The sequence below is a fragment of the Sciurus vulgaris genome (genome assembly GCF_902686455.1).
Source record: "Sciurus vulgaris genome assembly, chromosome: 7".
In the NCBI taxonomy this organism is placed as follows: domain Eukaryota; kingdom Metazoa; phylum Chordata; class Mammalia; order Rodentia; family Sciuridae; genus Sciurus; species Sciurus vulgaris.
Window position 1 is genome coordinate 20,118,300 of NC_136467.1, and position 127,808 is coordinate 20,246,107.

Consider the following 127,808-nt stretch of genomic DNA (forward strand, 5'->3'; position numbering starts at 1 on the left):
CAGTTTCAGCATAATTAACATGTAGTGTGTTTCTTACCTTCAAATATTTACTTTCATCTTCTTTAAAAGTCTTAACATTTTTGGGAGGGGGAAGATTAGCTCTATTCATACCTCATCACTAATTGTTTTCCAAAAGCAATAAAATAGATGCTTTTAAAGAATTATTTTCTGCTTTTTAATTAAAGACATAAATTACACCCATCCCTGGCTGCAGGGGTACACCCGCGCCCTGCCTCCATCTGCTGATTGCCCCGCCTCCTCCTTCGGGGTATCAGCCAATCGTATATTTTATAATGTTGAGCAGAGCTATCGCGAGACTCCCGCGGCAGCCTTGGATGGGCTTTAACTGATTGGACTTGCGCAGAAGAGACGCATGAAGCCAGAGCGGGAGACAGGGGGCGGGGCGCCCCAACGTGCGCGTTCACTTTGACCCCACGCTCCGGCGCGCACCCGGCAGCTGGGCGCTGTGGTTTCTGGGCCCCCTCGAAAGCCGACACTACCCAGCATACCGCGCGCGTGCCCACCTCAGGCGGATGTTCGGTGGACAGCGAATGCCTGCCGGGCGTCTGCAAGGGCATTAGAGGGACCCAGGACTAGTGCACAGAGACTCGAGAGACTTGGAGAACCAGCGTAGGTAGGCGCTTGGGTGATAGAGGGTCAGGGGTTAGAGGTTGCGGAGGGAAGACGTCCCTGGCCTCCCGGGGCCAAGGAGAGAGGATTCGGGTTGTCCCGGAGCCCGGGAAGCTCAGGGCTGAGGGGGAACCGCAGCGCGAGCCTCCCGGACCCCTTCCCCGTCCCAGACGTGCGGGCCTCTGGGCCGCCGCTGCGCCTCCAGCTCGGGCGCAGGCCGGGGCGGTGGGAAAGGAGGCTGTGCTCCTCCGGGTGGATTGGGGACTGCGCTGTGCCGTGTGTGGTGGGTCCACACCTCTCTGCCCGGGGAGCGGTCGTCGCGGTCGTCTGCCTCGAGGTGGCTCGTTTGCCCGGTCGGTCGGCGGCTCGCAGCCCCGCCTGTAACCTCTTTCGGGTCTTTTGGGAAGATAACTGGGTATCGTCGTGTACCTTTCGTGTGCCCCTCTGGAGGCTGGCACTGGGCAGCAGCCCAGCTTCTTGCTGCGCGCGATGGTATAGAGTTAAAAGGCGAGGCAGGGACTTCAGGTTAGTCTGACTGAAAGTTCTACCTTTGGAGTTAATTACATTGCATTCAAAACCACTCTTGCGCTTTGTGCTTTTTTCACACCATAGTAGCTGGGTTCATGAGGGAAGATGTGGTTGTACCTGATGATTGCTGTCAAGTGTACATTATTATTAAATTATGGCAAATAAACTTGTGCTTTTTCCGAGCAGCTCGACATTTGCATGAAGTAGAAACCCTAGATGTTTGATGTTTTCCTGCTTGTGCTTAAATTGAGACTTTGACCGAACAAAATAACATAAAGACTTTGAAGTTGTTACTGCTATTTTTAATTTTTCCAGTTGACAATAGCGGGGATGATGAAATTCCCTTGAGTAGATGTGATCCATAATATCTGTACTGTCAAATTGTGGTAATACTGGATCATTAAGAGATTACAAGTCCTTGGTAACCATTGGACTTTGTTTGCCTAAACCAACACCTTGGACAGCAAAATGTCAAATGTCTACTTCTAGTTGTTCTTGATAGCCTGAGTCATGGTCCATCATGGATTTGTTGTAATTCAGGATTTGTGTATCGTTTAATGAAGAAATAAATCATTTGGAAGGATTTTTTTTTTAAGTTTGATACTCATTTGTTGTGTTCTCTTAATAAGTTTTTTTTTTTTAAACTTTTCTAGACGTCCATGTTTGTTTTCTTTAAAGATATAATTTGTTTTACCTCATTCTAGGCCAGAGATAGTAAAGAATAGTTTTCTGTTATCTGTATTCTGATAGAATGTGAATTAAAGAGACAAAGAAATGTGAGTAAAGTACTGCAGATCCTTAAAATGGAGGAAGATAGGGAGTTAACGATCTTTGTTTCACATTATTTTGTTTATCATTTACATCTTGGCACTGACCTGGCTTTGGAGGTAAAATACTGAATAGGATACTATTTCTGCTCAACTTCCAAGTAGTTCACAGTGAACACTGGAGCAGTTGGGATCAAGCATGAAAGACCTTAAATCAACTTCCTCAGTCATAACATGGCAGGAAGGCTTTCCAAGGAATATTGGGACAGCAACCACCAGAAAAGTGTGAGAGTGTGTTTACATCAAAAGGTTTTTTGCTTTTAAATGCAAGACAGTAAAGTGTGACCTATGCAGAAAACTTAACATAATCACATTTTACCCAAACACTGATATTTGAGGAAGAAGTAGAACCATTAAAGGTGTGATTCAGAAGGTATGAAGACACATGGAGAAGGAAATGGGAAAGGATTACAAATGTATAGAATTTCACCAGTACTTATTAACTGCTTATTATTGTTTTTATCCCAAATTATCTTTGACTAGATAATATCTTTGGTTTAAGACATTGTCCGTGGATAGAGATTCCTTAAGGAATCAACCAGTTTTGGGTTGTTTTTTTTTTTTTTTAACTGTGAGTTTTGCTCCACTAAGAACTGAACAAAGGGAGAACCTTGCAAGCATGCTTAGTATTTACTTTTCTCCTATTTAATTATTATTATTGATAAATAACTTGAATCTCTAATGTTAGAAGAATCAGGCTGAAAGCAAACCTCTAAAGGAATGTACAGATTACATTGGCATACATGATTTAAAAGATACTGCATGGGTCTTAACAGAGAATGAATTAGTAGTTGAAGTAATGTGTTCTGATATAATAGTATCTTGGTTAACAAATTTATTTTAAGAAATATGGGCACACAAAAATTAAAATAAAAAAAAATATGGCACATAGTGCTTCTACTCATTACGTTGGCTGGAACTAAGTCATAGAACCTTATTAAGCTGGGCAGCCATTGCCATATGATCTCATTCCTGAGATAATTTTTTGTATCTCAGGAGGAAAATAAGAACTACAGTAAGCATAGCCAAACTACTCCTACAAACCTAGCCTACATCAGCCGCCCTCAGGTAACGTGAAAACATGACAACAATTAACACTTAGGGCTTTCTATGTATTACTTCTAGAAGATAAAAGAAGATGGCTAAAAAGTCATTAACCATTACCAGAGACTGATTATATCTGTCACATGTGTGTTCATAAACTAAGCATTGGCTAACGTGAATGAAATTTTCATGATTGACTTAGACCATCTCTGGTAGACTTTTTGCTATTTGAATGTTTTATGCTGGTATTAATATATGGATACCGAGTACTTGAAGTGCAATTAGTAAGACTAAGGAGCTGAGTTTTTAGTAGTACTTTTATATTTTACTTATTTTTAATGGAATATCTACACATATCTTGTGCTACCTGGTTGAACTTGGTTTGGCCAGTAGTAGAAGTACTTCCTCAGGGCTGCTGATGATTCCATCCTTCTTTGAGTCATAGGGCCACCATGTTCCTAAATAAATGTTCTGTCAGCAAAGAAGCAGGGGATAGGTCTTAAGTAGGTAAACAATATTACTTCTGATTCTTTTATGATTATTGGTCTATTCAGATTTTCTATGTCTTGGGCTGATTTGTTCATTACAGATTGTTAGAAATTATGTTTTATCTAGATTTTTCAAGTTTATTAGAAAAAAAGCTGCTCTTAATATTCTCTTATAATTTTTAATTCCTGCATCTATTTGTTTGCTTTTCAAATCAACTTTATTAAGGTATAATTTACATATTATAAAATTTTATTTTAAGTGAACAGTTTGGTGAGTTTTGATAAATATATGGTATATAGTCACAAAACCACCATTCATAGAACATTTCTGGTATCCCAGATCTTTCCCTCCTGCTCCTTTGCTGTCAGTTACCTCTTCCCAATTTCTGGCTCTTTGTAATCATTAATCTGCTTTATATCACTACATTTTACGTTTTCTAGACTTGTGTGTAAATGGAATTGTACAATATGTAGTCTTTCACAACTTGCTTCCTTTAATTTCCATAATGCTTTGAAATTTTATCCACACTGTTCTATGCATCAATAGTTTGGGTTCAATCTCTAGTACCATTTCTTTTGAGAGTACTTAAGATTGAACCTAGAGTCTTGGGCATACTAAACAAGGGCTCTACCACTAGCTTATCCCAGTCCAATTTGTTTCTTTTTATCATAGAATAGCTTTCCATTGTATGAATATGCCACAGTTTATTTCTTTAGTTGATGGATATTTGGGTCATTTCCACTTTTTAGCTCATTTAACTTTATTAGAATCTGACAAACTTTTCCAAAATGACTATGCTGTATTAAATGCTTGAGAGTTCAGTTCTGCACACCTTTGGTCTTTTAACTTTTAACCATTCTATTGTATGTATAGTGGCATATCGTTGTGATTTGTGTGTTGACTTGGTCATAATGACTGAAAATGGTGAAGATGTTTTCATGTGCTTATTTGCTACTTTTAGATCATCTTTGGTGAAGTGTCTGTTCAAAATTTTTGCCCACTTTTAAAATAAAGTCATGTGTCTTATTGTTCATTTGCAAGAGTTCCTTATGTTTTCAGTAAATAAATCCTTTATCAGATATTCGTTTTGCTAATATTATGCCCCATGTATGGTTTGTCTTATTTCCATAACAGAAAAGCCAAAATATTTAATAGTAATAAAGCTTAAGTTATCATTTTCTTAATAGTCTCAAATTCTTTTTGTGTGTCCTGTTTAAAATTTTGTCTTTTTTTTTTTAACCTAACTCAGTGTCACTTATTTTCTAACTAGAAGTTTTCTAGTTTTGGCTATTTTAGTTTATGATCTATTTTGATTTAACTGTTAGATATGTTATGAAGTAAAGCTCATGGTTCATTTTTTTTCACATGGATATCCATTTATTGAAAGGGATATACCTTCCCTGTTGACTGCCTTTGAACTTCTCTCAAAAATCAATTGACCATATTTGTGTGGGTCAGTTACCATTTTATCTTTTTCCATGAATATTATGTCTGTCTTTACACTATTACCACCCTGTTTTGATTACTATTGATATAAGTTTTGGAATAAGTGTAATTAATTCAACTTTATTCTTCTTTTCCAAAATTTTTTGGTTCTTCTAGATCCTGGGCATTTCAATATAATTTTTAGAACCAGTTTGTCATTTTCTTCCAAAGAAACTTGTTGGCATTCTGAATGGTATTACTCTGATTCAATACATCAGTATTAAGGAATTATTATCTTGATATTCTGAGTCTTCCAGTCCATGAACATAATGTTATACAGTAATTACATTACTTTACTCTTTTCTCTTTTTTATGTTTGCTAAAAAGTTTTTAGAACAAAATTTTTTAATGAAAAGGTCAATTATCTCTTAAATTTAAAACAAGAAAAATTATATTTATTATATTTACACATACTTTTTATTTATGCTTTTTATTTCATTGTGTAGACCCAGATTTCTGTCTAATATTATTTTCCTTCTGCCTGAAAACTTCTTGTGACATTTCTTATAGTATAGGTCTGGAGGTAATTAATCCTTCTGGTTTTGTCTTTTTTCATCTTAATTTTTGTAAGGTGTATTGTTGGGTTTAGAATTCTAGACTGGGAGAAATAATCAGAATCAAAGAGATAAGACTAATTTGGAGAGTTGTTGCTTTTAAGCAATTTAATTATGATGTACCCTGCTGTAATTGTCCTTGTATTTGCCCATATTGGTTTTCATTGAGCTTTTTGGTTTTCTGGGTTGATAGTGTTCTTATCAAATTTGGAAATTTTTCATGCATGATTTTTTTCAAATAGTGTTTCTTACCTTTACCCCCTTTCCTGTTAGGTTCTAATTCCATGTGTGTTAGACTGTTTGACATTTTCCAGTAGGTCTGGATGTTCTGTTTGTTGTTTCAGTTTTTGTTTATCCCTTAATTCGTTTTCACAAGTTGCTGTTGTTACTGTGTTTGAACCAGTCTGCTTTTTTTCCCATGTTTTTCTGCTGTTAACTTCATACTTTAGCATTTCATTTCAGATGTTATTTTCCCATCTACATTTAATTCCATTTGAGTTTCTTGTGTGTCTTCCGTTTCTCTTCATTATCTTCATGTTTTTCTCTACTTTCTTGAACATATACAGAATATTTAGAATAACTGAATGTTTGTATCTGGTTTGTTTGCGTCATTTCTAGAGCTTTTTTCTTTTTTTCCTTAAACGGTTCTTTACTGTTTGTTTTATGCCTGGTGATTTTTTTTTTTTTTTTTTTTTTTTTGACATTTTGTTCAGTTTTGTGCTTCTTATTTTAAGGTTTGTTAGAATAGATTCGGAAGGAAGTCATTTTTTTTTTTGTTTTGTTTTGTTTCTAGTCATTAGGCTAAAGTTAACTTGGGCCCACTAATAAAGCAATTATGAGAATTCTGCGTTACTTCCTATATTAAGAGGGTATTTCTCTAAACTAGTCCCAGCTGTGTATGAGCTTCAGGGATTGTTCTACCTATTTCTGGTGGTCCTTTCTCCAGTTTTGACTATTTCCCTCATCCACAAATATAAATCATTATCCTCACATATGCGAGTGGCTCCTCTACATATCTTCAAGAGCTCTCTGTGTGTGCACTTCCTTTCTATTTGGTATTTTGTCTTACAAATTCTAAAATGTTTCCTTAGTTCAAAAGAGACCATGCCACTATAATTTCCTACCTTCCTTTGTTGTTGCTGGAAACTATCTCCTTGGAATAAGCTGGGATAAGGGCCACCAGCAATCTTAGTTGGGCTGGGATAGAGGGATTTCCTGGGATTAAGTACTTTCAGTGATTGAATGACAAAAGTTCCAGGTAAACCAGGAAAAGTCAGTTAGGGACTATAAGAGAATTTACTGGTTTCAGGAATCATTTTAACATTTGTTCTGTAATTATATTCATTCTGCTCTTATTGAATAATTGGCCTACTCTTTTTCCTTTTTTTTTTTTTTTTCCCTTTCTCTTAGATTTTAGCAGTTTAGTTTGCTTTTCCAAAATTGCTTAACACCTTTTTTTATAGCCATATCTTTTCAGTGTTATTACTTACTGCTTCTGTTTCATGAAGACAGTATGTTTTTTTCCCGAAGAATGTGATGTTATTGACTGTCTATACTGTAAAGTGATTCAAATTGTTCCATCTATTTCTTAGGTAAAAATTTGTCTTTGTTGATTTTTTTTTTCTCCTGTTGGTGATCTCTAAATGTTTGATTGTTCTTTGTGAGCTTGTCTTTGCACTTTACATTCCCTGCTTCACCTTTCATTACTTGTGCAGCTTGCTTTAGGGGAGGATCAAATGTAGCTGCTTCAACTTATTTTCTTATGTGTTCAATGGGAGTGAGGATTGATAAGATCCCTCCATGGATAGAGTCCATTGTCATTTACTTTTTTTTCCATAATCAGTAACAAAAGGACATATCTTCAGTTCAGGCACTACTCTCACTGAAAATAGGTGTCCCCATTACAGCTGTATTGTTTTTAGGAAAGAGAGGGTTGATACTCCATGATTATCTGTGTCTGTGACCCTGTATTCACTTGGGTTCCACTAACAGATCCACCACCATTGAGCCTGGAAATTCTCTGGGTGATGCTCCCATCTTTTCCACTAATACATTCCTGATCTCACTTAACTTTTCAGTTTTATTCCTTCTGTTTTTTTTTTTTTTATTGTAAACAAATGGGATAGATGTTGTTTCTCTGTTTGTACATGGCGTAAAGGCATACCATTTGTGTAATCATAAATTTACTCTGTATTATTTTTTAGGAACTTCTCAAAGTTTCTGGTCAGCTAAGATTTCCCTAGTGAATATCTTTTGTTGTATTTTTAAACAGAGCTCTGTGTTCTTGAATTTTTTTTTTTTTTTTAAATACATTTCTCATTCTTCTGGATTTGGAGCATATAGCAGTGGGGAGTTAGTAGGAGTAGAGGACTGCAGGCTGCTCTATGTACTTGGTTTATCAAGAAATCAAAAGTTTCTTTCTGTTCTGAATTAGTCCATAATTTGATTTGTGCTTATTTTATATTCTCCCCTGAAATACAGCAGAGTACTAAATATTTAGTGGAGACTCAGCAAAATAGGATGTTTTATTTAACTTCTTAATTGGTGCATATTAATTATACAGAATAATAGATTTCCTTTTGACTTATTTGTCCATGCATATAATAGGACAGTTCAAAAATAAAGTTATTGGGAATATTTCTTAAATTGCACTTGAAGCAAAATTTTAGTTAGTGTTTTTTTTGTTTTTTTAATGCATCTTCCCTATCCCCACCCCATCTACTAGGCCGGAATAGGCACCAACTATTCTTATGACTTTTTTTTTTTGGTACGGGGTCACTTGACCACTGAGCCACATCCCCTATTGCTGAGACTGGCTTTGAACTGGTGATCCTCTGCCTCCTGAACTGCTGGGATTACAGGTGTTTGCCACCACACCTGGCTCTCTTAGTGGTTTTACATTTGGCCTAGGAATTGACTTTTGTCTAAGGAAAGTGTAAATTTGGGGCATACTTCATATAATCATATAATCTACTTTCAGCCCCTATTTCTCTTTTGATATGACCAGCATGCACGTTTCTTTCCCTCTACTCGTTTTCCCTCCTTTTTTTTTTTTTTTTGCCTCTTTCTCATTTCCCCCGGTTTCCATTACCACCTTATTCCTTTCCCAGTTATCCTTCTGATCCTGTTTTGTTACTAATCCATAAAAAGAAATAGAGATCTATATTTTCATTTTTCCCCTTTGAAAAAGAAGATAAATTTTTAAGGGTTTTTAAGCCATGTAAAGTTCAAGTGCTATTTTGTTAATGATTTGGAATTTTAAAACAAAACTGAAATTCTGTAGCAATAATGCGAGTTTAAATATTAATAAATATTTCAAATAAACATTGCCAGGCTATGAGAAAGATTTGCCCTCACATATTGCTTATCAAATGTGTTTCACATTTTACACAATAAATTGTCTTTGCTAAATATATTCATTAAAGACTGGAAAAAATTAGAATTTATTTGATACAACAGATTATGGTTAATATGTTCCTTAGCTATATTCAACTTAATTAAAAAAATTACCCTGTTTTTTATGTTTCTCTCTGAAGATTTCACATTGAATATATGGACTTTGAGTTTATGCTGAATTTCTCATCAGGGAATACTTACATACTACAATCCTGTAGTGGTATGCCTACTGTTTCATTTATCTTCTAGAGTTCACATTTACCAACCAAGAGAAGGGGAAAATGAGCAACCGACGGAAACGCGCTCTTCCAGTAAAGGTAGACGAAGAAAAGCAGCAGCAGCTTCGTTGGAACATGCATGAGGACAGGAGGAATGAACCACTCACCTTGACTGATGACGAGCAGCCCTGCCCAGGTGCAGAATCCTCTCCTGTTCATTGCATTGTTCTGGATGACAACCCACAGGGAGAAGTGGTTCACAGAGACAAAAAGAGGTGTTCACAGTCTGGGAGTGTCTTAAAATTGACTGAAAAAGAAGAAACTATTGATAGTTTTTCCTCTTCTTCTGTAAAGTTGAGTATTATAATTTCTCCCTATCACTTGGATAATTCTTGGAAAGCATTTCTGGGAGAAGTAATTCTTAAGCTTCTACCTGAACAGAATTTAATTGAAAATTTTTCTGAAAGGAGTTTTACATTGATGAGTTCAGAGTCAAGCAGTGAGTTCCTGATCTATGTTCATTCAGAATGTGAGGAGGTAAAGAAACAAGAAAAAGGATTCAAAGAATTAGTCAGCATTTGTGACAAAGGTATTCGAGTAGAATCATCCTTCACTGGTGAACTGTTAGAAGATTTGGGATGGCTGCAAAAAAAGAGAAGAATAAAACTTTACCAAAGACCAGAAGGAAATCACATAATCAAGGTATTCAATTTCTATGGTATCTTTTTAAAGTTCTTCTACATTAGCAGTTCATTTTAATGTTAACTTGGTAGGTCTGAAAAACCAGCAATAAGCCTCTTATTATCAAATTTCAAATACACTATATTTTGGGCTAACTATAGAAAATGTGTTATTACTAATCATTTCTAGACCACTTTTTCAAAGAGATCCTCCTGATTCTTCCTTTCCATCTTTCCTATCAATGATTTCTTTTGGTACCCATCATCCCTTCCTTACTATAAAAATCATTTAACCATTTCTATTTCCTGTCACACCTTTTTAGATCCTTTATCTAGTTTCTGGAATTGTACACCATGCATGCAATTCTTCCCTGCCTAAAGAACTAAGTATAATCTTTCTAATCTGCTATACTAGTCCCTCCTTTGATAGGTTTTTGAGCCTCATACTCTTTCACTCTGCCTTTTATTTTGTCTCAGAAACTCCAGATTGATTTGTTTCCTGCAAACACTCTGCTATCTTTCTGAATCTTCCCATTTACTCTCACAATTCCCTCTACCCAGATGGTTTCCTTCCCTTTCCCTAGTAACTCTTGGTCATTCTTTAATATTCTCTTCAGAGTTTATTTAATCCATGAGTGGGTTTTAAGAAAAAAACCCTCCCAGAATCTAATTTCTATTTTGAGTTTTGCTTTGGCCACTTGTAGTACATTTACGTTTTGGTTCACCACCCCTCCTCCCCATACTAGACAAATTTTAGTGTTTGATCCAGTAATAAGGGTTTCTAAACCTAACTTCATAAGAATCCTAGCATGTGTGTTAGAATCTTCTAAGGAAGTCTGCATTTTTAACAAACTTCAGTGATTATTCTGATGCTCATCAAGTTTCAAATTGTAGATAGAATTGGGTGTTCTCATCACATTGTCCCAGGTTTGGTTTCAGTTAGAGAAGTGTTGTTTTCTTGCTGGACTGGTGTATGTAACATAATAGACATTTTAATTATTGAAAGTGAAAATATCTGGAAGAGATCTGGTAGGTATATAACTAGTACTTGTGTGGAACAAATACTGTGAATACCTTTCAAAATGACAAAACAAAAAAGTCTGTTTTTCTTATGTCCTCACAAAGAATGGTATATTCCAAGTAAAACTATTTTTTTGTTAACAATTCTTTGTAGGTTGGAATTTATATTCTGGAAGCTGGCCTAGCAAAACTAGACTTTTTCAGTGATGCAAATTCAAGAATGAAAAAGTTTAATCAACTCATGAAGAGAGTGATGGAAAAGTTATACAATTTTATTATTCCAGGTAATTTTTAAAGTAAATATTAAAATTTCTATTGCTTTTGCATTGTGGATTTATCCTTCAACTCCTATACATTACAACCAGAAAAACAGGTAATAAAAAGGATTTAAAAATTTATATGACTTACATAAAACATTGTGTGGCAAAATTTTGCTTATCCAAAATGCCCTCACTATTACAATTTATTTTACTGTATTTGCTTGGCTCTGTGCTTGGCTTTATAGTAAGCAGTCAAGAAATGTTTGCCAAGGTAGTATGCAAGTTGAAAGGTAGTCTAAACGGATCTGAACTGGTTGGATTTTTTGTATTATTGTGCACAATTTTATCACAGCCAGAGATTCTTGGCTGGCCTTTGTTCCACCTCTCCTTTGCAGTTGTCAAGAGTCTGGTTCCCATAAAGACCAGATGACTTCACTCCGTTTCTTGGCAGGACATTGTATTCTTGGTCAGAATTGTATGTAGTTTCAGAATTGTGTGCCGTTGGTGGCCAGGGGAGAGTGTGAATGACTTGGTGGTACCCACAGCACTACTGCCAAAACAGCTCAAACTTCTGTTTGGAGAATTAGTGGGGCAACATTATTTCAGGTGCAAATTTTAGAACATTTTTATACTGAATTATTTTAGAAATCAGTTTCTAATCTTAGTCAATGTGTAGATTCTGTCGCACATTCTTTCATAATACTAATACTAGTAAATTATTTTGCAAGTTAGAGACTTAGTGGGGAAAAAAATTCCTGGTTTCAGAATTAACAGGAATGCTTTCAAATACATGTAGAATTCTTTAAAGTTACGATAAAAATTCTATAATTCTCTCAAAAATAATAGATTTTGAATTTTTAGAAACCTGGTTTCTAAGGAGCACTTCAAATTTAGATATTAGTAGTAGGTTACAGAACTAGCCTAATTGTATAGTAATTGAAAATTCTGTACAGCATTTTATTTATTTATTTATTTTACTGAAAACCAAGTGAGCTGTGTATTTTTGGTGTAATCTTTTAGTTCTAGAGCATATTCAGTATGTCCTATGAAACTATATAGACCTCTTTGAAACCAAGTCATAAATAAGTGGTTCACTTCTTCATCTTGAGAGAATGATATTTTTGATAAGGAATCAACTGAAAGATGTTATAAATTTCCCAGTATAGTTTTAATTTATTTTTTCATGTTAGAGTGGGCACTTGGTCTTCACTTGAACAGGACAATTGTGCCAAGTGAATCAGATGTTCTTCCAAATTGACATTTATAGGTTAAGCACTTGTTTCCTAATTAGCAACTGCTGCTACTAAAGGCTTCGCCTTTTTTAGCATAAGAATGGGAACTCTTAACTTAATAGACATAGAAAAATAATAGCTGCGTATGGATATATATCTATATTTTTTGAACAATACTGGAAATTGAACCCAGGGTTCTTTACCATTGAGCTACATCCCCAGCTCTTTGATTTAGTTTTTATTTTGAGACACAATCTTGCTCAGCTGCTTCGACTGGCCTCAAACTTGTGACGTCCTATCTCAGCCCCCATGCCCAGCCTGCATATAGATATTTTGTGTTTAGATGTAAAAGTGAAATAGGTTATCATTTTGTAAACTTCAGAAGATACTCACAGTCATTTCCTGAGGTGGTTATTACATACTCAAAATGGGCCAGGTATCTTAGCTTCTCTGAAGAGGTATTAAAAACAATACCACATTTTTACCTCAGTGGGTAAGGGACAGATACGTGTAAATGATTGCATTACTAGATAGATAACAATGTATTATTATATCCAAAGTATTGTATGAGCACAGAGAACTTTAATTCTAGCCAGAGAAAACAAAAAGAAGATGCTATGGGAAAAGTGGGTAAATTTTTGATCAATGTAGAATTAATAGGGATTTCCAATTGTAATACACACTGCACAAGACTTGAATTAGGTGAGTACATGGTGTATTTTTAGCATAAGAACAACTTGTGGTTATAAAAGGTAAATCAAGTTGTGACTACATTGTTTTTGAATATATAGATGTATTGGAAGAAGACGAGGAAGATTCAGAGAGTGAACCAGAGGGACAGGACATCGATGAGCTCTATCACTTTGTGAAGCAAGCACATCAGCAAGAAACACTGTCTGTGCAAGTGGATGTCCAACATCCTGCATTGACCCCTGTGTTGAGACCCTATCAGAGAGAGGCTGTCAACTGGATGCTACAACAAGAGCATTTCAGAAGTACTCCTACTGGTGGCAAGTATAAGATGCTTAACAAAAGGCACCTTGATTAGAGGGATTATGAGGGGTGAGGGGCATAATTATTAAGCAACAAATATTGGAAAGATAGGATAGAATAGGTATTATTATGAACAAAATCATATTCTAAGAAATACTTCAAAATTGAAATCTACAAAAAAAAAAAAAAAAAGAAATCTACAAAAGTTAATTTTTTACTTTCCTTATTCAGAAAAGTTTGGGATGTTTTTTCCTGCCAAAATGAACACAGCCATGATTAGAATTTTTTAAAACCCAAGAAATTTATTTACATGACTTACCAGCTAATAATTTCTTCTAGAATCTAATTAGATGAGAATTTTGCTTTTCCGCTACAAGAAACTTATCATAATTTGATGGTGAATATTAGGACAAAAAACAAATTTATAGAAGTGAGAAATTTATGCTTGACTAATTTTCTTACATTTGCATTTTTTCTTTGTCCCACAAAATAAATAAAGAAATAAAATTTCACCTAGTAAATATTTTCATGAAAGTAATAGATTGATGGGTAGCACTTTATCAGTACCTCAAGATGAGACTTTTTTTACTTGATTATGGGAAGTGAGAAATTAACTATTTGTCATTCCTCCTATGTAGATTTATTTTACTTAATGACAAATAGCTGTTATTTCTCCCATGGGTTTAAGTTTATACTTTCTATCAAACTTCATTTTTTTAAACTTTTCATTTTGAACAGTAAATAGCAATTCATTCCCACTCCTCCTGATCCCATTCTCTCTCTCCCCCTCCCTCCTCCCATCCCCTTCCTCCTCCCATCCCTTCCCTCCTCCCCTCCTCTCCCCTCCCTTCTTCTCTCTCTCACATCCACACACATACAGTTCAAATCTGAAACAAAAATAACATCTGTCATCAGGATTGGTTTCTGTTAAGATTCATAATCTGTGGGTTTTGTCTCCTTTCACTGTTTTTTTTTTTTTTAATTATTTGTTGAAGAAAGGACAGTTCTATAAATTTTCCCACAGACCATATTACTTTTTCTCTAAAACAAAATATTTTTCTTTAATTAATTTATTAAGGTGTGACTTTCATACAGTAAAATGTACTGATCTTAAGGGCAGTTTGATGAATTAAATAAATTTATACATCTATGTAGCCAGCAGTGCAATTAAGATAAAGAACTAAACTGGCCCCAAAGTAGCCACAAGCCACAAATAGCTCTTGAGAGTTGAAATATGATTGTCCAAATTGAGATGTACTGAGTTTAAATTCATACCAGATTCCAAATAGAAAGAATGTAAAATATCTTTATTTTAATTATATTGGGGTAAATAAAATAAACTGTTAAAATTAATTCCACCGGTTTTTTTCTTTTTGTTTGTTAATATAATTACAAATTAAGAATTACATATGCAGTTCCCATTATACCTCTGTCAGAGAGTCATGATGTAAACTATTGCCATTGTCCCAGAAAGTTTCCTCATGGCCCAGTCATTTTTCCTATCTCAACCCCATCAGGAGGCAACCATTGTGACCATAGTTCTGCTTGTTTTTGAAACAATTAATGAAATCATAATAAACATACACTTTGGGGGAAATTTGCTTCTTTCAGCATAATGTTGAGATATATCCATCCTGTGTGTGTCAGTACTTCTTTCTTTTTGTCCATAAAGCACATTTTGTTGATTAAATCCCCATGTGGCATGTAGTAAGTAGTTCTTCTGTCTCATTAAAACTTTTCATCTTTTGATCTTTTCATTTCATAAACACTGCTCATCTGTGCTCCTACTTCATCTTTTAATCCCTTAGAAATGCACCAAAAAATTACTTTGGTTTTACTGATGGGTAGAGACACATTCCCTCTTTGGAAGTTGGTTTTAACAAGTTAAAATATTAAGAAAAAAGATGGTGGAAGATTCTGATGGGAACAAACTCAGTACTTTTAAGAATTGTAATTTTAGATATATTTTCCTCAAGTAATTCTTTCCTGACTCTCTGGCCCACATAAGACATCAGGTAGGATTCAGATAAATGTACTAGCCTACTAGCATATGTGTGCTGAGTTATTTTAAAACTTTATGGAACTTCTTGAATGATTTATACAAGATAAGGTAGCTATCAGGTAGGAGTTGGGTATATACATTAGCTTTCTTTTCCTGTTAACCTTGTGCAATTTGCTACAGTTAACTTTTCCATTTTATTACTTGCTTATATGGATTTGTGCTCAAAGCAAAGAAACTAAAGAATAATATTAGAAGAAAAGACTTGGAGGAATCCTTAGACTTTTATTTGTGTGGTAATTATGTGGTCTTTCCTGAATAAGACTTCTCAACATGGGTCTTCAAAATTAGTATCCCAGGGTATCCAGACTATTTACTTATTTTTATCTTGATGTGATGATTTAACAGAAAGGGAAACAAATTTACTCTTGTGGTTATTTATTTATTTATTTTAGAAAGTTCCCTGCACCACTTATGGCGAGAGATTACTACATCTGATGGTTTGAAACTCTTTTATAATCCCTACACTGGCTGGTAAGGCAGAATTTTACTTAAGTACTTAATTTAAAAATAAATGTAAAACTGTATGAAATTGTAACACATGTCCTCAGTTTTGGCAGTACCCAAAAGAAATACTAAGTTGAAGTCTTATTAGATATTTTTATAGATAGAATAGATGTAGAATTAATAGCACTTGCCATTTTTAGTAAGGAATACAACATAATAGACATAAGGTGCTTATCAAGATTTAAAGAGAAATTTTTATTTCAAGTAAAAGTTACTTTGTTTACTATGGCCCAGTTTTTAGATTTTTCGTGAAATCTATCAATTTGTATTTTTAAAGTTTTAGGAATAATTAAACATAATGAGTCAGTAGTTATTGCTCTTCATATTTATTTTTATTCACAGATTCATAAGGTCATAGAAAGAAAGCATACATATTTTCCTTTTAACTATAAAAGAGAAAAAATGATGAGTATTTATCAATACCACTTTTGTTTCTGTAAATTTATTTGTTATCTCATGCAGTTTTTATTACTATTATTATTTTTATTTCTTTATTTTTCTTCATTTATGATCTAGGAATTTGAATTGTCACATGCTCAAATATAACTTTGCATTTCTTCCGAGTTCTCATTAGGAACACTAATTAGGAAAGTATGATTTTTATACATTACTATGATGTATTTTGCTTTTTTTTTTTTTTTTTTTTCTTTAGCATCATCCGCGAGTACCCACAATCTGGGCCACAGTTGCTTGGTGGAATTTTAGCGGATGAGATGGGTCTTGGAAAGACAGTGGAGGTTTTGGCTCTGATTCTAACGCATACTAGACAAGATGTCAAACAAGATGCTCTCTCTCTTCCTGAGGTAGGAAGGAAAGTGGGGGACATATGTTCTCAAAAGGCATCATTTGTTGACCATTTGCTTGGCATTCAAGTCAACACTTTCTGTTCCGGAGCTAATGATTGATATTAGTGGTTAGTTAACTTCAAGTGGGCACAGAGAATGGGATGTTTGTGATCTGGCAGGGTTTCCTCAAGTGATGTTGGCCAACTAGGAAGAGGATATGTGATCACTTACCAAGCTTCCAAGTAGTTGGCAAGGAAACTCCTTTACAGAAGTACTATTGACTCCTCAAATATTTTGTTACTACTACACAGATCCACATTATCATTAAATATTTTAAAACACTGCTATATTTAAAAATTACTCAAATCCCAGGTATGTAAATTTTAGAATCTAATATTAGAACTTTGTTAAAAGATAGAGGTAGCTTGGTAAAGTAGATTGTTATATGAAATAAACTATGAAGTCCTTGTCCTGAAATATGTGCATATTTTAAAAATGGCTAATTTTAGGTTCTGAAATAAAAAACAGGTTTGTATGTATGAATAGTGTATTTAGCCCTTTCTTTCATAATTATTTTCAGCTGTTTGCATTTTCTTAATGGAAGGAGTATTAATTTTAATAAACACTTCAGAATACTGGAAGCAAATGTGTGACTACTGAATGTTGTTTGTATCAGGGAAAAGTGGTGAATTATTTCATCCCATCACATTGTTTTGGAGGAAAAGTAAAAGCCATGGAAACCCAGAATATGGAATTTGAACCAAAAGAAAAAGTTCAGTGCCCCCGTAAGTATGATATTTCTTAAACTGTCTTCTTAAAGTGATTTTCATTGTAGTTCCTATAGTTCTTAGAGATAATCTTGTAATTATTATGAATAATTATTTCTATAGTTGTTTATATATAGTATAAATGGGTCATAATATCTTAAGAAAAATTTAAGAAATATTATTTCATTTGACTTGATCAAGGTAGTTCTTTAGAATACAATTTGAACCCAGCTTTGTTTATTCACAAGTATCGCTACTTTAGGTTCTTGTTAGCAAATGAGTGTTTCCCTAAAATGATGTCATGTACTAAGTAATTGTGAGAATTTTCTTTTATAAATTTGAATTGATTGTTGTTCTTTAAGACTAATGAATTAACCTTAATAGTTCTTCCTTAGATTATTTTTGTTGCAGATTTATTTCTTAGTATATGGAGATAAAATTTTATTACATATTTTTCAGAGTGTTATTTTACAGTAGTAAATCTTTGATTTCTTTTTTTCTCAACACAGTCCCCAATGCAGATTAAACTGAACTGAGTTTTATTTCTAATTTCATTTTTATTTATTTTGACTGAGTTAGGATATTCTTTTGCATTTAGCTACACGGGTAATGATCCTGACAGCTGTGAAAGAAATGAATGGGAAAAAAGGAGTTTCCATCCTTTCCATCTACAAGTATGTCAGTTCTATATATAGATACGATGTTCAGCGAAACAGAAGTCTTCTGAAACGGATGCTGAAATGTTTAATTTTTGAAGGTCTTGTGAAACAGATAAAAGGCCATGGTTTTTCTGGGACTTTTACATTGGGAAAGAATTACAAGGAAGAGGATATATGTGATAAAACAAAAAAGCAGGTACCTATATATCTGTGTAATGCCTTACAGAATAAGTTGACAAATCTCACCTTGACAATGACACTGAAGTTCTAATGTGAAGACTTAAAAAAATAAAAAAATGTTTTTCTAGTTAAGAAAAAGTAGAAACTTGATTTTGGTTACCATTAAATCCAGAGAAGAATGCTTAGCACATAAGTACTCAAGTAGGTGTGAATTATAAAATTGTTGGTTAAACATAATACAGAGTTTAGGATCACTTCTCTGTCTCATCATACTGCTGGCATTAATTAAAATGTTTGTGTACACTTGTAAAGTACTTACGATACCTAAACTTAGTGTATCACATTGTATACATTTCAAATCTTTTATATAAAATTCTCATTTCCACGTTACCATCTTATAAAATTTTTGCATTTGTTTATAAAGTTGATTTCATTGGTCCAATAATTTCAATTTGATTTTAAGAAAATATATACAGTATTCACAAACAAATCAATAAAAGACTAATGATAACAAGTCAAAATAAGAAGCTACCAGCTTGGTTACGGTAAAAAAAAAGTAGAAAAAAATTTCATTTCCTATGGTAGGTAGTTTCTAGTGTTATCCCAGGCAGTGTAGAAGACTGCAGTTTACGGTGCTTTTTATTAGTGTTGCTGCCACGGTGGGGGTGGGGGTGGGGGGGGATCCTCCAGTTGATACCATTGGTTCTGTGTTAAGTATCCTGTTTGATCTCATTTCTGACACCACTTGGAGAAAGCTGTCCTGTCACCTACCTGCTTGTCATACCCCCCATGTATTATGTATACCCTTACCAGGCATTGCTGCAGTATTGCTTTACTTTTACTGTCCTGGGACCTGTTGAGACCAGGGACCAAATAATTGCAAAATGACACAGGCATCAAAGGGAAAGTTAGAAGGAATCTATGTGTTAATTGTAATGCCTGATAGATTAACTTGCTTTTTTAAGTACTTGATTCTTTTGTAATTGTCTGAGTATGGATATTTATGATTTACATATGCAGCATATTATAAAATATTAATATCAGAATGTCAATAACTCCCTTTATTTTTCTGATCTTTATTCTTTGCAAATGGTACTTACTGTACAGGAGTAGAGCCTCCTTCTTGTTCCCCTGCAGACTACAGAAAAGTAGATTAGAAGCCATTTATCAGGAATGATTCTCCTCAGGAAAAAATGATAATAAAGACTAGCTACTGAATTTTTTGTAAAAGCATGTACATGAAGTTGGGAATTTAATTTCAAGAATATAGCTGTGTTGAAATAAATTGATTAAATTATATTTTATTCACAGACAGTAGGAAGTCCAAGGAAACTTCAGAAAGAATCCAGAAAATCAGGGAACAAGGATACAGATTCCGAATACTTGCCATCTAACACCTCTGATGATGATGATGATCCTTACTATTATTATTATAAGACCAGGAGAAATCGTAGTAAATTGAGGAAAAAGCCTGTTCCGTCCACAAAAAAAGAAAAAAGTCAGCTTAACGTCAATCCTGATTCACAAAGTCACTGTCCAGCTACTAGTGAGTCTGAAATTACTGATGTTACCATGTCTGAAAGTGCATGTGTCTCTAAAGTTAAGCAGGAACAAGAAACGGAGGACCATGCTGAATCTCTGAACCTTGCTGGTAATGAGATGCCACGTTCTGATATTGTGAGTCCCTATAATACCTCTGATTATCGCTTTGAGTGCATTTGTGGTGAACTTGACCAGGTAGACTGGAAGCCTCGGGTTCAGTGCCTGAAATGCCACCTGTGGCAACATGCAAAATGTGTGAATTATGAAGAGAAGAATGTAAAGATTAAACCTTTTTACTGCCCCCACTGCCTTGTTGCAATGGATCCAGTCTCAACAAGGGCAACTCTGATCATTTCTCCAAGTTCCATCTGTCACCAGTGGGTGGATGAGATCAACCGCCATGTGAGGTCTTCATCTCTTCGAGTCTTGGTGAGGCAGTGTGGGCTAAAGAGGGATAGAAAGATGTAAACTTTTGTTCACTTTTTATAATCTTTGTTGTTTTATTGTTTATCCCCAAAATTAACTTACTGGTATAATAGTGATATTAAATCAGAGCTTTAAAAGGAAGTTGAAAATAAAATATAGAACAGGGGACTATTCTGACTTGAGAATCTCAGGAGTTAAAAGCACTTTGAGGGGCTGGGGCTGTAGCTCAGTGGCAGAGCACTTGCCTAGCATGTGTGAGGTCCTGGGTTCGATCCTTAGCACCACATAAAAATGAAACAAATAAAATAAAGGCATGCTGTCCATCTACAACTACAAAAAAACTAAAAAAAAAAAAAAGCACTTTGAGTATAAAGATATGAAAGTTTTTTAAAAATGTTTTGATCATATAACCAAAAAAGTTGGTTGTAAACATCTATACTTTCAGAGAGAAATAGAACCCAAAGGCAGCATTATGTAATTGTAGCTGTCTGTCTGATCTCTGATCTTTTGGCTCCAGATTCATTCTCTGAAACTTTTGTGTACCTCATTGGTAAAATAAAAATTTACTCACTCAGCAAATATTTATTGAGCACCTATTATATTCCAGGAACTGTGGTAAGTTCTGAAAATAGTATCCTGTCCTAGACCTGTTATGAAGATTAAATGATATGATAAAGTGCTGGCAAATAGTAAATGGTTATTCATTGTTATTGTTTACTAATATTAGTACTCTTCTCTACCTTTATTCTTCTTTCTTTCCATGCAACTATTGTAGGTTTTCTATATTTCAGCCACTATCTAGGCGTAGAAGAAAATACAGTAATAAGTAAAGCACAGTTTTTGCTGTTGAAAAGGTCTGTTCTGTATGGATAGGCAAAACTTTGATTTGAGTCTTCTTTCTGTTTTGAGCAAACCACTTGATGTTTCTATGTGCAGGACAGGAGTAAGAACAACAACTAATGGGATTGTTGTTGAAGTTTGAAGATAATGCTTAGCACGGTATCTGAAATATTAAAGGCATTTTGTAAATAATAGCTCTTACTTTTTCATACCATTATGTTCTCACACAGCTGTTGTTTCCATCTATCTACCTATTATCCTTTTCCCTTTTTTCCCACCTGCAAGAACTCCTAAATGTTCTTCAAAGTCTACCTTAAATTTTAGTTTCTCTGTCTTCACCTTCTCAGCCACAGAATAGTTCTTTCCACTGCAATGCTAACACATTTACTTTTGTTATAGGTCCTTTTACATTGCTCATGTTATTTGTCTTCCACCACACTGAAATGTGTCCTTCTGTAGACAGGTATGCGAGTTGTCTCAGCACATATGATCTTTGGCAAATAGAAAGGGCTTGGTAAGGGTATGAATAAATGAATACTTCATTTGTCTACAAGTTTTTCTGCAATAACTGTATTGGTGCTGATTTTTTCCTTAGGTATATCAAGGAGTGAAGAAACATGGCTTTTTACAGCCTCATTTTTTGGCAGAGCAGGATATAGTTATCATTACCTATGATGTTCTTCGTTCAGAACTGAACTATGTTGATATCCCACATAGCAATAGTGAGGATGGGCGTCGCCTACGGAACCAGAAACGCTATATGGCCATTCCCAGCCCCCTAGTAGCTGTGGAGTGGTGGAGGATATGCCTTGATGAAGCCCAGATGGTTGAATGTCCTGCAGTAAAAGTAAGAATCTGCAAAATCATTTGATGATTGGGGAAGAAAGGGAAAGTGAATTAGGGGTACTAAAATTTAATAGCTAATGGATAGTTAACCCACAGTATTGATATTAGTTGAGAGTTTGCTGTTAAACATTCTATATACCACAGCCCTTTGGAATTATTTTGTCTCTCTGCATCCATGCTCTGTATGGAAATATTCATGAATATTTGGATGTCAATTTGTGGATGATGTGAATCAAACTAAACTGTTTAAGAGCTTTTAAAAAAAATTTCTGCTGACTTTGGCAGTTTGGTCTTACTTGTGAAGAGATTATATGTTTATAAAAAAAAATGCTACTATAGAGGTCAGAATTTTAATTTCACCTTTATCATTTATCTTTTTTCTATCTGTCTCCTTTGACCAGTCTTTAACCTGAGCTGATTTATGTATCATATCCCCTACCACAGAGGTTTACATCTGAAGTATAGAGCAGTATAGGGGATAAACTAGTCATTCGAGAATTTTTTTATTCTCTGCATTCTTAAACTGTCCCTACAGTTTAGGGTAGCACAAGGCAGCCTCTCATTCAAGAGAAGGACTATATTGGAAGATGGCCCATTAATGAGATTTGACATTGAGCATGATAATTGTTAAATAAAAGCTAGTGTGTCCTACCTAAGTATAGTTATTTATGGGCTGTTTTCATGGGTAAATGTATCCCTGACTTCTGCATTCTTCCTGTGACTTTTTCCTTTCTTTTTCTTTCATATTTCTATCTCACCAGGCTGCAGAAATGGCCCAGCGTTTGAGTGGAATTAATCGGTGGTGCATCAGTGGCACTCCAGTACAGAGAGGATTGGAGGGTAGTGTATGGTTTTCCACACATTTTACATGTATTTGTAAACAGTTTTTGAGGGGAAAAGTACTATCATACTTAACTTTTGTTGAAATCTGTATTTTAAGTGAACATGTATTTAGAGTGCACTCCTAATAGCTTCAAGTATATATCTCTTTAAAGGGAACTTGGGTAACTTTTTTGTTTTTAAAGAAATTACCTTATAGCAGTTATCATATTTACCTAAAAATTATAGGTACTGGTCTGAATTGAACTTTAATTAGAGTTCCAGAGTGGTAGGTAGAAAACAAAAAGGATAATAGCATTTGGCTGTCTTATTAAAATAGGGACCTTAATGTTCATTGTCTGAATCCATAAATAGTGAGATCATAGTTTTAGTAATTGTAAAAGTTACGAATTATTAATAGCTTTATAATGCCACACTGTAATCATATACTGTTATCCCTTCAATCATTCTTTTTGTCTAGGCCCTTCTTCTCTTCCATACACACATTATGTTTCTACATTAATCTTACTCATACTGTTTGTCCATAGAAAAACATCACATGGTTAAAGCCTTTATTCAAGTTTCAATACTTAAATCTGAAAGTTTAAATAAATGTTACTTTATATGATAAATTTCCTGAAAAGCTATTATTAAAATGTGAAATTATAAAATTCAAATGTACATAGTCCAATAATATTTATCCATCTTTGCGATGGTTTAGATATTAGGTGTCCCCCAAAGCTCATGTCTGAGACAATGCAAGATGGTTTTGAGGGGAATGATTGGGTTATGAGACCCTTAGCCCAGTCAGTGAATTAATCTCCTGATGGAATGAACTGAGTGGTAACTGAAGGCAAGTAGGATGTGGCTGGAGGAGGTGGGTCATTTGGGGCGGGCCTTTGGGTGTATATATTTTGTATCTGGCGTAGTGTTTGTCTCTGCTTTCTGATCATCATGTGGTTGCTTCCCTCTGCCACGCTCTTCCACATGGTGTTCAGTCTCACCTTGAGTCCCAAGCCGGGTGTCTGTGGATTGAGACCTCTGTATCTGTGAGCCCTCAAATAAACCTTTCCTCCTCTAAAGTTGTTCTTGTCAGGGCTTCTAGTCACAGTAGTGAAAAAGCTGACTAAGGCAAAATGTACTTTTCTGAAAATTCAGGTTTTTATGTATTATATTTGTTTTCAACAGTGTAACTTTTTATTGTGTTAATAAAAACACTACAACATATATTACTGTGACCTGAAAAATGATAAATTTTTGATATTAATTTTAGAAAGTAACATGATTGCTAGAAAGATTATAAGCATATATTCAAATATTCATATAATTTGAATGTTGCATTAAGATACCTATCAGACTTACTAAACAGCCTAACTAGGTGTCTGCTTTCACATTTGGAAACTACAAAAAATATAGATATTTAGGTATTATTAAGTTATTATTCATTGCAAAAGTTAGCTGAAAGGATATAGAAAAAAGTAACTATCAGAGTGCATCAGTGGCACTCCAGTACAGAGAGGATTGGAGTAACTATCAGTTACTTTTTCTCATTTAAAGTTGAAAGAATATGAAGAACAGTTCCTTACTTTTTTGGGTAGGTTATTTTAAAGATGTATGATATTGCTTTGTGTTTTGAGCACTTAACATTTAACAAAATTCTTGAGTAATTTCTTCTTAAAAAGAAGGTTTTTTGAGTTGTTTGAATTTTATTTTGGTATAAATGACATAATAAAACTAAGTATTTAAAATGTGAAATTTGGAAAGTTTTTGTATGAGTATATACCCATGACTCTATCCACAATAAAATAATCATGCCCAAAAGTTTCCGCATGCCCCAAGTCACCTAAAAAAGCAGCTTTTTCAAACTTTCTGGAATTTTGCTTATCTTCCTCTTTGCTTCCATACTCTCTAGCATCTTTAACTTGATGTATTCTTAAAATTGTATTTTTTCTAGTTGTTACTTTGAGAATATTAGCTTGCCCATGACTTACTATGTTGTATCAGAGAGAGAGAGAGAGGGAGAGAGAAAGCGGAAAACTCAACTCAACTAACATAAACCCCAAAGATGCCCCAGGGACCCACCTCCTCCAGCCATACCCTACCTGCTTAGAGTTGGATTTGCATACTGATCGGGTTAGGGCTCTCATAACCCAGTCATTTCACTTTTAAATCCTTTTGCATTGACTCACATATGAGCTTTTGGGGGACACCTTATATCTAAACCATAACAGATGTCTTCAGATGTTGCTATGTATCCCTTGGGGAGCAAAATTGCACCCTTCTACTTCTACCTCAGTTGAGAACCTCTATACTAAGAGATAAATTATATATTTATAACTCAGAGATAAATTATATATTTGATGATCTATTAATTAGCAATAACCAAAAAAATCTTAACAGATCTCAAATTGGCCACATATTGAGCAAGGAAATGAGGGTGGAATACTTTCATTCCATAATTTTCCAGGCCTTTAGTTTGTTGCTGATTTCAGGCTGAAATACTGTCAATCTACTTTCAAAGTCCAAGTACACAAGAAAACTGACCACACCTTGGAAATATTTAAACCTGGGTTCACATCTTGACTTACTGATTTATGTTCATAAGCAAATTGCTTAAACATTCAAATATGTATTTTCCTCATTTATAAAATAATGTTTTAAATGTGAATTTTAATAAAATACATGAAGCATTTAGCACACAGTACCTGTTAAATATTTAGTGAATGATAGCTACTTCCACTTTTGCTTTTGTTTTTAATTTTCATTTATTTAGTCATTTATTTATTTTAGTTTCTTTGAAACTGTTGACTTTTAAATAATTTCTTTGTAGTGCATTTATCCTTTCATTTAGTTTTTGTGGAATATCATGGTGAGCAAAAACAGGTAAAGTCCCCTACGTTATTGAGCTTACAGCTTAAATGGGAAGACACATTTATTAAATAGTTAGACAGATATTAAACTGTAATCAAGATAACTTTCACAATGAGAAAATTAACAAAATTCTGACCAAAGTTTTTTAAAGAAGACATCACATACTAAGGATACAGAAAGAAGTGACAGATGAGCTGAGATCCAAAACATGAGCTAGGTAGAGGTAAGGGAAGAATTCTCCATTGCAGAGGAGCAGAAAATATCGAGATCATGTGGTAGCAGGAGACCAAAAGATGATCAATGTGGCTAGAGTACAAGGAGCAGGGGGAAGCATTAGGAACTAAGATGTTGAATAGGTGGGTATAGATGGAATGGTGGAAAACCTTATAGGCTGTAATAAAGAATTTTGTTTATTTTTCTTAAGAAAAGAGGAAATATTGAAAGAATTCAATACAGTGGCTTGGGGTCATTTGTGGTTAGATTTGTATTTCAAAAGTACTCTAGTTACAATGGTGTAGAGATGTGGTGTAGAAGATTGGCAAGAATGAGTATTAGGATGTCAGATGATTGGCTATAATAAGTAATCTAGACAAGTTATGCTAGTTCTTTAGATTTAGACTAGGGTTGTCCTGGAGAAATAATAAACAGTAGATAAGGAAATGAGCAAGGCTTAATGATAGATCAGGAGATGCTGAGATTTCTGACGTGTAAATCCATAGTGGAGGCATTATTCACTTGTGAATAACACTAGAAGGAAAGCATATTTGGGTAATAGATTATGAATTTGATTTTGGCAGGTAGAATCTGAGACACTTGAGACCATGAAGAAGGAGTAGCACATGGGCAATAGGATTGATTTAAGCTAAAATATAAATTTGGATTTCTGCATATAGGCACTGATGTATTGGTTCTTTCAGATGTTACTAATTCCCAGAGACCATGAAAGTAACTTGATTCAACTTAAATATTTGTTGTTTATCTTGAAATAGATATTATAGGAGAGTTAGATGATTTTTGTGCCTTTTGAAGGGAATATATGCTCCCTGTTAAAAATATATATGTGTGGTGTGTATGTGTGTATGAATATATGTAAAACAGAGCAAAAGAGCAGAAAACCATAAAGCAAATTACACTTACCCATAACCTTCTTTTGAAGACAAAACCACATCTAGTATTTTCTGTATACATATTTTTATATTTTTACTCATTGCATGCATAATTTTATGTTTGCTTTTTCCCCTCACCTAATATTTTATTCTAAGCAGTTTTTATACATTAAAATCTTCATCACAAATTTAAAAAAATGGAAAATGCCTATTAGGATATGTTAAGAAGGGGAAAAGTAAAATACAATATTGAGTGTGCCCAACCAAAAGATATATATAAGAAGGACCATGTACTAAAGCTAATGAATGAAAGGCCTGCTAGATTAGAAAAAAAAATTGTTGTTTCATGAGAATACTATAGTTTACTTATTTTTCTTTATTTTACTTATTTTTATTCTATAGATGTTGCTATGAATCACTGAGTAAGTCTTAATCTATATTTTTTATTATTGTCTTGGGCTTTTTCCTAGAAATGGAATTACTAGATCAAGGTTATAAGGAATTTAAGAGAGTATTCTCTGTATCACCTGTGCATTTTAAATTGATAGAAAGTGCTATGAGCTTTGTAATGTCTGTGGAAGTGCTTATTCAAAATAGTAATGAAGAAGTATGAAAAAGTTAACCTCAGTGTGCTTTTGACTTTTTTCTTTTCAGATCTTTTTGGTTTAGTGGTCTTTCTTGGTATTGAACCATACTGTGTCAAACACTGGTGGATTCGACTCCTGTATCGCCCCTACTGCAAGAAGAATCCTCAGCTCCTCTACAGCTTTATTGCCAAGATACTGTGGAGGTCTGCAAAGAAAGATGTGATTGACCAAGTCAGTATGTTTTCATCAGTTAAGAATATTAGTTTAAAAAGAAAAAAAATGGAGTTGGGATGAAAAGTTGAATCTTTCAGGGGAATTATTTTTATTTTAAACTCCTCATTACAGATCCAGATACCACCTCAGACTGAAGAAATACACTGGCTCCACTTTTCTCCAGTGGAAAGACATTTCTACCACCGTCAGCATGAAGTGTGCTGCCAGGATGCAGTGGTAAAACTCAGGAAGATCTCTGACTGGGCTCTGAAACTCAGCAGCCTGGACAGAAGGACAGTCACCTCCATCCTGTATCCATTGCTGAGGCTCAGACAGGCCTGCTGCCACCCACAGGCTGTTCGTGGAGAGTTCTTGCCACTCCAAAAAAGGTTTTATTATCAATTTCCTCATTCTGTGGTTTATGAGATTGTGATAATAGACAGTATTTAAGCAGTTACCTCTTTGGCCCACAATATTATTCAGAGATCTAAAATTGAGTTGTCAGTTATTTTTAGTCATGTGGTGGTTTTTCTCTGTATGAAGTCTTATTTGTTAATAAAAATCTAATCAAAATGACTTTATGGTTTTGAAAATTTCTTTTAAAATTAGCACTATTGTTGGGGTTCTTTTAGTTTTTGTTTTTTTTTTTTTTTAAATTGAAGTTTTTTTGGCTTTACTCCAGATTTAAAAGAATTTTGTTCTAATTATATTTCTTGATTTCCCCACATCAGGGAATTAGATTGCCAATTGTGCTAACTGTATCTCTTTGATTTTTTTCCTTCAAAAATGATTAAGAAATTTGTGTCTATAATACCCTGTCACCCCAGAAATTTTTTTGCAAATCAAACTATTACCTCAGAAACTGACCTATTTTTAGCACCTGGTATTAAAAGAAACTTATTTAGGTGTCCTAAGAGATATAAAGAGGATTAGATTTTGTTCTTTTTTAAAGTAAGTTATAGACAAATAGGGAAACTATCAAAAGATGAGATTCTGTAATATAAGGCATACATGATAAATATCATAAAAGACACATACAAATTACTGTGCAAACAATTTTATTGCATGGTTAAAGTTAAATGGCTTTCTGGCAGAAGTGACATTTGACCTTATCTCTGAAGGATTTTTGTTTTTAATTACAGACCAAAAAACGTATCAGGCTCAAGGAGGTTAATTAATTACATTGCAGTGCTGAAATTCAGACTCAGTCTTACATTCTGATACCCATACTCTTTCAGATATATCATATTGTACTTTTTTTTTTTTCCTTCTTTCTTTTTTGGTATCAGAGATTGAACCTAGCACTTAACCACTGAGCCATATCCCAAGCTCTTTTTTATACTTTATTTAGAGACAGGGTCTCACTGAGTTTCTTAGGGCCATGCTAAGTTGCTGAGGCTGGCTTTGAACTTAGGATCCTCCCGCCTCAGCCTTCTGAACCACTGGGACTATATGTATGTGCCACCATGCCTGGTGTTCGGATGTATCATATTGTACTTTGTATTTAAGGAAGATTTTTTCTAGTTCCTTTATCCCTGGACAAATAGGGAAAAATGTAAAGAATGATGGGATCAGATAGAATGTGTGCTTTAAGAGTACAAAATAATTAAGTTAACAAGCTATAATGGTAAAAGGGAACTAGAGAACAATGCAGACGATGTCTTATAGACTCATTGTAAGAGTCCTGTGGTCTTCATCTTGCATAATGTAACTCTCCCATTGAATTAACATTTAGGATTTTCTTTCTACCTTTTAACAATATGTCTTTTCTTTCAGCACCATGACAATGGAAGAGCTACTGACATCTTTGCAGAAGAAGTGTGGAACTGAGTGTGAAGAAGCACACCGGCAACTAGTTTGTGCCCTCAATGGCTTAGCGGGCATCCATATTATTAAAGGTAGAAGGTGATTGCTTTGCTATTTCTGATTTTTCAAATCCCTTCTGAGGGAGTTAATTATAGTGGAAACCAACATTCCTACCTCTAAAAAAAAATACGTACTACTGATTGTAATTTAAATGTTTCCATTTAATAGAGAGTACTTATGCAGAATGGTTCAGAAACTTGGAAGATTTATATGTGCTTTGTCTGAACATTTCCACTTTGGGAAGTATTTTGTTGTCGTTTTAGGGAAATTAAGATGTGACAGGGATTTGGTTATAAGGTGATAATCTTAGTCTTTTATAGTGAACAACTGAAAACAATCAAAATGTCCACAAATAGAAGAATGGTTAAATTTTGACAAATTTATTTATAAATTCATTTCTCCCATAAATATATCCCTGCCAGGAATGATCTAAAAATGGTGGTGCAGAATAGTGTCAGATCTTTTGGACCTTAAATTCTTTCAGAAGGTGACCAATACGCGTGCGTGCGCGCACACATGACACACACGCACACACACAATGTATATAATAGAACTGGAATGAGAAGTAAACAAATCCATAATTGTACTTAGGTATTTCAGCATCTTAGTCTATACCAAAGAATAGATAGAAAATAAATACATAGACGAAAACTGTCATTCAGTTGACGTAATGAACACTCTTTAACACTTTACCCAACCAAAGAGGAGTGTGTATTCTTTTCAGGTAACATAGAATGCTTACCAAGATTGGGCATATTCTGGGCTGTAAAACAAGTAAATAATCCAAAGAAAGGATTCAAATCTTCCAGTGCATATTCTTTGAGAACAGTGGAATTAAATTTGATATCAAAGGCTGGGGCGTAGATCAGTGGTAAAGTGTTTGCCTAGCATGTATGAATCACTGGGTTTGATTCTCAGCACCACATATAAATAAATAAATAAATAAATAAATATCCATTGACAACTTAAATATATTTTTTAAAAAAATTTGACGTCAATAAGCAGAAAATAACTAGAATGTCTTTACATACTTTGTTGTTTAAATAATAATTTCTAAATAAACCTTGGGGTAAAGATAAATAAGCTAGACTAGGATGTATTTTGAAGTGAATGAAAATGAAATATCAAGGTTTGTGAGATGTAACAAAGAAGTAATTAAATGGAAATTTGTAGTACTAAACATATTAGAAAATTTTATTCTTGTATATTGTTATAGTTCTATTTTTATTAGTTATTAATCTCTTATGTTTTCTAATTTATAAATTAAACTTCGCCACAGGTATATATGTATGATAAATGTATAACATACATGCATATATGTACCCCATAGGTATATACACGCATATACATATGCATATATGCATAGTGTTCATAGGACTCAGTGCTATATACCATTTCCATGGGGGTAAGGAGGCAGGTCTTGGACTTATTCCCCACTGATGAGAGGAGGACAACTTCAACATAGTGTTAGAGCTAAAAGAAAAAGCTATTTCATGGTCAATATTAGTTCATTCAACCTTCCACAAGTAACCTTGTGTGTTAGATACCATGAGGGTTACTGATACCCTAGTGTATTGAATACACAGTCATGGAGAGAATTTACCACTATTCTCATTTACCTGGTTAGAAATAAATCATACAGAGAAATTTGTGCTTTCTGTAGAGTATAAGGTAATGTTCTAACACTCTTTGATTAGCCTGTCTTTAGTTATTAGCTCTTCAGCATAACAGAAACAGAGCTGTGAAAGTTTCTCTTATTATCTTTTTTTGTGTGGGGATCCTGGGGATTTAACCCAGGTATGCTTTACCACTGAGCTACATCTCCAGCCCTTTTGTATTGTTTTTTGTTTAGGCCCTAAGTTGCTTAGAGCCTCACTTAAGTTACTGAGGCTGACCTCCAACTTGTGATCCTCCTGCCTCAGCCTCATGTGCCACCCTAGGGATAAGTGTCCCTGTTATCTTGCATTCTTGGGTAGAATTAGAAGGACTCTCCAAAGCTGAATAGAAATAGCTCTAAACAAGAACTGAAAAAGATACAGTTTTTTCTTATCTGCTGCAGTTTTAATCTGTGAACTTGGGTATATTTTTCAAAATTTCTGAACCTTAGTTTACTCAGTAAAATATAGATAATATGACCTGCATCACCTCCCTCATAAAGTATTGTTCTTAACCCATTTAGTTCCATTGTCCAGATAAAACCTAAATTGAGCAACAAATATACCACTATGGTAACTTTCGAAATAAATGTTTTTAGAGTTATTATATATCCTTTTGAGAAAAGTATTAGGTGAATGATTAGAGCACTTCAATATATATGTGTGTCAAGTATATTATAAAGAATATATAAGCTCTATATTACGACTTCCAGTCTAGTTTAAAGCACTTATGTTAATTTCATTGAGATATTTGCAGAATTGAAAGCTTTGGACCTATTGGATTAATATGAAGTAGAAGTACCTTGAAAACTTTTTAGAAACACTGATAAAATGAAGATGCTATTGATTATGATAATATGAAGTGATCTCAGATTCTTGCCACTTATATCTTGCTACCAATACAAATTTTACTCTCAGTAACTAATAACAGAAGAAAAGGACATATATATTCCTGACAGATCATTCAAATAATGGCAAATACAACTTTGTAGCAAATCTTCCCTCTTGGACATTGCCTGGAAAATCTCAAATTTATCTAAGTGTTTTTTCAAGTTTGTATTTTCTCTAGTAATTCTTGATCACTACCATCATCATTAATGCCATCTCAATTGCTGAGTTTGTTTTGTGGCTATTTGGTATTCCAGCCATCAATCTAAAATCATCTGTGCCTTAAAATTTATGGGGAAAGAGTAAACAAGGCAATTCATTATTTAAAAAGAATTGTTTTGAAAAACATTAAACTTTCCTTTATATCAACTTGGAAATAATTAGTCAAGAGTAGGAAAATATGTGTTGTATCTAATACTGGCTTTTCCCAGTACCAACTTAACTGAATAATAATTAAAACCTTCAAATTTCATAACTATCGTAGATGAGAAGTAATGTGTACTTGTTTTTGAAAATGTGAATAATCAATGTACTATATAAAATATTTTCAGATCATCAAAATCTAATATCACATCTGAGAAATGATTTTTCTACATGAATTTTATATTATACATTATATATGCTATTTAATTAATATACACACATATATATGCTATTTAATTCTCATAATTGCTCAGTGATTGGAGTATTATCTTCATTTTACTTAAGAAAACATATTCAGATAACCTTAGTTGCTTTCTTAAGATAATAATCAGTCACAGAATGTGCCCTGGACTTTTTATTTCAAATCAAGCATTGATTTATTATTGTGCTGCATCTTGCCTTCCTTATCAAATAAATATTTATAAACCTCAATATTTTGCTGTCTATAGTAGGTTGAAACTCATAGCCAAAAAATTTTTAAATGCAGTGATATAGTACTTATAGGTTGTCACAATAGTAAAAATAAATTTCAGCTTTCCCATCTTTATTTTAAATTACTTTCCTCATTCTATGTTATTATAATTCAAAAACTTAGTGACTGAATTTCCTCTCTTGGCCTTTTTACTTGTCTCCCTCTCACATTTTATTGTTGCCTTTCCCTGCTGTGAACTTAGGGCTCAGGGAAAAAAAACAAAACCAAGTTTCTTCATCTGATCATTTCAAACAGTCACAATTTTGCATCAGTATGTAGTTGTTTCCTACTCTGCAAAGTATAATATTGTTTCTGGACAGAAATGACACCAATACACTCTTCAGTTTTTACTCCATTCCCTCTGTAGTCCCTTGTCTTGTCTTTCTTTGTATGAAATTATAGCTATTGGTGCTAATTATTAAGAGGAATCCCAGTGTGAAAGTTCATTAACATAGGATATATACACGGAATTTATTATAATTATAAACTGGATTGTAAAAGATTTACTGTTTTTTGTTTCTATTGCTTAATAGTATGCTGTTACTTAGTAGTATTACTTAATAGAATGTTAAACAGTACCCTTTTTTAAAAGTAGCATTACATATTTAACTTACATAATTTAGACTTTTGTAGTATAGAAATCTGTGAAAATCTAAATGTGAAAAAATATGAAATTAATTTCCAATTCTAGAAAGATTTGCTTGTATTATATGCAGTCATATATATAATGCATTTTCTTAGGTCTTCATTGACTGTGGTATTAAACACCAGGTATCATTCCAGGTTTGAATAATGTGCTTTCTAAAACAAATATTCTTTGGAGAAAATGAATTTGACCAGTGTGAAATCTACTAGTTTGTTTACTAAGAAGTGTTTGTGCCATCATGTGGCTTTAAATGGGTGTTTCCAAAATTGGCTTAAATGTGTATAATTTATTGAGTATAACATCTTTTGTATCTTCCTCATAAAGCATGTCTTATTTTGATAAACATAAAAGTATTATAGTGAATAGTTCAAATTCAGCTGATTACATTTTAATTTAGTTACTATACCTTCTTTAAAAGGTCTGGTAATTATGAAGAAAATTATGAAGAAAGACTACCATAAATGATATTGTCAATAGTAATCGAATCCATATACCCATTGAATAACATTAATCAAGACTCTTGAAAACTAAAAACAAAAGAAAAAGTCACTGAAAAGAATGATGACTCCTACACTGTGTAATATGGCTTTATTATTGTTAAAATAGTCTTGCTCATTGAAGAGAATAGAAATTGGTTGCCTCTGCAGTCCTGTGAAAATAACGTTTTGGAAAACTTTATATTAGATAACTGCTAGAACTAGATATAAAGCAACAGTTTAGCTTAGCAATGTGTATGTACATAATCCACTAAACTGTTCACTTAAAACTGGTTAAAATGATAAACTTTATATTATGTATATTTTACCCTAATTAAAAATATATATATCAGCTTTAACAAAAAAAAAACTAAAAAAATAAAGTGTGTATATCACTATAGAAAACTTGTTATTATCCTATGTTCATATATGAATACATGACCAGTGTAATTCCACATCATGTACAACCACAAAAATGGGAATTTATACTCCATATATGTGTAATATGTCAAAGTACATTCTACTGTCTTCTATAACTAAAAAGAAGAAATACAAAAAATTTTTTTAAAAAGCTTAAATCAGAAAAAAAAAAGAAAAGAAGAAAGCTTGTGGGTATGTGCACAGTCCTAAATAAATGATATGCATAAAACTAGTTCAAAGTTTTAAACAAAAAAAGCAAGTATATTTCATAATCTGGGAAAAAAACATTCTTGGCAAATAATTGGAATAGCGACTGCGCCTGCACCTTTTTTTTTTCCTATTTTATGATTTTGCCACTATTAGATTTCAATTTTAATTGTATTTAATTTACCAGTTCTAATTTTTCCCCCAAGCAGCAAACAAGGTAGATTTTTTTTTATTCAGGCCATCAGAAATGTTTCATTTTTCCTTTTTCCTTGCAGTGTCAACAGAGTTTTCTACAAAGAGCCAGATTGTGAATATTGTAGGCTTTGAGAACTCAGCTTTCCTATTGTAGTGCAAAAGCAGCGATGAACAGTACATGAGTGAACATAGTTGGGTTCCAATAAAACTTTATTCATGGATCCTAAAATTTAATTGCATTTAATTTTCATATTTCACAAAATGTTAATCTTTTGAATTTTTTTTTTAACTGTTTAAAAATATGAAGACCAGGCTGGGGACATAAGTGGTAGAATAACTGCCTACCATGCACAAAGCCCTGAGTTTTTTTATGGCTCTTCACCATAAAAAATTTTTTTTAAATTAAAGTATAAAAACTAGTCTTACCTGATAGACCCTATAAAAATGCAGATGGTCGGATATATGACCCATGGGCTGTATTTTGCCAACCTATCCTTTAGTAGATACTTTTTGCATTCCATTATTTGAATGAGCTGCTGATCATAAACAAAAGAAAACTGGCATACCTCAGACTTTTGTGACCAGAAATGGCAAGATTTTTAAGTTTTCAAAATGTAATTTTTAAAGGCAAATTATTTTGGCCTAATACTGAGAACAGCAATATCTATTGAAAAGAGTATAAATTTTTTCTTAAAATTGTGTGGATTGATCATAGTATTTCAAATATTTGTTTATAAAGACCTATTATTACTACAAATTTGTCCTTAATTTCAAATCATATTGACTTCTAATTGACATCCTTTAACTTCAAGAAGAGGAATATGTCTAAATTAAATGTTAATCCAGAGTTTGTTTTTCAGTACAATTTTTAAAAACATTGTAAATACATTTGTTTGCAAATATGTGTGACTATAATTTTGAGAACATTAGAAGTATAGTCTAATTATCCTATGGAATTACAAAAGGGAACTGTAATCAGCTTTTTTTTCCTTTCTTTTTTCAGACTGGGACCATCACTAATGCCAGTTTCCTTTATTAAAAAAAAATAATGTGTTATAAGATTGGTATGTGACTTAGTGGGAAAGCACTTCCCTAGCCATGCTCAAGGTCCTGGGTTCAATCCCCAGCACTTCCCACTAAAAAGTTATAATTATTAAGCTGTATATTTTAAAGTAGATATTTTTATGTGATAGATAACCAGGTAACTTTGGGAATTAAATATGTGACTTGGTTGTTTCAAATACATTTTAATTCTTTAGGTGAGTATGCCTTGGCAGCAGAACTATACAGAGAAGTGTTGCGTTCGTCGGAGGAGCACAAAGGAAAACTCAAAACAGATTCACTTCAAGTGAGTAAAATTAGTTTTCAACATGTATTCTACTTGTTTTATATACAAAGTAAATTTCTGAATGTTTTAGAGAGAGCAGAGGGTAGTAAATAGACTCATAATTGTTAGTGATGTAGCTCGGTATTATTCCTTTTAATAAGCACCAGCATGATTTCTGTATATATGAAAGTTTGATAATCACCACTCTTTCATCTGCTTGGGCCAATTTTGACTGAAACCTAATAAGAAAAACCTACAATCTACATCAGAAAAATAGCTCAAATTATTTGTTCTTTAAAGAGTAGGTCAGATTTATTATTTTTACATATCAACATCAGCATATTTAGTCACAGGGTATTTAAGGAGAAAAGGAGTTACACTCATGAGTGGAACTGACAATAATAAAAACTTATTCAGTAATTTTTAATTTTTAGAGGTCTTTTTTTTTAATACCTTTATTTTATTTTTATGTGGTGCTAAGGATCAAACCCAGTGCATCACATATGCTAGGCAAGCACTGTTACCACTGAGCTACAGCCTCAGCCCCTAATTTTTAGAGGTCTTTTAAGGGGGATTTGGATAGTTCAGTTATTAGCATTTCTCTTTCCCTTATTGGTTCTATGCAGTGAATCACAGACAAGTTTCTCTAGCTAAATGGGAAATAAAGACCACTTTTATTAATCTTGGCAAGTTTGGGCTTGAGTCCTAGGCCAACTGGCTTCTTTGTCATTCAGAATGAAGACCTTGGGACAGATTTATATGCAATAAAGTGAGATGCATCTGAAGAAATGTGTGGAGGGTAGGGGGAAAAGAAAAAATTAAAGTCAACTTGTATTCCACATGGATAAGGATTACAGAAAGCAGAACTTTGACCTTAAGCACTTGTGTTTACCTCCTGAGAAAAGGAGAAAATATAAAGATATTCTTCTCTTCAATAAAGAAAACAAAAGTAGAAGAGTGAGCTGGGAGGTACAAAAATTTGTACCATCACCTATACTCTGTGGCCAGACAGAATAAACCTCTTTAAAGTCTCCAGTTACTAGCACCAGATCAGATCTTAACAAAAGTACTCTTTACCAGTCATCCTTTAGCTCTCTTCCCACGTGAAATGTGAACTTAGCAGCTAGAAGCTGCCTTCACTTTATTTCTTCTCATAGCCTTAGTTTAACTAGCCATACACTCCGTATCATAGTAGGAAGTGGATTATATACAATAGAGATATAAATACAGTTTTCTTATTTTCCTTATAACATCTTCACTTCCAGCTTCTCTCCTTTGTAGCCCATAAGCTCAATGTATCCAGGTCACAACCCTGTTTTATTATGTATTTCTTTATTCTTATTTTTATCATAATATCACTGATACCTGAATATCAGTCATTCAGACTGATTTTTCAGGAGGAAAGGAACCACGTTAGTGCAGTTGACCTTTCTATTCTAAAATTTTTACACTTCCCTCTGTAGACAAATGCATGTATAATATAAAAAGTATACTACATATCCTACTAAATGCATAGCCATATTTTCTAAGACTTTTTTTAATTAAATAAAACTCATGTCATTATGATTTAAGATCTTTACTGTAAAATTGATACAGTTTTTCTCTGAAAAAAAAGAAAACATGGTACTCAGATTGTTTTTAGAAGGAAAGTAATTGGATGATGTGATCTTAATGTGATTAGTACTCTGTTTGCCATATAAATAGTAGGTCCACTGCATTCCTGCTACTGTCTTTTGTGTGTTTATAGAGACTTCATGCTACCCATAACTTGATGGAATTGTTGGTAGCTAAGCACCCAGGAATACCTCCTACCTTGCGAGATGGAAGGCTTGAGGAAGAGGTAATTACTATACTGAATTTTTTTCTTCAAACTTTATGCTCTGTCTAGTTGATATTCTTAGGGCATGCATGCAACATTTAAATGAATGTAATCATTTTCCTTTGCTTGTGTTCCAAATCTTGTGACAGTGATTACAGGTGGCAGAAAAATGGCAATACTTCATATTATTTTGCTTCTCTACTTTATCTGCTTGCAGATATGTTACAAGGTAACTTTCTTACAAGCTTGTCATAGTTGCATTAACAAAAAATAAAGAAGACGATCTCATGACATCTACAATAGTTTATAGTACATATAAAAAGTTTTGTAATTTCTCTATTTTGTGTATTAAGGTAGTAAATAAACTCAAATTTTCAATGGCATTTCTCTCAAAGAACTTCCCTCTACAATAATATTGCCTCTCATTGAGAGGAGTGATATTATAGATTATTCCATGGTAAATCATTAATACCTTGTTACGGAAATTCTTCCGGAGATTTTTTTACTTTTTTAAAGATCATAGAGGAAGAAAAAAGCTAAAATCATAAGAGTAGGTATGGTTGAAATGTATTGAACCTGTAACTGGAAGCTTTATTTGAGTCAAGATACAAAATGAGATTGTATAAGTATGCACAACCTTTTGACTGCACTGTTAGTATTTTAATAAAGTATTTGACAAAGTTACATATTTTATGGTGTACAACACAATATTTTGATATATGGAGACATGTGGAATGTCCAAATTGAGTTAGTCTATTCTCATTACCTCACATACATAATTTTTATAGTGAGAACCTTTAAAATACTCTAAGATTCAAGTATGCACTACATTGCTACTAACTGTAGTCATTATGTTGCATAACAGATTTCCCGATTTTATTTCCCCTTTCTAACTAATTAGATCAACATCTTCTCAGGTTCTAGACCCAGTAAACACCATCCCATTCTCTATTTTGTGAATTTGAATTTTTAGATTCCACGTGTAATATCATGGCACTTATCTTTCTGTGTCTGGCTTATTTCATTTAATAATGTCCTCCAGGCTCATCTGTGTTGTAAATAAAAAGAATTCCTTCTTTATGAAGTCTAAATAATATTCCATTGTGCATATGTGCATCATATTTTCTTCTTCCATTCATTGGTTAATAAACACTTAAATTGATTTCATTTCTTTCAGTATTGTGAATAATGATTACTGTGAACATGCAAGTGCACGTGTCTCTTTGACATACTCATTTCTTCTCCTTTGAATGTATATACCCAGAAGTAGAATTTCTAGGTCACATGGTAGTTCTGTTTCTAATTTTTTAGGAACCTTTATCCTGTTTTCTATTATGGCTACACTAATTTTTATTCCCCCCAACAGCATGCAAGGGTTCCCTTTTCTCCATATCGTCAGTAACACTTGTTCTCTTAACTTGTTGTTAATAGCCATTCTAATAAAAATGATGTAGTATCTCATTATGGTTTTAATTTGTATTTCCTAGGTGATTAGTAATATTGAACATTTTTTCATGTACCATTTGGTCATTTGTCTTTTGAGAAGGTTCTTAGCTATTTTTTAATTTTTCCTTTCTTGCTATTGAGTTGTTTGCCTTCCTCCTTTGTTTTGGATATTAACCCCTTATCAGTTGTACATTTCGCACATATTTTCTCCCAATCTGTAGAGTGTATTTTCACATTGTTTCCTTTGGTATATTTTTGACTATTCTTTTTTAATGCTTGATGGCAGTCTAAGTGTTGAAAGTTTTCAAGTGAAATATCATTTCCAGCACAGGCATCTAATCCTTGCATGTAATCAGTCACTCTTCATCTAAAAGCCTTCAGTGACAGGAAGCTATCAGTGAGAGACAGCACATTCTGTTAGTAGGCAGCTCTAATAGCCAAATAATTATAGCCAAAGAATTTTAATAAAAATTAATTGAAAGGTTTTCACAGGGAAAGGAAAAATGCAGCACAAGGAGCATTCTTACTTTATACCATAATTCCAAGGAGGCTACATTATTACTTTGTCTTACTTTTATTGAATATGAAACCGTAGTATTGTCAACCTGAACAAGATTTTAGAATTCATCCACATTAGTCACCTCTCGTGAAGTAACTGACTAGAGAAATAAAATGGCTAGTTCAAAAACATGTGCAGTTGAACTACATGAAACCGCTATTTTTGTAAGTTAAATATGGTCAGGTATTGGCAATTTCATGTGGCTCAATCCTTCACTGAGCAAAGCATTAAGACAATTTAGTTGTCTTTCCAGTTTTCCTCACACTATGCTTTATACTATCCTTTGCTATCCTCTCTTAATTCATATAATTGCTTCTAAAGCCAATTGAGTATTTCAATTGAGTGGAAGAAAATGAAAAATTTTCACAAGTTTCCTCATGTTGAGTTTATAAAAATAGAACTTTTCTATTTATAAGAATAAAATATGTTGATTACTTATGAATTATTCTCTTGAAAAGGTAAGAATTTTAATTCCTTATTGTGTCAGTCTGCTGGAACTTCCATCACCGAATACCACATACTGAAAAACTTGAACAGTATAATTTTATTTGTCTTAGTTCTAGAGATTGGAAGTTCAAGAACAAGATATTGACAGGGTTTGTTTTTTTTTTCCTGAGGTTCCTGTCTTTGCCTTTCAGGAGGCTACCTTCTCACTTCACCCTTACATGGCCTTTTCTTCATGCTTATAAATACCTCGTATCTCTCTCTTTTGTCATAGGAACACCACTAGTCTTGTTGAATTAGGGCCCTATTCTTATGGCTTTATTTAACCTTCATTACCTCCTTAAATGCCCTACTCCAAATACAACCACAATTGGGAGTTAGGCCTTCAACATTCAAATTTGGGGGAACACAGTTCAGTTCACATTTGCTACTGTATAGTCTCAAGTTTTATTTTTAAACTTCTATAGCTAAGAAACTATACTCATTAAATCAAATAAATAATTCCGAAAGGTATCCTTTGCCTTATACTTCGAAATATTAATGCCCCCTCCTTTTTTTTTCTCTCTCTAATTAAAAAAACAAATTTTGGGGAAAAGTCTTCAGGGTTTCTTAAATTCATCATGGTATGTTGTTATTTTTTTGAGACCTAGAGTAAAAGTTTTTTTCTATTTTCTGTTTCAACACAGGCCAAACAGCTGCGAGAGCATTATATGAGCAAGTGTAATACAGAAGTTGCTGAAGCCCAACAAGCTTTACAACCTGTGCAGCAGACCATACGAGAACTCCAAAGAAAGGTACACTTACAAAAATGCAGTGTTTCTTGCTTATGTTTGTCTCCAGATATCATTTAGATTTATGTTTTGTTTAGGCAAAGCTTGGACTTTATTGTTCACCTTGGAACTCTTAGCACTTGGTACAATGACTGCCTCATATCTTACCTTATTTACAGTTAGTATGTCTTTGTTGAATAAACTGATACATAGATAAATCAACCATTTTGAGGTTTTATTTTGTTTCTTTTCTTCTCTAGTGGGTGTCTTCTTATCTTGGGTATCTAAGAAGTTATCCTTTAGGGAAAGTAAGGAATTCTGTGACCCCATTTTGATCTTAGATGTATAGTTCCAAAATCTTTTTAAGATGTTAGAATATTAGAACCACAGATATTTTTCTTTTACACTATGTGCCATTTCTCCTTTCTAAAGTTTATTATGAAATCAATACCAAAGTCAAAAGAGAAGACTACACAAATATATTTTTACTTATAATTCTTTAATCAGTTGTTCCACATTTTATTTTTCCTATTAATTATGTGATATTTAGGCATATAATTTTGTTAGCTACAGTCATTGTAGATTATTCATTCAGCAGAATCTAGTTCAAAATTGGTCAAAGAGTAGAATGAAGGCTTTCTTTGTTAGGCTAAGAAAGAAACCTATGACCTTTTCATATATATAGAATACATGCATATTTTTATTTTGGTGAAGTATTTTTTAATACAGCTTTGTTTTACAAGTATACTGTATAAATTCTCATTCATTCAGGATAGTCAAGAAACAGTTGTTCTTTTTCTATATGCAAAAGAGGTATTCACCCAATGTGTATAGATTATGCATATTTGTCTCCCCTTTTGTAATCCCTTTGAGAATAGCATGTATTATTGCTTTCTTTGAATATTTCACATCAAAAATGGGATGGAAACATAATGAACATTTTTTTAAAAATTAATTGATCAATATTATGATTTTTATAGATTCATTCTAATTCTCCTTGGTGGCTGAATGTAATCCACAGAGCAATAGAATTTTCTATTGATGAGGAACTTGCTCAGCGAGTGCGAAATGAAATAAACAGCAACTACAAACAACAAACTGGCAAGCTTTCTATGTCAGAAAAGTAAGAAAATAGTATAAAATAGAATAATTATGTGAGTAATCACCCCAGCTGTTCAGATCATTTGGTGTTAGGAGTATTTAAATATCAGAATATATTGTGGTTATGAGCATCTGGTTTTACATTTTGTAAGCAGTGCATTTTAAACAAAAATTAGATACAAGTCTAAAATAAAGACCTTTTTTTCCATATCTTAGTCATTTTGTAAATGTTCTCTTTTTAGAGTCTTTTAAAAATCTGCTTAAAATATTTTCTTTGGATATATCCAAAGCCAAGCAAAATTCTGAAATAGGATTTTGTTTTGGAAAATTTCATCCATGATGTCATGATTTCCCTGTGTGATTCATTGTCTTAAGAGTTATTGAGCACCAGGTGCCACCAGTAGGGCCCAGGTTTTATATTATGGAATGACTTGCTTCTCCTTTTCTTCCTGTCAACACTATTCTTTAGGTTCTTCAGAGATAAGTTGGCCTATTGATCTTGATGTATAAATGGTGAATAATTCTTTCCAAAGAACAAAGTTGCTCTTTATCAAAAGTACCCTGAGTGGTTTTAATACAAAGAAATGTCTATCTGCTGTGGGAAATTTAAGTGTTATGGCAGAAATATGTTAGTACTAGGTTGGGGGACAAAACACAATATCTCTTATTACCTCTCAGCCTTGAGATTGAAGTTGGTTTTCAGTATGAAGTTTAGCATAAGAATATCTGGGTGTATATGATTTCATATACTCTTCCAAAAGTTCTTCTGAATGTCTGCTTAAAGAGATATGCCATATTTTTCCCTGTATTTTATTACAGTGATTTTTTTTTTTTTTTAACTATAAAGAAACTTATGGGGCTCCTGTTTTCTGAAATCTATCCAATATATAAAGTCCTCTAGTCCTCTTGTGTATATATCCTTTTTCACTACCAAGCCGAAGAATAAGATAAGATCGCCATTTTAGTTGTAATTTATTTTATCCAGTTTTAAAGCTGTATTCTAATGTGTTCTTCATTGTGGAGTTGGCCAAGAAAATATTAAAATTATTTTGAAGTTAAAATCACACAGAAACTGCTTACAAGATGTAAGTTCTTATATTAGAACATTTCTTGTTGAAGTTCCAGGCTGTGAAAGGTCTAATAGCATTTATTATACAAGCATGGTTTCCAAAAACATTACATATATAGGAAATTACAAAACATCTTTCCAAATATGTAAAGGTGAACATATAAAACAATTAAAGGTAAGTCAATTTTGTTACCTTACTATATATTCAAAAGTTATTTTTAACCCTGTTGTTTGTTTTTGTATGAAGTTGGTATCTTAGAAACCAATTTATTCATGTTTGTCTTTTTATTGATTTTTGGGAAAGCCTATGTAGCTTAGTGACTAAGAGCAGAGATGTATTTTTTTTTAATCAGACTGCTGAATTCATATCCTAACTCAGCCACCTCTGAGCTCTGTGTCCCTGGAAAAGTTATTTAAATTCTGTTTTACTTTCTCCATCTATAAAACCACATGGCATTGCTATAAGAAATAAGTGGATATTTGTAAAGCACCCACTTAAAATAGTGTGCACCATGTAGTATGATATATAAAAGTTACCTGCCATAATTATTTTTCTTTTCTTTCATTTAAAGGACTTGTAAGGGAGAACATTGCCAAAACTGATTAAATGCTGATCTGTGATAATATTTTTCAGCCTCATGCACATAGCTCAGATTTGAGTGAGTGGGAAAAAATTTTCCAAAGCTATTTCTTCCCTTTTGAAGACTAAATTTCCAATAAGTTAGAAATGAGAACTTTTTCTTTTTGTGAATAATATCAGTACCTTACCAAATTTTACATAGCTTTTTAGAAATTAATGAGCAGCTCTCCCATGCTGTTACATGTTTTTAAGAAAATGATACAAAAAAGTTAGCTTACAGAAAAGACAAGAGCCATGAACAATTTCAGAAATATAAATAATGAAAATCGAATGTACAGAAGTACTAAAGTGAATATTTTCCACAGGATAGTGTTAGGGAACATTGATGAGATCTTCAGGAGGAAGAGCAGGCTCTGTGAATAGGTTTTTAAGGAAAGTCTTATAGCATTTCAGGAAGAAGATGTATGTACTTTTAACTTTAAAAACAGACAAATCATCTGTATTTTCCAATTTGTAATTCTTATTATTCTAAGCTTTCATTTTCATTTCATAAATCCATATAAACACATGCATAACTTTTTTCCTCAGTTCTTCCCATCTACAATTTATTAAAATGGCGAATAGCATTTTCTGGGATTTTCGGGTATAACTCAATGGTGCTTAGCATATGCAAACCCCTGGTTTCAATCCACCCCCCACAAAAAGCATTTTATAAGAAGTACTGTATTTGGTTTTAACTTCTAACTTCTCCATGTAATAACTTTTATGATAACTTAGAAACCTTAGGCATCTTACTTTGTTGTACTTTATTTGTAACGTGAGCATAATAGTAGCTATTGAAATTATACAGGAGAAATTCTTGCCAAAGTGACTGCCATATAGTAAATGCCTTATTAAATTTTTTAATTAATTAATTTTTTTCTTAATAATGAAGAATATGACTCTTGGCCATCTTTCTTCTCCATTTTCTCTCTTTATATTTTATCCTGCAGTTACCTCTCTATATAAAGCAAGAATGTCAGTGGGGAGGGGACATTGATAGTCATTTGATCTTAAAAAGGAAGAATGTAGCAGTCCTGACCTTTCAAAGATATCTGAGACAGAGACATAGATTTTGCGTACTTTTCAATTCCTGAGCATAGAACTATCAAACCTTTCTGATGTCTTTTGTATAGACAGACCTAACATTCTTATATCTTGACTATTAGTAGATAACACTGAGTACATTCCTAAGGAAACCTCAACCAAATGTGATTGGGTGAATGTTACACGCAGTTTTGTTAATATTTTGCTAGCCATTTTCTAAATTTAAGAAAATTGACCTATTATTCTTTTTTTTGTGTGTTGGATGTGGTGCTGGTGATGGAAATCAGATTTCATGACTGCAGAGGTCTTCAATTCTTACTTACAACCCAAATGGAAGAGCTGAATAAATTCCAGAAACTAGTAAGAGAAGCTGTAAAAAATCTGGAGAAACCTCCATCTCGTAATGTCATTGAGTCTGCAACAATCTGCCACCTCAGACCAACCAGACTTCCTCTCAACTGGTAAGTAATTGAGGAAATTACACAGTAAATGACATCATTCCATGAAGCTAGATAAGTCTCAGATATTGTCTCAGATAAGTCTGAGACAATAGTGGCTCATAAAATCAAGATTGTTCATTTTAATTCTAACAGAGTACAAGGAGATGTATTATTAAAAAAAAACAAGGACCGTGCTTTTTTTTTTTTTTTTTTCCTAAAATAGCATAAAGTGATTCTAAAGAAAAAATGAAGTACAAATACTAAGCTTCTTTTAGAAATTATATGATTGCCTGTTAGGTTTTTGAATATTTCTCTGATAATCTGTTTTTCAGCTGTGTCTTTTGTAAAGCTGATGAATTGTTCACAGAGTATGAATCGAAGCTATTTTCTAACACGTAAGTTTTCATTTGATTATTACCCATGACAAAAGTGAAACATTTTATGAGATTTAGTGTTTGGTTATAAGACTATATTTCAACTATGACCTTTCCATATTTTTTTTTATTAAATCAATATAGTAAACCTTTAGCATTTAATCCTTTGAGCATGCTGATGCTCAGTTTTGTCTATGTAGATGTTGCTCATTAATATTTATGTCACATATTAATGTGTAATTAATGGAGGAGCAATTGAGGAGAGTGGTAAAAGATTCCAGACTCTGGAGTCTGACAAATTGGAACTCAAATTCCTGCCTATTTTTGTGAGCAAATTATTTCTCTAAGCCTCAGTATCCTCATTCATGAAAAGAAGATACCCACAACTCTTACTTCATTGCATTTTATGAGTGGTAAATAAAATTAACATAACTGTTTAGCAAAGTGCTTAGTACATAGTGCTTAGTACTATTATAGGATAGTATCTTATTAAGATGTTAACTCTCTTTATATTAATATCCTTTCTTCCTGGTATTGGGGATTAAGTTCCTAAGTACATGTAGCCATGTCACTAGCAAATTTACCCATTTATCCCTTTTAAACAGGGAATTTGAGGAAAGGATAAGTTCTAATTGTCTCCAAAAAAAATGATTGACACTGTATTTTCAGATCCTTCTGTTTTGTTTTGTGTCTTTTTTTTTGCGTTATTACTGTAGTGTCAGTTTATGTTTTAATTCTCAGAGTGAAACTTACAACCTGGAATTTAGAGACATTTTTTTATTATTCCAGGTTATTGTCAAGAAACACTGCACAACCTTATGATTCTTCCAGGGTTTTTAGAGTTGCTGTTATTTTTCCAGACATTGAAGCATAATCTTATAGATATAATATTGAGAGTTATAGAAAAATTACTGACCTTGCTATTCATTCTGCCAGTTTTACTCATTAACAATGCTTACAGCCCCACTGACAATAGTTGCTGTTGTTTTGTTCCGATATATTTTCAGAGTCAAAGGCCAGACTGCAATATTTGAGGAGATGATAGAAGATGAAGAAGGACTGGTGGATGATCGAATACCTACCACCACCAGAGGTCTTTGGGCAATAAGTGAGACAGAGCGATCTATGAAAGCAATACTGTCATTTGCAAAATCACATAGATTTGATGTTGAATTCATTGATGAAGGAAGTACTTCAATGGATCTCTTTGAAGCATGGAAGAAGGAATATAAGGTACAGTATTTAAAACTATACCTTATAACTTTAAAACTGGACCTTGAAACTTCCTTCCAGAATTAAAAAATTCTTCTCTAAACTAATGGTACTTGCCACTTTTCTTTTTCTTTCTTCTCAGTTTTTCTGAGTTTACTTTAGAAACTTGAGGTAAATCATAATTTCTCTTTCCCTAAAATATAATTATTATAATAAAGAATAACAAATAATTCTTAAATTCTTTTTAACAAATTGCTAAAAGAAAAATATTATTAAGCTGAAACGTGTATGAAACCTTTATTTAACTGTAAAAGTATTTCATTCTATTCTTCTATTCCATGAAACTGGGGGAAATTTTTTTTCTTTTATTTTGGTTTTGCTTTAGCTCTGAATAACCAACAGCAGCAACAAGATTGGGAAACAAATTAGATATTTCTCAAGCTACAAGGTTGGAAACCATTCTAATGAATAGAGCATAAATTGGCCTCTTGTGTACATATTTTAATTCATTGCATTATAACTTTATGCTTGAGATTCTGGAGTTCATTATTTTAGAATTATCCTTTACATTGAATTTGTTATCCATCATCTTACTTTGCAGGTGATCTCAGTAGGGAAAGGAAAAGTGTTTAATTTATTTATAATGTCATATTTACATGTTATCTGTTTTTTTAATCTGAAGTTCTTGATTTTTAAAGCAGAATGAAAATTTTTGTACAGAAAGAGATGTGTTGTTTGAAATATCTGTTCATACGTTTGAAAGGTTGGGAAATACTATTTTTTAACACAAAATTACCAGTTTAATAATTTTTCCTCACACATTACTATTATAAATGCCTAGCACACTAACAGTTAATTACAGTAAGCCATGGAAGAAGATTTTATTATATACATATACAGCGTCCAACTACCTGCTATTCTTTGTGCCCAGTTTGGCTTCATGCTGTATGTCCAGAGGACTGCTTATCATGAATATCTTCCAGATCTTTGTGCATATTTCCTTCATAATTTTGCAGAACAAACCCTTTCACAGAAAAGTAAATGAATGAGCTACTGTTATACACATCAAAGAGGATCTTACCTCAAAATTTGTTAGTATAGAAAGCATGTCAAAAAAATTATATTAATTGATGTCATTTTTTTATAAATTTGAGAAATATATATAACCAGATTTTAGGAATGCATATTTATAGTACTATTCTAGTGGAAAGTCAGGAATAATAAATTAGAATGGTGATTATTCCATTGTTTGGTATTGAAGGAGGAATATATATGGAAAAGGTGATACATTTAAAACTTTCCAAGGAATTTGCATTATTCTCTTAAATTGAATGGTGGGTATTCAGTTGTGTATTTTATTTTTCTCATTACCATATGTAGATATTATTTTGAATATGTGAATGTTATAATAAAAATTTTTTAATAAAATAAAGTAGACATCATTAGTCTAATTTTATCTATAAAGATCTTTGGTCTTACCAAGAAATCTGAGTGTTTTGTTCCTAAGAATTTGAAAAGATAGTGTCATGTGGAGATTATTCAGTCACCGTTCCTTATCCTAGATGACTTAAAAGACTTGATGAAATGATATGTCTTAAGACCTCATTGAGGAGTTTTGCTCAAGGCACATCTTGATATTTTTAACCAGTTTTATTATATATTTTACCCACTGTCTTAGTCTTTTCTGTTCCTTTAGTTGCTTCATGAATATTGGATGACTCTAAGGAATCGTGTATCTGCTGTTGATGAACTTGCAATGGCTACAGAAAGACTGAGAGTGCGAGATCCTAGGGAGCCAAAACCAAACCCACCTGTTCATCATATCATCGAACCACATGAGGTAAAGTACAATAAATCACAGAAAAGGGTACAGCAAATTGATGTCATAATAGTCTAAGACCCACAGGAAAGGTAGAATCAGGCAGTGATCTCTTCTATAAGTGTATATTTAATCTGTTTTCAGTTGGAACCATATGAAGTTGTTTTGTAGGTCAAAATCATTAAAGATTAGCAATTTCACATTTGATACATGCTTAATAGTCACTATTGTGGTGCATTTTGTTTCTCTCAAAGTTGCACATTCATCTGTTTTTGAGTACTTTCTCTGTTCCATATCCTATGGGTCTTCTTGGTCACTTTTTACGTGTTTTATATTACCTCAGCTTTATTAGAACTAGAATGATCTTCCTCAGTATTTCAATTAGCTTTGACTTCACTGTGACCAAAATACCTGACAAGAACAGCATGAAAAAAAGAAGTTTATTTTCGCTCACTTTTTCAGAGGTTTAACCCATGGTGGGCTGACTCCATTGCTCTGGGCTCAAGGGAGGCAGAACATTATGACAGTGTGTTGTGGAAAAGCAGTACTCTCTTTTCATGGTGGCCCAGAAGCAGAGAGAGGAAGGGGCTGCAAGAAAGGTGAACCCTTTCAGTGTATGCCCCCAGTGACCCGCCACCTCCAACCACTCCTCACCTGCCTTCAGTTACATTACCACCTAGTTAGCACATTCAAACTAGGATGGACTAATTAGGTTATAGTTCCCAGAACCTAATCATTTCACCTCTGAATAGTCTTGTCTTAATACAGGAGCTTTGGTGGAATACCTCATATCCAAACCATAGAACTCAAGGATAACTTAAAACTTTCTTTTGCATTGCTTTCTGTTACTAATAATAGATGGATATTTACAACTTATCCTCTAATAAACCTTATATTAGCATTCTCCTAATTCCACCAGTCTTTGCTATTTCCCATTAAAAATATTCTTTTCTGAATACTTTATTTTTATCCTTGTATGTGTTCAATGGTTTAAATCTTTCTTTTTATAAAACTTGGAGATTGTAAGTTAGAAAACCTTTAAAATAATAATTATATAATCTCTCCTTTAAATATGAATTCTCAGTATGATTTTCTTTAGAAGCAGATTCCACTTATTTGAATTTTCCTTTCTGTCTGCTATATTTTATTTGGAGGCAGAGGTAGGAGATTCTTCCCTGTATATGATAAAATCACACATAAAGCAGTGTATAATTAAATTTTTCCTCATTCCCTGGATGTATTACTTTACAGATGTACCTAAATCAAATTTAGATTGGTTTTCATCATCCAACTTCAGTGTTACGTCAGTAATTTTGTCTTCTATGAAACAAAAAGAAGTTCTTTCAAAATATATTATCATAGTATACATTTTGTATATTTGAGTTTAAATACATAAATGAGTTTTCTAAAACAAGTCATGTTTACATTATTGAGAAGATTTATGCATTATGTTTGATATAGGTTAATTATCTTTATGAGAGAGAATGAAGAAACTTTCCTGTTATTTGTTTTCAGGTAGAACAAAATCGCATAAAACTACTAAACGATAAAGCCGTTGCTACATCACAGCTTCAGAAAAAACTTGGTCAGCTTCTTTACCTAACTAATTTGGAGAAGGTATTATTTTTAAAAGATGCTGTTTTTTTCTCATACTATATTATTATAAATTACTTTAAATGACTCCTTCCATTTCAGATATTAATCCTATAAGTTAATAGTAAGCTTTTTAAAAATCAATCTTTTGTTTGTGTTATTTCTAGGAGTTAAAACACTATGTTGACATTACCTACACAGATCACCAAATAAGTTTATGTCCATGGGAATTACAATTAACATAAATGATTTGAACTGTACCACATGATAAAAAGCAGTGTATACAGACTATGGTTCAAAGCCTTTAGTAGAAGTATTATAACATAACCTCTCAAAAATTGTATTATATAACATATACACATCCATTCATTTATACATAATGTATATTTTAGTTTATTTGAAACTGTGAAATGAGTTTTAAAAAGCTCACAATTCATAAGACATGGTAATAAAGGTAGAGTTCAATTTTTAGTTTATTTCATAGCATTTTCTGAATTGTGATCTAAGTACTATATCAAACATTGATGACTTGATAGATCATTGATAAATAAACCAGACAGAGACACATTGAGGAAAGAAAATTTCAGACCAATATCCTTAATGAACATGATGCAAAAATTCTCAACAAAATCTTAGCAAATCGCATCCAAAAATATATTAAAAAGATAGTGCACCACGATCAAGTGGGTTTTATCCCAGGGATGCAAGGTTGGTTCAACATCTGGAAATCAATAAATGTAATTCACCATATCAATAGACTTAAAGTCAAGAATCACATGATTATTTCGATAGATACAGAAAAAGCATTTGATAAAATACAGCATCCCTTCATGCTCAAAACACTGGAAAAAATAGGGATGTTAACATTCCTTAACATAGTAAAAGCCATCTATGCAAAGCCCATGGCCAATATCATTCTAAATGGTGAAAAACTGAAAGCATTCCCCGTAAAAACTGGAACAAGGCAGGGATGCTCTCTTTCACCACTTCTATTCAACATTGTTCTCGAAACTCTAGCCAGAGCAATTAGACAGACCAAGAAAATTAAAGGGATACAAATAGGAAAAGAAGAACTCAAACTATCCCTATTTGCTGATGACATGATTTTATATTTAGAGGAACCAGAAAATTCCACCAATAAACTTTTAGAACTCATAAGTGAATTCAGTAAAGTAGCAGGGTATAAGATTAATGCTCATAAATTCAATGCATTTTTATACATAAGTGATGAGTCTTCAGAAAGAGAAGTTAGGAAAACTACCCCATTCACAATAGCTTTGAAAAAAAATAATACTTGGGAATCAATCTAACAAAAGAGATGAAAGACCTCTACAATAAGAACTACAGAACACTAAAGAAAGAAATTAAAACCTTAGAAGATGGAAAGAGCTCCCATGTTCTTGGATAGGCAGAACTAATATTGTCAAAATGGCCATACTACCAAAAGTGCTATACAGATTCAATGCAATTCCAATTAAAATCCCAATGACGTACCTTACAGAAATACAACAAGCAATCATGAAATTCATCTGGAAGAATAAGAAATCCAGAATAGCTAAAGCAATCCTTAGCAGGAAGAATGAAATGGAGTATCGCAATACTAGAACTTCCAACTATACTACAAAGCAACAGTAACTAAAACGGCATGGTATTGGCACCAAAATAGACAGGTAGATCAATGGTAGAGAATGAGGACATGGACACAAACCCAAATAAATACAATTTTCTCATACTAGACAAAGGTGCCAAAAACATGCAATGGAGAAAAGATAGCCTCTTCAACAAATGGTGCTGGGAAAACTGGAAATCCATATGCAACAGAATGAAACTAAACCCCTATCTCACCTTGCACAAAAATCAACTCACAATGGATCAAGGACCTTGAAATCAAACCAGAGACCCTGCATCTTATAGAAGAAAAAGTAGGTCCAAATCTTCAACTTGTTGGCTTAGGATCAGACTTCCTTAACAGGACTCCTATAATTCCATTTAATTCAAGAATTTATAGTTTTCAGTTGACAAAGCACCTATCAGAACTGGTGACCAAATAGAGATGTTTTTCTTTCAGTACTATAACAGTGACATGATAGTACTGAAAGAAGAACCTACCAACCTTAAATTCTATAGGTTAGAGAAAATATCCTATAAAAAAATATTGAAGTAAAGGTATTTTCAAATAAATAGAAACTAAAATAATTTATTACCAGTAGACTCACAACAAACATTAAGGAAATTCTTTGGGTTAAAGACAGATTATCTAATCTGAAGGATGGAGGTATGAAAAGCAAAGGAAAGCTTAAATATGTAGGTAAACATAAAAGAATATTAACTAAAGCAACAGGACTATTGTGTGGGATATATAGCATATAGAACTAAAATGTACAATGATAGCACAAAGGAAGGAGGTAAGAAGAGGTAAGCTATCATAAAATTCTTCTATACTTTATGGCAAAAAAATCCAGAATATCAAATGTGGCTACTTGACCCAGACTGCCAAACCTAACTACAGAATATACCTTTTATTAGGTGTGCGTGAAATGTTTTACTAAAGTTGACTTAATGTTGATGCAAAACAGCTCTTAAAATTTTCAAAGAATAAAGAAGTATACAAGGATATATTTTCTAACTAAGGAGAAATTCAACTAGAAATTAAGAAGGGAAAAATGACTAGATACACCCCAAATTGGAAATTAACAACACAATTCTAAATAACTCAAGGCTTGAAGAAGTTCAGTGGAAATTAGAAATTATTCCGAACTAATCGAAAGTGACAAAAATATGCAGCTAAGGTATTCTTAGAGGAAATATCTAATTATTTCTTTATTTTAATTGATAAATAAAAGAGAAACCTACAATTTTAAATCAGAGATCTGTAAAGTACCACACATAAGACAAATCCAAACCAGTACATTGTTTTGTAAGTAAAGTTTTATTGGAACATAGCCAGTCATTTGTTTCACCCATCCTCTATATAGTAGCAGTGTTGAGCAATTGCAACATAGAGCATATGATCTACAAAGCCAAAAATATTTACAGTCTGGCCCCTTACACAAAAAAAAGTCAACTCTTTCTTCAAATATATTAGAAAAGAAGTGATATGGTAGATTGTTTATAAATTGCTGCTATAATATCCTTCTACATATATATGCCCTTAAGCAGTCCCTTCTCATTCTGACTCTGGATTTAGTCATCTTACTTTTGACCTTGTGACACAAGCAGAGCCTAAAAATTCCATACATGTCAGGGTACCCCTAGTCTTCTTGCTCTTTGGAATACTGATACTACATGAAGAAGCTCAGATTAACTTCCTTGAGGAACTGAGCCCACAGTTCTGCATTTCCCCCAGATGGCTAATCCGCCATCTGCCAGAAATGGGGGTTAGGCCATCTGCTGCCATCCAGCACCAAGCCACCACATCCCCAAAGTACCCAGGTAACCTATGGAGTCATAAGAATTACATGTTTAAGTCTGTATTCTCAGGTGATTTGTTACATGTTATCTGATACAGAGATCAATAATTCACGGAGGAAATAATTTAGCTGTTCAACTCTTTTAAATGCCTGCATACTTTCATTTTAGTTAATGGAGTTATTTTGAATCCTTAGGGTACTGAATCTGTACAATTAAGGTTTTTGTTATAGTTATTGCTTCACTACTTGTAAGCCAAAGGATAATTATTATAAATGTTTAACTATGTAGTTTGTGAAACCACAAATGAAAACTGGTGATCTCTCTACCTTACTTTCCCTTTATGTTTTTTTCAATTTCATATCTGTCCATTTTATAAGTTTTTTTAAAAAAACTTTCAATTTTTATAATTTTAAGAAATTTTTAAAAAGCTATTATAGAGAACATAGAGATCTCAATCATTAATATTTCTGTTTTTTCGAACATATAAGTGTCCTATGTATGGGATGCCAGGACATAATGGGCTAAGGCAATTTAAAAAAGGATGCCAAGAAGCATGTTGTATTAGTAAAAGGGGTTATGTTATATAACCATGTGCTGCATCTTCCCATGTCTCTGATCCTATGCCAAGTAGATACGCATTACAAGTGCAAATTTTCTTCAAAATTTTTAAAAAGCATTTATTTTGCAATTCTAAATTGTATATTTTTAAATAATCTGTATTCTTTATAACAAAATCTAAAACTAAATTTTGAAAAATTTAGTTACGTCATTTTGCTTTAGTGTTCTATAATCACAAATTTAGTAACAGATCTTAAACTGTAATAAAAATTGTTTCTTTTTTGTTCATACCTTAAATAAATGTTTTTGGTAAATCCCAGGAATGATCGTGTTAGGTGACATATAAAGTATTAGGTAATCTCAATCATTAGGTTATTTAAATTGCAGTTGCCAGCATTTACTTCTAGAGATGAATTGAAAAGCATCTTATCAAATAGGTTTTAAGTATAAAAATGTGACTAATATATTTTTGGATTCTTTTTTGCATAGTCTCAAGACAAAACATCAGGAGGTGTTAATCCAGAACCTTGTCCAATCTGTGCTCGACAGCTGGGAAAACAGGTGAAATTATAATAAATGTCACATGCATTTATAAAATACCTTAGGATTTTCAAAGGCAATCAATCAGTCAGCCTTTCTCTCTTTCATGATGACTGTGTGAAAGACAAGTATTACCTCCCATCTCAAAGTTGGGGTGACTTATTTAAGACTACATATCTTTGAACAGTCTTTCCTCAGTGATAGATGAAAATATTTCTAGAATGACCCCATCTTTTTCATTAAATTTTCATGGTTTTGAAGATATTTCCAAACATGAAATTGTTTCCAAGTAACTTAATTTTGCTGGTTTACCATAGTTATTTGATAATTGTACAGAAATATAATACACCACAGATAGATTTACTTATGAAGGTAGTACAAAGGTTTAGTAACATAGCTCTTACTTAGTATTATTAATATCTTAAAATCCACAGGCTTTAAACTACAAATAACATCTCTTCTAGGGGAATTTAGATGTGCATTTTAGAAAGCTGCAATAATAATTAAATATACTACTTTATGACTATTACATACAAGTATCTATGGCCATGATGGCACCCTATTAATTCTTCTCTAAGAGGTTCATGTTTTTATCCTACTCAGTAGGATAAATCTATGTGTTCAATATTAGAAGGTTCATTGCTTTTCAACATTTGAAAGATAAGCCTATTACCATTAACCAGTGAAAGTATCCTCCACTGTTCTTTTCCCACCTGTGGAACTAAAATAAAGTATATAAATTCCTTGTTCTAAGCAGGAAATATCAGGAAGAAAGGAACTTTTAGTTTTCATAATTTATGCAGAAGGTGAATTCTCAAAGGAATCTTATTATAAATCTTAATAGTATAGCTATAATATTAGAAACAGCAACAAAAGAATACTATACAGATATTGATGACTTCTGACAAAAATCAGTAATAAAAATACTATGATTAAAAGTGAAAAGAGTCTGAGCACAGTGACACATTCCTATAATCCCAGGAACTCTGGAGGCAGAGGCAGTAGGATTGCAAATTCAAATCTAGCTTCAGCAACTTTAGCGGCACCTTGTCTCAAAATAAATAATAAAAAGGGCTGGGAATGTAGCTCAGTGGTAAAGTACCCTCAGTTTAATCCCCAGTACCAAACAAAGGGTGGGGGAAATATAGGAATGGGGCACAGGGTAGTGGTAGAACATGTGCCTAGCATGTATAGGGCCCTGGGTTCAATCCCCAACACCAAGAAACAGGGAATGGGGCAGCATGACAAAATAGTCTTTTTTGGTTTTAGTTTTTGATGATATTCGTGCAATTGCATTATCTCCAAAAATTTATTTCTTTTTCATCTTTAGCATTTTCCATTTTTAAAGTTCTTTCACGTACATTATTGCATTCACTTTCTATATAAGCCAGGCCTCCTACACCTAGAAGAACATACTGAATTGCAGAGTAATAAAACTGTATGTTTCAAACTCTGTTCACGCCCACAATCTGTAGGAACTCTAACCTTTTCTCTTAGCTTCCCAGTTTTCCTCCTCCCTGTGTAATTTACGTCTATTCAATTAGAATCTATCAGAGATAGCTCATCTGTACCTGCTGATTCAGAAGGTATTGCCATTTATCTGTTCTTGTGTTTCAGCCACTTCAGTTAGTGTCTCATTGCTCCTAATGTGGGTTTTCTCTTTGATTTCTTCTCTAATGTGAATGTAGGTGTGCCTGTCTTGCTCTGTTGATTGTTTATTCTGAGCTCTCCAGAGTCACAAAGTTTCTCTCAAATAGAAAATATCCTTCCTTGCCAGTGGCACTTCAGGTACATAGGGTACTGGATAGTCCTGTTTTGTGTCAAGCAGAAGTGGTAGTGAGACAGCTTCTTCATTTTGTTCCAGCCTCCTGAAAACTCTGACACAACTGCTTGAGAGCAGAGGTGCAGCTAAAGAGCAAAGGGAACAGTATCAGCCAACCAAACAAGAAATAACCCCTCTCCTTTTCCATATTTGTTTTAAAAACCAGGTTTATCTCCCTCAATTTTTTTCTTTTTATACAAGCCACATATTTTCTTTCTATACAAGTTCATATGTATCTGTATCCTAGCAAAAAACAACTAAGAACTGAGGTGCCTTGCACTCACACACCCTCAGTTTTCATTGTTATTGTTTCTACCTGGTGAAAAATAATTAAATAATTTGCATTAAATACCATAGCTTTTAAAGTTGACACCTAGGTTAAATCTAATACTCTTCTATACCACTATTGCCAAAGAGGCACATATGCTTTATGATATTTTCCAGAGATTGAGAGATCGTTATTTTTCTTTTATTAGGACAAGCAGTTTCTGAAAAAATATCTTATTGTTTAGATCTTTGTTTAATGTATCCAGAACCACTCTAAAATTAATCTGAGATGCTAATCTCATTTTCTATATAAATTCTTTAATACACAAAACTATAAATCTGACTAATAAATTGAATAGGGTATATTAGGTACATTTCTCCTAATGTCGTTCTCGCTTCTGCTATTATATCTGGTTTTAGACTGATAAGAATAATTTGCAGTTTTTCTAAATTTGAAATAAGAGCACCAGTTTATTACAAAATAATGATGATTGACTAGGGTCAGTAGAAGTAAACACTATAAAAACGTACTCCATTTTGACTAGAAAATAATTAATTTAAAAACACAACCTGACTTTTATGACTTATAGAATGTTAATATCGTGAAATATTTAGGAAGTAAAATCATGAGTCACTTCTTTAGTTATATTTATATATTGGAAACATCTTTAACAGTATCTCACCAAGGCTTGTTCTGTGTGTTTTCTTTTTTTAGTGGGCAGTACTAACTTGTGGACACTGTTTCTGTAATGAATGCATTTCTATTATTATTGAACAATACAGTGTGGGGTCTCACAGAAGCTCCATTAAATGTGCCATCTGCCGCCAGACCACATCTCACAAAGAAATCTCCTATGTCTTTACCTCTGAGCAAGCAAGCCAAGAAGAGGATATCCCTGTGAAGGTAAAGTAGGTCAAGAGCACATGGAAGCATAGTTAGAGCAATAGAATAGGAATCAGTATCTCACCAAGGCGAGCATTAAAATCAGAGCATGGCAAATAGTAGAAACTACTGTTGTCCATAAATATCATGCCCGAAAACTTCAGCTTTATCACCTACATTTTTGTTGTGGAAGGAAAACAATACTTATTCAAACATAGTTGGCAGTAGTCACACCCACTATGGCAGACAAGAATACCAGTTCCCTATCATCTGCCCTATTTCCATTCACTACATATAAGATAGAACTCTGGTTAAATTTGAGATTTATTCAAAGAAGGCTTTTTCTTCCTCCTTTTACTCAGTTGTGGATACCAGAAAAAAAGCGTGCCCAATCACATTGAAGGGAAAAAAAATGACTAATTTGAGATATAAACAGGATCTGTAATTGAAATTTCTGAGTAGAGTACTTATTTAATGAAAAATTTTTACAAGACTTTTTTGTTCCTTGTTTTTCTAAAGTACACTTTTTCAACTTTTTTCTAACTAAACTTGGACAAAGGACAAATCAGTTTGTAAATAATATGAATATGAGCCAGGATTATGAACCTCAAGGATTAGTTTAGAGAATGGTGAAACTAATAATAACTCTTTAGCAAGAAGTTGAATCTTCTTCATTAATTCTTTCTTCTTCTGGGTTCTTGATACTTGCTTCTTACATATCTTTAAGGATATGTCTTGTGAACATAGTTAACTACAATTTGAACTTTACTGCCAGAAGTTAACCAGTTCTTAGAGTGCTCCCTCCTAAGAAAACTACAGTTGAATTATACAATTTTTAATGGCAGGGTTTTGTTATTTTTTTTCCCTACTACTATTTGTGTAAAACTGAAAATGTCATTAGCATTGCCCTTTACTGTGTTGGAATAAACAGAATCCCAGAGTTGGAATAAACTTCTACTCATTTATTCATTTATTCAATGCACATGTATTTATCAGACACATACTGCATGCCAAGCAGTGTGCTGGACCTCACAGATGCAGTATTACACACGTGAATAAAACAGATGGGGTTGCTGCTCTCATGGATTTGACAGTTTGGCAGTAGTGGGGAAGGTTTGAGTTGGGGCAGGAAGCACTGACATTAAACAGATTATTGATATATTACAATTATGATAAGCACTAAAAAAGAAAAGCAAACCTGGCTTTTCTGAGGGAATAACTGTTGAGCAGATACAGTTTCTGAAGGATAAATGGATTAGCTAACACTGGAAGAGAATTGGGAGTGATCTATGGGGAGGAGGCTCCCAAATAGGAAATCAAACAAAAAGTGTGTCGCGCGCGTGCGCGCACACACACACACACACACACACACACAGAGTATATGAAAAATAGACTATCAGGGATAGCAAAGAATAAAATAGAAAAAATTGGGGACACTAGTTTAGGAGGTCACAGTAGTCACATTGGTGATTTGACTGGGTTGACAGCAGTGGACATGGAGAAAAACAAGTATATTCAAGAGATATTTAAAGTTAATTAGTAAAAATAGAATGTTGTAGGCATTGGTAAAGATGGAAATTTCATAAATGATCCCCTAGTTGCTCATGTGAATAAGTGGTGACTTATGTTATAGTTGCTGATAAAGTATTTGGACACATTGTATTTGAGGTTTTTAATGTTGGAGCTGAAGATGTTAAATTTAGAGTCACTGACATAAATGATCTTTAAAGCCTTGGGAAGGAATAAGGTGGTGTGATAAAAGAAATAGAGGTTAGCTCAAGTCCTATAGTCAATAACTTTTAAAAAAGGGTATAAAAGAGGGTGAATAAGCAGGGGATGGGGTGTGGAGAACAGTAAGGGAATAACAGAATGGGCAAGTTTTATGTTTAAATGAGAGGATTATGACCTGAGGATCATCTGTCGTCCTATTCTCTGTGAGTCCCCTTGATAAGTAGATTTTTAAGGCAAATGACAAAGAGTTTCAAAGTGAAAAGGTAGATGGCCTCTTGGGCAATCCACACACCAGCTCTGAGGCCTTGGTAGTCCCTCTTTGTCCCACTCATCACACATAGAACTACTCTTCTGTCCAGTTCCCTCTACCTCTTTTCTTCCCTCTCCTATAGTTTCTCTTTTCTTTCCTTCCCCTAAAGATAGTGTGTCTTAGCTCTTTCTCTTCATCTGGCTGCAGGTATCCCAGGGGCCTCAGATGGCTTTTATGGCTAAGTAGCAGCAGTTCACCTTTAGATGGTGAAAGCTTTTATCACAGTTCAAGGAACTGGCATGAGGCAGAACTGCTGTGTCAGGCTTCACTCAGTGAAGTTGAGGAAGTGATTGCTCTATCTACCAGTAAACAGCACAGCCTCTGAACTGAGTCACTGAGCCTGTCAAACCCAAACACCTGTTCACTTATGGCAGGTTTCCTAGATGCCCAAAAGAGATCAGGACAGTTACATTTGCTGTCCTGTTGGGACAAGGATACGAGTGTTGAAATATTACTTCTCATGCTCTAACTTCCTTCTTCTGTGGGTATTGATGAACACATGAATTAATTGAAGCATCTTTCTAAAAAAATTAAACAATTTGTAGTTTACTAAAGTTAATAATTTCCCTCACTGTGGATGGATACATACTTGCATTTCCTTTTCTCTTAATGCATCACTGAATGTGGAACCTATTATGCAAACAAGTGTTATCCCTCCTCCACTTTCTCACATTGCTTCTCGCCATGTTGGTGTTTGCTTCTTGCTGCCTGTTCTGTCACCATTCTTGTCTACCACTTCTGCCATCTGCTGTCACCTCTTCTGACTTCTGTCACATTTCTGCCCTACTGTCTGTCACTTTCTCCTTGAAGCATCTGCTTATTGTATTTTCAGACTTCGCCTCACTGTCTGAAACTTCTTCATTAAATGGTCACAGCACTTAATTTGAAGAAATGATCATATATAAAATAAATATGAATCTATATAATTAAGGCATTATTTTCACATTTTAGAACTACTGGTTCAAACTCTTCCTAAACCTAAAGGTCTTTTTCCTTTATACTATTGTTGATTATCAAATTCCTGATATTCAATAAACAATACTAAGAAATAATTTCTTATTTCATTGAAGTTGCTGTTTTATTTGAAATGTTCATTTCACTGTAAGTACTCCTGCCAAGACTGTTGAACACAACAAACGATATGATAGCACAAGTAGTGCTTAATAATATAGTCGACGTCAGGTGAAAGATATTTGGAGAATATAAAAAGAGTATTAAGTAGTATTCCACATTTTTTTCTAGTGGTATTTTTGGAAATTAGAGGTTTCACAATATAAGGAATTTTATTGATTGGCCAGAAATAAAATGAATATTGAGATCACAGATATTCCTTTGGTGGATACACTTAACTTAAAGAACCTATCTTTCCTAATCAACAGTATGACAGTATTCCTAAGTGACCTTTGGAACCTACTGGGCATTTCACAAAGTAAACAAAATTCCCCTTGCAAGTTCTGACAACTGCCAGGCATTTTGGATGGTGAAGTAGGTCTCTTGGCAGAACATAGGCCCCACGTGGCATGTTCCCTGTGTCCTGTGTTTGGCTAGGTTTTATACAAACCATTTCACCAATGAAAAACCTGACTCCATAATGGATAAGATTCTTACGGCATAAGAAGTTTCATCCAGGAGAAAATAGACCCAGTCACAGCAAAATAGCACCCTTCCCACCACCCCCCCACATCCCTCCATTACACATATACACACTTACTTTACCTTCTTAAATTTTAGAGTATGATAACCAGCTTGCTTTTAAAAATAAAAAGTTTTTTCAGTTCCCACTTTCATAAATTTTGACTCATTACATGTAGCAATCTGATTTTAATAAGAAATCTGTTGAAAATAGAGATAATTTGTAGTCTTTTTATAGAGAACATAGTGTATCTACATTCAGACTCCCAGAGAACCTTAGCAATGCAGTGTATAGTATTCCACTATGTGTACAAGTGTACAATCCTAGTCCCTTTTTTTTTTTTTTTTTTGAGTGCTTTTTCAGTTGACTTATGACATCTGTATCTCATCCTTCTTGAAATATAATTAAACATCTGGGTAGAAAAGCAATTATGAAATCTTGTTGAGTTTAGATATAAAATCAGTAAATGTAATCCCTAAGTAATTATATTTAAATCTATATCTAAATATTCTTATATAAAATACAGCCTACATGAACATAACTGGTAAATTTAGAATGCAATTCTGTGTTTCTGTTAGAGACCATCATGACTAAATATGTTTACAAGAAAATAATTTCTATTCACTGGCCCACTTACCACTTGAAATGGCAAATTGTTAGTAAGTCTCATGTTGACGTTAGCCATAATTTAAAGTAATTAAAACACCACAATAGAACTTTTCAAGACATAAATTATAAGTTTTCTTTATGAAAAACTTAATTTGTATAGTGTAAACTTCCTTATAATGTGGAAATACTGGGGACTTTGTTCTAATCACTACTATATCCTAAGTATCTAGAACAATACCTGGCATATAACAGGCACTCAGTATTTGGATAGATGCTGAATGGATAAAAAGTTCAACAGTATTTACATATAAATTCCTAAGAGCATTCAAATCCAAATAAAATTTAATTTCTTTGCTAACACATCTCTGAAAAAATAATTTTGCAAAATATTTAAAACAATACTATCTTTGTGGCCTAGTGCACTTGTAAGATTTCCCACAGCCTAGGTGGTGTTTCCATTTTGTTTCATTCAAGTAACTTATGAATGGGTAATGGATAAAGAACCCAGCAATTGCCCTAGACATGTGCTTAAAAAGTATTCCTATTTTGTGGAACCAATCAGACAAACCTCATAACTGCCCAAAATTATATATGTTACTACAGCATGAGTGTTTAGCATGAACAGATAAAAATAGAAATAAAACAATATCAACTAGTCTTACTTAGCTAAAACTACTGTGGAATATTCAAGTACTTTAAAAGGAGTTAACTTTCAAAAAGAAAAGTCCAGAGTGAAAGTCAGAAAATATCGAAATAGGAACTCTCTATTCTGAATAATAATAGTAACATCCAAGTTATTTGCAAATTAAAAACCACTAAGGAAAACAAAAGAAAAAAACGATTACCCATCATAAAATTCAATTCTGTGGTGCTCATATTGCCAAATGAAGAACATAATTCTCTCTATTAGGGAGGAGTAAAAAGTGAAGTTGTGTGAATTTATCTTCATTAAAGTGGTTTCTCAGTATCATGAAATCTTCAAAATCTCTAGTCTCAAGACTTTTGATTCTTGTAGTATATTTAAAAGACTGCAAAAATTATTCCAACTAATAACTGGAAGATTATTATCTGTGCTCTGTTTCAGATGTGATTGCCCCACCTCTGACAAAGCTGAAACTCCTCATCTGTGGCAGGTTGTACAGATTAGGCAGGCACTTGACCCTAGGGCAGTAAGAGGCATTGCAGGTACAATAGCATGCACCACTGGGTGATGACATGCTTTGCAGGACTACTTCACTTGTGATAAAAGCCTGATGGTATCCTTGAAGTTTAAGTTAAAAGTCTCAGAATTACAGTCCTCTCTCACATCTCCCTAAAATCTTTATCTAACTATAAGAAGTAAAAATAGAGGAAAAGGCTGATAGTTATTTTTTAATAAAAATAATTTCACCAAAAAGAAAAAATTAATTCAGAATGTCGTTCCATGGAAAATAAAGCTCACCAGTCTCCCTTTTTTATCTTACCACTGTGAACACTTTCAGTTTTTAGTTCTAGGGAAATATCACTTTAGCGATTTATGTAAATTTTTTCTTGAAGTACAAGCTTTAGACATAATCTGTGGAATCTTCACATTAAATATGAAGAAATTAGTATGTCTCTTCTTCGATCTTTATCTCCACTACATCCTAATTTTTATACTATGACTTTTATATTATAATGTGTATATATAGTCACACTTTAGACATGTTTTCCATATGGAAAAAAATTGGTAAACATTGTATACAATTTTACTATATAAATACTATTTACCATAGACCAAGTAAAATGATAGAAGTCATGCAGGAAAAAATGTAATCCAAATCTTATGTTATTTAAACTTTGCCTTTCAAAGAAGAATCTCATTGTAACTTCTAATTATTTTTCTAACTAGCTTTCTTCATTTCTCTTGTCAACTTTGTCACCCTTACCCATGAAATTTTCTGATTCCCTTTTTCACTGTGCTATACTGTGCTATACTGCATCAAGAAATTTTACCATAGTGAGTACATGAATGACAAATTTTAAAGTTCTTAAAACTTCTGAAAATGCATTCTGCTTTCACTTTACAGTGCTAAGTGACTGACAGTCCCCTTACTATAAGAAATACTTCACTAGAAGTATATATAGTGTATATAGTGTGTTTATTTTATATAGGAAATATATATCTATTGATACTTGATACATATAAAATCTCTAAAGATATGGCTTGACTATTAACATGAAGTAGTCTCTAAGCATTAATGTTCTTCTGTTTGATAAAAAAATAAGACCAAGTACATTCATCATCTCCATTATGTTGACTTTTCTTAATATTCTTCAGGATTCAGCAGCCACTTTAGCCCTTAATTCTACAAATAGAACTTAGCAAGACCATGGGAATCCATAGACGCTGCACAGAAAAAGGAGTGACAGAAAGATGTGAACAGATTAGGTATGAGAAAAAAATAGAAAGTGACATAGGAAGGAGGACTGGTGACAGACAAAGGCATATGTAGTCAGGGTTATGGATTGGCATAGCTTGCTTCAAATTGTGCCCTGATATTCACTTTTATTGTAAAAGTCATTAAAGAAAAATACAAAGTCTTCCTATCATAGAGTCAAATGCACATAGCGATTTATGCTGTAGCAGGGACATCTGTCTATCGTCTTTCCTTTCTTCCCTGAAGTAAGGGATCTCAGCAGTTAGGACATGATATAAAAGAAAAAGAGTGAAGCCAAGATAGTGTATCTTCCTACACATACTGAAATATTTTTAATAATATTGTTCCCTCCCTTTTCTCCAGTAGTAAGACTTCAGGGAATGAAATGCAGCACCTTACTCTAATATTTCGTTGGTAAATAGTCTTATCTCGAAGGGGAGAAAATGATCAAATTCTAAATCACATACTGTTTTTGATTGCTTTATTACTAGAATTATTTCATCTAAATATAAGACAAAGAAATAAAACTGAATTTTCTTTCCATTTTCTTATAACATATTTAACTTCTAAAACTCAAAGTAGAGGTTCTCAGAATTTTATAGCAGGTCCTGCAACTACACATCCAGCACTCTGTTCCAATTAGATTTCACTGTGTGATGAAAGTTAGTTAGTTTCACCTAGTCAAGTAGCTAGAAAGCGACATGGCATTTCTGGACTTTGATCTATGCTGCTATCTGACTTCTAAGCCAAACTTCATAAGAAATATTCTTTATTGGCCTGTAGTGGTAATGGTGTCTCCCATGTTTTAAGTGCTTTAACATGCTATCCCAAAGTCTAGAGTTTTTAATGTTGTACTTATTTTCCAGGGAGTTAAAGACTTGAGTTCACGTCTTCATTGTTGAATATTTTAATGTTTTGGGTGCTGACTTTATCTCTTGAAAGGGAGAACAGAAGAGACAACAGCCTTGAACTGAGTGGTCATACGTTGTCATAAAGTTTTATAGCTGACCTTAGTTACACCAAAGAGAAGAATGACACACAGTCAACTAAAGGCAGGAAAGAGATTCTATATCTTCTTTCCAGAGCTGGGTCTTTACCATTGATCTTTCAGAAACATGAAAAAGAACCGAGAGTTAAACAAAGTTAGGGTTGTTGGGTATATACCTGGGAAAACTGAGGACTAATGAGAAAGGCTCAGAAGGAACAAGAGCTTCAGAAGAGGACAGAGGTACTTATAATTAAATTCAGTGTTTTCAGCCTAATATGTTAAAAACTGATCTAGCAGTTTCATGGAGTTTTTATTCCCATGCTCACTACTCCCTAATAAATGTCATTCCAGATTAACTTTGCACCTGTATGTTTACTACTGTTACTGAAAATAAGCTCAGTTGGACTGAGGCTACTAGTTTACCTGTCTTGATAATATTCAAGCTCTGTTAGCACCTTGGGTATTTCTTTATCCTTATCTCTCTCTCTTTTTCCATCCAGCTTATCTATATATAACCCATTCACTTTTTCCTATTTTAACATTTTTTAACAAAACAATCTGTAGCAGTGACCACATTATTGATCTCTGGAATTAGATTTGAGTCCAAATTCATTTACATATTTGAGATGGAAATATTAAAAAGAACAGTAGAATGTGTATTCTGTTCATTAAGACATGGTAATAAAGCATCCATTTAAATTGCTTTCAGGTCAAAGCAGCTGTATAATTGTCCTTTTTGGGTTTTCCTCTTATCTGCAACAAGTAGTAGACTATGCACTTACAGATAAGAAAGTTTCATCATTGTATACTGAGTGCCTGATTTAGTTTTTTTTTTTTTTTTTTTTAATTAGCAAATGAAAATGTGTATTTGTGGTATACAATGATGTTTTGATATATGTATGTTTTGGAATGATTGAGTTAAGCTTATTATCTATCACTTCTCATCCTTTTGTAATGAGAACACTTAAATCTACCCTCTTATTTGTTTTCAAGAATACATTGTTACTTACTTTAGTCACCATGTTGTGCAATATTATCTCAAGAACAGATTCTTTAAATCTTATATCCTTTACCCAACATTTTCCCAATGATTCCCCTCTCCCAAGTTCATCCATGTTCATGCAAATGACAGGATTTCCTTCTTTATTAAGGCTAAATAGTATTCCACTCTGTATAGATATCACATTTTTATTATCCATTCATTAGTTGATGAATAAGTTGATTCCATTTCTTGGCTGTTATGAATAATACTGCAGTGAACATGGGAGTGCAATATCTGTTTGACATACTGATTTCATTTCCTTTGGCTATATATCCAGAAGTGGAATTGCTGGATCATACAGTAGTTCTGTTTTCAATTTTTTGGGGGACATTCATCCCATTTTCTGTTATGTCTGTATTAATTTACATTCTCACCAGTATTGTACAAGGGTCTTATTTTCTCTACTTTTCCACCCACACTAATTGTCTCTTGTTTTATTGATAATAGCCATCAATGAGGTGATATTAACTTTGTGATTATGATTTTAACTTGCTTTTCCCTGATTGTTAGTGTTGGTGAGCCCTTTTCATATACCTGCTACCCATTTGTGTGTCTTCTTTTAAAAAATGTCTTTTCAGGTTCTTGGCTCTTTTTAAATTGTATTCTTTCTTGCTATTGAGTTGTCTGAGTTCCTTATGTATTTTGGATGTTAACCCCTTATCAGGTATATGGTTAGCAAACATTTTCTCCCATTTCATAGATTGTCTCATTACCCTGTTTATTTATTTTCTTAATGGTACAGAATCTTTTCCATTTAATAAAATCCCATTTATCTATTTTTGGTTTTGTTGCCTGTGCCTTTTGGATCATATCCAAAACAACTTTGCTATGATCAGTGTTAAAAAGCTTTTTCCGCATTTTTTTTTCTATACCTTTACAGTTTCAGATCTTACATTTAAGTTGTTTAATCCACTCTGAGTTGATTCTCAAGTTTTGGGTGAGATAAAGACCCATGCTTTTGCATGTAGGTAAGGAGTTTTCCCAATACCATAAGAGAACATATTATCTTTTTCCATTATGTGTTCATGTTACCTTTGTTAAAGATCAATTGACTGTGTGTATTGGTTTATTTCTGGGCTTTCCTATTCCATTGGTCATTGTGGCTATTTTTAATGTTAGTACCTTACTGTTTTAATTACTGTACCTTTGTAATGTGTTTTAAAATTAGGGCATGTGATAACTCTGGCTTTGTTCTCTTTACCCATGATTGTGCTGGCTATTCAGGTCTTTTGTGGTTTCATCATTGTTTCAGTTTTCAGTGCATAATCTTTCACCTCCTTGATAAAAACTATTCCTAAATAGTTTATTTTTTGTGATATTATAAATGAGATTTTCTTCAGGTAGTTTATTGTTAACATTTAGAAACACTACTGATTTTTGTGTTGTTTTTGTATCCTGCAACGTTACTGAATTCATTTGTCAATTCTTCCAGTTTTTATAGTAGAGTTTTTAGGGTTTTTCTATGTATAAAATTGTTTTGTTAGCACAGTTTCACTTCATTCTTTCCTATTAAGATGTCATTTATTTCCTTCTCTTACCTCACTGTCATTGTTTTAGTCAGATTTTTCACCGTTGTGACCAAAAGACCTAACAAGAACAATTTTAGATGAGGAAATTTTTATTTGGTGCTCACGGTTTCAGAGGTTTCAGTCCACAGACAGTCAGCTACTGACTGTTGCGCTGTGCCCAAGATGAAGTAGAGCATCAGGGCAGAAGGACAAGGTGGAGGAAAACAGCTCAGGACATGTTGATTAGGAAGCAGAAAGGGCTTCACTCACCAGGAACATAATACATACCCTAGAAGCACACCCCCAATGACCCACCTTCTCTCCATCCACACCTTACCTGCCTACAGTTACTACCCCATTAATCTCTATCAACAGATTAGTGCACTGATAAGGTTAAAGTTCTCATAGTGCAATCATTTTACCTCTAAATTTTCTTTCATTGTCTAACACATGAGCTTTTGGGGAACACCTCATATATAAACCATAACACTAACCCAATTGCCCTCCCTAGGACTTCTAGTATTATGTTGAAAGAAATCATAAGAAAGAGCATCTTTGTCTTATTCTTGATCTTAAAGAAAAAGCTTTCAATTTTTCACCATTGAATATGGTATTAGCTGTGGGTTTGTCTTATGTGGTCTGTATAGCGTTGAAGAATAGTCTGTTTACCTAATTCATTGAGAGTTTTTGTCATAAAAGGGCATTAAGTTTTGTCACGTGCTTTCTGTATCTCTTAAGGTGATTGTATGCTTTTAATTCTTTACTCTGTTAATATGGTGTATCTTATTTATTAATTTGTGTTGTGTTGAACCATCATTGAATCCCAGGGATAAATCCTACCTGATCATAGTGAATTATCCCTTTAAGGTTTTTATTGAATGAATTAACTATTTGAATATTTAAACATACTTACTTGAAATTTTGAAGGAGGGACTTGTGTGATAGGAGAATGGATTGAATGTGGAAAAAAATTTGCCCTGTTTTCCACTTTAATATACTCTGCTTTTAGACCAAACATTGTCTTTTCAGTATTGGCTATAGGTAGGGATTTATGATTCTAAAGATAAAAACAAAAACCCACAAGTTTACTGGGTTAACCTCTCCTATAGCTGCTGATAGGTAAAAAAAAAAAGTCAACAGTGATAAACCTGGGTGAGATGGTTACCACCCTCCAATTGCTGGCCTCTTTAAATACCAGTTCCAGTGATTTCATTAAAAATATCTAATAAAATCTACCATAGAACCTGCTGTGTGTAGGTCAAATGCTTTTCTTTCATGGCCACTCTTCTCAGTCTCTATAGCTTTTATAAATGGGAAAGTTAGAGATGAGACTAATTACAAGATTTGATCTGTGAATTGTTAAAAAAAATGAAAAATATGATAGAAGTTTTAAATTGTATTCTGATCCCCTTTTATTTATTTATTTTTTTATTATTTAAACAAATGGGATACATGTTGTTTCTCTATTTGTACATGGAGTCAAGGCATACCATTTGTGTGATCATAAATTTACATAGTGCAATGTTGTTTGATTCATTCTGTTATTTTTTTCCCTTCCCCCCACCCCCCTTTTCCCTCTGTACAGTCCTTCCTTCCTCCATTCTTACCACCCTCCTTATCCCTAACCCTAAACCTAACCCTAACCCTAACGCTAACCCCTCCTACCCCCATTATATGTCCTCATCCGCTTATCAGCGAGATCATTCGTCCTTTAGTTTTTTGAGATTGGCTTATCTCACATAGCATGATATTCTCCAGTTTCATCCATTTGCCTGCAAATGCCATAATTTTATCATTCTTCATGGTGGAGTAATATTCCATTGTATATATATGCCACAGTTTCTTTATCCATTCATCAACTGAAGGGCATCTAGGTTGGTTTCACAATCTGGCTATAGTGAATTGAGCAGCTATGAACCTTGATGTGGCTGTATCTCTGTAGTATGCTGATTTTAAGTCCTTTGGGTATAGGCCAAGGAGTGGGATAGCTGGGTCAAATGGTGGTTCCATTCCAAGCTTTCTGAGGAATCTCCATACTGCTTTCCAGAGTGGCTGCACTAATTTGCAACCCCACCAGCAATGTGTGAGTGTACCTTTTTCCCCACATCCTCTCCAACACCTATTGTTGCTTGTGTTCTTGATAATCACCATTCTAATTGGGGTGAGATGGAATCTTAGGGTAGTTTTGATTTGCATTTCTCTTATTACTAGAGATGTTGAACATTTTTTCATATATCTGTTGATTGCTTGTATATCTTCTTCTGTGAAGTGTCTGTTCATTTCCTTAGCCCATTTGCTGATTGGATTATTTGTATTCTTGGTGTAGAGTTTTTTGAGTTCTTTATAGATTCTGGAGATTAGTGCTCTTTATTTTGTTTTTAAATTTGTTTTACTTAACATATTTGCAATTGAAAAGTCTAAATGTAAATATTAGGATTTTTTGCATTAAATGAACTGATTGTAGACTGTTCACAAAGTTGTGCAGTAGTCTCACTGCAGTTGTGCAGTGATATAAAAGTAAATGCTATTTGATTCTTTTTTTCATACTTTGAGGTATGAATAATAAATGAAATTATATATTATATAGAACCATGACAAGAAAAATGCTTTTCTTTTCCAAATAAAATCCCTCACCTTTCCCTTATGAAAGAATAATTTAGCCAGGTGCAATGACTCATGCCTGTAATCCCAGTGGCTCGGGAGGCTGAGGCAGGAGGATCACAAGTTCAGAGCCAGCCTCAACAACTTAGCAAGTCCGAAAGCAACTTAGTGAGACCCTGTCTCAAATTTTTAAAAAATAATAGAAAGGGCTAAGGATGTAACTCAGTGGTTAAACACCCTGGGTTAAATCCCCGGTCCAAAAAAAAAAAAAAGGAATAATTTAGAAGTCAAGCCCAAAAAAATCTAATAAAATATTTAAGTCAAAGAATACTTAGTGTTAAATTCAGATGTCATTCATCAAGCATTTTTGAGGTACTGTAGCTAGAATAATATATCAGTTTAGCACTTTTACGTACATTATTGCATTTAACACAAATAAATGTGAGCTATGGATGCATGGGTGGTAGGAAAACATGTATAATCTACGTTTAACATCTACATTATATGAAGAGCTGAATATCAGTAACAAAAGATAATGCAGTTTTTTTTTAAATTAGGTAAAGAACATGAATATACAATTCATAGAGGAGTAATTCTAACTGCCTAACACATGGTATTCAAACTCACTCTCAAGGAAATGTAGACTAAATAAAAATTTGATTCCTCATTTCACCCATCAGATTGGCAAAAACTTACACTTTATCAAGTGTTGGAAGATGCAAGCATATTTAACTATTGATACTTAAAAATTGTATCATTTTCAACCACATGTGGTAGTGCACACCCAGCAGCTCAGGAGGCTGAGGCAAGAGGATTGGAAGTTCAAAGCCTGCCTCAGCAGCTTAGCAAGGCCATAAGCAACTTAGTGAGACCCTATCTCAAAATAAAAAATATAAAGGGCTGGGGATGTGACTTAGTGGTTGAGTGCCCCTGGGTTCAGTTCTTGGTACCAATTTAAGGGAAAAAAAAAAAAAAAAAAAATTCTATTTTCAGATGGTTGTTTAATGGGAAATCTCAAAATCCAAATATATTAAAAGTTCTTTAACTGTTGACTAGCAATTGTTTTCCAACAAGAATTTTTATATATGCACCTAAAGCTGCAAGGAACAGCATAATCATTCAAGTGTTGTTTGTAATGGCAAAGTAGAATATAACCAATGTAAATGTATGTCAATAAGCAAATATTTAATAAATTTTATACACTGGAATATTATGCAGCTGTCAAACTAAGGCAAATACATGGATCCCATATAACACAGTTGCTAGATATAATGTTAAATAAAAGGGCCATGTTGCAAAGTGTATTTCAAAATATTTGTAGAGCATAAGTGCATTTTAATGTAAGTTTCTAAAATGTATAAAATCTAGAAAGATAATTTTCAGATTTTTAGTAGAGTTTAGAGAAAGTTAGTCATCGAAATTATTTTATCCTGGAAATTTCTGTTCGCTTATTTGCTCAATAAATACATATTGCTTTTTTGTAACTTAAAAAATGTTCAAAAAAGTATTTGTGATATATCTAGCAAAAACAGATTTTTATCTTCTGTTCAGTTTTGTTACTATGGTCTATGTGCTGCCTTTCCATGTTGTGTTTTGGCATCAGTAATCCTTTCTTTTTTGTCAACAGCATTTTCTTTTCATTTAACAGCAAATTATGAGTTCATATTTAAAAAAAAAACCTCAGGCAGTGATTTTTTAAAGTAACATAACTTGAACCAACATTTTTATGATAATTTATAATTTAAATGTCAAGTAGTCTAAAATATGAAATCTTTCATATTGAGAGGTGTTACCTGAACTGATTAGCCTAGCAGAAAGATTATGCATTTTGCTGGCTTTGATTTCAGAAGTTGTGCAGGGCATGCATAATCAAACCAAGAGCCACAGGTACATATGGGCCACCCGCTCCTTTCTTCATTGTTCTCACTCTCAATGGCCACTTTTTGTTCATTTGGAAGAAGAGGGTGTAAATTCATTTCACTCCTTGTGTAGCTCTCTGCCAAGCAGAACTTTTGATTTCTAAGCTTCCTTATTGTTCTTTCATAGTAGGAAATAACTAGCATGGGACCAAATGGTTGAGAACTATTGCACTTGGAATGGATTAATGAGAGCCACCACTGAACCCAGTAATGATGATAAAAAGAGAATGTATTAGTCTTTTCCTACATGGATTTAACACACCAATTTGGAATGTTGTTTATGAAAGATTTTTTTTTTTTAAACTTTTAATAAGATGGAAAGGTTCATAGTTATCCTGGTATAATCTCTTGAAGTATTTTTTAAATGAGACATTGCTAGGAATGGTTCTGCCTAAACTCCTGAATGATCACTTTTATGTTAATTTTCTGGTTTTTTGAGGGGGGGAATCTTGAGATAACTGTTAGACTGAAATAAGACCTTTATATTTTTAACCTTGCAAATATAATTGCAAGTCTGTATATCAGAGAAATAAATGTAGAATCGTGATTTAGCATGAGGATTTTAAAACCTTTTCCATGATTCTGTCTTGCCAACTTCAAATTAGTATAACTTTCAACCTTTATTTATATATATATTTATTTATATATTTTTTTTTAATTGGAATATTCATGTGAAAACATTGGGACCAAGCACGGTGGCACATGCCAGTAATCCCAGTGGCTCAGGAGACTGAGGCAGGAGGATTGCGAATTCAAAGCCAGCCTCAGCAACAGAGAGGGGCTAAGCAACTCAATGAGACCCTGTCTCTAAATAGGGCTGGGGATGTGGCTCAACAGTTGAGTGCCCCTGAGTTCAGTCCCCAGTACCCCCACCCCGCCCACCAAAAAGAAGGAGAAAAAAAAATAAAACATTGAGGGGATTGAGGAGAGGTCTAATGTTGGTTTGGAAGTATGTTTGCTTCTTTTTGGTTAGATCTGCCCCCTTATGGTATAATCTAGGTCATAATCCTCATGTTATGATCTCAGATAAAGATTATTGTGTTTACTCTTTTTTTCAGGTTACTCTTAGGCTAAACACTACGTGCGTTTTTCATGAAATTGTCACAGTCACTTTGGAAATAGAGAAAAAATATCATGTGTTTGATAGATAAGAAAAAGAAGGTTTAGGAAAGTTAGAACCTATATAACTAGTGAATTGAAACTTAGATTTGCCTCACTTAAAACCCCATGCCTTTAATCTTTGTCATAATCCAGGAGGAAACACTTGCTAGAGTTCCATCATTTTCTTATTTGTCTACTTTTAATCATTTTTTCTCATTTTCATTTTTTTATGATGGAATAGTTATGAAAGATGGAAAAAAGCACTTTTAGGTGGTTAACTTTGTATGAATTTGCTTCAGTCTAAGTAAACATCTGTACCTCTCTTTTTATTCTTGTTTGTGCCACTGCAAAAAAGTATTCTTTGTTGGCTCCTTCCCTGTTTGCTTACATTAGAATTTTGATTTATTGTATTCATGTTTCTAATCCCCTAATAAAAGACTTCAGTGAAGAATGTTTTTGAATATAAATTATTTATCTAAAGTGGCAAAATTTTATAACTCTAAAACCAAGTTGCTTAACTGAAAAATCTTAGTAAAAAATCTTTAGTATCATATCACTGCATGACTTTCTGGTGCGCCTTTATATTCCGTTCTCTCTTATGTAAACTCCATGACTTCTATAATTTGAAACTAAAGAAAATTTCCAGCAAACACAAAAGAAAAAATAGTAGACATACATGTACCTGTTTTGGTTTTGATGTATACATAGTTTTAAAAATAAACAGTATTTTATATGCTTTTCCTTTCTTAACTAGATTTTATTTGATAGTGGTGTGTTCTCTTCTTTTTATTCAAAGGGCAGCCATTCTACAAAAGTGGAAGCTGTGGTCAGGACTCTGATGAAAATACAGCTTAGAGACCCAGGGGCTAAAGCGCTTGTTTTCTCCACGGTATAATCAACATTTTCACCCTCAATATTAATTCATACTGGTTTTCTCTCTCTGATCAGTTAATATGTGAGAATTAATCTGTAATATATAATATAATTTAGTTAAGATTTAGATTTACTGTTAGACTTTTTTTTTTCCCATATCCTTAAGATAGAATTGTTTCTAGAGAAATCTGATGCTTCTTCACAGTGCAATTCCTATAACAACATTTTATGATTTTATATTAATTTCATTGGGAGATTTTCTTATTTTAACATTTAAAAAATTGGAACCTGTAACCTTGAAAATCTTATTTCACAAATCAGTTTAGTTAAGAAAAAGAAAATTAATCTATGGACTATAAAGTATTTGAATAAAAATATTAGTTTTTATTTTTGGGAAATAAAAATTATAACCATTAAACATTACATTTTTTTTCCGTTATTTATCTTAATTAATTTTTAAGACACTTGTGTTTTTTACCTCTTCAGCCAGCATTTGATACAAAAAATGTTTGTACATATGTGTGTGTTTATGTATATATAGATAGATAATATAATTTCATGGTAGAACTAAATAATGTTAATGGTAGTACACTTGAAGATTCTGTTTTTGATTACTTTGAGGTATAAAACTCACTGTGCTTTAATCCCCTCTCATATACTCTTTAGGTGAAAGTTCTGTGTAAATATGAATTTCTTATGTTTTGTGTGTTCCAGTGGCAAGATGTATTAGATATTATTTCAAAAGCTCTCACTGACAACAACATGGAATTTGCACAAATCAGTCGTGTTAAGACATTTCAGGTATGTCAAGATGTTGCTCCTGCTTTTTAGTACATTTAATTACAAACTGAAACTGCTATGAAACTACTAACATTTATTGTCTTATGTCATATAAGTCCCATAAGCAGGTTTGAGTTTTGATTAGTTACGAAATTAGAATTTTAAAGCAGAGAAACTAGAGGTATTTTCTGTCTATTCACTGTCTATTCAGTTGTACTCCTCAAAAGATCTTTGTACAGGTCTTCTAACTTGAGATCCTTTTCTTTAATATGGAAAAAGATTGCTTATGATAAACATTTTGAATGGGGCCTTATGCCCTGGGATTAAGTTTCGTAGATCTATGTCAGGAAAAGTACATACATATGGTTAAAATTGTCACACGTAGCACAGTGACATAATCCAAGACAAACACACACACAAAAAAATCAAATGAAAATTTATCGGATTCACACCTCTTTCACATTCACTCTAGCACATTTTTTTCTTTCCTTCTCTTTTTCGTCTAAAGTCGTACAGTTTAATTTATATACATTGCATGGTTTATCTTGTGATTCCACTGTATTTTGTAACGAACTAGAAAGGTTACATGATACCATTCCTTAAAATTACAGATAAGCAATAAGCTTCCATTTTCTAAAATTGGTGATTTTACATTTAAATTTCTTAGTTGTTAAATGTCACAGTGACCTAATGTATATCATTAGCATCTTTAACTTCAGCTATAACATAACTGCTCTTATTTTACCTGATCCAGCTGAAATTAAAACGTGCCTTTTTTTTTTTAGGAGAACCTTTCAGCATTTAAACATGATCCCCAAATCAATATTTTGCTGCTGCCCCTGCACACAGGTTCTAATGGATTAACTATCATTGAAGCAACTCATGTTCTTTTGGTGGAACCCATATTGAACCCTGCCCATGAACTTCAGGCCATAGGGAGGGTGCACCGAATTGGACAGACAAAGTAAGGACTAAAATTAATATCAGTCACTTTGCCTCAGGTTTCAGATACCAAAGCAGCATTTAAATTTTTCATTTATGTTCATCATAGCCTAATCATTTTTAATCACAGGTTGAGGATCCATTATCTGAATTGTTTGGTACCACAGGTATTTCAGATTTCAGATTTTTTTTTTTTTTTTTTTAAGATTCAGGCATATTTGTGTGTACATAATGAGATTTCTAGGGGTTGGAACCTAAGTCTAAACATGAAATTCATTTATATTTCACCTTATACACGTAGCATAAAGGTAATTTTATATGCTACATTTAGTATGCCTGGGTTTTAACTACAACCCATCACTGAGTTCAGGTATGGAAATTTCCACTTGAAGCATCATGTCTGTGTAAAGTTTTGGATTTTCAGATTTGGAATGCTTGACCTGTATTTGCTTATTAAATTATTAAGCATTACTATATGACCAAAGAGTATGAAATTTTCAACCATCCCTCTTTCAAGCAGCAACCCCTAAATTCTCCTAGATTTCTCTCTTCTCTCTGACAAAAACCTGGTCATTTCTTTTAAAAACCTTGTTAGGAATACATAAGGCAACTGCAGTGTTGAAGGCATCCATCTTGACTTTGAGAAAAATTGATCTTTGAGTGTCTAAATAAGCCTGTGTTTAAGACACAACTCAGGCATGACTAAAAACAGATGGCTTCTTTTTAAATTCTTACCATAAGAAAAGACATCACTCTGGTTCAGCTCTAAGAGATAATTAGATTTAATTTCAGACCCAAAACAAATCTAATAGGAAATGTCATGAGGTTAGTATGTATTCCTTTTTTCAAATATCAGAATGAATTGTTTATGTTTGATAAGGCCTCTTAGATAAACTTCTGGATATTACATGTCTTGAATGTTTAAAAAAATATACATCCTTACTAAGCACTCATTTAAGTATCTACTGAACAGCTTATGTATATATCAGTCATTGTGCTGGATGCTGAGGATCCAAATTGAATAAGACAATCTGTTCCCCATATGGGAACATACAGAAGGTCACTCTGTAGTATAGGAAACAGACGGTTTAAAGTCAGGTGAACAAAAAGAAGGCCATGATCCTTTGTGCCCTGGAAAGTAAAGGAAGATTGATTAGGTTGAATCTAAAAGGAATTATTGCTTCAAAATTGGACTAGAAAAGAGTATTCACCTAGCCAAAGAGAGTCGCATATGCAAAAACAGAGGTGATAAATAGCATATTTCTAGGAACTATAAGGAGTTTGGAATTGCTGAAGTATGAGAAGAGGAGTGGCAGGAGACTAGTTGTCCTTGTCAAACTTGGAAATATGGAATGCTTAGTACACAGAAGTTGGGTGAACAAATAGAATTTTAAGTGGAAAAGAGGCTCATCAAACAAACTCTTAACAAGTATGACAAAGTAATGTACCTTATTCTACAGTACCACCAGTCATAAAATGCAATTATGTCTTTATTTGTATTTTATTGGTTTTGTGCTATATTTTGAAACATTGACTACATGTGTTACCCATGTTTTTCTAAATCATAGACTGGACTGATTTCAGATTTGAAACCACAAGTCTGTAAAGGTCATTTACACTGCCCAACAATCTTACTATGCTACTATAGTAAACAGATTTCCCACTTCTTAAAGAGTCTGTCTTCAGTCTTCTAAAACTTCCTCTCCATGCTCATGATGATCTTACCTCACATGGGAGAAACAGATTGAGTCAGATTAGAAGTTCCTCGTCTTTCCATCATCAACTCAAATGGCCTCTCTGCATCAATCCCCACATACTTCATCCAGTAGACTTCTATTTTTTTGGTAGTGGGAATTGAATCCAGGGCACTGTGCTATTTAGGTACAGCCTCCCAGGTCTCTGGGATTATAGGCACACACCACCACCACCCAACCATTCAGTAAATTTTTATTGAGCACTTTCTTTTTGCCAAGCACTGTTCTAACACTTGAGATGCCCTAATGAAACTTATGTTCTAGTTGTAAAGGGGTTGCTGGTAAGCATTAAGCATAATAATTATTAGATATACTGTATTAGGTGCAAAACAGTAGGGCAGAGTAAGGAAGATGCCTCATTAGAAGGTGACATCTGAGTAAAGACTTGAAAGAGATGGGAAAGTTCATCATGCAGATTCTTTCAGGAAGAATGTTTAGGCAGAAAGCACACTCAGTGTGAAGATATCAGGAGTGTGCCTGCTATGCTTGGGAAATAGCAAAGAGCTGGAGTTGCTAAAGTAGAGTGACCCAGGCTGAGAGAAGTAGGAGATGAAGTCAGAGGGCTTGTGGGGAGGAGAATTATTGGGCCCAGGAGGCCACTACAAGGGCCTCACTTTTACCCTTTGCAAGATAGAGAGCCATTGAATGGCTTTGAACAGAAGAATGACATGAACAAACTTAAGATTTGAAAGACTCATTCTGAGTGCTGTGTTTCGAACTGGGGAGAAGCGGGGCAAGCAGTGGAGATCATTGCAGTAATCCTGGTGATGGTCGAATGCAACCTGACCATGGTGGCAGCAGTATATGTGGCAAAAGTGGTCAGGTTCTGGTTATATTTTGAAAGTAGAACTGATAGTATTCGTGGACATGCTGTAGATGGGGTGTGAAAAGTCAAGTATAACACCGTGGTCTTTGGCCTAGACAACCAGAAGGATGAAATGCCTTTTGTTAACTTGGGGAAGACTATCCAGTAAAGCAAGTTTGTTGGGTGGAGGACGAATAGACGTTTACTTTAGATTTAAGTTTGAGATGTTTATTAAACATCCAAGTGAAGATTTCTGTTCTGTTCCTGGATATGTAAGTCCAGAGTTTGGAAGAAAAGTTTGGACTAGAGATATACATTTGGAAATCAACTGTAGTATTTTTAAGTCATGAGACTGATTAGGAATATCTAGGGAGAGAGTATAAGTAGAGACGAAGACCAAGAACTAAACTCCAGGAAAACCAATGTTAAAAGACTCTGGGAGAAAGAAAGGGACCAGCAAAGGCAACCGATAAAGATCAAACCAAGAAAGGAAACAGGATCAGTTCTCCTGGGTTGCCAAAATGTCAAGTAAGATAAGAATATCATTGGGATTTAATCATTAGTTTTAGCAACATAGAGATCAAAAGTTTCAGTGGAGTAGTAGAGGTGACTGCCTATAAGGAAGAATAGGATTTTTGTGTCATTTTAATTGGACAAGTACTTAAAAAACTTGCCCCTGATCATATAGCTTGGGAAAAATGGTGGCAGATGTAGTCACAGCACTTCTGCCTGCACAGATCATGCTTTAACCACAACTAATTGCTGCTTCTGTGTAACTTGTGGGACTGTGATTTTGAAGAGTTTTGCTACCAGGAAGAGCAGAGAAAAGGAAGAGAATAAAAACAAGGGAGGATGTTTTTCTTTCCTTTTAAATGAGAGAAATAATCGGGTATTATTTTATTAGGGACAGAAAAACTGGGGAAGCAAGAGATAGGAGAGAATGTTGGAACAATGTCTATAAGTAGCCAAGAGGACAACAGGAGCAACCACTGAAGGGGAGTAAGGGTTTTATGTAGAAGCATGGATAGGTCATCTCTAACAACAGTCAGGAAGGTGCAGGGTATACCTGTTATTTAATTTTAGGGGATTAAGTTTCCCTTTTCTTTCAAAAGTCAGGCACTTGTTCTGGATCCCATCCCTTGCCATATTCTTAAGGATTTTTTTTCTTATAATGTATCACCACCTAAATATGTCTTAATATTATTCATGTTTAAAAATAAAAAAACTGACTCTCCTTTACATTCCACCTCTACTTCCACCTCCTTAATCTTTTTTTCTTTTGCCCTATTTAACTTTTTGTCCCTAATATCACTGCAATGAGCCTCATAACATTATTGACAATCTACTTCTTGCTCTGCCTATACTCTCTAGATAAATCTTCCAGCCCCTAGGGCTTTAAGTAGCATTTATTTATAGGTGAATGACTCTTAAACTTTTATCCTTTAACCCAGAAATGCCCCTTTAACTCCTGGTTCAACTTTATATATCCAGTTCTATCTCAGTACACGTACCTATGTGCTCTGCATCTCCCCTGGGGTCCCTGTCTAATGGGGGTTTCAAGATTAACATGAGCAAAACAAATTGCCTTCTTACTGCACTCCCATCCACTAGCCTTCCTCTTCTTCTAATGCAGTACTATAATCCATAGTTATTTGGACAAAAAAATCTAGATCTCATGCAAATTATTATTTAAGTCTATCAACTCTTCCTTCAAAGGATATTCCAGGTCTGTTGACTACTTACTGACTCCACTGGTAAAACCATAGTCCAACCACCCCCTTACCATGCATCTTACTTGGATGACTAAAGAACTTCTTAGCTGACTTCTCTGCCTCCATAGCAGCCAAAAGGTTTGTAAAGCACAGTCTAATGTAAATTAAAATACACATTAAAACTCCTGGGCATGTCTGGTAAGACCCAGCGTGCTCTGGCCTCTATCTGCCTCTTCAACCTCATTTTCACCTCTGCCACTCATTTATAATGTATTTCTGCCATGCTAGGTTCTGTTGTCCCCTTGAACATTTTAAGATTCTTCCAAACATATTCTCTTCCCTAGGTCTATGCTGGTTTATGTCATTTCTTCTATTTGGATTCTCTTCCTTCTCTTCTTTGTTTACTGGCCTTGTTCCCATCTCTCATATTTTTTTCTTGGCATTATCTGTACATGGAGCTGTCTGATTTCTTCAAGTGTTTGTCTCCCTTCCTTCATTAGAATATTAGGTCATGGAGATCAGATAGTTGTTGTATTCATTGCTGAACTGCTCCCCACACACACACCCAGCACATTGATGAGTACCTGCCACAAGCAGACACCAACTGACTGACCACTGAATATAGCATATAATATGTGAAGTCAGTTTCTACTGAGTATTTTTAAGATGTTTTTAAACTTAATAATTGTTATGTACCTTCTAGACCTACTATTGTACACAGATTCTTAATTAAAGCAACAATAGAAGAAAGAATGCAAGCAATGCTGAAAACTGCTGAGAGGAGGTAGGTAACAATTTACTATAAGTAGATGGGGGAAGTTCTCCTGTTTGTTGAGTATGTGTTTAGAACGTCTTCACTTAGATGACAATAAAAAATATAAACAGATTATTTTTTAGAGCAAGAAAGGACATTTTGCATTCAGTATTCCCCAATTCTTTGGACATTTTGTATTTGACTTATTTGTAAAAATATTTAAACCATGTGACTTTTGTTGGCCACATTTGATTACTTTTTAAATGAAATCATCTTTATGCCCTATCTAAGCAAGACTTAATCTGATCTGTGTAAAACTAAATCTGTATAAAAACAAATTCAGTTTTACACAGATACTTGTTTTACACAGATACTTGTAAAATACTGCCTCATACTTGTTCACATAGATAGGAATATCTGAATTCAAAAACTTGGCTAGTGGTAATGTTTTCAAAGCATGAAACTTCCTAATATTTATGCTATAATTTTTCTCTTAAGTCATTTTGAAACAAACCAATACCTTCTTAGCTCCTGTGAAGTAGGTAGGATTAAAAGACACCCAAGGAAAAGGTGTTGCCTTTTAGAAGGGATTGTTTCCCCAGAAGCACTTTGTATAGCAAAGAAACTGCTTGAAACAGAAAATTTCTTCCACCAGTGGTGTATGAAAAGGGAGGAGACTAGCTACCCTGAGAGCTTTACACCTAAAACACAAAGGCTTTTTGTTGTTTCCATGTGTAACAGAAGTCAGTGATTTTTATTTTAGCTGCCTAAATAGAATAGTAGTTAGAAGAGCTATTGAAATTTTCTTTAAACAAATTAACTTTACATAGTAAGAATGTAGTTTGTAAGATTAGAACTTCAACAGCTGCTTGCAGGAGTCTTTCTCTCTTATTAATTGTTCAGGGAAAAAAATATTTCATGACAAAGCCTGAAAATAATATATAGAAGTCTTCATTTATTTTTGAAACGTTATAATAATAAATCTCATCTCCTACTTTCTTGCTGGATGTTTCTTATGACCGAATTGTAACAACTTAAGAACATATATATGTTTGGTCTTGTATTATTATAAATGTAATCTCTGATTCCTCGTGGTTTCTTTCTGGTTGTGTCCACTTGGAAAACCAGTCACACGAACTCATCAGGGAAACATTCCGAGGCCTCCGTCTTGACTGTGGCTGATCTGGCAGACCTGTTTACCAAAGAAACTGAAGAACTCGAATGAACTACATCTGATTAATTCCCAGACTAATGTATTAATAAACTTTCATAGCTGTACAGCAAAGTTATAAGTTTAAACAGTCCAGTAGATGTCAGTAAACACTGTTCCTATTTGAATGAATTTGTTTCCTTTTTTGGTTTTACACTGGCTGAGTACTTATTGAGCCCTTTTCAATATACTGTTTTCAAGTGATCTATAAATATTCCTAATTTTACACTCCTGATAAAACATTTATTTTTGTTCCAAAGAAAATATATCTGATGAGGCATGGGAATTGAGAGATAATGGGTGCTTTTTGATACGATCAATTGTAAAAAGAGTTGGAATAAGAAAGAAAGTAAACTAGTCTAGTTTTATATGACCTGATATATTCAACCAAGATAGGTCTCATTTTTGGAAAGTCCTTTAGTAGCTTAACCAATATCTTGTCAGTAATATTTTAAGTAAATGCTTAACTATAAGAACACGTAGTTATGTGAATAAGTTTAAACTATAACACCATGAGCAGTAACTTTACAGTAATCCAACCCCTAACAATAAGGTAATCTTAGGCAATTATTTGTTTTTGCTGCATCTTGCTACTAAATTCAAAACTCTGTAAACTTTCCATTTTTCTATTCTGTGTTAAGTGATATCAGTGTTAAGTGGCTAACTTTAACATTTTTAAGTGTACTAACATTTACTTTCTAATTATCTAACTGCTTTCTCTACTCTTAATTTTTGTTAAGTTTTTATATGTCTTAAGATTGATGTATCTGTAAATATTGCACTTTTTTATGATTTTTGTTCTTTACATAGAAATATGGCAGGGTTTGATTTTTAATCATTGTTATACTGATGTCGTAAATTGTTTTCCTTTCCCATGTTCTCATGTAACTAGACACTTTAGCCACTAATGTCTAAATTTGTGATTTTGCTATTTCATTTCAGTCATTCTTCCTTAAGGACTATGTTTGATCTTTTGAATGAGAGAATCTGTTTTCATATTAACAAATAATTGCAAGTGATAAAAACTTAGTGTTTCTTCTTTTAAGAGGAATTAATGGACTTTGAAATCATTAAATTGTAAGGAGTAGCATGTCGTAGCCATTAGACATAATATAAATATACTTGTTTTGTTTTCTTCAAGCCTTCCAAGTTTTAAATGACCCTCAGGACTCATTAGCTCCTACTTACCTGCCCAGAAAACTGTAACAGAAATAACCCCAGGATCTTATTCATCCAGGAGGCTTTGGTGCTTAGCTAAGGTGCATTTTTCTTACTCCAGGTTTATAGAGTGACATAACGCAGCTGAAGAAAACACACATTTTTGGTGCTTATTCTTCAGTTGAGGAGAGATATGCATTGGTTCTTTTGTATGAAATTAAACAAAATTATTACTTTGTAGCTCTTTATACCTAATAAAGAGCTTTCCTGTACATTTATGTGTTCAGTTTTCCTAGTAGTCCTGTGAAATGAATGTAATTAATATCATTCCTGTTTTAAAGATAGAGAACTAAGATTCAGAAATTGAGAAACTTGCCTATGACACATAGCAAATTAATAGTGGAGGCCAGGCACCCTGACTCCAAATCTAATGTTCTTCCACAAAATCATTTGTCGTACTGAGGTTCAGAAGACCCATGGCTATAATTTAATGAGACTGTTTCAGTATTTCTTTTTGTTCATTTCCTAATACTCCTTAATGTGCTGTTTTAGGGAAAACGATTTGATATGCTTCAATTTTGTAAAAAAAAGAAAAATACACATATATATACACTTATCTGTATTAGAGAATACTACTCTTATTTATTTCTGTAAAATACCTTTAATTAAATAAATATTTTAGTGGAAATGGAAACTAGAATTATTTAATTTCTAAATCATAGAACATATGGATTATCTTTGTTTTTGTCTCTCAACAAAAGATGTTAAAATTACTAATACTGCAGAATCCTGTGTTTTATATGTATTTGTTATATTTTCCAAAACGGTTGTGACAGTTCTTCCAGTTATTCAAAACGAATACACATTCCCTCATCTTGGCTATGGAAAGAATTTTTAAGTTGCCTTCCTCCATCATTTTATATTTTCTGAAATATCACTGCTGTACTAAGGAACCACGGAGAAAAAAATTTCATACCCCAAACCTTAGAATAGCCCCAATCCTTAAATGTGTTTGTATGATCTTCATTAAATGACTCCAGATGAGTTTACTGGGACTGAAAAGATCTATTGATACACAGTATAAACTGTGTAGACCTAGGTCCATAGCCTTTTTCGTCAAGCGCAGATAACTTTACTATGTTTATAGCAGCTTCAACTTTTCTCTTTGTATATAACCCTTAGTATAACAAGTCATGCATTGAGTTTTAGATCATCGTCCCTTTCATCTCATTAATACAACAAACTAAATATCCATATAATAATTGAACATGTAGCTACTAATATTTTACAAATAATAGTAATAGGTTATAAAATCAACTATTGTACAAATATTTAGGAATTGAATTTAGCCATGCAGGATTAAGCATTAACTCAAGCTACCTTTTCAAGAGGGCAAAAGAAGAAATTATGTCTTTTCCATGTTCACTAACCCTCCCATAATTTAATGTGCTTGAGTTCTCTGTATTAAACGACAGGATAATCTTCCATAAATGCAGAATTCACTTGTGCTAAATGACCAGTCTTATTTAAAATGAGTAAAAGGCATCTTTCATTTTTCTAGAATTTAGCTAAACAAAATCTCACAATAACATGCCGTTTCATAATTTTCAACTGGCATAACAATATAAAAATGAAATGTCATTACAACAGTACAGTACAGGTAAAGGAATTTTGAGCTTGCCTACTCTGATAAAGGAAATCCAATCTTCAAGAATGTTTTTTTCAAAGTGAGATCAGGTAACTTTTATAAAATGTTCTGTTTTTAAGAATGTGTCTGATCTCTGTTAAATTGTGAAGGCCATGTAAATGCTCATCACACATAAGGGTTGAATGTGACCACTTGCAAGCTTTCCATTAGAGGAAGGCAGTGTGAGTAATTGATAACCCTAAACGGAATTCAGGTCTCACAATAGGAATGTGGTGTTGCCTCTGAGTTACAGAACAAATAGTATCACATACAGAACACAGCTCAAGAACTTAGCAGGAACCAAAGTTGCCATCTCCAGCCTCACTCTGCCTTCCAGACAGCCTTTCAGGAGCACATGTAACTCTGAAGACAGTCATCCCACAACATAACTTGTGTCTGATTTCATTGTTTACTGCCCTTGACTCAACTGATTTTGTATGTTGAAATGTACTTTGTCATAATGAAACAAAATCCTTCCTATTGCAATTTATGTTTCTTTTCTTGCAAAATATAAATGGAATTTAAATAATCTCCATTACCTGTATCGTTATCCTTCATACAGGAAACCACTGTTAATAAAATCAGTAACTCTCTCCCCCTATCAAATGATGCATCCCTATCACCTTTTCTTAATAGTCTTCCTCTGCAAACTCATTTGTTTGGACTCTTGAAATTTTAAGACCAGTTTAGAAATCATTCAAAGAAACTTGTTAACATTTTGTTTTGTTTTTTAACCATAAAATGATATTTTCTGTTTTGATTATATCACTGACCAGGCTTTGCTCTATATAGTATTATACTTCCTGAAATGTTTTTTATTTTTAATTAATTTTATAATTTGCAGTCATGGGTCAAAAGTTGCAAAAGAAAGGTGTAGACATAAATTATATTAAATAATAAATTTATTCCATGTACATATACATGTACATAATACATTTATTCTAATTCTTTTCAGTCAAAAAGTACTTGGAGCATTGATTTTATGCTTACTAATACGTGGTTTATTCTCATGAAATTTCTGATATGTTTCAAGAAATCTAGAAACAGGAAAAAATCAACAATAAATATTGTTTTCAGAAACATTGATAAAATTAATATTTTCAACAAATGTCTATATTCAGTCTCATGCCTTCCATTATTTTTCTGCTTATTTTCTTCCTACTATATGTCAGACGAAGTAGGTGTAAGAAGAGCTATTTGATTCTCATTCTTTTATTTTGATATCAATAACTAATTATCTAATAGCAGTTAGGTAGATGATGTCTTCTCTGTGTTCTCACATGATCTCACAGTGCATATATACCCCTATTGTCTCCTCTATAAGGACACCAGTCATACTGGATTATGGTCCCAGGCTAGCAACTTCATTTAACTTAATCACTTTTTTAAGGAGACTTCTTTCTAAATATAAGTATATCTGAGATAATAGGGATTGGAATTTCAACACATGTATCGGGGGCCTGGGGCCACAGTTCAGCCCATAATGATAATTGAGAGAAATGAAAACATCTATCCACATAAGAACTTGTACATAAATATTCATAGTAGCAATGTTAATAGTATGTAAGTGAAAACACCCAAATATTCATCAAATGATAAATAGATGACTAAATGTGATAGGTACTTCCAATGCAATTTATTTGAACATGAAATGAAGTCTGGATACGTGTTACAACACAGATGAACCTTGAAAACATACTAGCAAAAGACATCAGTCACAAAATACTCTTATGTTTCCATTTTTATGAAATGACTGGGATAAGAAAATCTTTAGCAATAGAAAGTATGTTGGTGGTTGCTTATAATCTAAGAGAGGAGCTGGGGTGACTACTAATGGATATGGGGCTTCTTACCGGGTGATGAAAGTTTTCCATCCTTAAATCATAGTGATAGTTACACAACCCTGTGAGTATACTAAAAACAATTGACATGTACACTTTAAGTGGCTGCATTTTATGTTGTGTAGATTATATCAATAAGGATAGTTTTCAAATATTTTTTAATATAGCAACTTTCATTTTAAAAAAGTCATTTGGCATGCAAATGCTTTGGCAGAGCCTTTCATAGACAAAACTGAGACAGATGGTCTTCAAAATATGAGGCACGTGTTGCAGACAATATTGTCCTCAGGATCTGTGAGTCTTACTGATTTCTGGCAACCAGGGTTAAAATGTAGAATCTGTAATTGCCAGCTGTAATTGACACTCAAGAGCTTGCTGTACAACTGAAAGGACCAGTGCATAGGTGAAGTTCTTAGACATGAAACAAAGCTTTTAGGCTTAAACTCTCTCATTAACCCTCTTATGTTCTTAGACAAAGCCCTCATCTGGCACATTTGTCAGTTTGTAGTAAAAGAATCAAAAGACCTTCCAGCTCAAGTAATGGTTGACTTTAAAACATGTAACCTCAAAGTAGAATATTCTCCCCATCCCAGAAATATAACCCTATAGTGCCTGTCTTCCTTATTGCGTTAGTTGCACATAAAATTTCCATTAAAAGAATGCAGTTGTGGTTTGACCTGTGAAATGAGCTATAGGCTATGACAGTCAAGAATTCTAAACCACAGCATGTTAACAGTTTGGGCCAGATAATTTTTTTCTTGTAGAGACTCTTGTTTATTATGAAATGTTGAGCAGTATCCATGGCCTCTTCCCATTAGATGCCAGTAGCATGTCACATCCAAGTTATGACAAAGAAGAGTATTCTCAAATTATCTCCTTGGGGGCAATTTGAGAATCACCCATTTAAGGAAAATGAACAATTTTTTCATGGTAATAGACCATATACAACAAGGAAAAATCCATATGACTAATTTCTGCTTCACTTACACCAATTCTGTTCACTTGAGGTATTCAGAATGTCATGTACAAAACAATTTATCATATAATAAGTTTAGGTGACCATATTCTTTGACAAGTTTATTTTGACGATTTTCATATTTTGCTCTAAAGTTTGAACACAATGTTGAAATTCCAACTTGGAGCCACAGGAGTCAGTTGTTTATATATATACTGCCCTTGAACAGTTCATTGCATTTTTAAGTGAAATAAAGGAATAAAAATGTAATTTTATGATCAGTTTTGCCACCTAGTGAAAGATTCGCTGAAATTGTAATTGTAAACTGATGGATGTGTTAGTGAGCTTGATTGTGATTATTTTAGGATATTCATACATACATCAAAACAACATTATACATCTTAAATATATACTGTTTTATTAGTTCTTTTTAGTTACACATGGCAGTAGAATTCATTTTGAAATAATTGTACAAGATTGCAATATATCTTACTCTAATTAGGACCCCATTGTTATAATGTACACAATAGTGGAATTCACTATGGTATATTCATATAAGTACATAGGAAAGTTGAGATTCATTCCACTGTCTTTCCTATTCCTGTCCTGCTCCCTTCTCTTCATTCCCCTTTCTAATCTATTGAATTTCTGTTCATCCCTCTCCCCTGCTATTGTGGGTTAGCATCTACATATCAGCAAAAATATTTGACCTTTGGCTTTTAGGGACTGGTTTATTTCACTTAGCATCATAGTCCCCAGATCCATCCATTCACTGGCAAATGCCATAAAGTCATTCTTCTTTATGGTTGAGTAAAATAAATACTATCAGTTATACCTCAATAAAGTTGGGGAGGGAAAAGACTGCTATTTATTGACAGCTTGCTTGCTTTTTCTTTGCTTGTTGGCTTTGGTTTTTTTGTTGTTGTTGTTGTTGTTTTGTTTTTTTGTTTTTTTTTTTTTTTTTTTTTTTTTTTTGAGGTGGGGTCTCACTGTTCTGCCCAGGAAATTTATGAATTCCTGAGCTCAAGCAGTTCATTGCATTTTTAAGTGAAAATGCACCTCAGCCTCCCATGTAGCTGGGATTACAGGTGCCACCATCCCTGGCTAATAGTTTTTAAATACACTCAATGCCTTTACATTAAGGACATCAGTCAACATGATAGAACTCACATTGTCCTTCCAGTCTATCAACTAAATCACCTTAGCATGAAGGATGGAGTAAAGTTTTGGTACAATGCGCATCAAAAGTTTTAATTGTGAATTTATTGTAGTATGAACCTGTGGCATACATAGATGGCATCTGCCCACATTTTGGTCTGTTATTAATACAATACCACTTTATTATATTAATTTTGTGACATGTGAAGTCTTCACCTATCAAGTAAGTAGTCCTCATGCTCTGCCTTCTAGAAGCTGGGGTTGAATTGTTTCTAACTTTTCTTTCTCCTCCTTCCCTCCTTTCTTCTGTTCTTTCCTTCCTTCCTCCCTCCTTTATCAATTATTATTGAGACTCTAAAACTGACATCCCTACCCACCTGTAACTGCTACAGGAAAGTGTGGACATGCTAGTCTTTCCTAGTAGCAGGAATGGGAGCTTTTACCAGGAAGCCTCCCCAGAGTTCAAGTCTCTGATATTGGCTGCCAGAGACCCATTAAAAGAACATAAAATCATAAGCAGTAAAGCTATCTTCTCTCAGAATTGTTTTAAAAATAAGATGAACTTGTTAGTTTGAGTTTTGTTAATATGTAAAGAGAATAAATCTACTGATTATTTTCTATAGCTCAGTCAATGTCATGACATCCTTCCCTTGCTTGAGCCAAAACTCTGGAATGATCCCACTACCTTCTTCTCTTATCCTCACATCTATCCATCAGCAAGTCAAGTTCACTTTTCAAAATACATCTGTAATCAGTTTTCCTCATCTTCACGCCTATCACGTGTCCCTGACATCATCACTGATAACTGTTTATTGTGACAGCCAGTAGTCTTCCAGTACAGCCACAGAGTGATTGTTTTTAGATGGCAGATAATGCTCCAACTCTGTGCACAATCCTCCCATGATCATTCACCTCACTCGAGAGAAACCTCAAGGCTAGAAGGCCCTATGCCATCTGGACCTCCGTAACCTGCCATAATCACGTTCTCCCACATCTCCCATAAGGTGCCTGTTGCCTAGAACATGTCAAGCGTACCCCTCGGGGCCTTTGAAATGACTTCCCTCTCCCTGTAACTTTCTTCCCCCAGATTTATGCTCCATCTGCCTAGTTTCCTTTGCGCCTCTGCTCCAACATCAACTTATCAGTAAGGCCCTCAAGACACCCTACACAAGATTGAGCCCTTTGCTCCTCTCACTGTCATTCTATCTTCCTTACTGATTTATTTTTCTCCAAGTCCTAATACCATCAGACTTATTCAATTTATGAATTTTCTCAATCATCCCCAATAAGAAAAAAATTCTATGAGAGCTAGAATTTTATTTTACTGCTCTAACCCAGCACCTGGTACAGAGGAGCTCACTAGATACATATTGAAAGAACTTTATTATAAATGGACTGAAAATTGGTACTGTTCTAAAGATTTCCTGTAGAAATGGTTGTTGCTCAAAAATCCTTAACATTGGAAACTTATATTTTCCTGTAAAGTAGATTGTGGGATACTTTTTAGATACCTGTGAAATTTAGTTACTGGAGCTAGTTGCTTCTAATTAATGCTTTAATGTATACTCATGACGTTAGCTTCAGCTGTAACTTTTATAAATGACCTTTTAATTTTCATTTCTGCTCCTTAATCTTTCTGGTCCCAAAGTTGGGCCCTCTTTCTAACACTCTTTTGAATATGTCCACCAGTACCTAAGTTTGAAGTACATCTGAGCTCTTACTTGAATCTGCTCTTCTCATTAATGAGCTGGGTCTCCTTGAACAGGTGACATATTCCTTCAGCCTTCTCACATGTGAAATAAAGAATTGGTTGGATCAGCAGCCCTCAACAAACTCACCATATTTCACTTGGGAGAATGTGTGGGATGGCCCAACCAAAGCCTTTATTTTCCATACTCTGGACAGTCCAAAGCTACATGTGAGTGCAAACATTTGTCACAAGTGGGGAGGGGTGAGCTCACCCCAGTAGATTAGATTATCTCTAACCATTCTGACTAAAATTCCATGATTTCTGTGCTCCAAAATCTTCAAATTCTTCATCCTGCTTGCCCTCAGGAACCAAATTTCTGTTCTTCCTGGCATAAATTACCTGGTCTCAGGTATTTTGTTAAAGCAACAGAAAATAGAATAAGGCAAGAAGGACGAAATAAAGTCATTATTTGTCATTATTTGCATGTGAACATCATGTATGTAAAAACTCCAGAAAAATCCAAAATAACAAAAAAACTCCTGAACTAAAAAGTTAAGTATAGCACGGTTGTAGAATGCAAGACTTAATATATCAAATTCAATTTATTTCCTGTATGCCAGCAATGAACAAACAGAATTTGAAATAAATGCAATACCATTTACATTCAGACAAAAATGGAATATTTAGGCATAAAAATAACAAAAAATGTATAAGATCTTTATGAGAAAAGCTTCCAAACTCTGGTGAAAGAAATCAAGGAAGAACCAATTAAAGGGAGAGATAGCCCATGTTCATGGTTGGAAGCCTTGCTATCATCAAGGTATCAGTTCTTCCCAGCTTGATCTACGGACTGAGTGCAATCCCAGCAAATGAAGTTGTAAACTTCAACAAACCGACTCTCAAGTTCATATTATGCAGAGGCAAAAAACAAAATGGCCAACAATATTGAGGAAAAGAAAAATGTTGAAGAACTAATACTGAATGTCTTCAAACTTACTATAAAACTAAAATAATCAAGGCAGTCTGTGAAATAATCAAGATGTCTGTGAAAAAAATAAAACAATGGAATTGAGCACTCAGTGATTTCTAGGGATTGTGGCAGGTGGCATGATTACACAAATCACAGATTTTTAGGGCAGTGAAGCAACTTTCTGATACTGTAATTATGGATATATGTTGTTATAAATTTATCCAAACACAGGGAGCTGGGCTTAGCTCGGCAGAACACTGGCCAAGCACATGTAAAGCACTGGGTTCGATTCTCAGCATAAAAGTATTATGTCCATCTACAAAAAAAAAAAAAAACAAAAAATGTATCCAAACCCATATAAAATATAATACCAAGGATGAATCTTAACATGAACTATGAACTTCAGGTGATAATGACATGTCAGTGCAAGTTTGTCGGTTGCCACAAATGTGGCATGCTGGCATGGGATGTCTACAGGGCAGAAGCAGGGGGTGCACAGGAACTCAGCTTTCCATTCAGTTCTGTGTGCTTAAAACTGCTCTAAAACAAGGTATTTATAAATATATGTATTTGTATATACTTCAAAGCCAAGCTCAAATGCCTTCTCATTCTTTCTAGCCCTCTACAAGCCACTCCTTCCCCCCAACCCCAGATAAAATTAATAGCTACCCCAGTGTATTTTCCATGTACTTTGATTTTTTACTTTTGACATTTTATATAGGGCTGTTTGTGAAATTTGAGTCTTATGTCTATACTTAAATCCTTACTAATTAAACTCCAATTTGTGAATTGCCGGGAGTCTGGTTTTGTTACCTAATAGCATGTCACTTAAATTCATCTGAAAAGCACATATGATGGTTTCTTACAGTACGTCTTTCCCTGGTTCCTGTTCAAGAACTTTTCTACAAGTATTCCCCCTGTCAGACAGTCTTGTTTCAAGTCTTCATTTAAATCTGTTCAACCCTAAAGCTACTAAATTTTTTTTTCATAGATCCTACCTCTAAAGAGAAAGAAAGTAAGAAGAAAGAAAATACAAATGCCATTAACATCTTACTTCCCCACCACCACCACCCATGTTTGCATCAGACCTACCAAGGAATCATCTGATGAGTCTTACCCCTGGATAGGAATGTCCCCTGTCTCTGGTTTTCAAACAATAGCCCCACATCCTACAACAGCATCACCCAAGGGCCTTGTTAAAATAGATTGCTGGGCTAGAGTTTCTGATGTGAGTGGAAACCAATAATTTATAAGGTATAAGTGAAGGGGGGTTTTATTTTTTCCTTGTAGACATTCTGCACTAGAAGGGCAGTATGTCCCATTCTCCCCTGAGATGGCAGGTGACACCATGGCAATCTCAGAAAGGTTCAAAACTGTTCATGTTCAGCCAATTATATATACTACAATCTTTTTAATAAACTTTGAAATCAGTTAATAGCTTTGGAAGCAGATAACAGGCACATTTATGGTCTCTATAAATCTATTGATCGTTAGTCTGATTGGTTAAAAGTTAATAATTTATATTCAAAGCCAGCATCAAGCAATTTAGTGAGATCCTGTCTTCAAAAAAAAAAAAAAGTTAATCTATAGAAAATAAAGAAAGCAAGGCAAAGAGAATTATCCTCTTTTTTAGTGTCTGTTATGATAAGAATCTTTTAGGTATTACTATTACCAGGAGGACTTTTCAAATAAGTATCATAGAAAACTCTGAATAGGAGGTCACATTCCTTTGAAAGAGTCTGGTCATTTCATGATCTCTGTATCTCTTCAGAAATGTCAGACTCCTAAGAATGACTCTCTATACCAATGATCACTTTTAAAGTACTCCCTAAGGACAATCTCTATGTTCTAATTACATCACAATGTTTAACATAAAAGAATCATGCAATCAATTGAAAGCACAAGACTATTATGCAAGAGGTACAAAGAAATATATTTGAATTGAGTTATAAGCAACAGATTAGTTACCTAAGGCCAAATAATAAATTACCCCCAAATATTAGTGACTTTGAAAAGCAATAATCATTCATTATAACTCTCATGATTTTTGTGGGTCTAAAACTTGGTAGTGACTCTCATGAGGCTGTGGTCTTTTGCTGACTAGGTGCAGGTACTACAAAACTAAACCAGTTTGAACTCTACTTAATTTTGGACATGTAATTGTTTACTGTCTGTCTTATCTCCCTAAAATGTAGTCTTCATATAAGGTATTTGTTATGGTTTAGATATGACCCCAGAATTCATGTGTGAGACAATGCAAGAAGGTTTAGAGATGAAATGATTGGGTTATGAAAGCCTTAGTCGAATCAGTGTATTGACCCCTGGTGGAGATCAACCTGGTGGTGACTGTACACAGGTAGAGTGTGACTGGAGGAGGGGGTGCTTGGGGGCATGCCTTTGGGGTTTAATTTGATGAGCAGAGTTCTCTCCCGCTGCTTCCTGGTGCCATGTTGCCAACTGCTTCCCTCCTTCACATCCTTCCACCACAATGTTCTGCCTCACCTCAGCCCTGAGGAATGGAGTAGCCATCTGTGGACTAAGATCCCTGAAAACATGAGCCCCAAGATAAACTTTTCCTCCTCAAAATTTGTTCTTGTTGTGTCTTTTGGTCACATCATTGAAAAAACTGACTAAAACAGTATTTTTCTGTGTAGTCTTTGGGTTTTTTGTTTTTGTTTTTGTTTTTGTTTTGTATTCTATTCCCAACATTTAGACTAGTACTTGGCAGATAGTAGGTCTTTAACAAATATGTGTTGAGTGAATGATGTTATATTTGGAAATTCTTGTTATTAACAAGCAGCATTTTAGGGCCGGGGTTGTGGCTCAGTGGTAGAACATTCACATGGCTTGTGTGAGGCACTGGGTTTGATTCTCAACATCACATATAAATAAATAAAAATAAAGATTCATCAACAACTAAAAAAAACTTCTTTTAAAAAAAAGCAACATTTGGGGCTGGGGCTGTAGCTCAGTGGTAGAACACTTGCCTGGAACATATGAGGCACTGGGTTTGATCCCCAGCACCACATAAAAATAAAAAAAATAAAATAAAGGTATTGTGTCCATCTACAACTAAAAAAATAATTTTTAGAAAGCAACATTTTAGGGCTGAGGGGATAGCTCAGTTGGTAGAGTGCTTGCCTTGCAAGCACAAAGCCCTGGGTTCGATCCCCAGCACCGTTTAAAAAAAAAAAAAAAAGAAAAAAAAAGCAACATTTTAGAACATGACCAAAATTTTTATTAATAAAAAAGATAGTCTCTCATGAAATAAATGAGACTCATTATTATAAAACAATATCATGATTTAAGATTTTTAAATTTCCTCTGAAAGTAACTAATAACTTTATGTTTGTTTGCCCCACAAAAATGATATGTCAAGAAGTTAGCTGTGAGAGTCATTGTTTTGGACTGGTGTTCCGTCTGAGGGGCAGAACATTTGCCTAGCATGTACACACACTATCGCCACCAAAAAAAAAGATTGTTTTAGAGCAAGTTCACTTTTAGTTTTTTTGTTTTTGTTTTTCTGTATTTGACTGCCAAGGCAGTACCTCCTTCAGCATCAGATTGAATTTACTGAACAAGAAACTTCAGAGTGAGACGCTTCTGAGAGGGCTAGGCTATTTCCCTTCAATTCTTTGGGGTTTTTTATATTCTGAAGTACAAATATTAGAAATTCACACACATATTCTACTTTAATTTCATCGTGTATACTGGAGGGCTTCTTATTTCCATTGACTATCTTGGTGAGTACTATCTTAATACTAATAACCTTATCTTAGCCTGACTGTGACATTATCAAAGCTTCCTAATAAGAAAGAGCAATGGACAAAACCCCTCCCACCTTAGTCAGCATAGACAAAGACCAGGACAAGTGTGAGTCACTGTGTGTTAGTCAAGTTAATGTTTGTATGGAGAAAGCACCTTTGACCTCAGAATCCCTGGTGGCTAAAGGAAAAGAAAGGAGGAGGTAACTTTTGGAGTCTCCTTTAACCTTTCTCTTCTACAAAAGGCCTCCTCCATGGAATTGAAAACCACTGTCAAGTGTCCGTGTCCCCATTTGCCTAGTGAGTGACTTCTCTACCTTTGGCTCCTGAAATGCTACCTAAGATGAACCCTCTGGCCATTTTCAAAATGAGGTCAGAGATTGCTGGTCCCCGTACTGCAATGCTTAATAGTAATAACATTAGCTCCTATTAATCTAATATAATGAAAACCACTTTGATATGCAGATTCTCCTTCTACTATATTAGGAATGTAAAAGTAGATAAGACATGTTTTTAGCCCTTAAGGATTAAACCAGTTAATTAGAACTCATTTAATCCCAAAAATTTAGAGAGGGAAAAATGTAAGCATTATTATCCCCAATTTCAAATGAGAAAGTTGTGTTAAAAGATAATTTTCAGAAAAAAGGAAAAGTGTAACTTTCATACAGATTTAAAAAAAAAAAAAAACACATGAAAAAAAAAAACACATGATGAAGATTGTTTGACTCATTTCAATGAGGGGCCCAGGCAGATGTTATAACTGCTTCAGAGAAGAGGTCAAGAAGCACAAAGTTAGACTAGGTAAAGGAATGTTGAAATTAATGACAAATGGAGTCAAAACACCACCATGTGGGGGAAGGGACAAGGAGGAGAGAAATCCACAGAGTTTACACCAGACAGGACAAAACATGTCCTATGCAGTCAGGTAGATACAAGGGGGAGCTGTACAATAGCACTCAGAGAATCAGGTAACCAGAAGGAGGGTATATAGACCATGCGCAGATTTCCAAATAGGGGCTGATATCAAATGCAGAGTTTGTCCCACTACACCATATTCAATATCCCAATTTCTGGGAACAGTGTTTTGTCATCTTAAGTCACATAGAGTTACCAAAAACAAAACGAAGGCGTAAAAAGTCAACTGCTGTTCACAGTAAGTCCTGCCTCATCTTGAAATGCTCACCAAGGCAACCAATAAGCTAAGACGCAGCTGAGCTCAACTCTGGAACCAAGGCCCAGGCCTCTCCATGCTGAGGCCCAACTCCTGAAAGGGAGCCGGCCTCAGATCTTGCTCAGACACATCTGGCTTCTCGATGCAGTTGCAGTAGCAGTGAGAATTGGGTTGAAAAGTGACCATCCACTTCTAAATCCCTTCAGGAGTCCCATAAATGAGGTCAAAGGCACCTGTTCTACCTCTGGCTGCCACGACAGCATACTGTAGACTGAGGGGCTCCAGCCACGAGAATTTATTTTCTCACAGTTCTGGAAGCTGGAAATCCAAGATCAGGGTGCCTGCATGGTCAGATCTGGTGACAGCTCTTTCCCTGGTGTGTAGACCACCACCTTTTTTCCTCCTCACTGTATCCTCTGGGGTCTCTTCTTATAAGGATACTAATCCCATCAAGGTTAGGAAAACACTATCTTTGTGCTCATCTAAATCTAATCATCTCCCCAAAGACCCCATCTCCAAATATTTCAGCGTGTGGGTTTTGAAGGTGCACACTTCAGTCCACAGCAGTACCAGTGTATGCACTTCAACGGAGGTTTAAGCCAAGGACCTGAGATGGTCACAACTATGGAGAAGAAAACAGGGCAGAAGAAGATTATAGCAGTTTACAAAAATGTGACAACTTTTGGTTCTGAATATTCCATACTAGAACTAGAAAGGCATCATGCTCTCATCTTGTATGTATGTATGTGTTTTAAATTTTATTTTACTAGGATGAATAATGGACATGAATAATAAAAAGCTGCCTTGACAAGTTTGCCTACCATTAATGACCTAAAAAAATGTGGCAACTCAAAAGAAACAAATGATTGTTTCAGTGTAGACTTCCGAGAAATCTAGGACATCATCAAGCCTTGGTCCCCTCGGGCTTTTCACTTGGAAAGAATGTAATCTTTTTTTTTTTTTTTTTTTTCTTAACTTGCTTTTATTCTCTAAAACCTTTTCAAATCTTGCTCATGAGCTATATTTTGTTCATAAGCTTAGTGACTTAAAAAAAAAACACTTGCATCTTTGTACCACGTGACTAAATACAGCCTCTTTACAAAGGTTTGTTTTTGCTGTTGTTTTTGAAAATCCTCCCTTTTCTTTTTCAGAATTCTTTTCAGTTTAAAGATTTTCAGGGCTGGGGAGATAGCTCAGTTGGTAGAGTGCCTGCCTTGCAAGCACAAGGCCCTGGGTTCAATCCCCAGCACCGCAAAAAAAAAAAGATTTTCATACAAATAAAGATAATAGAATGTATTCAATAACAAACATCCTCAAGGAACAAATACAAAGACCTCCAAAGGAAGGTCTAAATCAAATGAAGATAGGAAAGAAATGGGATTTGATTATAGATGAGAGCCCCTTAAAAGATTTGTCTTAAATTAGAGTCACACAACTAGGAGAGAAGAGGAGATCTCATTTGCCAACAAAATGTAAGAATAAAGTGCTTCATAAATAAGTGCATGTAAAGCAGGAAATCTTTCATCAAACTGTCAGAATCCATTGCTCTTATTTTTAAGTTTCAACACAAGTATTACTTTGTCTTCTTTACCTGTGTTTCCATGGATCTTTATTCATTCTTTGGTTACAGCACTTCTAATGTGATATTATAATAATCTGTTTGTATATCTGCTTCCTGGCTGGAAGGAGATTCCTATATTCCTCTTTGTGTCCTTGCACTAAGGGTCTCATGCAAAACTTGCTCAGTATCTGATATCCTTAAATTCAAACTTCAATTTAATGAAACTAAACACTACACAGAGTTTGTACTTATTTGACTGAAATTATCTGAGCACCTACTATGAACCAAACATCTGGAATAAAGAGACCAATAATACATGATGCCTTCCTACTGCTAAAATCTAGGGAAATTGAATAAACTTATACCTTCTTTTGTAGGTAACAGAGGGTCTTCTAAGACCCTCTGTTACCTACATGGAATGATTTGATTAGGAAAATAAAGGTAAAAATATTTTACACTTCTCCTTAGTCTTCTAAGACAATATCACTTCACACGAATATACTCATTCAAAGAGGAATGAAGCACATCATACCTTCAGAACGTAGAATCTGATGATTGAAAACAAAAGCAATTGTTCAAGACCCACAAATATTTTTTGTTCTTTTTAGTGATACATGACAGTAGAGTATATTTTGACATATTTATATAAACATGGAGTACATCTTATTCAACTTAGGATCCCAATCTTCTGGTTGATTATGATGTGAAGATTTACTGTGGTGTATTCATATGTGAACATAAGAAACAAATCAGGCGTGGGATTGTGGCTCACTGGTAGAGCACTTGCCTAGCATGTGTGAGGCACTGCTTTTAATTCTCAGCACCACATATAAATAAATGAATAAAATAAAGATCCATCAACAACTAAATGTATATATATATAAATATTTTTTAAAAAAGAGACTTAAGTCAGATTCATTCTATTCCTGTCCCCCCTCCCTTCCCTTCATTCCTCTTTTTAATCCACTGATCCTCTATCCTTCCTGTACCCCTTGTTGTGTGTTAGTATCCACGTATCAGAGAAAATGTTCGACCTTTGTTTTTTTGGGGATTGACTTATTTTGCTTAGCATAGTAGTCTACAGATCCATCTATTTACTGGCAAATGTCAAGATCCATAATTTTTTCTTTTTAGTTTTCTTTGTTTTTCTACTGTTTGTCCTATTTAGTTATACATGACAGTAGAATGAATTTGGATTCATTGTACACAAATGGAGTACAACTTTTCATTTCCCTGGTTGTACACGATTCACACCATTCAGGTAATCATACACATATATAGGGTAATGATGTTTGTCTCATTCCACTATCTTTCATTCCCCCTGCCCCCCGCTCCTCATTCCCCTCTGCACAATCCAATATTCCTCCATTCTTCCCTTACCCCTCCCGTCCACCGTTATGTATCAGCATCCACTTATCAGAGAAATCATTCCGCCTTTAGTTTTTTGGGATTTGCTTATTTCACTTAGCTTGATATTCTCCAACTCCATCCATTTACCTGCAAATGCCATACTTTTATTCTTCTTTATGGCTGAGTAATATTCCACTGTGTATATATACCACAGTTTCTTTATCCACTCATCAATTGAAGGGCATCGAGGTTGGTTCCACAATGTAGCTATTGTGAATTGAGCTGCTATGAATATTGTTGTGTCTGTGTCACTGTAGTATGCTGATTTTAAGTCCTTTGGGTATAAACCGAGGAGTGGGATAGCTGAAGATCCACAATTTGACAGGCAAGCTCTGTGCAAGATGCTGTGAATACAGAGACAAGACACAATATCTGCCATTAAGTACACATTTTTTTAAAACTTGATGTACTCCAGGAAAAGTATACATCCATGAAATGGTCATCATAATGTCATAAACTTATCCATCACGTCCAGAAGTTTCTTCCTGTCCTATTTATTTTATTTTGTTTTTGTTTTCATGGTAAGAGCACTTAATCTCTACCCTCTTAGCAAATTTTCAAGTATACAATACAGTATTATTAATCACAGGCCCTATGCTTACAGTAGATCTCTCGAACTTCTTCGTCCTGACTGAAACTTTGTACCTTTGGCCAACCTCACCCCGTTTCCCTTCCTCCAGCCTGTAGCCACCACCATTCTACTCTCTGCTTCTCTGAGTCTGACTGTCAGAGATGTTAAACGTCAGTGAGATCATGCAGGGTTTTCTTTCTATCTGGCTTGTTTCACTTAGCATAATGGCCTCCAGTTTCCTTCATTTTTATGGCTAAATAATATTCCATTGGATACATACACTGCATACATACACATAAAAACCACATTTACTTTGTCCATTCGTCCACTGATAGATTGTTTTCACATCTTGGTTGTTGAGAATAATATTGCCGTGAACATGGGGATGCAGGTATCTCAAGATACTGATTTCATTGCCTTTGGGTATCGATCACAAGGAGATTGCTGGACCAAATGGTAATTCTGTTTTTAGGGTTTGTTTCTGTTTTTTAGGTTTTCTTTTTTTGTTTTGTTTTGTTGTTTCTTAGGAAACTTCATGGGTTTTACGTAGTGGCTGTGCCAACTTACATTCCCACCAACAGTGCGCAGGACTCCCCTTTCCCCACACCCTCACCAGCACTTGCTGCCCTCTGCATTTTTATAATATTCACCCTAATAGACATGAGACAATAAGTCACTGTGACTTTGACTCGTATTTCCCCAATGGCTAGGAGTGGTGTGCACCTTCTCATATGTCTCAGCACCATTTTTATATCTTCTTTGGAGAAATGTCTATTCAGGTTTTTGGCCCATTTTTTAACTAGATGTGTGTGTGTGTGTGTGTGTGTGTGTGTGCAGTTGTAAGTGTTCCCTGTTTATTTTGGATTTAGCTCCTTATCAGGCATATGATCTAAAATATTGTTCCCTTTTCATAGTTTCCTTTTTCATTCTGATCGCCTCCTTTGCTATGAAGGAGGTTTTAAATGGTGTGTGATCCCGCCTCTCCCTTCTTCTTGTTGCCCTTTTGTCTTTTATTCCGTTTTGTCTTTGGCCTGTGATTGGGCGTCACAGCCAAGACATTGTTTTCTAGATCAACGTCACGAAGGCTTTTCTCTTTCTTTTCTTCTTGTACATTTACAGTCAGGGTCATTACTTAAGTCTTCAATGCATCTGGAGATGAACTTTGCATACGATTGAGAGTCCAGCTTCTTTCTTTTGCACATGGATACTCAATTTTTCAAACACCCTTTATTGAAGAGGCTGTTCAGGTATGGATCGATGTTTTGTTTTGCATATGAATATCTAGTTTTTTCCGACAACACTTGTTAAAATACTGTCTTTTGCCATTGTATTTCCATCTTTATAAAACAATAAATCAGGTGGGTATGCATGCATATTTCTGGAGTATTCTATTAATGTACTTATCAGTCTTTTTACCAACATCACACCATGTTGAGGACTGCAGATTTAGAGTAAGTTGTCATTTCTGGAAGTGTTTGTCCTTCACTTTTGTTCTTCTGTTTTAAAGTTGTTTTGACTATTCTAGACCCTTTGAATTTCCATATGAATTTTAGAATCAACATGTCAATGTCAACAAGAAGAAGTTTGCCAAGACTTTTGACTGGATATGTGTTGAATATATACAAAAAATTGGAAAGAATATATATATGTATGTACACACACATTCACATATTTATTTATTTATTGAGGTGTTGGGAATCAAGTCCAGGGCCTCGCACATGCTAGTCAAGCACCCTACCATTGAGCTATACCTCCAACCCTCATGATAAGAATGTGTGCCCTTAACCACCATTTGACCCAGTTATCCCACTCCTCGGCATGTACCCAAAGGACTTAAAATCAGTATATTATAGTGACGTGGTCACATCAATGTTCATAGCAGCTCAGTTGACAATAGCTTAGCTAAGCTAAGGAACCAACCTAGGTGCCGTTCAACAGATGAATGAACAAAGAAATGTGGTAGGTGTACACACTGGAATATCACTCAATCATAAAGAAAAATGAAATCATGGCATTTGCTGGTAAATGGATGGAACTGGTGACCAACATGCTACATGAAATAAGCCAACCCCAAAAAACCAAAGGCCAAATGTTCTCTCTGATGTGCGGATGCAGACAATAACTCACAGTAAGTGGAGGGAGGGATAGAAATTCACTGGATTAGACAAAAGGGAATGAAGGGAGGGGAGGGAGGGTGGGAACAGGAAAGACAGAATGAATTGGACATGAACTTTCCTCTGTTCACATATGAACACACGACCAGTGTAACTCCACATCATGTGCAACCACAGGAATGGGGAATTATACTCTATGTATGTATAAAATGTCAAAGAACATTCTACATTCTACTATAATGTAGAACAAGTTTAAAAAGATTAAAAACAAAGAATTTGTGCCTTTATAAAATTGAGACACCAGAGAGCTCATTTGTCCATTCCACCATGTAAGGACGCAGTGAGAAAGTGGTCTATGAAACATAGAGTGGGCCCTTACTAGAAACCAAATCTGTTGGCAGCTTGCTCCTGGACTTCTCAGCCTCTACACTGTGAGAATGTATGTTGTGTGTGAGCCACTCAGTTAATGGTGTTTTGCTATAGCCACCTAAACAGACTGAGACACACTCTTGTGCATAACATGTGCTCGACTGTGACCAAAAAGGTGTATGATATCAGGCAGATTCAATCCACTCTCCGGAGACACCAGAGAAGAGCTACTTTTGACCTCTGCCTGTCCAAACTTGTCCTTAAGATGTCTACTGGTATGTAGTTGATCTTTCTTCTCAAATCTGTGTGCAAAAACATACGAGAACAGAAAAAAAAAAAAAAGTCAAAGAATACCATACAGTTCAGCACTGTGTACTCAGAGAAATAAGGCAATGGTGGGTTAGAATCACCAGTACATCATCAGTCCCTATAAAAAAAGAAAGGAAAGAAAGAAAATGCATCTCATCACCAGCCTGTGAGAATACTGCTAATTGCCTTCTAGTGTCACTGCCATTTGAAAGATGATAATGGTCATTCAATGGACATTGAGTGCTTATTACGTAAGACAGTATGTTTAGATGGATCAAGCCAGTCCAGTCTAGACTGTCCTTTCAGGTCAGTGTTGTGTAGTGCCTAGTTGACAAAAAGAACTGATTAGTAATGATGTTCACTAAAAGGTATTGTTGTATCTGGTAGACATTATTTCCTATTACATGTATTACAATATACGAGCTTCACTATTACTACATTCATTTTTCCAGTGGAATAACTAAGGCATTAGGAGGTTCAAGTCTCCCTACCAGTAAATGACAGGAGCAAGTTTGGGTCCAGCAGTGTGATTCCAGCACCTTCTTATTACAATCTTTAATTAATCTTTAAATTTTGTTTTCAGAATGAAAGCTGGGGACCATATGTAGGAGTTCAATTTTATTCAGAAGACGCAAAGCAAATTTCTGAATTATTTTTACAACAGTGTTCATACAGTCCAGGTATAGTCCTGTATTTTCTCATTAAGTTCCTTTACCAAGGTTCTTTAGCTCTGTTAGGGCAGCAGTGGTACTGCAGTAATCGAAACTGCAGAGGTCCATTCTGTGTGATATCCTAGAAGTTTTGTATCTGTGCTGTGGATACTGAACTTTTGAAATGCAGGTAGAGTGACTGAGGAATAAAAATTTTGAACTACTTTAATTTTCATTCATTTAAGTCTAAATAAAATAGCCACCATAGCTAAAGACTACAGTGTTGAGCAGAGCACATCTATCAGGAAGCGTCCACTTGTCATAACAAGAGACAGCAAGAATTAACTTTTGAAAAATATAATGAACTGATTAGAATCACAGTAAAGCTTTTCTAGCTACTCTCTGTGCTTCCATTCCGACTGCTTTCTTTCCTCTCATCCTACAGACAAGACACGTGTGTGCATGTGTACAATACACCTACATACAATTACCCATTAGACAGAGGTTATTTCATTAATATGCCTCGGACCTCCATGCTTCCCAGGGCTTGCTGATGAAAGGTCCCTCCCATCTTTCCTTGAAAAGGTGTTCTTGCTTTTCAAAATGTCATCTTCCTTTTCCTTCTTCCCCTCTACTGTGCCATGGCAGCCCGGATTAAAATGACTTCTGGTCCATCTGGAATTTGAATCAGTGGGCTGAGTAAACTAGATGGCCCTCCCAACTACAGGTCAGCATCATCCAATCCTTTAAGGGACTAAACAAAACCAAAAACCAGAGGAAGGAGGAATGTGTCCCTTTGCTTCCTGCCTACTTTCTTGAGCTGGGACATTAGTTTTCTCTTGCACGTGGCTTGAGATTTATGCCCCTGACTTCAGTACTTTCCAGATCTCTGGAGTGGAGCTGGAATGATACCACTGACTTTTCAGGATCTCTAGCTTAAAGATCATGGGACTTCTCGGCTCCCCATAACTATATTCTATTGAAACAATTATTTATGTGTGTGTAAGAGAGAGTGTGTATGTGTTCGTGTTCTTCAGTGAACCCTGACTAATGCAATAGGGATAGACGACGTCTGTGATGTAAACTGGATATTTATTTATCAAGTAGTGCACTGAGAATGGACTGATGGAGTAGCAGAAGAAGAAACTGGGGCTAGAAGGCCAGAATCCAAAACAATTTTGCAGAACTGCAGAAGAGGATGACTGTCCCTCATTGTACGTGGACCATTTTTTTATAGCAATCTCAGTTTTTCCCTAGTTATCCATAAGATGATTAGTACATATAATCGTTTTTGACATACTTCCTTGATTTGAGTAATAAGAATAAATGTGGGCTGGGGTATCGCTTGGTGATAAAGTTCTTGACTAGCATGCATGAGACCCCAGGTTCCATCCACAGTACCACCACCAAAAGAGAGAGAGAGAGAGAGAGACAGACAGACAGACAGACAGACAGACAGACAGACAGACAGACTGAAGAATAAATGTTCTTTTGCCTGGCATAGTGGCACATTCCTGAAGTCCCAACTATTCAGGAAAATGAGTCAGGAGTATCACAAGTTCGAGGCCTGTCTGGGAAATTTAGCAAGACCCAAAATAAAAAGGACTGGGAGTGTGGCTCAATGGTAAAGCACCCCTGGGTTTAATCCCCAGTATCAAAAAAAGAAAAAAAGTATAAATGCACTTTGTCATCTTGTGTAAAGCATAAAACTTCTGTTTTTTAGCTTTTCATTAGAAAACCATGACACACAGGATGCTCCAATATGACTTCCATGTCTTAATTGAGTCAAAGAGTCCAGCAGTCTTTACTCCGATGCTATTCAGCAAGCCTGGGGTGTTCCCATAGTTTGTAAAGATAATGCAGACTACAAAAGAAATCTCAGAAGACACTTCTGAAGGAATTTAAACGTAAAACTTGAGCTATCTCCTCTAATAGGACAGCCAATGTGAGCCACTCACCTACAAAGGACTTGCCTCCAGCTCTAGTGCCTGCAGGAGCCTGGACAGCTCCCAGCTAATGCCCAGGCATGGCCTACTGGGGCCTGGCCATCTTTCCCTATTGCAAGACCCTCTTTTATCAATTTGTGCCTAATCTCCCTTTTGCATTGGCCAAAATCTTCTCAGCGTCACTTAGAACTCTGAGGCTGCTCCTCCCGAGTCCTCCTTCCTTCCACAGGAGTCAGACCTCCATTACAGTGTGAGTCTTCCCTCTCTGTTCCTGCTCTTCCATTGCCCTTTACCTTTCACTGACATTACTCCTGATAAATTTCTTGCCCTTCTAACTCCATTTTTGTGCCTTCTTCTTGGGGAAACTAAATTGAGAATTATACCCAAATTTAGAAACAGGAATCAGGCCAGGTAAGCTCAGGACTTATCTCCATGGCTTCTCCATATACCACTAGATTGAAATAGCAAAAGAAACATGCATATATCTTGTCTACTATGTTTCATCTAATTTTTTCTAGGAAAGTTGGTGTTCTGTGGAACTGTTTTCCTAAAGCAGGTCGATTCGGTTACAGTCAAGAACTTTTTTCCCCACTAGATCTATAAAGTAAAAGAAGTGGCAGGTTATGGTTTGTTACTATAACCGGAAAAGCAGGGTTACCTAGTTCTGTGCTAATGAGAAGATTGTTTTCTCCAATAGGCAGGCCCACAAATAGATGTCCATATAAATGTGTATGATCTTTCCATCACCTCAACAGTTTCTTTGGTTCTGTGTCTGGTAATGTTTTTCTTGTTCTTTTTCCAGTGCTAGGGATTGAACCCTGGGGTGCTTTACTACTGACCTACTTCCCCTACCCTTTTTTATTTTGAGACAGGGTCTCACTTATTTACTTAGGGCCTCTACTTCATCAAACACAGATTCAGATGAGGGGAAATATTCTGGAATAGGCCGGTGGTGGAAGCATATATGAATTGTTTATATTTAGACCACTATAAGAAGACTCCTAAATATACCTTCTAATGCAGTATTCTTCGAGTTCTTTTACTTATTGTAGACACAACTAGAACACTCTGAAATTCAATGTCTGGCTTTGTAGGATGACTATACCTCAACTCAATCTAACCAACCTGGATTAGATTGTATTGGTGTTAAACCATAATCCCTTGAACACATTACAAAATCTATAAAGCTTAGTGGGATTCTCTTCATATTTTAAAATAAGTAAGAAATTGGTCTAAACTTGTTGAAACTCCTCTTTTCAAAGGACATTTAGAGATTGTTTTTAAGCCACTAAAAATACCTACCTCACTACTTTAAACCTATTTCTTAGTATTTAATGGAAAAACGTGAAGAGATTTACTCATACTGCACACGAATTAACTCCAAATTGTATATTTTTTAAAGTAAAATTCCTTTTCGATAACACATATCAATCACACTTATCTTTACTACCCCTGAATGGCTATAAATAAATATTCCAGTTATAAGCCTTGTTAACGACAAATTAGATTCAAGTAACGCAAAGACAAACACAGAGGACATAACGTTCCACTAGCTGACCAGATCAAGTGGTGAGAGACCAAGAGCCAAAGTAAGGGTCTGAGGAAGCTCCCAGGACACCTGGGTGCTAAGTCTGCCTCTGCATCTGGAAGGAGTTCTTCACCTCTCTGGGCCTCTGTTTTTCCACCTCTGGAGTGAGAGGACAAGCCCGGAGGACACCTAAAGTTCTTTCCTGAATTAGCAAAGCTACTTTCCTTGTGCAGGAAGAGCCAGGGGTAATAGTAAATATTTCCAGGGTGTAAAGTTGGAACATAAAGAGAAACCCAACCAGTTTTTCCCTCCATCTTCTCACAGAAGGTCGATGTAGAGAAAACTAACAGTCAACTGCAAAGAAAAAAGGGTTTTACTACACGCAAAACCAGCAAGTGTAGGTAAATGCTTCAGTTCACACAAGCAAGAGAGGGAACAAAAAATGGGACTTGAGGACCCATCTCAATCTTCAATCTGCCTTTTAACATTCCAGCTGAGGGCTTCCACCAGAAGGGTATCAATGCACATGCTTGTCAAATAAATTTAGTTCACTGAGCTTAAACAGAACTTTTATCTTCTGAACCATGATTTTTAAAACATAAGGTAAAATTTTTCAATTTCTAAGGCCAGTTAAAATAGTGTTCTCTTTTTGGCATGAAAGAAACTTCATTATTGTAGACAACATGGCATCTTCCTATTTGCGGTTCTCATTTTCAAGTAAAATCTGTGTTCAGATCATCGTACAAGAAAGGGTTGAAGATGTGGACTATTGAAGATATGGAATGTTATATTTGAGGAAAAACAGTCCATTTCAGTCAAATTTTAGGCTTAGAATAACCCAACCTGAAAAATACTGCAGTATCTGTGTAATGCCAGGTTTGACAACATGTGTAATGCCATACTAGTAAAGAGAAAGAATAAGAAAAGTGACAATTAAAACATAATATACAGCCAGGCAAGGTGGCACATGCCTATAATTCCAGCAATTCAGGAGGCTGCAGCAGGAGGATCACAAATTTGAGGCTAGACTGGACGACTTCACAAGATCCTATCTCAAAATTTCAAAAAGTGGGGGATGGGGGATATATATATGAATATATCCCCACTGGGGGAGGGGGATATATATATGAATGAAGGTCTGTAATAGAATACCTGGATTCCATTTAAGGCGATAAGACAGCAGGATATGATCTGGAATCTGTATAATAAGTGGACATTAATCAGATTTTGGTGGAAGTTGGAAGCAAGAGGAGAACACAAGTTTAGAAGGAACCGTCTTTGCAGAGGTTCCAGAGACAAGAGGGATCAGATAATATTTAGGGTTAAGTATAGAGTTTGAGAGAATGGGAGAAGACAATGGAGAAAGGTAAGATTAGAGAGGCAAGTGAGACCAGATAATGAGGGAATGACATGCACGGAGATTTATTTTCCAAATGCTTTCTACATGTATACTGGATCTTCATTTTTTATGGTAACCAACACGCTTAGAGATCATGTTGTCACTTTTGTAAAAAGGTAACAAAGGCTTAGAGTAAAGGGATTTGCTAGCAGTTGTTAATAATCATTGTGTTCTCTATTCTGTTCACGCTGTCTCCTTGGGACTAAAGTGGTGTTAGGTGGTGGGGAACGAAAGCCAATGGCAGATGTTCTCTTGCCTCTTGTACTGCAACTCCCAAGCTGCTCCTAAGTCACAGATCTCCACGCCCTTCTGCATCATCCATTAGGAAATTCATCTGTGGCTCTTATAGGATTTAAGCTTTACACTGGTTCGCTTGGGGGTCATTGGCAGAAATAAAAAGTGACTCATTTGACAGAATTAGGATCCTGGGATTCTTGCTTCTATTTTTAATGTTAGTAGATCCAGAGAATTCAAGTTATTATTGACAGACTTCATGGGTAAGTTAACTGAGTAATAATGACAAACCAAAATTTCCCTGAGGTATAAATTATACAAAAACTTGGCACTGTTAGGAGCAAAGTCTGAACAACAGTTGTGTAAGATGGTGACCTGGCTGTCCTCTGCATACGAGTGACTGGAGACTGGGTGTAACATATGCTAAGCTAGATTTGTATACAAGAGCCTTTTAATTAATATTGAATTAACCCTTGGACTCTGATTGGGTCTTTGAATTTATTGCTCATTTATTCAAGGCTCTTCGTTTCGGCTGGATGAAATAATACCCAAGAAATTGAAAGTCATGTGATGATAGCAGTATTCCTGATTTTTTATCAGATAAAATCAATGGTTTTGGGTCTTCTCAATTCTTTCTAGGTGCCTTTGAGTTGGAAAGTATAAACACTATTGGAAATGACAAGCTTAAGAAATCTAGGGAAAAAACTATGTATTTAGCTACATTGAAATTTCCTGTAATCATCTGCCCTCCATAGCATGGATCCATATGACAGTTCTGCTGTTGGAAAACTGGTAAGCTTCCCATCCAGAAAAAGTTTGTAATTGGGGAAGCAGAAATAGGTGGAGCCATATTCTGTCTTATAATAAAGATGACCCTGACATTGCATCTTAATCTGAGACAATGGGCACATTAGAACTTTCTCAAAGTTAGGCTAGAAATTCATCTTAAATTATTTTAACCAAAAATGCATTAACAGGGAAACTCAAGTAACTGGAGGGCCCATCATGAGCCAAGATGAATAAATGAGGAGACCATGCAAGGTCATGATTCCTGTTACCATCTCTGGATCTGCTTGCCTTTTTTACTCTTTATTCTGAGGCTAAGTCCTGGCAATGATAATGCCTGGGCACTGTATGCTCCGTTTTCCTTATGGCTGCAGATTGAACTCTTCCTGGACATTAGAATGATACACAACATCCTGGTTTAAGCTACTGCTCATCCTTGATTACTCTGTACAGGGGAGTAAAGTAGGCCTCAAGAAGAACAGATTAGAGTAAGTGCCTACTTATTTAATGGTCATGTAATTAAGATTTTTATCCTGCCCTACGTACACACTCACAGCCCCGAACTTGGTTACCCTGGGAACAGGAAATTCCTCTCCAGAAGGAAAGGTTGCAAAATGAGTAAAAATAAATAAAGAAAGAAAGAATCAGTTGAAGCAGTCTCCTCCACAGGCAAATCAAATTAGGAGTCAAACACTCTGTCGATGGCCAAAATACATAAACATCTTTTGAAAGCCATTTTTCACTAAACACGCTTGAAGACTATGTCATAAAGCTATTAGAAGGGAAAGGGCTGTCCCTTTACCAACAAAGATGGTTTTAAAATCACAAAATGCTTTTCCCATAACCATAAGAATTAAAATACATTTTAATGGACTTAGTCATTCTAAATTCAAATGACCATGAGTCAAGCTATTATCTGTAGAAACAATAAAATTTTTCTCAGAATATATTTTTTAAAAATTTTTTTTAGTTATAAATGGACACAATACTTTTTTTATGTATTTATTTTTATGTGGTGCTGAAGATTGAACTCCATGCCTCACACGGGCTAGGCAAGTGCTTTCCCATTGAACTACGGCCCCAGCCCTCTCAGGATGTACTTCAATGGAAGTTAGTTGGCTAGCACAGCTGGCAAAGACAATAAATCAAATAAGAAAAGAATGACATTTAGGGAACTAACTTAATTAAAAGGCGAATCCTTGTTTCCAAAACTTATGCTACATGACCCAAAACTCTCAAGCTTATTGCAGAAAATTCCAAGTATGATTCAAAACTTGCTGCACATCAGATACTTTTAACAAAGGTCAACAAACTTTTCTTTATACCCAACTTAGGGGATAAAAATCTTTATTACAGGACCACTAAATAAGTAGACACTTACTCTAATCTGTTGTTCTTGAGGCCTACTTTATGAGCAGAAGTCGGGAAAGAGCAGGGGTGGTGGAGTGGGAGATGCTGTGGAGACAGGGAACAGCCAGTATTTCATGTTAGGCCTTAAAAAAAAAAAAACAAAGAAAAGGAATTCATGAAAGTTGGCGCAGTATCAGACCATAAACAAAATGCCTTCCTGAGCAGATTGTATAATAGGCATTTCACAAGTTAAACAATCCCTTAGTCGTCAGGGTTGTGAAAGAGAGCAAAGACTAAAAAAGGAAGCAATCTCTTCTTTCTCTTCTGGGTAGGACAGGATCTCGCAGTAAGCTGGAGTGTGCATGTCTCACATCCAGAGCTGACTTCCTGGCATCGTCCTGCCCCCTCCTCCGCAGACATCCCTTCTAGAAGTGCAACGTAGCATCTGTGTCTTACTCAACTGGTGCTCCTTTTGGCTTAAGTGGGCTGCGCTGTGGGTCTCTCCTCACAGAAAGTGAGTTGCTGGGCTGGATGTTGTTCAGTTGCCAGCGCCCACCCTGGTTCTGCAGTCCTAATTGCCTTGAAGTGTTATTTTCCGCTACCTGAGCTGTCTAAAGTCTGGTTTCTGGATCAGAAACTCAGCCTGTACACACCACTGCTTGCTTCCTCTGGAGGGTGTTAAGTGTCACAGGCTTTGATAATTACATTTTTGTCTTTGATTTTACTGAAAGAGAACCGGGTACTTGAATGTACAAGAACCACAATACCCTCCTACCCACAGAGCCACTAACCATAGAAGAAAGGAGAAGTAAGTGCCTAATACTAGTTGTTCATACATGCAAGTTTACTTGAAGTAACTAGTGATAGTGCAACTTTTTTCTCTCCAAAGAGTCCTGGTATGGGCCATGAAATATTGGGTCAGATACCATTGAAGAATGTGGGCATGGCTACATATAGTGACATATGCAAAATCTCATTGATAAGAAATGATGAGTAGAATTGCAGTAACCAAAAGCCTGAACTTCTGTGTTAAATGATTGCTGATCATGGTCTTATTCAATTGATTTGATTTCCTTGCAAGGCTGTTTCCCTAGATCTGTTACAATGACAATGGGCATGCAGTGCATGAGGAAGACAGGCCAGGCTGGGAACCAGAGGAAAGGTTTGCACCAGTCATTCCAACTGGGAGAACCTCAGATCCTGGCAAGAAAAAGACGTGCTTTAGAACATCATTTAAGAAATGTTGAGCAGAGAGTGAGTAAGGAAGAAAATCAGTAGCTGCCTGACTCTGGTCCTGCCAGTTTTGCTGCCTTCTGCCTTCGTGTCTGTCAAGCTGAGAGTAGAAGCTGCCCATCATCAGACCAATGATCCAAGACCAGCTGTCCCTCCATTTCTCCACTTCCAGGAGTAGATAAAGCACGTAGGTGAGATTCTTAGGAAACAGGTTCCTGCTAGAACAACAGCTACACGGGCAGATCTCTTCTGTCGTCTAAATTGCAGTGGGGTGCTAATAGCCACAACCCGAACGGTACAAACTTCACAAACCAGAGTCAGGGAGGAGAAATGCACACAACTAATCAACTCGTATTAAACTTTAAAATGTACACCAACCGGCATATAGGCAATGCCTGCTCCATAACCAGGATACCTTTATCTTTGGGATAAAGAAACTGAAAATTATTCCTGGAAGTTATGGTTTAATGTATGTGTTCCTCCAAAATTTCACCTTGGGACTTAAACCCCAGAGTGATGGTTCTAAGAAGTAGGGCTTTGTGGAAGAGATCAGGTCAAGAGGGGCTCTCCACGCACGAAGGATCGACGCTCCTATAAAGAGGACTGCAGGGAGGGTGCTAGTGCCTTTGCGACCTCCCATCTCTTCCGTCATGTGTGGACAGTGCTCCCCTTTCTGCATGTGAGGACACAGCAAGAGGCACCATCTTGAAGAAGTGACACCAGACACCAAATCCTCCAGCACCTTGACCTTGGACTTCCTCAGCCTCCAGAACTGTGAGAAAAGAGATTCTGTTACTTACAGATTACCTAGCCACAGCAGCAAATGGACTAAGACAATAGCTTTAACCCAGCTGCTGCCCTTGGTGTTGAACACATGGTAGCACATTGCTAAAGCAGATCAATAAAATGAAGAGGTCTACTGGCACGTCACCCCTGAGGCTATTCAAATTCCACTGACCAAAAAGGATAAAAGTCCACTGTATTAATTATGATTCTCCAGAGAAAGCAGAAGCAACAAGGGGTGTGTATGTGTGTGTGTGTGTGTGTGTGTGTGTGTGCAATGACAGACACAGAGACAGAATTATTGTAAGAAATTAGGTTAGATGATATGGAGGCTTGATAAATATACAATCTGTAGAATAGACTGACAGCTGGAGATCCAGTAAGAGCTGACATTGCAGTTTGAGTCTTAAATCCCATCCACTGTCAGAATTCCCTCTTCTTTATGAAGGTCAGTCATTTTTTTCTTCAAGGTCTTCAGCTGACTGGATGAGGCCCACCCACATTATGGAGGGTAGTCTGATTTACTCAAAGTCTACTGATTTAAATCTTTATCTCATCTGGAAAAAAAAAAAAAAACAAAAAACAAAAAAACAAACCTTCTCAGAGACATCTAGAATAGCATTTGGCCAAATACATGGATAGCATGACTTAGCCAAGATGACATAATATTAACATCACAGTCACTTTCCCTTGTACAATGTCTTGTTTGGACCTCTGGGTTTTTTTTACACCTTCAAATCCCAGTTAACAATAGTCATAAGCCAGGAAGTATTTGAAATTAAGAGAATATACTCTATAATATAAATCAAAACAACACACCGAAGGAATGTAAATTTGAAATTAGTAAAACAGAGCAGAGTTCTCTCCTTAAATAGTAGGGAAAAATCAAGGAAATTAACTTCCTTCCATTTTCACCAGGTTTCCTGACATAGGTTTCGGAGGATACCACTTCAGCAGAAATAATCACGCCCTCATTTCCTGCTACTAAGATATATCATGATGAGATAAAAAAAAAAAAAAAAAAACCACAGGTGAAGATTCTATTGACTTATTCAAACTTGCAGTTTCTGTGCTAAATAAGAGAGTCTGTGGTTTATTTATCTTGGAAAATTGTCAGGAAAGTTCTGGAATTTGGTCGTGTAAAACTTTTTTTTTAACCTTACTTGAAAAGATGTGAAACTATGTCTCACCTCGAGAATGTACTTTCTATTTTTATACAAGGACAGTTCACCAATGCTCAATGGCATTACTGTATGCAACCTGAAGGGCAGTCTGGGAGTGGGATTGTAACCAGACAGCAACTGTCTGAAGGGGTTCTCTAGGGGCTGGAAGAGCTGAACCCCAAATAGAAACTCCTGGTCTGGCATATAGTCTGACAAGGACACAGAATATTTTAAGTAGCAACTTGAAACCTGCTGTTCTGGAAAAACTTCCCAGCTTCTTTATTTCTACCAGCAGTACTTCCAGGTTTACCAGGACAATTTACAAAGCTGATTCCTGTACACATGATCTTCCTTTTAAATGCAAAATTTCATCCTGAGATAACATGTTTTTTTTTTACCAAAGAAATAAAGCTGGTTTCTGGAAATGAGAAACAAAATACCATTGTGATGAATAATTTCTATTTATATTTTATTCCTGGAGGCAAATAATTATTTCCATATTTTTTACCTCTTTTTTTTCGGATGGATGCGATCTATGAAGTAGACTGTAATTTAAAAAATGTTCTCAATAAAGATTACTGTCATTCTTTTATTCCTTCAACATATTTTTAAAACTAGTTTGTGGGATCTGCTGGAGATTCTGCATGGGGTAAGACACAGCTTCTAACGTCAAGGGCTGCTTGTTCTCATGGGGAAAAATGTAGGGCTATAACCTCAATGGTTTCCCCCTCTGAAATTTGTGTTGAAATTTAATCTTCAGTGCACATTTTATAGAGGCGCGGTCTTCAGGAGGTGATGGAATCTTCATCGATGAGATTAGTTGCCCTTCTGAAAGGTCTTACGGAGGGAGTTCACTCACATTTGTCCCCTCCATCCCTTCCACAGAGAAGAGCTACAACCTTCATCCCACCCAGAGGATGCAGCAGCAAGACCCCATCTTGGAGGCAAAAGCAGCCCTTGCCACACACCAGTGCTGTCGGTGCTTTGACCTTGAACTTCCTGGCCTTCAGAACTGAGAAGACAAATTTCTGTTTTTAATCAATCACTCTGTGTGCGGTTTTGCTCCAGCATCACAAATGGACTAAAACTGGTGGGTAAACCAGAAGTGTGGGTGACAAGAAAATAAAGGGACAAAGGCACAAAAGAGGGTCAAGACTCCTTCAGAGAGAGGAGGTTAACGACAGTTGCAGTCAATAGGAAAGATGTAAGGTCTCCAAATCACTCCTAGTGTCCATCAATGAATAGTTCTTCCCCTAAATCTGGCCCTCAGCACTAGATACCCTGAATTAAGTTGAAGAAAATTAAACTTCATGATTCCTCTTGCACTGCAATGACTGTGGGGTCTGAGGAAGAAGGCAGCCTCTCACAAGCCTGGCCAGAAGTGAGAACAGGAGGCAATCAACATGGACTCACCAAAGGGTGATTTTCGGGCAGCGGTGCACATTGTCCAACAGCTGTCAATCACAGGAGATGCCGTCCTTGTGCTTCTGGCTCAACTATTCTCCATTCAGCAGCTGAGAAAAAAGTAATAAATGCCTTTATTGCATTTATTATTTATACACACTGCTCGCTTCCAGGAAAAATTTGGAAATGCTTACATGAATAAAAGTCATACATATAAAATAACCCTTTAACCTTTGAAAGAATAAAATAATAAGTAGGTAGTGAGTAGATAGTTTAACCTAGTTTTATTCAACTGAGCATTCAACCTAGTGGGTTTTGTTTACTTGTTTGTGTTTTGTGGTGCCGGGAAGTGAACCCAGTGCAAGCACCCTACCACTGAGCTACATCCCCAGCCTGAGCATTAAATTGAGTTCTATTCCTATTGATAGTCAAAGAACAAGGAAAGGAAGGAGGGAGACAGGGAGGGAAGATAAAGGAGGTTGTGATCAGGATAAGTTCATATAAATATATCATTAGATAAAAAAGAAAACCAGCAATTCAGAAGTGACTTTATACTTCCTCTAGGACAAAGCCCAAAGAGGGATATATTGTAACAATATTTCTCCAAAGGTGATTAAGTAATGAATAGTTGTACAAAGGAAACAGATACATACATATAGCTTGTGGGGGGTGGGTTGTGTTTGGGGTACAGATTCTAAATAAATGTTGAAGGCAAATTGTTACAGCTTTGAAAAGATCTTTCTGTGTGGAGGCATTTAGTGATAATAGCTCCCTCATCTGAAATGCTCAGGTCCACAAATGTTTGGATTTATGATTATCTTCCAGATTTTGGAATATTTGCACATATGTCATAAGATGGGGTCCAATTTAACCATGAATTTCCACTCTGTTTTGTGTACACCTTATGCACATAGCCGTTATTTTTAGTATGCCTATGTTTTGGCTGCAGACCATCACGTGAGGTCAGATGTAGAATTTTCTGTTTGTGGCATTGTGTCTACTCTCAGAAAGTTTCAGATCTGGGAGCAGTTCAGATTTTGGATTTGGGGATGTGAGACATAAAATCTGTATATGCTGACATCGTCTTAGAGCTTGACAGATATTTTCTTCAACAACGTTAAGAGGTATATATTATCGTTCATCTTCAAGCTACCTATGAGGAGCCATGAAAGAGTGAAGAACTTGGTCAAGGTAAAGAGGTGAATCTGGGATGTCTGGCCTAAAATCACATTCTTCAACCTCTAGCCACCCAGACAGGAGGCTTTCAGTTAATTTGATTGATATAGAGACAGAGTAGAGCAATGTGGGAAATGCCAGTTCCCATGTCCCACATTGCCACTTACCGTTGTCCAAGCCCAACTTTTGACACAAAATAGGAGAGTAAACAATTTGAGTTTGAGGTTCCTAACAAATGCATGCAATACTGGTATTTTACAAAAGAAAATTCCAATGTTTTATATGCCAGATCCACAAAAGGCAAAGCTGATTTTCTTTTAAATAAAAACTAGAGTCAGATGTAGACTTTAAAAGATGAAAAGTAAGCCCTACCTTTGCACAGAGATAGACGATGGGGCCATGAGGACTGGGACCAAAACCTTCCTAAGGAAGCAGGTGAGGCTCCTGATTCTACACAGAAAGGCTTAAAAGCAACATGCCTCAGTTAGGACTCTTGCTTGAAGGTGACAGAAACTCAATGAACCTAAAAGGAAAAGAATTTGTTATCTTTTAAAATCTAAGCAGGCGAACATCCAATCCATGTGAAAGGCAAACATTCAGTTGGGTCTCAAGAGACCATAGAACCAAGAACCTGGATGATGCCAAATCTGTCTTTCTCTCTCACTTGCTGCCCTCGCCCCCCCACCCCCCGCCCTTGCTGTCTTTTTGCTTGGTGCCAGCTTTTTCTCACACTGAGCCAGGCTTTCTCTGTGGGGCAGAAATATGATCGCTGACAGTTCCCAAGTTTCACATCTCAATTCCATCCTAGGAAAAGACTGCCTCTCATGCACTACACCCTTCTCCAATCAACAAACTACTCAAGGAAAACCTCTGATCAGGGCAACATGGATTGATCACCCATCCCCGGAGCAGGCAGGGTTGTAAAGAATGGAGGAGAAGTTTCCAGAAAAATGAGTTGCTTTCTTCAGAACAAACAGACCATACTAGAGTTCGTGCAGAAGAAAAAGTGAGTTCATAAAGGTGATTTTTTTTTTTTTTTTTTTTTTTTTTTTTGGTATCAGGGATTGAGCTCAGGGGTGCTTAACCACATCATCCCCAGTCCTTGTGTGTGTGTATATGTGTTTGTGTTGTGTGTTTGAAACAGATCTTGCTATGTTGCTGAGGTTGGCTTTGAACTCATGATCCTCCTGCCTCAGCCTCCCAAGCTGCTGGGAGTACAGATGTGCACCACCTCATAAAGGTCACTTTAACTTCACATTTAAAGTCCCCAGGGATGTGAAACCAAAATCAATTACTCAGAGTTCTGCAAAGTGTTGTTTGTTCAGTTAGGGATGATTCAGATACAAATTTCCAGTGAAAACCTGACTATTCAGAAACACCTGGAAATTAAATGTTCTAAAACATCTAGTAATGTATATTCTTTTTAGCTTAAATTTGGTTTCACTGTATTTCTTGTTTTATTTTAACCATTTTAGATAGAAATTTTAATAAATGCACATGCTTCATATTTTCTTAAACAGAATTTACTAATTATGACACTTTTTTACATCCTGAAGAATCTTATTATAAACATCTATTTACATCACTCCTCTCAGTACTGATAGAAATGTGTAGTCACAAGATAGATGTGGGGCTTTGACTTGTTTGTTTTAGTTTTTCTATTTGAATTTTCCTACCTTTTCCTCTACACCCTCAGGCAATTATTTCTTCCTGCTTTTGTTATATGTGCTTATCCCAATCCTATTGTCATATATTGATTTGTAGGCTCAAGTATGGTAGACTAATATTAAGATTAAACAACATTCAAAAGTACCATGCATAAAACAAAAGAACTTAGGTTTTAAATGGCTGGATGGTAGCCTCTATGAAAAAAGAATGCATGTTTTGTTTCTGAGTATTCCATATTTTAACTGTTCTTTGAATACCTTCTTGGTTTCTGAGATATTTGTTGTGTTCCTGATTAGGCCGTTTCTGAAATTCTGCCAAGATTATGAATGTATCTAGTTAAATAATTAATTAAACAATAAATAAATATTTCATGAGTTCTGCTTTTTTCTGTGTTGAGTAGAGATTATATATTTGTTGGGGAAAATACTTTCCTCCTATTTCAAAGGATGAGGAATATATTCATTTTTGTAATAGTCTGAGTCCCTTGAAATTGTGGTGGTGAGATGGAGAATTAGATTAAATAATGATTTAAGAATCTTTCATAAAATGTAATAAAATATATAAAACAATCTATAAAAGCATTTATTACAAGAGGGGATGATTATGTATTTAAGTTATTATTTACTTCATATTCATCTCTCCCACTATCCTATAAACTCTGTATAGACAGGAACAATATCAGTTTTACTAATTTTTAGTGTCTTAACAGTTTGACACACAATAGGTGCTCAATGAAATTTTTTAAATGATACAACAAATGCATATAATTGATAAGGAAGCACTATTTCCTAATGTGAAGGACCAGCGATCCAGACTCATAAAACCCCCTTGCTTCCTGCCTGCATATGATTTGAGACAAGTCACTTACTGTTTCAGAACTCCAGTGACCTCATGTGATGAATGAGATAAGAATAATCTATCAAGAAAGTTATTGGAAAGGTTATTCAAATACTATATCGAGAGTGTTCATTCAACCTGAGGTGTTATGAAAATATCAAATTTTCTAAATTGTAATAATTGAAAGATAAAATTCTCAAGAATGAACAATATTGGACTACAGGCTTCTGCTGCTTGATTTGAAGAATGAACAGCCATGACCTCGATGACTGCTAACATCTCCCAACGCCAGATCACGAGGCATTAGTTACCTCCTGGCTCAGCTCTGCCTGAACTTAACTGAACTTTTACCAAACCTCTAGCTCTAACTCCCAAGTTGCAGGAAACGTGGGTGTGATGGGAATGAGTGAGCTCAAGGGAGAGCATGTTAGACCAATGACCTGGGTTCTTTAATGAACAGACTTCAAAGGAAATAAAAAAAATGGAGAGTTGGAGGAGGAGGAACCTGAGGTTTATGGAGACTTTGGAGCCACATCAAGCAGCTGCAATGTGTGGCATCCAACGTGGTTCCTTCAACAAACACATTTTTAGGAATCATAAAAAGGAAGCGAGAACCTAGCCTTTGCCACAAGTAAAAACTTGTACTCCTCCAAAGTCATTGTTAAGAAAAACGAAAAGACCAGCCACAGACTGGAAATCAATATTTTCAACATTTAATAAAGGAATTTTATCAAGAATACTCAAAAACCTCTCAAAACTCCATATTAAGAAAACAAACTGATCTTTTTAAAACTGGACAAGCAAATTGAGCAAATACTTCACCAAGGAGACAGGAACAGCAAATGAGCCCATGAAAGGATGGTTGGCATGAATACTCTGTGGAGAAATTTGAATTAAAATCACAATGAGATCTATTACATATCCATTAGAATGATTAAAGTTAAAGGGAAAGAAACCTGACAATATCAAATACTGGTGATGCAGAACAGTGCAACCCTTGTATATTGCTGGTGAGACTATAATATGGTACTTTGTAAAATGGCACTGTAGCTATTTCTTATGAACCTAAACATGCACTCCTATATGACCCAGAAATCAAATTCTCAAGCATGTCCCTAATTAAAAACACATATGTGCTGGGCACAGTGGTGCATGCCTATAATTCCAGTGGCTTGGGAGGCTGAGGCAAGAGGATTGCGAGTTCAAAACCAGCCTCAGCAAAAGCAAGATTCTAAGCAACTTAGTGTCTCTAAATAAAATACTGGGATGTGGCTCAGTGGTTGAGTGCCCCTGAATTCAATCTCCTGTACACCCCCCAGAAAAACCCACATATTCATATGTGCATACAAAAATCTTTACATAAAGTTTTAGAAAAGCAATTATAACCTGGTTGACACAAATATAAAACCATCCAAAAAGTCTGTCAAAAATTGGATGATAAGCAAAAACTGTGGTATATCCACATAATGGAATACTACTCAGCAATTAAAAAAAATGGAGAAATTGCTGAGTGTCATGGCATATGCCTGTAATCCCTGCGGTTTGGGAGGTTGAGGTGAGAGAATTGCAAGTTCAAGGTTAGCCTGGGCACTTTAGTGAGATCCTATCTTAAAAAAAAGTAAAAATGGGGAGATGTAGCTCAGTGGTAAAGCACCCTAGGTTCAATGCCAGTAACAGAGAGAGAGAGAGAGAAAGAGAGGAGAAGAAGGAGGAAGAAGAGGAGGAGGAGGAAGAAGAGGAGGAGGAGGAGGAGGGACAAGTTGCTGATATACAGATCAACATGGATTAATCTCACATGCATTTTGCTAAATGAAAGAAACCAGACTCAACTGGCTATAGGGTAGATTTCACTCACATGACATTTGGAAAAAGACAAATCTATAGGGACAAGACCCAAAAACTAGTTTAGTGTTTTGCCAGAGCCTGAGGGTGGGGAGAGGGGTCCACCATGACAGTACTGGGTGCTTGCCATAGACATATTCTATATCTTGGCTGATGGTGATTGTAAGACTGTGTTGGGCTGGTTGAAACCTAGAACTCAAGAGAATGGGGTTATGGCTCAGTGGGAGAGCACTTGCCTAGCATGTGTGAGGCATGGGGTTTGATTCTCAGCACCACATACAAATAAATGAATAGAATAAAGGTCCATCAACAACAAAAATAAGAAATAAAAAAAATGGATCATGCTCTTTGTCAATTATTGCTCCATTTCAAAAACAGAAATCTGGGACACATGGACCAATTACAATGTTGCGATTTAATTTTGTTTCTGGTTTTTAAGAAAAAAAATTCAAAAAAATTTATAAGACAATTGGGAGTATATGGACACTGGCCTGATGTTTTGTGATAACGAGTTATTATTTTTAAGGAATTGTGATAATAATATTATGGGTCTATTTACATGTAGCGGTACATAAGAAAATTATCTCATGCCTGGAACTGGGGTCTACATAATGTAGGTGGCTAATCACCAATGAGACGAGGTTTTCCGTAAGGTTGTAAAAACTAGACCAGTGTAGTGAGTACAGGAAGGGTTAGCACACTAGTCTCTCTACTCTTAAGTGCAATTTGAAATTTTCTTTAATGAAGCATTTTTTTAAAATGTGCAACGATTCCATAACCATGGAACTCCTTAATACTACAAAAAAGGAAAAACTAAGCATACAGAAACTAATAATCTATGTCAGAGGAACCAAGGCAAATATGGAAACTAAAAGTATAAAAGCTGTTTTTCAGCTCCAGGAGGGTTCAGGGCCCAACCTCTGACATCTTGGCTAGAAATTCACCAGGCTGATATCAGCTCATAACTCCAGACCCTTACTCATCACTATGCTGGTCCCAGGTTGGAATTATGGCATCGGGCCCTGGGTTCCTGAGCCCTTATCAACACATCTTCACCAAAAAGTCTTATGCTAGCCTGAAACATTGAAATGTAGTGCAAAGAGTACATCTCTGTAAATTTCTACCATTTCCTGCTGTCTGTTATTAATGTTCACCGCCTTCGGGTTTTAGATATTCCCCTTTTGTGTTGAGTATGACAATAGCAATTGCATGAGTTTTAGTTCATGTAGTCTTGCTTCAGATTCTTGAAAATACAAACATTCAGAGAGGAAGATAATAGGCCCAAATGTAAGATCTTATGACAGAGTACTTAATAATTGTACGCTGCAACTTTCTCTCACAATAGTCACTTTTAAGAATTAAAAAAAAAAAAAAAAAATCATTCTCTGAGTGAATCTGACCTCCAGTCTTTTAGCGTGTCTCTGTTTTGTGTTCCCAAGATAGGAAGGATGAGAGGCTGAGCCACACAGCCAATGCTGGGAGGCAGAGGGTCAGGGCTGACACAGTGGACCAGGGCCAGGCTGGCTCAGGCCAGAGCAGGCGCCAAGCCAAAAAGAGCTGGACAGGAGCACGGGTCACACAGCCAGGGGCAAACAGGCTGGGGGAGGTCAAAGCAGAGCATGGCCTCTTGAGTCCACAGGACAGGAAGTCTTGGCCTGCTGTCATCTGTGACGCCTGTGATGGTACATTCTTAAAGTGGTTGTATTTCAGGGGCCGAAGCCAGATGCATTGTTTCTTGTGTGGTTTTTTGTTGTTGTTGTTTGTTTGTTTGCTTGTTTGTTTTAAATCCCCCAGCATTTCCGAATCACCATAAATTCCTTAGTTTTTGTCTCTTTGGCATCACATTCTGTAGTCTAATGTTGATCATTAATATTAATCAAGTATTAACGAGTATCGATCTGAGAAAACTGCCAAAACAATGTCAGTAAGCAACTTGGACAGACTGACTTCTGTAGAAGAGGTTAAAAAAAAAAAAAAAAAATTAAAAACTTAAATGACTTTTTTCCAAATACAATCTCGAAAACTTTTCCTGTGTTAGAAAAGTTTCCTGTGTTAGGAAATAATAAGTAAAGTTTCTCATGGTTTTGAGTAGAATCCTAGTATAGCATGGTTTGTTATTTAAGAGGATTTGTGTATAAAATGAAATAAATAAAGCCTTTGCTCCCTAAGTCATGAAGACAGCAAAGCACTATCAGCACAGAGATGACTTTGGAGATGACTTTCAACGCATGATTAGAACCTATCTTTCTAATCCACCACCCTGAGCACTGTGGTAAACATGTGAAGAAAGGGTCTTGTTTGTTTGTTTCCTCTTCTAGGATCTCCTTGTACCCACTCTCGTGACAGGTGCCTCTCTCATTCCACAGAACTCCGTGTCCTTGGTCCACACATCCCAGATGCCCACAGGATAGGTTCAGGACCTGCTTCCTAATCTTTTCATCACCAAAGTCCTCTTTGATGGTCTATGCACTTTCCTCTCCTCTCCACACACAGAGACAGTTGTAAATGATTTTACTGCCACCCTGAGAAGGCTTGATTTTCCTAACATGCAGGGAAGCTTGGTCATTTAACAGCTTCCTCATTAAGTGTAATAACAATGCAGAAGTAGGCCATATGTGTTTGTGGATGATGAGCTTTACAACTCCAGAAGGAAAACAGTTGAAACCTGGAAGAAGATGGCCTCAGTCATACACACCTTGCCCTTTTTAATGTCTGGTCCTGCTGCAACAAAGTGGAAAGGATGCCAACCAGTCTGCTCAGTCCCAACTGTCCTGCTGCTGCCAATGATTAGCACCATGGCCTCGGAGAGGCATGGGGTGTCTGTGTTTATAAAATGATGGGGTTAATAATCTCTAAGGTCCTACTTATTTTGTTAGAACTCAGGTCTTCCTGAAAGAGGGCAAATGTAGAATCTGGAGATTCCAGTTCTTGCAGTTCTGTCTGGACCTTGAGTATCTCACTTTGTTTCTGTTTCCCCAAACACTAAGTAGGAAGTAACTCATGAGAATGAGAGTGAAGTTTCAGTAATTGGTTATAAAACGTATGAAATAATTTTAAATGTATCATACCAATGAAGGGGCCCTTAAATTAGCTTGCTTTGTCTGTACTTATTAAGATGTATTCACATGACTTTGGTGGTGGCCATTGGGAGGAGCGTTGAGGAAAAACTTGCCTCTATTCAAGAAGATGGCAAATCAAGCAAAAGATGATGTCTAGGCCAGGACCTCAAGGGCAGAAGCAAGAGCAGAAAGTGGAAAGAAGGAAAATTTTTCCTGATCTGCTAGGTGGTCCAGTTACAGCCCTTCTGTCTCAGGGTACCTGCTCCTACTAAATAAAAAATAACAACAAATGTGCAGCAGAGACAGGAAGTTGTGGATACTCCCAGCCTTGCTTAAGGTTCAGGGCCTCAAGACTTCAATAAAAAGGACTTTCTGGAGGAGATCCCCCCCCCCCCCCAGCTAGTTCCTTTATTGCCCACCTCATCCCTGATCCAAAGACTCATACCTTTTCAGACATCTTTGATCATCTCAGCTTATGCCAAATCAGGGTTCTCTGAACCACAAGCTTCCACAGCAATTAGATCAGAAACAGTAATTGATGCTAAAAACAATTTGAAATAATTGAATGTACTTTGCACTCCGGCCAGCCTTGCTAAGTTTTATGTGTCTTTTGTTTCTTTCGGAAGTCTTCTCTGCCCTGTTTCACCAATGCTTATGTTCTTTTACAAACATGACAAGCTTTTAACCAACCGTGGGAAGAAGCTGAATTTATCCTACCATGGAGACATCAGTTCATTCTGTTTTCCAAGGAGCATAATTGCGACCTTACTAAGGAAGGGAAGAACTAGAAGCATATGTTGTTTATATTCCTCTTCATAAGATATACTGAGAAGTGGGTGGGCAGAATTAGGGTGTGTCCACCTTGCCCAACTCTGAATGTCTAAGAGCAGCTCAGGGACAGATTAAGCACCCAGAGAAGATGACAAGGCATTTGGTTTGTTGTGAATAAGCTTTAATGAATGACTCATGTGGGCTTGCTTTAACTCTTTCCATTTCTGGTTGGAAATGAAATTAAACATCTGATAAGAGAACTGCAACCCAGTTTAGGGCTAATCTAGTTTTGGTCTAAGTGTGTTTGTTTTCAATATCTTGTTAGTAAATCACATTATGTGGGAGTAAGAGGTTCTAAACGCTGGTCCTGCCTCAGAAATGGATTTTATTGCCTTTCCTAGTTGCAAAATGAGGTAATATGAAAAGCCATAATGCCTTGGGGAGCACAAAATGCCAGCCTTGTAGGAAAGGAGACTAAAGCCTTGGGAAGCTGAAGCCAGCCTTGTAGGAAAGGAGACTAAAGGCAAATGCTTCAGCTCTCCTTTCGTGCCCAGAAACACAATGAAACTTCTACACAGAGAAGAAGTTGCTCCAGGGGGTGAAGGTGATCCTGCTGGTTATCAGTGATGAGTTCTGCTTCCTCAGAGGCTGAAGTTTGAACATTAGAGAAGCATGCCAAGGCAAGCACATAAAGCAGGTTTTATTTATAAGTAGTACACGGGCTTCTTCCAGGAGGGAGAAGGGGGCCGTATCTGGTATTCTGATATCCTAGGAACTGAGAGTGCCCCGCCCCTTTTATATATTCCAGACCTTCTTTGTTCTCCTGCTCTCTCCCCCTTATCTCTCTCCTTCATGTGACTAGGCTCAGGAGATGCTGGTTGGATGACCAGAAGGTGGGAAGCAGATGGGCAGGGGGAAGGGCCAGGCAGGTAGCTGCCCAGGGGGCATTTATCAACAACTCCTTGTCTGCAACCATTTGGGAGAGGTATAGGCAGGTAATCTTGGTGAGCATGGGCTCTGGAGACACTGACATTCCAATCTTCCAGGGGCAGACTCTGACTTCCTGGATCCAGACTGGCTTCCATTTTCTCCATCCGACCCAATCATCTATCTACACTAGCTCTGCCTGTCTTTAATTTGGGCTTCAAAGGTAAGTTGAGGATGGTGATATAGGTTTGATTATATCACATCTTAATGTACAGGTTAAAAAAAAAAAACAGATTAGGATTGTTGGGTGGGGAACAGATTCTCAGCAAAGTCCGTATTTACCACAAAGAGGAATTAAACATTTAGAGCTAGATTTTGGGGACCTCCATCTTCCTTTTTGAGTTTCACCATCCTGAGGCCCTGGAACTTCCCATTTCCTTGCCTTAGATCCTTTTCTGCCACCGACTGTCCAAATCCTTCTACAACACTGCCCTTTCCAGGGTCATCTGTCTCTTAGTGGGTGATTTCAGAAGTCCTCATAACTACCAAAGGAACAAATTGATAAGTCTGTGCCCCACCAAGAAGACTTGATTTTCACACCAGTGGGCCGACTCCAGACCTCCCAACCTCCAGGAAGAGGAAAAGGAGATGACTCTCTGTCCCGGGGCTTTGTTTTTCTCTTTATTTTGACTTTCAGGGGAAAGTCAATCCAGAGAAGAATGAGGGCACCATTCGCCAGAAGTTAGCTTCAGCTTATAGCTGATCAAAATGGAACCTTTCTCACCTTCTCCCTTTTGCATACTGAAGGAGCAAACTACAAAGGCTCTCACTTCCTTTCTAGGTCTTACCAATCATTCCTCCACACTCTGGAAGACATCGATTTTATTTTTTTAATGGGAAAACTCCCCCAAGTCTACATTTTTACTTTCAAATCTTCTGTGATTATTTTTTTTACTGCAATGTCTTGGCCAATCATGAGTGATCATTAATATAACCCACAATTATTGCTTTGCATGCACACATTTCTTTTGTCCAGCCCATCACCTCTACTCTGAGTACATTCTGAATCATTTGTATAACTAAAAAGCAATGGTTGTAATGCTCGTTAATTTATTCATTCAGGAAATATTCTGATTTAGAAAGACAAATTAGCTTGTCACCTTTGATATTTCAGTGGTGTGGAAAATAATCCACTGATCCTGAGAACAAGCTTGCCCCTGATCCCAGAAATGTGTCATAGTAGCTGTAGACAGATGAGTTTCTAAATCAATGTCACTATGGATCCTCTTTATTGTGAAAGTATAAAGTTAGGGAAGAGAAAGATCTTCAAAAGGGTATTGCCATCCCAAAGTGTGAAGCAAAAACAATTTACAGTTATTGGCACAACACAGGTATCATTTAGCCAACATTTCCTTAACAGCAACTGCGTCATACTAGGTTCTTGGGATCCAGGAACAAAGTAGATAGACAACAGACACTGTCTCTCAGTCTGTTAGGGTACCAGGCTTGTACCTCAGGGATCGACCTGGGCTTCAACTACCAATCAGAACGGAGGACTCACTGCCCTTCAGAGGTTCACTGTACAAGCTGACTCATTTGTTTTTGGGTTTCCCCAGAAACTATGTTGAATGTGTTCAAAAATAAGCCTACTGATGATCTTGTGCTCTGGTTTCTTCCTCGTCTTTCAGTCCATCAAAGAGGCTAGGTGTTACTCCTACTGAG

General features: G+C 35.2%; 1 protein-coding gene across 4 annotated transcripts; it reads left to right on the forward strand.

Annotated features, from left to right (window-relative positions):
• The first annotated feature begins 428 nt into the window (after window positions 1-428).
• On the forward strand, window positions 429-84,356 carry SHPRH (SNF2 histone linker PHD RING helicase). 4 transcript variants are annotated; one of them, XM_079146813.1, is made up of 30 exons: window positions 429-634; window positions 9,203-9,873; window positions 11,026-11,155; window positions 13,155-13,370; window positions 15,811-15,889; window positions 16,575-16,725; window positions 17,384-17,492; window positions 18,073-18,329; window positions 19,625-20,284; window positions 21,717-21,968; window positions 22,729-22,807; window positions 27,418-27,581; window positions 27,696-27,952; window positions 29,340-29,461; window positions 36,071-36,159; window positions 37,886-37,978; window positions 41,093-41,200; window positions 42,157-42,299; window positions 45,300-45,473; window positions 45,785-45,847; window positions 46,834-47,059; window positions 48,735-48,878; window positions 50,373-50,474; window positions 54,909-54,980; window positions 57,764-57,952; window positions 74,569-74,661; window positions 75,360-75,446; window positions 76,211-76,389; window positions 81,342-81,422; window positions 82,521-84,356. In XM_079146813.1, the coding sequence occupies exons 2-30, from the start codon at window positions 9,235-9,237 to the stop codon at window positions 82,615-82,617; spliced, it is 5,055 nt and encodes a 1,684-aa protein (XP_079002939.1). In that variant the 5' UTR covers window positions 429-634; window positions 9,203-9,234; the 3' UTR covers window positions 82,618-84,356. The 4 variants fall into 4 exon arrangements, 3 of the variants coding, with proteins under 3 accessions (XP_079002939.1, XP_079002938.1, XP_079002940.1); XM_079146812.1 differs by having other exon boundaries at window positions 430-634; window positions 13,155-13,377; window positions 15,815-15,889; XR_013764997.1 differs by lacking the exons at window positions 81,342-81,422; window positions 82,521-84,356 and having other exon boundaries at window positions 13,155-13,377; window positions 15,815-15,889; window positions 74,574-74,661; window positions 76,211-76,262.
• The last annotated feature ends 43,452 nt before the right edge of the window (window positions 84,357-127,808 follow it).

Bases quoted from the DNA above. Each gene is read 5' to 3' on its own strand.
- SHPRH (XM_079146812.1), top strand. From the start codon at position 9,235: ATGAGCAACCGACGGAAACGCGCTCTTCCAGTAAAGGTAGACGAAGAA. The intron at 17,493-18,072 runs GTAAGTATGATA...TTTTGCATTTAG, and splicing joins AGAAAAAGTTCAGTGCCCCC to CTACACGGGTAATGATCCTG. The intron at 57,953-74,568 runs GTAAAGTAGGTC...TTTTATTCAAAG, and splicing joins AAGAGGATATCCCTGTGAAG to GGCAGCCATTCTACAAAAGT.